This window comes from Amphiura filiformis, chromosome 14 (genome assembly GCF_039555335.1).
Source record: "Amphiura filiformis chromosome 14, Afil_fr2py, whole genome shotgun sequence".
In the NCBI taxonomy this organism is placed as follows: Eukaryota; Metazoa; Echinodermata; class Ophiuroidea; order Amphilepidida; family Amphiuridae; genus Amphiura; species Amphiura filiformis.
Window position 1 is genome coordinate 30,936,022 of NC_092641.1, and position 109,811 is coordinate 31,045,832.

The 109,811-nt window shown below is 36.1% G+C and overlaps 1 protein-coding gene across 1 annotated transcript; it reads left to right on the forward strand.

The window, feature by feature from the left end:
- Positions 1–13,263: 13,263 nt before the first annotated feature.
- On the forward strand, positions 13,264–102,321 carry LOC140169951 (uncharacterized). The gene is made up of 39 exons (XM_072193260.1): positions 13,264–13,426; positions 29,277–29,385; positions 30,124–30,299; positions 36,980–37,085; positions 38,134–38,187; positions 40,135–40,196; positions 42,026–42,099; positions 42,271–42,350; positions 43,522–43,599; positions 48,244–48,335; positions 52,356–52,473; positions 67,957–68,205; positions 69,961–70,272; positions 71,358–71,504; positions 72,470–72,550; positions 75,001–75,110; positions 75,761–75,884; positions 76,256–76,477; positions 77,127–77,219; positions 77,813–77,862; positions 79,378–79,529; positions 80,075–80,280; positions 80,892–80,939; positions 81,806–81,903; positions 82,263–82,457; positions 83,975–85,463; positions 86,616–86,723; positions 88,213–88,352; positions 92,803–92,871; positions 93,766–93,862; positions 94,114–94,217; positions 94,758–94,845; positions 95,905–96,000; positions 96,757–97,273; positions 97,891–97,996; positions 98,880–98,994; positions 99,340–99,460; positions 100,510–100,682; positions 101,551–102,321. The coding sequence occupies exons 2-39, from the start codon at positions 29,362–29,364 to the stop codon at positions 101,635–101,637; spliced, it is 6,261 nt and encodes a 2,086-aa protein (XP_072049361.1). The 5' UTR covers positions 13,264–13,426; positions 29,277–29,361; the 3' UTR covers positions 101,638–102,321.
- Positions 102,322–109,811: the final 7,490 nt, after the last annotated feature.

Here is a 109,811-nt window from a genome sequence, read left to right on the forward strand (position 1 = left end):
GGGCTTATAGGTCTTGGTTTTATGTTGGCGCAGTCGGCGTAGACGTAATTCTGAATTCGATATGGGGCTTTGAAAACAGCATGCTTCTTAACAGGACATAGACACACTTGCGTGTAGGTCTTGGTTTTATGTTGGCGCAGTCGGCGCAGACGTAGTTCTCAATTCGATAGAGGGCTTATAGGTCTTGGTTTTATGTTGGCGCAGTCGGCGTAGACGTAGTTCTGAATTCGATATGGGGCTTTGAAAACAGCATGCTTCTTAACAGGACATAGACACACTTGCGTGTAGGTTTTGGTTTTATGTTGGCGCAGTCGGCGCAGACGTAGTTCTCAATTCGATAGAGGGCTTATAGGTCTTGGTTTTATGTTGGCGCAGTCGGCGTAGACGTAGTTCTGAATTCGATATGGGGCTTTGAAAACAGCATGCTTCTTAACAGGACATAGACACACTTGCGTAAACACAATGCACGACTAAACATAATGTATGAGGGAATGCCTCGTTCTAACAAGAAAGCCCGACTGCGCGTTGGGACGAGAGACCTTATTTTTGTAGTATATTTAGAATCAATCGTATCAAATTTTTACTTGAGTTGTAAAAACCATAAAAAGAGTCTCAATCAGTCTCATTAATTTTATGTATTTTGCTGTTTGTTGGTATAAGAAAATATGTAATAGTAAGTGCAATGCATCGCAACAAGACCAAAGTCATATAATTTGGATTCTATTATTTTTTAGAATGTAGTTCAGCCATCAATTCGCGGGAGAATTTTCCCAATTTTAACGTGATAAAATGGACTTTACAATCCATACCGATGATGACCCCCTTTTTTTTTTTTTTTAGTTGCGGCTACCCAATGAACCCCTTTCTTTGATTGCGGCTACCCATAACCCCCTTTTTTCTATAATAGCATCATCTAAATGCAACTAAACAATGCAGAAACTGTCCAATTTTGCTTCATTTTTTCACAATTATGCCGAAAGTTTCAAAATTTTGCTACATTTTGTCACAATTTTCTACCCGATACTCGATGACCCCCTTTTTTATTTTGTTTGTACCCAATGACCCCCGTAGTTTTAAAAATAACGCTTTGTACCCGATATGCCCCTACTTCGCGACTCCGGTAGGCACATACCCGTCACTTCCAAAATTGAGTGCCCCCCCCTCCCCCGAGGTTCAAGTTGGATATGGTATACAAATGTGACTCAAAGACAGAGATATACCATTATACACAATTATTGTTAAATTCTTGATGGTTTATTGATAGTAATAACAAAATATACTTACAAAATTGGATGCAAATATATAAGTGAGATGATTGTAGTCATACAGTTATAACAAGATTAGAATGTACACGAATTTGTTTGCCTTATTAAGAAATACAGAAAGGTGTACAATAGAGTTGATAATGGTAATCATGGCTATGTGTCATTCTTTTGAAAATATGCAAGCTTCACATACTGCAGTTACTGTCCGTTTTCCTATACACAATACACAGTGCTCTCACCATTGACGCGTGACCCCTACAAATGATGTACGTTGCAAGAATGGGCACTTGCCTAGTTAACATCACTGTGTGAAAAATAACCAGCCAATATGTTAGCTATTCTCCAAACTTCTAGCAAATATATTTCTCTAACATGACCTAAAATTACAGCTAGGTTAGATGTTCAGAAATAGTCGCACTTTTGTAAAAATATGAGTGAGGGCAAGGCATAGCTAGCCAACTCCCCGTGTTAATTGAATGGAGATTTGACCGAAAATATTGGTATCGGACCGCTCACTTCTAAGGATGCCACAAAAAAACGGTACAAGCTACATCTTAACTATTCTCTGGCAATCATCATGATGAGTTTCTTATATAGTATGCCGAAATTGGGTACTGTAGGTGATTGACAAAGGGTCGCACTTTTCTGATAAATAAGTGACAGTGAACATGAAATATCAGCGCCCATAAACCCAAGTTAGTAGCTAGTTAGTGGAGACCGTCACGGGACTGATTATTGATTATTGAAGTGCCTTATTAATAGATACGCACGATTTAGGGCAAGAAAAACAAACCGGGACACTTTTGGAGACATCATCATCATCATCATCATCATCATCATCATCGACATCATCATCATCATCACTTTCTACATTTTTTCTAAACAACATAGGGCCTACCGTTTTAATAAGATTTTTGTCTTGAAATGCATGCAACTATAATTATTGTTTAGAGCGTGATGAAATAAAACATCACGATTTTCATCACAAAACAAATATAATGCATAAGAAATCGTTTGTTTTAGAGCGTGATGATGAAATAAAACATCACGATTTTCATCCCGAAACAAAGTAATACATAAGAAATCAATTTTTCGTGAGTGATGAAATAAAACATCAAAATTGTCATCACGAAACAAAGTAATACACGAGAAATCGTTTGTTTTAAAGCGTGATGAAATAAAACATCACGATTTTCATCACAAAACAAAGTAATAGGCCTACAAAAGAAATACATTTTCGAGAGTGATTAAATAAAACATCACGATTTTCATCACGGAACAAAGTAATACATAAGACATCGTTTGTTTGATTGCAATCAACTGCGACAGTTCGTCTCACACACATAACAATGTACTGCGATCAAATAGGTTGATGACAACATTTGATTGAATGGACTGCACTGCGCCATGATTACGTGCACCGGTTCAAATCCTTTGTTTGGAGCCAATCAATAATTTCACGTACAGCCTCTATGCAAATTAGAGTTTACACACGCTGCAGCTGGGGTAATCGACCGAAGCTGGTTGCCGTTAGTGATCGAATGCATGAGCTTATTTGCTTTACTGAATCGATTTACTGGATTAATTTCCTGTTAACTGGGTTTAATGACACAAAGGTCGAATCGCCTTTGCCATGGGCCATGAGTGCATCATGATAAGCATGTAATTGAAGATTCCGCATGTTTTGAAGGTGATAATGATACTTTTTTGATAATTTTGGCTATGGAGCACGGGCCCAAAACGGGGAGGCTGTATATTGCACGTCCCACGGCTGGTATACCAGAGGATGATTTAAGCACTTCCCAGCAAGTCTTGCGGTTAGCATAGCTGTGGGGTGAACATGACACCACTGCCCGCCCACTGCATACACACGTACACGTGCATGGTTAAATTTGAATTTGGACAGATATATTTACAATAAAAACACCTTCAAAAAGTTGGCCGATTTCACATTTTATGTTATCTTATCTACAGAAGGTGTGATTTATCCTTCGTGCATACATCACTTTACATCTGAAATCGACCAAGTAATAATGACACACGGACAATTCTTAAACAACATCTTTTGCACAGAGTTCAATGGGATTTGAAAAATATAGTGGCAGTTGAAACTCAGAGGATGATTTTTAAAAGCACTTCCCAGCAAGTCTTGCGGTTAGCACAGCTGTGTGAGTGAACATGACACCACTGCCCGCCCACTGCATACACATGTGCATGGTTAAATTTGAATTTGGACAGATATATTTACAATAAAAACACTTTCAAAAAGTTGGTCGATTTCACATTTTATGTTATCTACAGAAGGTGTGAATTATCCTTCATGCATACATCACTTTAGATCTGAAATCGACCAAGTAATAATGACACACGGGCAATTCTAAAACAACATCTTTTGCACAGAGTTCAATGGGATTTGAAAAGTAAAGTGGCAGTTGAAACTCTAGTGATAACACTTTTACAATGCATGATGGGGCTTCCTTAAATCATCCTCTGGTTGAAACTCTAGTGATAACACTTTTACAGTGCATGATGCATGGGGCTGGGCTGGTACGTTCAATCTCAGCCCATTGTCATTTTGACAATTCAACAGGAAGGCCTGTTTCCATTGCTACATTCTTGATGTCTTATATTAAACGAAAGTACGATTGCCGGATTCCGAATGATATTGTTGATTGTAACACATAATAAGTTCTATGTTAAAGCTTTGTTTTACATTACCTAATTACAATTGGGTGAACAATGTGTTCGTATGTTTACTGCGCTCTGTACAAAATAGAAGAATAACATTACATAAAACCCTCCACCACTAAATACTTACAAATTAATACATGAAGAAAATAATATTTAAACTGGACTACTGCCTAACATTTTGTGTCTTGAGCTGTTTAAGGTGGTTATGCAGGCATTATAAAAGTGCTCTAAACAGATTAATTGAGTAGACCAAAGTACACTGATCAATATGCCTTTTCTTTGGAATCAATCGGACATAGGCCTACGGTTTTCAAAATACATCAATTTATATTTTCTTTGTATCGTATTGTCTTTATCAATAATCAATCAAGTCAATAAGCTAAAATGACTGGAGAAGCTCATTAACATATAATTTTTGCCAATATTTTGCTAAAAATCCATGCATAAATGTTCGGGGTACTTTTATTTTGCATAAATTTGCCCTGAAACTTGGTCAAAGTGTTTCTAATATGTTTTAATGTATTATATAGTGAAGGCCAAGTTCAATAATAAACAACCTGTTTTACATCCGACTTATTCAAAACAAGGTGGAGGAAAGGGCATTTTATTTTTTAGAGCAGAATCGTGAATACCCATAATTATAGTTATTCTAGCATACACTATGTCTGCACAAAAGAGGAGAAATCTTTTATTTGTTATACTGACATATAGGACCCCCTTATTTATCTCAAAACATTCCTAAAGTGTTTCTAGTTTATTAGCAAGGCTATAGGAAGAATATTTGTTTTGTTAAAATAACTGACTTTCACAAAATACAAATTTAATTGAAGAAACCTCAACAAAGGAAACAAAGAAGACGTGAAACATGTTAATTTTGTTTATTTGGCCTAACTTAAGGGCTATATGTTTTACATCCTACAGCATTATCGTTGCTCAACAATGTAAAAACGTTTTTGTAACATTCCTAAAACATTTTTGAAAACTTGGTACAAATCATTCTAAACAGAATGTTATTTTGGAGTTGCAAAAATATTTTGAAAAACATGTTTGTCCAAGTATTTACAATCACGTTTTTAAAATGTTTTCACGACCTTTATATAACGCGACATTTAAATGTTATTAAAATGTTTTACGTTTTATAACATTCCAAAAACATTTTGAAAACTTGGTACAAATCATTCTAAACAGAATGTTATTTTGGAGTTGAAAAATATTTTGAAAAAAAAATGTTTGTCGAAGTATTTACAATCACGTTTTTAAAATGTTTTCACGACCTTTATATAATGCGACATTGAAATGTTATTAAAATGTTTTACGTTCTTATAACATTCCAACAAATCATTCTAAACATAATGTTATTTTGGAGTTGAAAAAATATTTTGAAAACGATGTTTGCTCCAAATATTTCGTTCTTATAAATATTTACAAATGAAGGTAAAATGTTTCTAGTAAATGGTTGAAATTTTAAACAGGGTCAGTCCATATCAAATCAACCAATTTCTGAAAAGTTCCCAGGTGACCCTCTCAGATTTTGATGAAATTCCATCAGAATATTCTTTTGTGGCCACAATGAACCCATACAAAAATTTGGCTTCATAGGCCATGTCGTTTTTGAGAAATGGCCCTTTGAATTTTGGCCCGGACCCCCCCCTTTTGGCACTCTGCGGGTGTCATTGGTGATTTTACCAACTTTGGTGGCTCATAACTTCTTGTTCTGAACAGATATAAAGCTGCAATCTTGGATTCTAGCTAACCTTATGTCATATTTTCAGAATCTGGCTCTAAATTTAAGATATCTGCTTTCCTTTTTAAGTTATGAGCACCCAAAGTTGGTCATTTATTCAACCGCAAGTGTGATTTTGTCATTTTGGGGGTCCCCTGGTGTCAAAAATATGTGGTCATATGACTCAAATGTCATACATACATTGTCTATAGGTACATATCTAAGCCCACAAGCAAGTTTGAGCAAATCAAACCATTAATGGAGGAATGGGCGGTATACGAAGTTGGGTTCGGGTGAAAATTTGCTGGAGACCCCCCCTCTTTCAGACCAATGGTTGACCATGTTTTGGTACTCAACTCCATCATAGTTAGATGGCAGCTTGAAAATAGGGTGGAAAACCTACTATTTCTTGTCTAAGGGTGTTGAATTCAGCAACCATGACAACAAAATCAGCAAAATTTGACCAAGTTTTTTCACAAGTGTCACATGAAATTTGTTCTGGGTGTGTTTTAGAGGCTAATAAACACATCTAGAGTGGTCTGTAATGTACGACCCAAAAATATGCACATATACTTAGCAAAATTTTGCATATTTTGTTGCCATGGTTGCTGAATTCAACACCCTTAAACAAGAAATTACAGGTTTTTCTCCCTATTTTCAAGAGCCATCTAACTATGATGGAGTTGAGTACCAAAGCTGAATTTTTGTTTCTAGGTAGGTCTCATAAGTATGTTTCAGATCTGTAAATTTCTATTCATGTTTGCTCCAAATATTTCGTTTTTATAAATATTTACAAATGAAGGTAAAATGTTTCTAGTAAATGGTTGAAATTTTAAATGTTTTTGCTTCCTAAGACTATGAATTTATTATCAATATCATGCCTTATACTCTGTTTGACCAAACTTCCTATTCAATCATGAGATGGAAATTTGTTTTTAAGATGTATCCGGGAGTTGTATAACACTTTCAATTTTCATTTCATCACGCTCTAAAACAAACGATTTCTTATGTATTACTTTGTTTCGTGATGAAAATCGTGATGTTTTATTTCATCACTCACGAAAAATTGATTTCTTATGTATTACTTTGTTTCGTGATGAAAACCGTGATGTTTTATTTCATCATCACGCTCTAAAACAAACGATTTCTTATGCATTATATTTGTTTTGTGATGAAAATCGTGATGTTTTATTTCATCACGCTCTAAACAATAATTATAGTTACATGCATTTTAAGAAAAAAATCTTATTAAAACAGTATGTTGTTTATAAAAAATGTAGAAAGTGATGATGATGATGATGATGATGATGATGATGATGATGATGATGATGATGATGATGATGATGATGATAATGTCTCCAAAAGTGTCCCGGGTTTTTTTTCTTGCCCTAAATCGTGCGTATATCTATAAAATAAGGCACTTCAATAATCAATAATCAGTCCCGCGACGGTCTCCGCTAACTAGCTACTAACTTGGGTTATGGGCGCTGATTTTCATGTTCACTGTCACTTACTCATCAGCGAAGTACGACCCTTTGTCAATCACCTTCAGTACCCCATTTCGGCATACTATATAAGAAACTCATCATGATGATCGAACAGAGAGTACTTTAAATGTAGCTTGTACCGTTTTCGTGTGGCATTCTTCAGAAGTGAGCGGTCCGTTTACCAAAATTTTCGGTCAAATCTCCATTCAATTAACACGGGAGTTGGCTAGCTATGCCTTGCCCTCACTCACTATTTTACCAAAGTACCAAATTTCTGAACATCTAACCTATAGCTGTAATTTTAGGTCATGTACTTTTAATATTGGCCGGTTAACCCTAACCCTAACCCTACCACAATATACTGCCGGCCATTTTGAAAAAGTCCACTGAACCAATGTAGATACATTTATGCAAAAAACCCGGCAAAAAAGCTTTCCGGATTCGGTTTCAGCAGCCAAAATGGCTATAGAATCCACTCGTCTAATAAATGATTTGCAAAAAATGCTATCATTTGCCCAGGTACGGTATTGTGCAAAATTTTACTCAACACCGGGTAATTTTACTCAATTCATGTGATGTTTGGTTTATAATGTGATTTTTGGTTTACATTGTGATATTTTGGTTTAAAATGTGATTTTTGATCAAACAATTAGATTTTGGTCTAAATGTGCTTTTGATCAATAATTTGATTTTTTGTTGGTCAAAAATCAAAATGTGACTTTTGGTCAAAATTAATGTGATTTTTGGGTTGGAAGGTGTTTTTGGTCAAAATGTGATTTTTTTTTGTATGTATGATTTGTTTTCCTTTTCTAAAACATCTTGTTTTAAAATTGGGAAACAAATGATAATGACGTAGATATTCATTTGTTTTATACACATTACCCACCTAAAAAATGCGGACAGTCCTATATTGCATAATATGTATTTCGATTGAACATCTGCATTTTGTACCATTCAAAGAACAGTAGTTTTAGCTAGTAGTAACTATACAGTTAATATTGATGAGAATTTCAATAATATGATAATTATTGGAATTAAATTCATAGTCCCTCTTTAAAAATAAAATGTTATCAATTTCAGACAATTGAGGCCCGATTTATAAATTACTACACCCTGGCCAATTTGTGCCTATTTTTGCATTTTTCTCAAAAATTATAGCGTATTGGTGAAAAGTAAGACATGTATATTATAGGGGCAAGGATTACAACTACTGCACTGAAAATTCAGCAACTCAAGCCAAGTAGTTATTGATTTATTGATCAAATATTGGGGTTCCATCATTTTTGACTGTAACTCCACAACTGTTGTCTGTGCTGAAATAAAATTTCCAGTGCAGTAGTTGTAGTCCTTGCCCCTGTAATATACATATCTTACTTGTCACCAATGCGCTATAATTTTGGAGAAAAATCCAAAAATAGGCACAAAATTGGCCAGGGGTGTAGTACCCCTTTAAGGAAAGTTAAAAATGAGAAAGAATCCTCACTTTGCAGTTTTTTATGTTTCTTATTATTTTGTGATGATAAAAGTAAGGATATTTTAACACTTTAGAAATTTCTCGTTTGTTATGTTTCTTATTACTTTGTGAGGAAAAGTAAGGAATTTTTGTATTAGTATTACTTTGGAAATTTTTCACTTGTTATCATCATGTTTTGTGATGACAACAGTGAGAATTATTTTCATCATTTCGCCAACTTCTCATTTGTTATGTTTAACGTTTCTTATTATTTTGTGAGGAAAAAGTGAGGATTTTTTCTCACTTTGGTATGTTTTCATTTGTTATATTTCTTATTATTTTGTGATGAAAAAGTTGTTCATTACGACGCCAATTTTTCATTCATTTTTTAAATTATTTTGTGATGAGATACGTGAGGATTTCTATCACATTCGAAATATAATTAGATATGGCACGATTTGGGGGAGAAATTTTGGCACCTATTTTTTGGACATCATAATAATTCATCACTCTTTTCATCACTTTGAAAACAATATTACAAAATGCAATCAAACAATATCAAGGCATGGAATAATAATATTAAATTTCTCAATCCATGGGCTTAAAGCAACATTGTACATTATACAGAAAATTAAAAAAAATCCGAAGTAATTTCAAAATCTTTTTTCCATACAAAATAATGTGAAACGTAACAAATGAAAAATTTGCGAAGTGATGAAAAAATCCTCACTTTTGTCATCACAAAATGATAGCAAACATTAAAAATCTAAAATATAAAAGTAGTAAAAAATCCTCACTTTTTTTCACCAGAAAAAATATAAGAAACATAATAAATAAAAAATTTGCAAAGTTATGACAAAATTCTCACTTTTTTCCTCACAAAATATTAAAAGACATAAAAAATTCAAAATGTGCAAAGTGATGAAAAACTATCACTTTTCCTCACAAACTATAAATAAGAAACATAACAAATGAAAAAATTACAAAGTGATGAAAAAATCCTCACTTTTGTCATCACAAAATAATAGAAAACATTAAAAATCAAAAATATGAAAGTAGTAAAAAATCCTCACTTTTTTTCACCAGAAAAATATAACAAACATAATAAATAAAAAATTTGCAAAAGTTATGACAAAATTCTCACTTTTTCCTCACAAAATATTAAAAGACATAAAAATTCAAAATGTGCAAAGTGATGAAAAACTATCACTTTTCCTCACAAACTACAAATAAGAAACATAACAAATGAAAAAATTACAAAGTGATAAAAAATCCTCACTTTTTTCCTCAAAAAATATTAATAAGAAACATACCAAATGAAAATATTACAAAGTGATAAAATTTCGGGTTGGTACAATTTGTGACCCTAACTTCTCATACCCGACTTTTCAACCTAAAAATTTCAGCCAATATGGTACATATTTTCTAATGATTTAAGCAAAATATTTTTTTTTAATTCTCAAAAACCCAACTTAACTAAATAACAAAAACTGATGCTAAACTTAAAATGTGTATCCATTATTTAAATTCAATCAATCCCGGAAATTAAGCATGTTATTAAAACCCTAAGACACGATGGGTAGATTTGTTTTTGATTACCCAGATCAGCTATAATGCGTATAATAAAGGCTACTGCATGGAGGTGAGGTTTATGACCAAGAAATGTAAATATTGACTTTCCCTCTGTGTGTGTCATCACATGAACAATTACGTAATCGTATTGACTTTTGTTGAACCATGGTTGAACTTGTTAAAAGGTCAGTGAACTCATCATCACTCCTGCCAGAGACCATTTTCTCGGGGGGGGGGGGGGGTGCCCTGTGCAAGGCAACATGATTCAGCTTTGGCCCTTCAGATCTGTAACCTAACTTTTCCAAGCTGTCCCAAAAAATCTCTTTTCCCGTGAAAATTTGCTATCAATGCTAAAATGCGAAGGGGATACCGGAGCCAGGGGCCAAAATTTCCACATCGCATCGTTCAACTAAAAACATTAATTACCAGGACAAATGCGCGCGAAAAAATTGCAATGAACAAAATAATCATGTGCCATAAAATCGTGCCAAAGCCCACCCCTATAGCCAAAGTCATCCTTAAAGAACTAATATCACTTTCAAAACATACTGAATCTTCAATTATTAGGGGTGGGGGGGGGGGCTGAAAAATATGTAGGGGGGTTATAAAATTTTGGAGTTCTGAATATAGGGGGATTCAAAAGTTTTGGGTGTATGAAGAGGAGGTTAAAAAGTTTTTGTACACTTAGAGGGGGGGGCTGTAAAAACTTTAGCAACATTAGTCCTGAAGCAAAAAATAAAGAATAGCCTGCAATATTTTCGTAAATGTTCCAGTATTAAAAACCAAAACAAAAGTTCATTCCAGATAAGGGTATTTATTTGATACAGTTAACATAATTTAACTACGTCCACGCCTAAACGCAAAACCTGCTATTTTTGAACTACGTCTGCGCCGACTGCGCCGACATAAAAACCAAGACCTACGGTCCAAACACTGCATGTAGCAGCAAAACACTCAAACACTTCTGGTATCAAACACAAAACAACATACCATCCCAATTCAACTTCAACGGGGACAAATCCCTCTCCAACACTGCGGCCATGCCCCATTTATAAAATCACCCATTTTAATTACGACCACACCCAAAGCCCAAACATGCTAAATTTCGACTACGTCTGCGCCGACATTAAACCAGGACCTATACTTTGTCCAATTTACATGTACCAACAACAAATTCAAACACTATCAAACACAAAACTACATCTTGTAGGCCTACTCCTTCAACGCCATTGGGGGACAAATCCCCCCGCAATACTGCGTCCACGCTCCATTTTTAAAATCACCACTTTTAACTACGTCCACGCCCAAACGCAAAATCTGCCATTTTCAACTACGGCTGCGCCGACTGCGCCGACTGCGCCGACTTAAAAACCAAGACCTATGTCCAACATACTGTTCATGTACTGCCAGTCTGCCACCACATTCACACACAATTTAACATATTATACTAATTCAACATCATGGGCACAAATCCCCAAACACTATGTCCCATTCATAAAATCACCAATTTTATCCACGTCCAAGCCCAAAGCCCAAACCTGTTAATTTTCAGCTACGTCTGCGCCGACTACGCCGACATAAAAACTAGACATAGAATTTGTCCTAGTAGGCCTATACATGTACCAACAACTAATTCAAATACAATCACACAAAAAAATACCACATCTTGAACTCCTTCAACGGTATAACGGGGACAAATCCCCGCAATACTACGTCCACGCCCCATTTTTAAAAACCTGTCAATTTTCAACTACGTCTGCGCCGACTGCGCCTTGTTAAAAACCGACACCTAGGGCCTATAGGCCTACTCCCGAGTAGTACCAGCAAACATACTTCCTTTGTTTCATCTGCAACTTAAATAATGCATCTACGCTGCATTGATCAACCCGCCAATTTAAACTGCGTCCACGTCAAACGCCAACTCTGTCGGTTTTTCGACTACGTCTGCGCCAACTGCGCCAACAAAAAACCCAAGACCTATACTTAGTCTCCAGAATAACACACTCACAACATTACCATACACAAATCATTAAAACAGAATACCCCACTCAAGCACAAAACACCCTATTCCAATACATACAAACATGTTACAACTTTATACAACTATACCCCCGAGAGGGGTATTCTGTAGTTACTCCAAGAGTGAAATGTGTTTCACTTAAAATCCGTACTAGAGTGAAAACCACTCTAAAAGAGTGAATTTTAACTCTTTCAAGGAAGGACAAGACGTTTTTAGAGTTGTCCTTCCTTAGGGGCTGTGCAATAATTATGAGCCCTGGGGAGGGTAAAATTGGGGGAAGAAATTTTTGGCGAGCCAAAAGGGGGGGCAAGCAATTTTTGGCAAGCTGAGAGGGGGGGCAAGCGATTTTGGCAAACATTCATGGGGCGCCTTTTTAATAAAACGCTCTAAAAGACTTAGAAAAACAGTACGGAAACGCTTAAATATGCAATTTTTCCTGCTCGCTGCGCTCGCAACAGGTATATAGACCATTTAAGGTTTGTAAATTGGGATCCCAAAAATTTGGCATGCCCAAGGGGGGGGGGGGGCAAAGAATTTTTGGCGGGCCGAGAGGGCCGGGCAAGCGATTTTGGCAGGCCGAGAGAGGGGGGCAAGCGATTTTGGCGAGCCGTTTGAAATTTTACCCCTGGGGGGCTCATAATTATTGCACAGCCCTTAACTCCTTGTACCAACTTCTACCAAATGAGCCTGGATGACTGATCATTGCAACTTTTTTTCAGACTTTTTGTCAGACAGATTTGGGTGACAATTTAGGGTATTTTAGCCCAATTAGTAATTACTTATAATTTTCATAATATTTAGCAAAGAATATCAAATCAAAATTTCACTGAAATTTTACAAGAAATAGTTGAAGAAAATGAATTCTGTATAAGACAGGCGCCGTCTGCTTCAAACTTTAACAATAATAATAATTTTTTGCCAAAACAACCTAAGTTTGTCGCCCTCTTTATATAAGCACGTGTTTTGTCAACAGTGACTTTGCAAGAATAAAAAAGCGTATGAGTTTCGTACGTTTGTTGTTTATCTTACAAAGGTCAAGGTAATGTCATGTGAATGTTGCGTGCATGTTGAATTGGAAGTGTAGTGAAACATAGTGCTTTCTAAACTTGTATTTTTACCCGGTTTTAGGCATATTTTTATGCTTCTGACGAGTTTATAGACATAATCATGAAATCAAAATGAAAAATTGAGGAGTTGGAAAGCCGTAGGTATTTTGTCGGTGAGTATAGTAAAGGATAAAATTTAAGCTTTCTGACTGAGTTTCTCGCAATCGCATTGCCATTGGACATGTTCAAGATGTTGGATAAATAATCTCTGGATTCTGGGAATCTGGGTCTGAAATTGTTTGAAAAATATAATCATGACCCCCGGGTCATGACCATGACAATAATGATATTGTTATTTCTCTCAGAATGTTAGTTTACTGTCAGATATGTTCCTTTTTTAATTTTAAATTGAACAAATGAGTTGCTGCTAGAAGTCTTTTTTTTTCTAAGACAATCTTATCCAGATTCCCTTTTACAAATTAAGCGTCCAGCGCGTATTATTTGCACAAGGTCCAATGCACACTCTTGACGATGGTTAAAGCTGTCAAATGAAATCTGAATAAGACTTTATGCGCGCGCGCGCTAAGTTGTGTCATGTGTGTTGTGCAAAGCCTAAAGGGGACGAAGTGGACAATGTTCCCGGATGTCCGACCGAGTGAATGACATTCATGAGCAGGGTTCACAGTTTATCGCGTTTTCGCGTCCAGGACGCTTTTTGAACAGACTGGACCCGGAAAAAGTAAGATTATGTAACCTGAATGGGTCCAGCAAGCTGTGCTTGGACCCGGAAAAAATCCCATCCAAGAAATAGAAAATGTCATCATAGATCGTCATTGTGCGATAACCCAGCTCTCAATCGGCTCACAGCACATTTTTAAATAACTTTTCATTCATAAATTACATACATATGTACAATTACAAATATCGCTGCAACATGATACACACCTCATCGCTATTTCATGCACAGATATTTGATCAGTGATACGAGGGGAACTGTGGAAGAGGTTGACTTGCGATATTTTTTTCGGATCGTGCAAATATTATGTTACAATAATACTGTCAACAAAACAGGGTCATCGCGAAAACACGTTTTTGCGGTAGTTGTATATTTCAACCGAGCAAATATAACAAAATAACCAAATAATTAGATGATTAAAGTAGTGCATGTTATTATATTAGGTAGTAATTGTAGTTCTTTATGAGAAAGTCGGCCGATCGCGGAAAGTCTCTTTTTACCCAGTAATTTGACTCATGTTGGCTTTCCTCAACGCAAACTTTTAGACTACATGTAGGGTTTATTGATATTATTTTCATAGGTGACTGCACACCCAGCACTCTTTGTGTACTCATCTCCTTTATCTCCACTCATAAACTGTTGTCCAATGTCATCATCCACTTCAGATACTTGACTGAAGTACCAAGTATAGCAATTACTTGCGTTGGAGTCACTCAACCGTGTCCCTCATTTGGAGACATTTGAGTAGATTCTATTCTAAATGTTTGCGTTGCTCAGAGCCAGCATGTCGGCTTTGGTTAAGTTTTGGGTGCCGAATTCGGCATACTTTCATATTTATCGTTTGCGCCAGTACTGAAAATACATTTCCGGGTGTTTCTGAAGTTTCGTACATAAGTACAAATTGGACCCACAAAAATCAATTTGGGACCCGCAAATTTCAACTAAATGGGATCTGAATGGGTCCAGCATAAAAAAGTGGACCCGGTTATTTGAGAGCAAACTGTGAACCCTGTTCATGAGTCATCATGACCAATCATTTTACTACAGGTAAATTAAGTAATTCTTGGCCAAGTTCAAACACTCGGAAAGCAAGTGGCTCTGCAAACACAAACATGACAAACGCACATGACATAGCGCTTACACCCATCGAATGTGTGTCATCAGCCCTCAGATCGGCCCTCAGACACACACATACAGGCATATAGAGTTCTGCAGTAGCATGTTTTGTTGACATTTTGTGTAATGTTTACATCCATGACAGTTCTAATACCATCATCAGACAACTCAAATACAAAGGATGTCAGTTGGCAATCTTAATGTTATGCAATCAAGTTTACAACACTATCACTCTTACAATGGAATGAGCAAAAAGTCACTCAGGTAGGCATGTTCACAAAATTTTCAAGTAGGATATTTCACATGGAAATTATTTTGTTTAAAAAGGTGATTTAAAGGCAAAATAAAAATAAACATGTTTCACGTCCCCTCCCGTTTCCTTTTTTGAGGTTTCCTCAAATATATTTTTATTTTTGAAATGCAGTTATAACTTTTCAAAAAATATGTCTAGGAAGTTGGAATGCTTTCTATAGCCTTGTTAAGATACAAGAAACATTTTAGTTAGGTTTTGTGATCATTGGAGGGGGTGTAACTCTCAGAACAACAAATAAAAAAGGGCTTCCTCCTTTTTCCAGGCATTATTGTATACGCCAAAACAGCTCTAAGTATGGGTATTTACACCAATTTTGCGATAAAAATAGAAAATAAAAAGCCCCCTCTTCCTCCTTTTTTTTTTTTTCTGGACGTGAAACATGTTTTATTTTTTACTTGTCCTTATTTAACTTAAAAAATGAGGGGTCAACCATGTCTGTAGGTCAAACATTAGCGAAGTTATGGGCAAATGTCTGTTTTTAAAAAACTGCACTTTTCTGCGACCATCATTGACAATGCCTTTCAATGACTTACTGTACAACAGTACAAACAAAGCATGTAATGCATCATTTTTTACCACGATGATCCATTTTACGCAAAGGCGATTTTATTTTATGAAATCTAACTTTCACTGCATGCTGACTTTTGTATCAAGGATAAAGTACCAGCACTTTTTAGACTACGTCTCCAAGTTTCTGGTGTCCAAATTTCAAATTTTTGTATTTCCCTATGGAGATTACACAGTTAAGCCATTGACTGTGAGCTACTGTGGTCTAAACTTTTTGGATTGAATGTCGCCCTCTATGTGGACATGTCTAACTCAGGTACGCAATTCAAGGACCAATATTGATTACCTGAAGTGGCCTACTGCAAATGACCAGATATAACCTTTCTCATTTTCATGTTATTTTGCAATAACAAAACCATGTTTTCGTTGATTTTGGTATGAAATTGAGCAAATAGAATTAATTGTCATGTCAATTTGGAGTTATTAGGGGCAACTAAAACTGATAAAGGTAAGTTTTATATGTTTGGAATCTGTATTGCCTATTCTGAAGGAATTATTGCCATGTAAACAAACCATCCCTTGGCCAATATGGACATGGTGTACAGCTATTCAGTACACTGTTTTCCATGGGTGACTGTAGGAACCCATGGATTCGATCCATGTACATAGCGCTAGCGTGGTATACATGAATCGAATGGGTTCCTACGCCGGTCACCCATCAGAAAACGGTACCGTACTGGAAACGAGTATAGAAAATCAGCGTAAATTGATAGTATAGCAGAGTTTGTGGACAGACTATCTCAAGATCCGTTGGGCATATATGGTAACGAAACCTGGTGGCAGGAATCATTCATTATACTATATATGTGGGAAATACTACCAATACAAGATACAACAGAACAGGCTTTTCCATACAGTGAACAATAACAAGACATGGAATCCAATGTTAACATATGCACAAGCGACTGATAGCCTATCTTTAGTATTGATGCTTTCAGGCTTTAAATGATAGCAAGAAATGGAAATCGCCCCAAAGGAAAGATTTTAATCGTGAAATTGATCGCCACATCTTATGGATTCACATTATCCTCCGGCGGAACTGTCAAGCTGTCAATTACAACGTCTACTAGTGGACTGGTTTTTAAATCCACTCTCATCAAACTAATCAAAACTGTAAACTACAATTTTATCAAATAAATCAAATATTTCTTAGTTTCAATGATGCTTACCGATCGAGTCGCCTTGATGGTGTATTTCCGATCATTTTGCAACGTGGTTGAAAAATATTTCCAAGACGCGAGTATCGCCATTAAGCATGGCCCGGAACCTGGATAAAATTTAATGCAAACGATCGTCCAATCCTAGTTCACCTGAGTGATCATGTGGTTTGCCGAATGAAGCCGAATGAACGGTATCGGTGTCGGAACAAGGATTGTTACTTGTAAACAAATCGTTTACCGCACGCGTTTCAAGAAATTAAATTTACGATCTTTTGATAATTAGTTAGGGATCGTTTTATTTTAAACTCTGGCATGAGAGATTGAGAATGTGGGTTAAAGATAAGCCACTCTGTGTTCTCATTTTGCAACTAAAATAGGCTTCTCATAAAGCTTAAATTTGCGGGCCATTACGCTGGCCATCCATTGATTTGAAACATGGCGGATATAATACCAAGCACCCTCACTACGTTCGGGTCTGTGAGGGTGCTCGACCAGGCATAGATATACACCTGCTGATCACCTGATTAGTTTTTCGGCGAAAGGTATGCACATTTAGTTGTTAATTTGCATAATTTACATTCGGAACGCTTCTACAAATATGGTTGGCAATCTGAAGAAATCTGCCTTAGTGCCTTGGCCTTGTGGAGCTGTATCTGGGGTTTCGTAAGAACCCTAAGTGCTATGATGATGGAACTTGGTAGGAGGTAGCATGACCAGAGCCTCAGAGGATCTCGACCTGATTCGATTTTCAGTGCAAAATATGGTAACTTAAGGGCTGGGGTATGAGCGTTTGGACAGTATTTATTGTGGGACATTAGAGCACATCAGACATATCGAATTGCATTCTGAATCTGAAGAATGTCATTCTGATATCAAATAATTTTGATTTTTGAAATTTGCAATTTAATACACATTTTATGGCAAATCATTAAAAATTGATATTTTTGATATTTAACAGTACTTGAAGTAAACTTTATAAATCTGATGATTTATACTTAAAGTGTATGTAGGTGGGATGAAAAGCCGACGATTAATTGAAAATTTTGACCTTTCGTATTGAAGATATGGATTTTTTTTCCCAAAACACCAAAAAAAATTAGGTCTTTTTGGGGAAAAAATCCATATCTTTGATATGAAAGGTCAAAATTTTCAATTGACCGTCGGCTTTTCCTCCCTGCTACATACACTTTAAGAATATGTCATTAGATTTATATAATTTCTTCGAGGACTGTTATCAAAAAATGTGAAAAATATCAAATTTTTATAATTTGTCATAAAATTTGTATTATATTGTGATTTTCAAAAATGAAAATTATTTGATATCAGAAAGACATGCTTCAGTATTCAGAATGCAATTCGATAGGTCTGAGGTGCTCTCATGTCTCACAAAAAGTACTGTCGAAATGCAATAAACGCTCATTTTAGATCCCTTAAAAGTACCTTTAGAATTTGCATAAAATGCAAAAACCTATTTTCTCGGAGACTAGGGGTCGCACATTCTTCAAACTTGGTGGGTGGGTGCATCTTCACCCCCAGACCTGTAGAACAAGTTTGTATTGGTTAGTGGGTCAAGGCCACCCGAGGTAATCCAGGGGTCATCTGAGGTCAGTGTTGGAATGAATGCTTGTATAAAATGTAGTCATTTCTGAGGGAGGACAGAACCACCAAAAAGCTAAATTAACAGGTCTGTGAAAAACTTGTGCGAGTATATGTCTTTCGTTTAAACAGCTGTTGAATCAACAATGCTTTTTTAAGGACAGTGAGGTGCAATGCAATTCCTTTTCAGTATTTCATTGGATGCCATTTTAAGTGTACGGTAGGATGTATGTAGGTTTAAAAGTGGCTGAGGTTGCTTATTATCACAAAAAGCTATGAAATGCTGTACCCTGACAAAAGTACAATAAATATACTAGTCTAGACATGATGCAAATACATTAAGGTACTCCATAAAGTCAGATTAATTTTATTAAAGTTCAATTGATTAGGTTCTTGTTTCCACCTTATAGTTATACATGAATAGTGTCAAAAACACTGAAAAATTGATGAGTTCTATGATTGTGATTTTTCAATAACACGAGGGTTTCTTGAACTACGGTACGGTACATACTGGCAAAACGTCAGCATGGTTTATGAGCATAAATTTGTGAGTGATGACAATAAATTTGTGACCATTTTGTTTTTAAAATGTAATCCTTTATACCAATGACCATGTCATGGAGGAGGATTAGATCATATTGGTACATATTATAAAATCTGTATCCGATTGGTAGACAAGTCATTTCGGTTCAGAAGATGCAAAGAGAGGCACTAATGGAGGTGGTGGGGGGAGGATTCCTGAATAAGTTTGAGTACCGGTACATTTTTAGTACCCTATAAAAACTCGTCTCGTCTGGTTTGAAACTTCGGTAACTCTATGTTCTCTGGGCATTTTACCTTTAATTACCCGTAGTCCTGTCCGTATTTAATTTTTTTTTTTTAAAGTTACAATGTACGTCTGGTCAATTGCTTACCCTAATTTACCCACTCCTAAAGTGTATAGTCCTGTCTTTAATACTGATAACTGTTAATTTATACCTGTTGTTCAAAATGTATCAAGCCAAAGTCTATGTAGATAAAGTTTAGTTGTTGTTGTGGCTATTAGTATTACTAATCTCAAGAGTATGATGTCATTGTTTACCCTACAAATTTTATTTTAATGCAGTGAAATTTTCATGTGGTATTGTTGCTTCTTTCCATATAGGCAAGGGATACAGGGGTCAGGACCCTCCTAAATTTTTAGGTGGGGGTATAATAACCACCCTAAAATCATAACAAGAAAAAATAAATGCTTCGGCTACCAGTGCCTCTTTCACTTGTGTTGAGTCTGTAGTAGGGATGGTTGTTGCTACATGTGTCTACAGATGACGTGACATATGGGACATCATACCAGTAAAATTGGCAGTAACAATGTTATTCTTTGCCTGCCAGGTGTGCATGCACTTATTGTTTTGTTGATGTTTATGTAATGTCATAATTTCCACCCCAGGACCAGTCGCAGGTATTGTCCTGATATAATGCATCTGATACAGGTATTGTTCCAATAATTAATCTGTTTGGTTTATGATATGGGTCCATTGAACTGGGCTTTGTTGTCATGTATTTTGGGCACATTTTAAAAGGGGGTACTACACCCCTGCCCAAATTTGTGCCTATTTTTGCATTTTTCTCAAAAATTATAGCGTATTGGGGACAAGTAAGATATGTATATTATAGGGGCAAGGACTACAACTACTGCACTGGAAATTTTATTTCAGCACAGACAACAGTTGTGGAGTTACAGTCAAAAATGAGGGTAAACCAATATTTGAACAATAAATCAATAACTACTTACTTTGAGTTGCTGAATTTTCAGTACAGTAGTTGTAGTCCTTGCCCCTATAATATACATGGCCATGCGTTTTAAGTTGGGCCGGTAATGCGTTACATGTTTTCGCGAGATGAAAATTGCATGTTTTTTCGTTTAGATATGAATATCTTTCACATACTATACCCAACATATATAAAAGTATACATTTTCTGGCTGCAAATGAACAAAAAAATCAAAAATGCACTTTAAAATGACACAGGGTGTAACACTAAGGAGTTATGAAACTGAAAATACCAAATATTTTAGGGAAAAAATGTAAAATTTGACAAATTAAAAAAAAGAAGTTAGCTTCACCCCACATATTTAAAAGTTCCATATTTGAATTCCTCTCAGTCAGAGCTTTAAATACATATATAACATCATAGGGTTCAATAAAATTAAAATGATTTTGCGCCAGCCTCTTTCAAGGCATATTTTCCCATTGACTTCAATGTGTAACCCGAACGGAAAATAAAATATGCAAAATTGCTTCTCAAAGCAAATTAAATTACCTGGAATATGATTGTATGGTCTTATAGTATGCAGTTTAAAGTGAATTATAAAATGTGAAAAAAGAAATGGACCTCTTGCATCATATGACCCCTGGGGGTCACTTTTATTAAATTTGCTCCTCCTGATCCTCCTCCTCCTGATCCTCCTCCACCCCGCACATTATGCTAATTAGATGCAAATTATTCAAATGTTAATAACTTTTTACAACTGTTTTAAGGTTTACTGTATTGGTCTCATCACAAGCTTTAATTTGACACCAAATTTAACTACATAGGCTGCATATTAACTGAGAAAATTAAAAAGATGAACCCTAAAATGTCGCGCGCATGTAACATCTCCACCTATTTACTGGCCCAACTCAAAACGCATGGCCACATATCTTACTTGTTACTAATGTGCTATAATTTTTGAGAAAAATGCAAAAATAGGCACAAAATTGGCCAGGGGTGTAGTACCCCCTTAAATTGAACAGCTCACATAGTGTCAGTACCACAGTAGTGACATCTTGGGGTATGCGGTGTTGGGGAGGGGGTAAAAATAAGTGAGTGGATCAACTTTTGTAATTACACATGGTCATGTTTTTTGAGGTGGGACCCAATTGTGTCACATCTTGCAATTTGTCAAAAATGAACTCCTTTTTTGTATTTCTGATTATATTTCAAAAACTTTTCACCCAAACTAGTAAAAGTATACATTTTTAGAAAGCATATATTGTCATGATTGCAAATCTGTAATGTTTGAGTGGATATACAGGGTGTACCAAAAATATACAGGGTGATTCCATTGAAAAATACCGAAAAAATTTAATTTCTTTACCACTTCAATATTTCTACATAGTATATTAAATTGGAAAATGAACTTGATATTTGCAATGTACACAGTTAGTCCTTTCATTAAATATATAGTTTGCACTATATTTGTTAAGCCCATTGTGTTATACAGGGTGTGAAAAAAGTAATTTATGTAAAATTTCACTAAGTGCCATTAAATTTGGAAAATATATTCAATATAGTTTAAAGAATTGCTATAATATCAAATTTAAATAGCCAATTCCTATATAGGGTGTTCCAAAAATCAATATACAGTGAATAATTAGTAACAAAGGTACATGTACATGTAGGCATATACATGCACAAATAGCCTACATCAATAAACTTTTAACAATAACCAGAGATCAATATGTCATCAGATTAAATCCTTTGACTGTAATAATCTCTTTTGAGAAGATTTATTTTATATTTCAAATATAAAACAATATTGAAATGTATTTCATATGCATGCAAAATTTAAAGCCCATTCTATTGCATGACCCACATTCCACTGCATTAATTAAAAGCTTATTAAATCAGTAATTACTAAGTTTATTCAGATTAACTAGGCAATTATAGTTATAGAAAGTTAAAAATAAGATTAACATTATGCAAATGCATTTTCACTTCTACTAGGCAACAAAGTGCATAAATTTTATTAATGAACATCAACTTCCCATTGGAATTACACAGAGCTCCTCCGCTTCGGCTCCTCCACTTCCGGCACCACCTGACTAATTAACTTAATTAAGCTGTTGTAATTAATTAATACATTTGTTTAATTATATTTGTTATTAATTCATTAGATTAATAATTTATCTTCAAAATAAGACCAAAACCATTTGTTCATGATGAATTTTAGCAAAAATATAGGAATAAGAAGACAAAATGATTTAGCAAAATGTGACAGCACCACCTTTTTTAGGGTCCCAGTTTAAAAAACATGACCACATGTAGTGTTGGTCAATCAAGATCGGTACGGTAGATGAGAAATCAGACCACTTTGAGATGAATCTGGATCTGAGAAAATTTTATCAGCTGCCGATCTACTCTTTGATGTACAATGTATGAATCCTTGACCTCTGGAATTTTGTTAGTTGTTGACATTAAATGTTTTGTTTTTTGCCAAGGCGCTCAAGAATCTTAAGGGGTAGAATGGGGTGGGAGATGAAGGGACAACAACATTTTTCCCACATATTTTGATGATGCGTGACCGAGATTTTACTACCGTGGCATGAGAAGGTGCTCATTGCCCAAATATGTGAGAGTTGACTTGACATCCCTGTGTACATTGCAATTTCTTTCTGCATCTGTTGGTCTGGATCAAGTTCAAAGTACACTAGTATGTAATTAGTACGCCCCTGCAAGTCAAATAATTAATAAATAAGCATCACTGATCAGGATATTATTGTTCAGAACTGTATGTATATAATAATAGCTTTGTTTTAAAGTTAATTTTGGAAAACTGGAGTAAATTTTTGGTTTTGGAATGTTCACTGGTTGAGATGTCTGTAGGATGGAAGATCTTATGATGGATATATCACTGGATTCATAAACGTGTGAATGCGATCAATCAATGTCATTATGGAATATACATACAAATAATGTGAAAGAGTAATTAGTTAATTTCTTCTGCCGAATCCAAAGTCTATTTATTATTCCATACTGAGATCTAATGTGTAATAATAACTGGTGTTGATTCAGTGATATCGGATGATGATAACCGTTCTGATAACTTTGTTTTCACTCCAGCGTAAGTACTGTATTCAGGAAGTGTGCAAATATACATGAATACTTATAGTGTAGCAATACAGCCATACTTTTAAAATGATGGGCAATATTTAGCTCTATGTTGTTAAGTTATGAATTTTTAATACATGTACCCTCAGCAGTCAACATATGCACAGGTACAACCCACATGTGGGGATTTCCCTTATCACTGCTTATGTACTGTAGGTAGGTCTATTCCCTGCTGCATATTAAAGATGCTGCGATGACATGAGAATGCAAATGATTCAAGTTTTGGGTGTATTTCAAAACTGGTCTACAGAATGAAGAATAATTACTTGAAATGTTTATGAAACTTGTGTATAAAAATGTGTATAAATTTCCGTATCCAGGATGGCTGACATGGTCCTACATTGTACACACAACAAGTCACAATATTGTGATTTTTGAGCGAATATGCCAATGTACTACTCCTGTATATGTTTGATGAAAAAATCAAATCAAATTCAAAGGAAACTTGCTTGTTCTAGTGAAAAAACACTTTTTTAGTGACATTTTTGAATTTTTAGGATCCAAATAGTCCAGCCTAGTAAAATTAGGAATTCAAGTCAGAACAAAGCAATCGGGGGTCTCAAAACTGATTGCAATACTTGTATTTAGGTAAATATGCTGTTATCAATACAAAAAATGGGATGAATTTTCTAAAAAGAAATCAACATATTTTTATGCGGAAAATGTTGTGGTCTCTATTCTTGAAAATGCTTCTGGGGGGGGGGGCTTCACCCCTTCCCTGCCCTGCCCCTAATCAGGCTGCTGACCTTGCACCCTGCTGGGGGCCAACCCTCAGACCCTGGCTTAGTCCCAACTTCAATTATTTTGAAGACCTAGTGGCATCTCTGAAATATAGAAAATAATAAGTACCGTATTCGTTCCATTAACCGCCCAGGGCGCTTAACAAAGTCATTTTTGGTGGGCGCTTATTTTTTACATTGTTTAGGCCTACAATACGTAAAAAAGGGGCAAAATATTCATCCATCATCATCAGTGTACATGTACACCAGGCACAAAAAGAAACTTGTCAGTTATATTCTTCCTTGCTGTTCAATAACTTGATAATTTTGGATTATTCTGAAATATACATTTTGTTAATTGGACTTTTGCTTTCTCATTTGGCACCCTGTTTGTGAAAAATGAACAAGAATTGACCGCCTCCAAAGCCTCAAACCCCAAAATCAAAAGTTGCATTTTCAACGATTTTCAGTGGGAACGCATCGTTGTATTGCACACAAGCACTACGGGCCAATCAATAAAGCACACAATGTAACAGGCACAATTGAACCTTTTAAACTTTTCATTTTGGGGTTTGAGAGTTTGGAGGCGCATATCTTGGTCAATTCTTGCTCAATGTTCACGAACAGGGTGTCAAATGAGAAAGAAAAGTCCAATTAACAAAATGTATATATCAGAATAATCCAAAATTATCAAGTTATTGAACAGCAAGGATGAATATAACTGACGAGTTTCTTTTTGTGCCTGGTGTATGTTTCCAACCATGTTTCAGATAAATTTGCTTGTACCCGGTAGTTCGATCATAAACTAATATCACAATTTGCTTGTTGTAAAGTAACTGGGTGGGCGCTTATAGGAGCATGGGCGGTTAATGGAATGAATACGGTAAATGATAACAGATAACTACATCCAGTCTGCTATGTATAAAATAATATATTGTAAAATCGTATCTTCTTTCATAATCATATTGTTTAAATCTTGATAATTTTGTATTACTAGAGATCGGTACATTTCCAATCATACAAACATAAAATGAACAACCATTTGCTGTAAATCGGCAGATCATGATGAGCACATCTGGGTAGTATTAACAGCTGCATGCAATTTTGTTAATGCATTGGCATAATAAAATGCTATCCGTCGTGTACATTATGTTTAGCCATGCAAATGTAGGTTCTCTGAGTACTTTTAAATACAAGTCAAAAGTGTGTACATTCAATTTTAAAATAATGTTTTTAAAATGTATATTCTCTCTGAATACATTGCAATATATTGATATTTCCATCTTTATTGTAAAACAACAAATATTTCATATTTAGTAAAAAGCGAACATTTTATATTATTATGAATGTCAATATCATAAATGATGTTTAGTTCTGATGGATTCCAACTATGTATCAACTGAACTTGAAAATGTGTCCATGAACACCTTTTACATATGTGCATGAAGGGTGGTACCACAGCACAAAAAATTTTGCTAATATGGTTCCCATATTTGGTATCAACAAATCCCAATTTCATGTATTGTGCGTAATAGGTGAGACATGCACAGGTATAGAAATACCAAGGTCACTGATAACAATGAACTTGCTATCGCAAACAATAGTAGAATCCAGTGCCAACGCTAGGAGACTAGGATCTCAAACATGCAAATCTATCACAACGCAGGTCTTTAACCTCAATATATATGTTTGTACACTTGAATGATCACTAAATGTCTTGGGGACAAAAACTCATATTCAACAAGTTGAGGTCAAATTTTGAGCAATGGTTTGTAAAGGGGGTTGTTGGACTTTGTACTTGGCATTGGAAATAGGACCATTTTGTTTCATAGTACAGGCCAATATTACAGTTACTTATTTCGGTTCTTGTCAACACCAAAAGAAATGCAATGGATGGTTCTATTTTTGGACTGTATGTGTGCAGATTCGGTGTATATTTTTGAAGTGTTTTGGAATTGGACAGCTTCATTTTGGTGTGAATAACAAGTAATGCTAGTATTGATTTTATTAATTGATGTAATTCGTGCCAGTTCAATTCAAGGTCATCAGATTGTTTTTATGTGTATATAATTGGCAGTTATTTTAAAAAGCGTGAAAAGGAAACTTAACGCTTTATGATCCCAACTCGGAATCCAGTTCTGTGGAGTAATTGCAGGTCAGGGACTCTGGTCCCAGGCAATTTAGTACTGATACATGTGTACCGTAACTAAACACAATCTAATATTTGTATGACGTACGTATACATGCACTCCTGGATTGTGAGGCAGTGGAGTTGTTTCAGAAATTGAGTCGTATGATCACTTATGGAACAGAAATTAAGTTTGGCACTTAATTACTTACATACATACAAGTATTTGTTCCAAGTAAGAGGGCATTTTGCAGTTAGGTGATGTAGTGTTGACAGTACCATATTGTATTAGTTGCACATATCAAATTTTAGCTAGAAAATGTCTTGATTGGCATAATAAGGCAAGAATGTAAATAGGTACATAATGTATTTCATAAAGACGAAACTCACTATGGTCTGGGTGTACATGTACATGTATAAAGTTACATTTGGGCAACTTGTACGGAAGATTTGACCATTAAATCTTGAGACCAAATGTGCAAAAACTGTCAAATTATAGTGGATTTGGGTTTGAAATGGTGTTTATTTATGGTGTTTCAAATCCACGCACAGGCAGGTATATGTATAGTATGTCCATACATTTGAAACATTTAGTATACCAGAGTGTGCCAACATTATTTTCGTTGATACAACATTTTTCCTCAATGTGAAATGCATTGTATATACACATCACACTCATGTTGGCAACATTGTTTATTAGCTAGTGTTGCCATGTTGTAGTTCTGGGATTCCCCAGATAGGTGGGTGGTGCGATGATGGCCGTCTTGCAACCAGGAAATGGAATTGGTTACAATACAACACAACTAAAATAAGGAAGCAACTTAGACTATGTATTTTAAAAGGACTAAAAAATCAGTGTTATGCATTAATTGCATATCTTTTGTAATCTACTCAGTATTTTTTTTACTCCTATTTTGACTAACTTTTTTGTTTGAATGTTTTTTTCACACATTAAAAGTATCAGTGGTTTCAATGTGAACTTGTTCAAAGAATAGTTATATTTCATATTTATGAAAAAACTTAAAATATGAAACCTGTACTGTGTAGCCTAACGCTAGTTTCTATGTAGAAAAAATCTGAAATTTGTATTATGGTTTCATTTTGATGGTAATTACTAATTACTACATGTATTTCAAAAGGCCATTATTTTTGTGAACACAATTAGAAAATGTGCGTTACCAGGAAACCTGACATGGAAAAATAGCAGATAAAATTTCCAACAAAATTCAGATTACATAAATTTCTCAAGTTCAATTGGTTTTTTTTTAAATTTTCTCTGAAGCAAATAAATGTTGGAACAAGCAAATAAACTGGCTATTCAAGCAGAATCCCACAGTTCCTGAAAATTAAAACACATTAAAAAATACATGAGGAAATAAAAAAGTGTGCAGTATGATAAAAAGGAAGTTGTTGGGGAAATCCCAGAACCACAATATTCAGCGTCATTCTACAGAATCGTACTGTGTGTACAAATGTGTTCCGTAATGTACAATGTACAGGGTTTGATTTCTAATAATTGGAAACATGTGCCGGTATTTGTAAAATGTTGAAGTACATGTAGAAGCCTTGAAGCAGCTTTATTGGTAGGTCCCATATTTATGTGGATATTTTTTTTGCATTGTAGATTGCCAAAAACCAATCTGTAGATACATGTATGATGTATATGCTTTTCGTCAGTTGCAGACTGGCGGTAATTATTGACCACATAATTTTGTCTGTTTTTCAACTTAATGGCACAATCACATGGATATGGATTGCCAGTGATTACTATAAGTTTTTTGACAATAAATGGGATCTGTGTATTGTGAAAACAGTACAGAGGTACATGTATGCCTTTGATTTACATACGTACATAGCAAACAACAGCAAGTTATCAGTACAAGTTATTAGCCCTACTACATAGGACTTAATAGTATGGGGATACTGATCAATAAAAAACAAAACACAGTAAAATAATATGAGGCTGGTAGTGACGGCAGGCTCAGAAATTTGGCGAGAATCCATTCTCACAGAGATTCTACTCTAATTTGCATAAATTTAAAGAGATTCTCACAGTTTTTTTGAGCCTATGTGTATACACTTAAATAAATAAATGAGAAGCTAAAGATTCTTGTCAAATGCTGTTACCAGAATCCAAGTGGATTCTTGCAAGGTGAAAGAAAATTTTACCCCAGGATGCTGCTCAAGGACAGTGACGTCCCCTTCATTGAATATTAAAAAAATGCAAATTTATTAATTACATGTGAGCATGCAAGCAAAATATAAGTTTAAATGAATTCTACCTAATTATCACCCCTTCCGTAATTAATGCCTGCAGATCTTTTCTAGCTTGCATTTTGTTTTTAAAGTGGCCCTTTATTGAATTTCAGCATATATAATGCACAGAAATTTATTTTTGAAACAAGCACCCAAAATGACTTACATGTATTAAGTGCCCAGGGTGCAAATTAGGTAAAATGCTGTAGTAGAACAACAGGATCTTGAAGATCACAGTGCCATCTCTAAGTTGTTGTACTGTACTAACATTGGCAAAGTGATGCTAAATAACAGCCGCACACACTGAACATCTAGTATGTCCAGCACCTCATGGGAGATGAAGGGATGCTGCAGCCAAACAAAGTTGTTTTGCTAGCCCAATATTGCAACAGTTGGAGAAAGCTTGTAGTCGCCTGCTCAGCAGCCAACTGATGATGATGCGTATATATTTATTTTCATATTGTAGTCTTTGTTTCTTCAAAAATGTTGCTACTTTTTCTTTTTTTTCTCCTTGCAGATTGATTACATCTGTACTACGCGTGAATAGGATATAACTAACGTGCAATTTTGTAGAAAATTATATTTAGCATCAACTTTTAAAAATGGACAACAAACAGAAACTTATGGTAAGTAATATTTCTTGTTCTTCTTATTCATCTTAACTGTCTTGAGATAATTAATTATCCATTTGCTCTGGTACTCATAATGCTTAAATGAAGCATGTGATCTGCCACCACAAAATTAGCGTAAAGTCGCAAGTTTGTAGTTTTGAGACGTCCTTGTTGCTGGGTCGGTGTTCTTTGTTTCACATGCAGTGGTTCAAGCCAATACTATAAAGATTCATCTAATGTCGCTATTGGCTAATTTCTTAATAACTGGAATTTTAGGCACAAACCAACAGTGCCTTGCCGTAAAATCCCACCAGCAAATAAGGGCACTGACGCTTAATTCTTGTTGGGATTTTCAGAAACTCTCTTTGTACCTGAAATTTATCTAAGGCAAAGGAGCCCATATGCGCCATTAGGCGAATCTTTACGGTAGTATATATCTGTATGTCCTTTGTGAATGGGGGCATAATGGGCCATTCACAAAGGACATGCTACTGGCTTATACATACATGTACATGTGCACGGCAAACAAAGTAAAGAACACCAACTCAGCAGCCAGGATGTCTTAAAACGACCTACTTGCGACTCATATCTCGGAAGCAGGTCACATGTTTTGACATCCCAATTGCCTGCAAAAAGAACTTTATCAAGAATTCATGTCCTATAAAGGCACGTAGTTAATGATGTTGGTGGTAATCACCAGTGATGTACTTCTCTTTATGAATGACTTTTCTTTGTATCATTGAAATTTCTCAGAAAGCGGAGCAAATGAAAAGTTGGATAGACGTGCTGAAGTCGGAAAAGGACCGCAAGCACCATGAAGAGACAATGATGAAGTGCATCTTCTCACCGTTCTTGTTTGGCAAAAATTATGTGAACCACGAGAAATGGATCAAGTGGGGTGTCGAGATGAAGCTCTTTAAAGACTCAAGGTGAGATTCATAGAGGGAGTCAAAGAACCTCAACCCCAAGCAAAATTTAAAGCCTGAGATGTGTTTCGTCCAGATGTTATGGACGAAGAAGTGATAGCCTCATTCCCAGTGATGGTAACCACTGGATTGTATAGGCCATTTTGAAATCATGTTTTTTCTTCTAATATCAAAACCGCTTACAAGTTACAAATTGTGCAGTTTCAATCAGAATTTAGGAATCAAATTATTTTTGTTCTGGCCTCAAATGTGAGACCTGTACAAAACACAATTAAGTAGAAAATATCTAAGCACCCACCTTTCATTTCTTGGAAATAATTGTGAAGTTTATATTTGGAATCCCAGGTATAAACAGAAACCAGTGACGTCACAATATGTATCTTCTTTCACAAAGGTGAAGTGAAAGTGAAAATAACCCCTCAGGCTATTCCAGTTGAAATCCATACCTATGGAAGATATAACCTTAATTTTCCACACGGGGAGAAAATTTCGTTCAAATTGGGTTACCCAAATGGATGATTCCATTTGAAATTCACACTCCCTGTGTAGGAGATATGGATCCACAGGGGGTGTAGATTTCAACTGGAATAGCCCAAATTTGAGTATAGTAAGAGGGTCATTCAAAAAGTTCTACCTGTTGGGTCATAACTTTTGTTTTGTTAAAGGTAGCTACTTGAAAATGTGCATACATATAGTTCGTAATGTCACCTACAGGTGGTGAAAAAGTCATGACAAGACCATTTTCAGATTTGTGTTGGTGACCTGAAAACCACAGTAAGATATGGTTCTCCGGAAACGGTCAAAATATGTACAATATTTACAAAAGCGTCTCAAGTACAGTGTGTTAAAGATCCCATAATTATTCCACTTGGTCATGTTATACAGTAAAAACTGTATAAAACACAAGAATAATCATAAAATTATATGTACTGGTTAAAAGGTTGCCACAAACTGAAAATGATAGACATTTAATATGCACAAAACTAATAGAACAAATAGCCAGTGTACACGGTTGTTTGATGTGATCATTTATTAGTTTTTTAAACAAAACATCATGTACAACCCAATTTTTAGGCTTAAACAGCTTACAGTGGTCAATAATAATGTATAGAGATGCTTTTGAGTCCTTTTCAACTTTAATTTCCCCTTATTTACGACATTATTCACTTTCACAGCATTTTTAAAGCTTTTTCGGATATAAAATGTCTCTATTTATGACAAGATTGGTGGCGCTATTTAGATACTGGAAATTACTCTTTTTTATCTAAAAGCGCAGCTAGAAAAGTCACGCTGTACGAATGGACACTATGCTGATTATCATTACCTGAAATGTTACAAGATATCCCTCCAAAAAGTGGAATTGGGGGTAATTTCTGTCCATCAAAATTTTACTTTTTCAGTCACAGGTGATGTTTTGGACTGTAAGGTGTATATTCATTCAAAATTTATAATGTTACTAATATGATTTTTTTGCATAAAGAGGGAATTTCGTACATTGGCTGCACGCATGTTTTGAAGTGCAATATCCAAAGATGCGTCACCGTTTCGGGTGTACCATATCTTACGGTGTTTTTCAGGTCACCTACAAAAATCTGGAAATGGTCTTGACATGAATTTTTCACCACCTGTAGGGGACATTACAAGCTATATGTATGCAACTTTTCAAGTAGCTACCTTTAACAGAACAAAAGTTATGACCCAACAGGTAGAACTTTTTGAATGACCCTCGTATATTCCTGTACATGAGCTGTCCATTTTGATATTTTTATAAATAGTCCTGGCCCTAGCTAGAACCCGGCCTACACCGGATAGGGCAGAGATTTTGACACTTGATTTGGGTTATTGGACCTTTGAGGTTAACGAATCACAGAGGTGCTTTTTTAAAGCGGCCATGAATTCGAGAAATCCAAGATGGCGCTTGTGCCATTTTGAAAATTTTAAATTTTAGTTTTCACTCAATATTCATGTGTAATACATCATTCTATAGGTTTTTGAATACAAGGAATCAATTTCTGACATTATTTTTATGATTGAAGGTCAGTATAACATGTTTACATTCAAAATGGCTGCCAAATGGTTGCCAAAAGATGGGGTTTTCATTCAAATGTATTTAGAATTCAATATTTTAACTTATTTGATGTTAAAAATAACCATGGGTTGCTGATATTATGGTCAGTTGTCTATGTCATTTCTATCATCTCCTGGATATGTTTAAAAATCAAAATGGCTGCCAAAATGGCCGCCAAAATCGTCTTTTTTCATTAAAATGTGTTCCAGGAGTATTATGAAGTACCAGATTTACAATAAAATGGTGCCAAACATTGTGTTCTTTTGTATTCAAAGTATCTCTCTGGTAAAGGGGTAAAAATATGACATCAGCATCAATTAATATGATCTCATGGGCATGTAAACATTCAAAATGGCCGCCAAAATGGCTGCAAAAACATGATTTTTTCATTAAAATGATATTTAAAACAGCATTTTAATAGATGTTGTGTTAAATATTTTCATTGAACGCTGATATAATGTTAAAGGAGTATTTCTATCCAAATTTCTTCCTGCTCATGTGTTTTTACATTCATGAAAGAAACCTAAACCCAAATTTTCATGCAAATCGGACATTCAGTTGGCGTAATTATGGGCTATAACATATATTTCAATGGTCCATAGGATTGTGTGTGATACTTTCGTTGTCGACAGAATGAAATTCAAAATCGAACATTTCGCCCGTTTCTCTAGATATAAATTATAAATTTATAAGATAAATTTGCAAGATTCCTTTTGCACATGATCATTATGCACCTAGTAAGGGAGACCGGGACAGGTTGGCCCCCTTTTCCCCCACTTATCTGGAGAGCTCAGTTTGTGGGTTAGGAGGCTCTCATGATCAATTTGATACTTGAGAGCTGTTTACTCTAGGTAAATGCTAACAAATTTATATGGCTCTGTGACTTATACAAAAGTTATAGTAGTTGTAGGAGAGAGCGAAAAGAAAATTAACCAGGCGGGGCAGGTTGGCCCACCAAACGGGGGGCAGGTTGGCCTCTATGCACAACCGTGTGTTATTGCCATATTTCTTTCCAATAAAACATTCTAAAGTTACAACTGCGGTAAGATATCACCTATCATAGTTCCAAGATAATCAAAAATAAAATTCATTTTATGCCATCATGGGTCATTCTTGAGGAAATAGCTAAAATCAAGGAAATAACGTTAACCAATCATCTTATAAAACCCATAACGAAAAACTGAAAGGCTGTGGATAACAATTGTAATTGACTTTTTTGTTCATTATTAACTATTCTGAGTGATGAATTACTTTTTATGTACAAATTCCCAATTATAAAGAAATATGATATTGAAATATTGCTATTTCCAGTCAAAAAGTGCTCAAATAGGACAACAATATAGATTTTTTTGTACTATACTCCGCCTTTGAACAATTTTATCCATGGAACTGACTAGTGTTGGTGTGTAAATTGTATTTTGCTTCATTTGACACAAAATGGGTGAAAATGGAGAAAGTATGCATAACTCTTGCCCATAAACACAATGGGGGCAACCTGCCCCAGCACAAGTGGGCCAACCTGCCCCATAGTCTATTTTTTGTTTTCCATCAAATTCATAAAACAGAAACAGGATGGAAAGCTTTCAACTATATGGCATTTTAAGCAAGACCCATACCTTCCAGCAACTTACAATTTACATAATGTATTATGTGCAACAATAGTGCTTTCTTTCCTTTCTTTTTTTTCTCCAAAATGACCATGCAAGTAGTTTTTAAATTGATAATATTATGTCTCAACAACATGTAATTTATCTGATTTTTGAAGGAAATGGTGCCACATGAGTGCTTTCTTCGAGATCCAAAAATATCTTTGTGGCAGAAGGGTAACGTAAAATATGTCATTCAAAATTATCCCATGGGTAAGTTCAAAGAAATAAAAGTGACTCCCAAAATGGCCACCAAAATATTATTTTTCATCAAAATCTGTTACAGCGACACTAGGTATCTGGTTTTCAAGGGATGGTGCCATAAAAGGAGAGTATTTTCCCACATAATCATTATAGTATAGCAGTAATAGGAAAACAGCATGGACTTATGGGTAATTGGGCATGTTTAAAATTCAACTTGGCCACCAAAATAATATTTTGATGTTGGTGTAACAGTCATATTCTTTTAAATGACTGTTACACCAACTTTCAAGATACCAGTTTTTACAGGAGATGTCATTTTTTCAGCTTCATGGCATATGGTTAACATTCTGTCGTAAAATGATTCTGCCGGCATGCTCATACCAACGGGACCCCTTATATACTAGGTGCATAATGATCATGTGCAAGAGGAATCTTGCAAATATATTCCCTTTCCAGAGAAACCGGCCAACCTGTTCGATTTTGAATTTTATTCTGTCGCCAACGAAAGTATAACACACAATCCTATGGACCATTGAAATATACGGTATGTTATAGTCCATAATTCGCCAACGGAATGTCCGATTTGCATGAAATTTAGGATTTAAGATTCTTTTATGAATGTAAAAACACATGAGCAGGAAGAAATTGGGATAGAAATATCCCTTTAACATTATATCAGCGTTCCATGGAAATATTTAACACAACATCTATTAAAATGCTGTTTTAAATACCATTTTAATGAAAAAATCATGTTTTGCAGCCATTTTGGCGGCCATTTTGAATGTTTACATGCCCATATGAGATAACATTAATTGATGCCGATGTCATATTGTTACCCCTTTACCAGAGGGATACTTTGAATACAAAAGAACACAATGTTTGGCACCATTTCATTGTAAATCTGGTACTTTATAATACTCCTGTAACACATTTTAAAAAAAAAGACTATTTTGGCGGCCATTTTGGCAGCCATTTTGATTTTTAAACATATCTAGGAGATGATAGAAATGACATAGACAACTGACCATAATATCAGCATCCCATGGTTATTTTTAACATCAAATAAGTTAAAATATTGAATTCTAAATACATTTTAATGAAAACCCCATCTTTTGGCAACCATTCGGCGGCCATTTTGAATATAAACATGTTATACTGACCTTTAATCATAAAAATAATGTCAGAAATTGATTCCTTGTATGCAAAAACCTATAGAATGATGTATTACACATGAATATTGAGTGAAAACTAAAATTTAAAATTTTCAAAACACGCATGGCTGCCATCTTGAACTCTCGACCAAGCAGCCGCCAAGTAAAAGCACCTCCGTGATTCTTTAACCTCAAAGGTCCAATAACCCAAATCAAGTGTCAAAATCTCTGCCCTATCCGGTGTAGGCCGGGTTCTAGCTAGGGCCTGGACTAAAAATAGTCAGGTTGTTTAATCAAAATTTATTTTATGACCAAAATTTCCTTCCTTGTTCACATATTGTCAGCAGTATGTTACAAACATTGACTAGTCTAGAGGCAAGTCTCGAGTATAAAGTGTTATTGTACCAATAAAGTTCCAAACAATATTCCATAAAGTCTTGAAAGTAGTCCAACTACATCAGTCCATGTGATTGAGGTTCAACATATTGCATTCCCCCTAAAATTTTGTGAAGTTTTCCAAGTATGACTCTGTAAAGATCAAAATAGGGAATACTGACAAAAGTTACTGATTGTTTCATCAGGTAGTATCATAGTCAGTATTACATATTTGGTGCCAAAGAGCAGTTGGGTTAGCTGAGACTGTAAGTTGTATGTGTAGGAATGTATGTTCACCATCAAGCCTATAGGCTGTGGAAAAGTATTATAGTGTGGATGGGCTGGGATTGAGTTTTGAAAATACCAGGCATGCTACAAATCACACATGCGGGCTGTCAGGTGTGCTGTTATTGCACTCAGTGAGAAGCTTAGGAATTGAGGTGTGCTATAAATCGCACTCGGACAGGCGATTTAAAGGTGTGCGACCGCACTCGCGCTTCTTAAAGCTCAATCCCTAGAGAGGCTTGCGTGCCGCTCGGAAAAGTAGGGTTGGTCGGTCGTATTTTTTTTTTAATTTAGTGATTTATTTTGTGTGGTAAACAACTAACAATGCAAGCTATCTGAAACTACATGTAGAACATCAGAATAGTGAAAGGAAATTACATGACAGGTAGCAAAATTTTGTTGTATCTCAGGTATGGTCCCTTGGGAAACCCTAACAAAACAATTGCATTTCCACAGTTGTACAATTTACTCAGTCAATTATGTAATAATTGAACTACTAAATTTACCTGCTTGAAGTTATATTTATTATATCCGCCTGCACAAAGAATTGACTTGTTTTTTCGGCAAAGGTTAATGGTTGATTTCTTGGAAAACTCAAGGAACTATGTCTGGTTGTGGAGGTCTCTTAGCGATAGTTCTATAAAAATGTTATAATGTTATTTTGACCATAAATTCTACTGAAACAGGTAGACTGCCATAAATTAATTTGACCAGTTGGGTGTTTAAACTACATGTAGTGCAAAAGTGTAAATTAAAGTAATTTTATAGAGAAGTTTGAATGTTTCTTGAGCCAATATGTATTATTGTACCTGTACCTGAGTGACCATTCTCCTTAAAACCAGAACCACCTATCTACAATTACATGTTATTCATTTTGGCAACAAATAGACTTTTAATTCTGCCCTCCATAATATTCTGTTATTAAATATGTGATACATTTGGTTTTTTTTTCAGTCATCCTAAAGAGATTTTAGACCGGCTGGAAGGAGGATATTTTGATATCTTGGATCTTGTAGATGCAGCTTGTAGACTTGTTTGTAAAAAGTTGAAAGTGAAGGAGGTAAGTAGGAATCAACTGAAAACTAGATTTTGTGTGACAGAAATTTGACAAATTAATGCATGTGATGAGATGTTGATGCATCTCATGTGGAGTGAGGCTGCTGGTACATTGGGCAAGCATCAATGTAGTGTCAGTGTGTCACTTCCGAAGCAACATGTGTGTGCAGTGTCACATCTGGTACACATTTATTTACCTAATCAATACTAGAGCTTAATTGAAATGACATTGTCCGATATTGATTTTCTGATATCGGCCAATACCCGATCCAATCCAGTATTTAAAAATATAAAAAATTAAATGAATACATTTGTCTGCGAATTTGAAGAATTCCTCAACTTAGATTGATGTGCTAGGATCATTCATGGTTGATTTTTTAAAATAGAATTGGAAAAATATCACAAAAAAATAATAATTTTGTTTTCAAAATGGGCCAAGTTGTAACTTGTGTTCATTTCATAATCTGTTAAAGATAAGAAATAAATCTTCTATATATTATGAAGTGAACACAAATAATATCTTACCCATTTTGGATAAAAATTGTAATCAACCATGAATAATCCTAGTAAATGCCTCTATGTCCAGGGATACTCCAAACTCGCATTAAAAATCATAAAAATGGAAGGGGGGGAGAGGATATCCGATCCAATAATGCTTGGTTCTAAGAGTGTTGTGATATTCTTCATCATCAAATAACAATTTAACTCGCATCAGAATCAATTCTAGCAGATTGAAATCAGATTAAAACAATACTTACTGTTTATTCAATACTTAAGTTTCCAAAGATACATGGGATTTGCATGAAATTATGTCAAACTAAATTTAATCAAATTTCTTCATCTTGTTAAAACAAGGAAATCAGTTCGAATATCCTAGAATAGGTGAACTCTACATGTTACTGCACATGTGCAGATATCATATTTTAATACTTTTAAGTATTTAAAAAATATACTTTAAAAAAAGTCTATAATTATCACACAAATGTGGCGTAAATATGAAAAATAAATGTGAATGTTTTGTTTTAATTTTAATTATTTCATTTAATTTTCAGATAAAAACCCATGAATTGCAATCAGTTTTAGTTCTGTCAGAAAAGACAAACAAGGTAAGAATTCTGCCTCACAAAGCTGCTCAAATGGATGGGCTGTTTCATTTGAAATCCAGACACCCCCTGTGGAAGACATGACCTTAATCTCTTGTGACAGGGAGTGTGATTTTCAAACACGGTTAACTGATGGGTGACTCCATTTGAAATCTACACCCCTTGTGTGGGAGATTAAGGTCATGTTTTCAGGGGTGTATGGATTTCAAACAGAATAGCCCATTGAAGCAGTTCTCAAGACCCACACTGAGTAGACTATATATTAGGGTGATTCACAAAAAATGAAATTGGTATTTTTCAACGGGACACCCGCTCATTTTGTTCATTTTGATAATAAAATCATACCTGCAAAATATGAAAAAATTCAAAAAGTTTAGGGGTGCTACCGGTCAATGAACTTTTGTACACAAAGTCAATGGGATTTATGAGCCATTTTCTTTACAACACAAAAAAGCCATGTTAATTTTCCAAAAAAAAAAAAAAAATATTTGATCATAGTGTGAGTAATGTCCTTAAAATAAATGCTAAAGAAAATTGTAAAATGTTAACCCGCTTTCCAGAAAATTGCATTTTGTGAAAACTGTTACATTTGGGGCAAGGCAGTTGCTGGAACAGCCAAAATATTATGGTACTTGGCTAATATAAAGTTGTCACAAGTACCTTGCACAAGGTGTAGTTTTGAACTGGCCACTATCCAATGTTGTGACCCCAATTTATATACATTTCTTTTCAACCATGGTGAATCTAATCCTTCCTGTGGTCATTCAATTCAAACAATACAAATCTTCATCAGGTATGGCCATAATGACCACCCCTGATACAGATGTATGGATTTTGATAGTTACTATTACATAAGATTTCAAAACCTGGTATCACCATTGGGGTGAACTAATATGTGAAGAATTTTAATCTTTTTTTTTTATCAACAGTTCAGTTCAATAAGGTATAAATTTGGGGTGCCTGGTGGGATTCCAGGGGATATCCCAGGGTATTCTTTTCTTGAGCTACACTCCCTCTGTCACTTTTGAAACATTTTTTATTATTACAGTCAACTATGAACTTTAATTTGGTAAAACCCATGTTTTCACAAAGTTAGGTATATCATTGAACATTTACTTCAGTTTTGCAAGCCTGGTAGACTTTTTAGGCCCTGAAATAAGCGTTTGAAATTTTTGACAAAAATCCCATTGACTTTGTGTACAAAAGTTCATTGACCGGTAGCACCCCTAAACTTTTTTGAATTTTTTTCATATTTTGCAGGTGTAATTTTATTACCAAAATGAACAAAATGAGGGGGTGTCCCGTTGAAAAATACCAATTTCATTTTTTGTGAATCACCCTACTATATATGTAGCCAGCTCAATGTTGGGAGCAAACAGGTCAAGGCCACCCCTTGGGGTCACATTGCATTTGCTTGGTTAACTCAGAATTTTTACATTAATATAAGCGGCAATTTGAAATCAAACAGAATGAGTTTTTGTACCCAACATACTGTAAACTTTTGCCTAATGGTGCTATGGGCTCCCTTGACGTAAGTGGAATTTTAGGCACAACCTAAAAGTGCCCTCCCGTAAAATTCCCACCAGCAAATAAGGGTACGGAACTTTAATTCTTGTTGAGATTTCAGAGGAGGGTGTTCTCTATTTGCACATGAAGTTTACCCATGTGTGCCATTAGGCGAACGTTTATGGTATGAAAGGTCATTATGATTGTACAAACATGTTGGAGGTTAGAACTGTGTTCTAACTGATGAGTTTGTGGGAAATCCTAGTAATGTAACAGTGTGAACCGGTAGTTATACCATGTTATTGTTTTCTTTTCCTTTACAGTGTTCATCATATAAAGATGATGTTTGTTTGTTTGTTTGTTTGTTAGTTTGTGGGAAATCCTAGTAATGTAACAGTGTGAACCGGTAGTTATACCATGTTATTGTTTTCTTTTCCTTTACAGTGTTCATCATATAAAGATGCCTTAAAACTTGCAGAATTTAATGATTTCTATAGCAAACTCAAGTAAGTATAATATAATAATGTGAAGGATATGTTCCTTTGCTTTTCATTGTTCATTAACATATTTGAATTTTTCGAAACTGTAACTATCAGTAGCAGTACATTGTAGCAGGGATGGGGTTGGACATGTTGAAACCCCCTCCAAATCTTGGGCTTTTTCCCCTACTTCCCCTATCAAAATAAAAGATCAAGACAATTTCTACTCTTTGGGAAAAATTGGCAAATTTTCAGAATTCTGTCTCCCCCTGAAATTCACTCTTTAGATAGAACTGTCAAATTTTCAGAATTTTTTCTCCCTGCTGAAATTCACCCCCTCCCCCATTGTACCCTCTAGAAATCCCATCAAATTCTGCTGCCGCCTCTAGTGACTAGTGGAGCTGCATTCATCAAATAACACAATATAATTAATCTAATACACAGTAAAGCAATGCAGGAAGTCACTTCCAAAAGGAGTGACTCACACAGGGAAATCCCCTGTTCATAGTTGTAGCACCACCACTTTTGATGCTGAATGTTATTCAAAGCCTGCTTGCATGAAATGTTGATAAAACCATGCAGCAAAGAGAACCTGATTTACATACCTGCTTGCACAATACAGGGAATTACCCAAACAGAGACTCTTATCTAGGAAAATGCTCTGTTTATAGTTGTAGCGCCACCACTTTTTGTATGTTGATAAAACCATGCAGTAAAGAGAACCTAGTTTACACGCAGTAAATTGCATTGCACAATACAGGGAATTACCCAAACAGAGACTCTTATCTAGGAAATGCCCTGTTTATAGTTGTAGCGCCATCACTTTTTGTGTGTTGATAAAACCATGCAGCAAAGTGAACCTGCATGCATGACGTGAATGGCATTGTGCAAGACAGGGAAATCCCCCGCACAGTGACACATGCATGACAGGGTCATATTGTGTTCATGGTTGTAGTGCCACCACTTTTCTTGTAATGCTGATATCGTGCAACAAAGTGAACCTGCGTACCTGAGGTGAATGGCATTGCGCAAGACAGGGAAATCCCCACACAGTGACACATGCATGACATGGTAATATTGTGTTTATGGTTGTAGCGCCACCACTTTTCCTGTAATGCTGATATCGTGCAAAGTGAACCTGCTTACATGCAGTAAATGGCATTGCACAATACAGAGAAATCCCCGCACAGTGACACATGCATGACAGGGTAATATTGTGTTCATGGTTGTAGCACCACCACTTTTTTTGTGATGCTGAAAAAATGCAGCAAAGTTGTAGTGAACCTACTCGCATTAAATAGCATTGCACAATAAAGGGAATTGCGCTACTAGTGATTTGCACAGGGAAATCACTTGTTTGTGGTTGTAGCATGATTCTTGTTTTCATGTATAGAATGAATAGCTTTATTAATCTACTATTGTATAGCTGTATTAATTAACCATTTGGCCTTTGCCAAAAAAAAACTTAAATTGTTGATGCACACATCGTCTCTGTGCATATTCAACTGATGGAGGTTGGTCTACAAATAACATCTTTAAATTCACCCCTTTGCTTGTTGAGTTTAGTTTCAGTTTTTATGCATATTTTAGAATAATTATTGATATATTCTTGCTCTGAAAGCATGGTACAGTTGTAGTTCATGTCTCTATCACTTTATCCCTCACCTCACGGGTGTTGACTGGAAAAATGTTCATGGCCATATTTGGAATCAGCGTGAAAAATGCATTATGATGAGTTCAAACAAGCCTAGTATTGGCTCAGAAGTTCTTGAGATATGGCCAGCAAAAAGAGCATCAAGATATATGCAACTATACAAAATCCTAACATGCATGTGTACACATTCATTTGTTTGCAGGAAACAACTTGAGGCAACCTCCAATGAGAAATCGGAGAGAATTGGTTTTGTTTTATTATTTGCAATCAAACAATGTGAGTATAGTATATATTTATAATCAAGAATACTGAAAAATGTGAGTGAACTTATTTATTTGACTTGCTTGAAAAAAAGTATGGCAAATGAAGTTGTGAAAATAACCTGCAAGCATATCGTTACAAGTTTAGCAGACTGTCTCAACCAATATATTGACATTTTTTTTGCAGATTCTGATTATGTGGTGGGTGTGGTGGTTAACAATCGCGACATTCATCGTGAGATGGAAAACTTAGGTCCGGATGATGTGGTAGGTACTCAGATTGTAGAAGTAATCTGATAAATACAAAATACAAATGTCTGAATAAGACTCATAAGAGATACCATAAGCCCCATAACCAATGGGCATTTTCAGCAGCTGGTCAGAAATTAGTTGAATGCCCCATGTGCAGTTCTATAACAAAAACACCACAACCAATGACATGCTGGTGACAACACATTTGATGAGCGTGTGACATAATGTGGTTGTTCACACTAATCATGTACCGTTAAAAGCGGTGTCCACTGCATGGTTGAATACGCATTCAAATCGACAGAGACTGACTGGTTGAATTTGATTTGATCTGTGTGCATCGAAGAAACAAGGGTACACCCAAGCAGTGTCCGAAATAAGGAAAATATAGAGGTTGTCCTGAGGACAACTAAAGCATAAATTCTGTTTGTCCTCAAAACATTTTGGTTGTCCCCAAAATGTGTCATATTTTTGGAGGTACATGTAAAATATAGTGGTTGTCCAGGGGATAAGTAAATTTGGTTGTCCTCAGTGATTTTTGGACAAGAGGATAAGTGCTTATTTCGAACACTGCACCCAAGTCTAATTCCCAGGAATAGCACTCCGCATAGTGCTGCCCATATAAAACTGAGCTACAGTATCTTGTTTCTTGTTAAAAATGTGACATGATCAAGGGGAATGAGTCACATGTTGGCAGTTTTCAATTAGAAGTGTTTTACATCATTTTTCATTACGAATGCTACATTTTGATGCAAACCCCATCAAACACTCGGAACTACCGTTGCTCTGCGATAAACACACACGCACATGGCACGGTACAGAAAAAAACATGAACGCGTCTTACATTTCATACACTCTTAGTACATTACATGGACGCAACAAGTATGTTCGAGCTTGGCCAAGAATTACTTAATTTTCCTGTTGTTACCAAGCTACCAGCAATTTATCAATGGCTGAAAACAGTAAAAAACAAAAGAATTTGAACACTGTTTTAGTCAATATCTCAAAACCGACTGACTCTTTCCCCTTTTGATTATGTCACAAATATGTTTCATTATCTTAAACAGTATGGTTATAGGCAGTTACACTTTTTTGAATTTCAGTCTTTTCCATAATTCCAAGTACATTCCATCATGCACTCATTACTCTTGACTTCCAACCATGTTATATATAATGTATATTTGATTAGGTGAGAAGCTGGCAGCGGGAAGACAAATCTAGCGCCCTCATACAAATACCGGTAGCGCTTCTCACTGGAGAGGCACCCGTAAGTGCCTTGTCGATTTCCCCCTCATCAGCAGGGTGCCTTTATTTTGCTTGCTTATAGTGTACATCAAGATGCAACATATCAAAGAAAAATCAGGGTAAAAGATCAAAGGATATTGTAAAATAAAGCAACATTTTCGCTTTACATCCGGGTGTACGTCGGAACGAAATTTTGTTCTAATTCGTCTCACAGAAGTACCTTCTGTCTTTTAAAACGTTTCATACTATGGAACCAACCAATACACAAGCATTCTTGTTTTGCGATGCACTCAGGCTTCCTACAGCTATTTCTTACCAAGTAATATGTGCAAAACATTGGGCTATTCCAGTTGAAATCCACACTACCCCTGTGGAAGATTTTGGAAATATCTGCTACAGGGGGAGTATCAATTTCAAATGGAATGAGCACATTAGGTAGATCCATTTGAATTTCATACACCCTCTGAGAAAGATTCAACCTGAATCTTCCCCTGAGGGAGAGGGAGTTTCAAATGGAGATGCTAATGTGTTCATTCCATTTGAAATTCATACTCCCCCTGTGGAAGATATTTCCAAAATCTTCCACAGGGGTAGTGAAATTTGAAGAGCCCATTGAATGACTCGGTGCAGATCAAATCTTTGATTGAAGCTTTGATCTTATTGGTGTATCATATATTTTGTTTTTTGTGTGCATAACAAGACCCTTATGCAATATGTCTGCAGATCTATTACCCTAATTGATCAAGTTCACTTTCAGGATTTGAAACCTGGCAGAAACTCATTCTCATACTAACTATTAAACTAGACAAACAGATAATATTGTACAATAAGTGATTGAAACTTTGCTCATAGTATAATTGTGCCATGTTCCCTTCAAACCAAGAACATGTCAAATTTTGTTAGAGGGCATGCTTTATGAGATTTTGATATAGAAGTTGAGATGAGACAGTGACACCAAATTTGTATTTGTTCCACATATGTGTACATCCATATCAAAATGATGCACTTGTCGTCTGCGTCACGTGTCTTGTTTCACATAATAGCTTGGAATAAATACCAGACCCATCTCCATATCATCCCAAGTCACATGGTTTAGGTATACAGAGAACATTCCTTAACCATGTGACTTGGGGATGATTTGAAGTGACCTCCACTTCGGAGATGAGTCTGGTATTTATTCCTAGCTATTATGTGAAACAAGACACATGTAGCAGCCGACAAGTGTATCGGTTTCATATGGATGCACACATATACTTTTGATAATCAAAACCCAACATTAGCCTAATCCAGTCAAGTTTGGTCACTTACATGTATAAGGCCAAATCTGGCTTTGTTATATAGGGATGCTATGGAAAATGCAGAGGTGGCAGGGACATCATTTCATTACAAAATTGCTGCTTGCTACTTCAATAACTCTCATAATTTTATTTCAGATTATTTTAACATTTAGCAATACCGGACCTGTTCATCATTTTTCTGTTTTCATCAATTATTTTGTTTTTTCGTTTTAGATTTTCAGTTTAATTACAAAACATATTACTGAAGAAACTTTGCATCACTTTTGTTTTGAGCCGGACATTTATATTTTGAAAAGACAAGCCTTCACTGATGAACTATTTATAATACATACCTATTATTTTTGTCTCTCTCTCTTGCTGTTTAAAGCTTATTTTAAATACATCGTTGCCCACGGGATGCAAAACCATTGTAAGTAACATATTTGGCGAAATTAAAGATTTTGAAGAATTTTGACAAGTAGGCACATCAAAGCACATTTGTTTTAAGTAATAAACCAAATTTCATATTGTATGTGCATGTATATTTACTGGTTTTGCAAGACTATCCTATATACAGTGCTCTTGCAAAGCTGTATTGTGATTTTTACAAGAATATCTTATGTGCATTTTAGAACGAAGCAAGCATAAGATCCATATTTAATCTACACATGGCTGTAATTGTCTAAAACTGCAATGCCAGTACCAAAATTAACTTATAGGCAAAATAAATTAAAAAACAAAATGTTGTATGCATGCGGTGCTAAACCTGGTTTTGCAAGAGTATCCTATGTGCACGTACATTAATTTACCTTCCACTCAAAAAAAATTTGACTTCAGCTTTAAAAAAAAACCTGTTCTTAAGATATATGTATAATTGCCATCTATTTTTCTTAATTAAAAAGTACTTAAGTTGTGTACTTCAAAATCAGCTTAAAATGACCATGCATCTTGTTCAAAATCTGTAAAAAACTTATTTTCGCCAAACATGTGACATATGATGTTCTTGCACTCGCACGACTTTGGGCTATTCCAGTTGAAATCCATACACCCCCTATGGAAGACATCACCTCAATCTCCCCACAAAGGGAGTGTGATTTTCAAATGGGGTTACCTGAATGGGTGACTCCATTTGGAATCTACACCCCCTTTGTGAGAGATTAAGGTAATGTCTTCCATATAAGGAGTGTATGGATTTCAATTGGAATAGTCCAATGCACCTTTTTATTTTTAAATTTTTGGTACATAGAATATTAAACCAACTACAATTCAATCTAGTTCACAAGTGGATACTTGTCATTATAAATATAGTGTTGAAGTGTTCATTTTTTTGTTTATCACAAACTTCTAATACCATACTCAAATTAATTTGTGCCCCCTAATTATAATTACAAACTCCCTCATTACATGAATAACATTATTAATACAAAAGTGTAAGGCAACCAACGGATATATTGCATTATGCATCTAAACTCCTCTTTAAAAGTAATAAACAGGTAGTTGGGTAGGAAAATCCTGATGTGCTTGTGGCCCTTGAACATGTTTAAAACAAAAACTGCCAAGATGTTACTTAGGAGGTTTTGATTTAAACATGTTCAGGGGCTAATAACACAGAGGTACTTTGTGGTAAGCCTGGCTGTTGGATGAATGGGCTAGTCCAGTTGAAATCCACACACTCCTATGGACTACTCGACATTAATTGCCCACACAGGGAGTGTAGCTTTCAAATGGAGTCTCCCATTCAGGTAGCCCCATTTGAAATTCACATTCCCTATGTGGAAGATTAAGTTCATGATTGCAACTGGAGTAGCACATTCCAGGTTTTGTTAACTTACTGTAATGTAGCTCTCAAACATACTGCATGTATCAAACATATTGCAGCCCCCTCTATCTAAGTGGTTATTTGGTTGCATTTAAAAAGAGGTTGCTATTAGTAGCAAGTCTAAAGGTGGCAATATACAAATAATTGTATTTCCCACCCACTCCAGAATGTCAGATGTAAACAGCACTTAATTTTGCTGGATTAAAGAAAATATATTACTCAGTTTTGCATTAAACATAACTTAATCTTCGCTCTCAAGTTTGACTGCTTCACTTGCCAGCTGAAGCTGAAAAATATATGGTTGCTAACCGGTTCAGTGGGCTATTCCATTTGAAATACATCCCCCTATGGAAGACATGACATTAATCTTTCATGCAGGGGTGCAGACTTCAAATAGTCGCTCATTCAGGTAACTCAATTTGATGTACATACTCCCTGTGTGAAAGATTAAGATCATGTCTTCCATAGTGGGCATATGAATATCAATTGGAATAGCCCAATTTGGTTTTAATAGGCATTTATACATCCCTGCTTCTAACAAAGGGTGGTGAGGTATTCTAAAATTCAGCCTTATTTGCCATAGAAGTGATGATGTAACAGGATTAACTACCATAGCAATAGGATAAAACAATTTTTGAATATATCGCCCTGCACTACAAGCGGGTTGCACTCATCACCTGTGTCTGCAATCATACATTCATACAAATACAATACCACTCTTTTCAAAGATACTAATCTGACAGGTGTGATTGATCAGCATGATATGACTATTTCTATAGAATTACGATCCAGGTCTTTATCCCTGTTCTTTGACATCTATGGCTCAATGCAGAGGTACGGCATGAACAAACTAGTGCAGTGCGATATATTCAAAAATTGTTTTGACCTATTGCTATGGTAGTTAATCCTGTTACATCATCACTTCTACGGCGAATAATTATAGTATTGTATATCACAGATGAGCGCAAGTTTAGCTGGTACTGTATACGCCAATATTTTCGCGTACAGATTTTTTTGTGATTTCAAGTATCACTGACAATTTCGTGAGGTGTTAAATTCGTGGTAGTTGGCAACAAATAAAATACATAAGAAATGTCTTCATTTTAACACAGGTTATTATAATCGCGGGCACATATTTATCCCTGAAATTCGTGAGAATAAAACCAATGCAAAAATTTCAACGTATACAGTATACCATTCCTGTCATACAGGAGAAGATATCTTACCCTTCCCAGAATCCTTTGCAACATAATACATTGCTTCATTTCATCAAATGACACTCCCATTACTTTGTACAGATTCCCTTTGTTTTCATTTTGAGAACAGACTGGCTAAATATGGGTCGAGAGTCAAACACATTTTGCAAGAACTGTATGTGCTCTGTTCATTGAGGTACATTTCGTCACTATCGACCCATGTTGCACCAGATAACAAATTGGAACAAAAAATTGAAACGGGTGAAATGCATTATGGGAAGTGTAAGATGTCTTCTCTGGTAGGTGGCGTACCTTATTGTACCAACATAGCCCACAAATGTTGAGATATTTTGTGTTTTTGTTTCATTTTTCAGAAAAATTTCTACAGAACTAAAGGCAATGAAGCGTTTAAAGTTGGCAAGTATCAAGATGCCGTCAAGTATTATTCAGATGCTATAAAAGCAGAGTAAGTTGTTATACTGTATAGAAACAATATACATATTGCCAGCACAGCAGCTGAAGGGAGTATCCCATCATGCATAGCACTGAGATGACAACCCTCACGATTTGGTTGGAAGCCTCCCGAAAAAACAGACATAACTCCCGACCTCACGATTAGTCCTAAAATCCTCCCGATTTTCCATGTTTCTGCTTCCCTGCAATGCAATTTTGATTATCCCAAACTGTGTTTCTGCTGTGTAGTTCTATTATGGTACCGCAAAGCAGCACAGGATACCTCCTTCAGCAGCTGTGATTGCCAGTACAAAAACAGGTCTAAGTGTGGATGGTGTATACATTTAGTAAATCAACATATTTGATGGACAACCTTGGACCTGTTTCATAAACATTTACATACAATCAATATTTCAATTGATTCAATACTGTAAATGGTTATTTTTGCGTACATATTAACAAAAAAATACACACTGTCCGTAAAATGAGTCAAAAAGCCTTCAAATGAGATGAAAACAAAATTTGAAATGCCATTAAGCCTACAAACCTTTAAACATGCACAGACTCGCAGATTGAGAAATGCCACAGACAGTTTGAACTGACACATTTCTAAGCTATTCAGCATGCTAGAGGGAGGGAAGGACTGCCTTAAGGGCAGAGTAATGGGAGAGAACATGGACCTTTTCGAGCTTCATTATTTCTGAATTGTATGTCAAAAGTATATAAAACTATACATTTTTGGAAAGGAAATGAGTCAAGGAATCCCATGGTGACGTCAGATTTGTTCAAAAATCTCAAGTTTTTGAAAAAATCACAAAAATTCACTTTTTTACCCCAATTTTTTTGTGACAACTTCAAAAAAAATCCGTTCAGAGTAAAAAAAAATCAGTTAGCTTTTCATGAAGAAGAGACATGAACTTAGGGAAGGTTTTTTAATTTTTTGAAATTAGTCTCTTTTTTCGAAAAATAAAAAAAAAAAAACATGTGAAAAAAGCCATTTTGTCACTCTGTTAAGCTAAAATTGCACATAATGGTGTATATTTTTGTTTAAAACAAATATTTTGAAAAATGAAAAAACCTTCCCTAGACTTTGATGTACTCTAAAGGATAGTTCATTTAGTTTATCCTTTGCTTGCATATTTTTCGAGTTATCTTGTCACAAAAATCGCGCATAATATTGTCAAAAGTGAACTCTGAGAAATCGACGTTTTAGTAAAAAATGTCAAAATTATGCACAAAACGTCCGTAAATTTTAAAACGGTAAGACTTTCACACTTGTAAAAGATGTATCTGGTGCATGGTCTAAATATGCATCTTTTTGTACCAATGAATCTATAATCTCTGCTTTCAGTGCGCCAAAATTCAAAATAATTAAAAAATCTAAGTGGTATTTTGACTACAAATTTTTGTTTTGTTTACACCACACTTGCCTGCGTTAACAACATACCGAATGAGCCTTGACTGCGTTGGACATACGCGCAGAGAGCGTGGCGTCACTTGACGCGAATCGTGCCAGTAATCACAATATTTCGCATTCAGCGCATTTCTGACTCATTATTTCCGCCAATTTACTAAGCTGTCTTGAGCCATGTGACTTTTTAGAGTTGAAAAGAGTGAAATAAATCAAGCAAAAATACGAATACATATTAGCAAGTTGTATTTTATCAGTTTCAAGTGAAAGAATACATCTTAGTGTTGATAAATATCAAAAAATCTCAAATTCGGTCGTGGACGAATGTGTCTTCCATTACTCTGGCCTTAAATTGTGGTTGCGTACCCATGCTTGTACATGGGGTGCCCAAAGTGACCCTGAACGGGACAACAATGGTGAAAATGAAGGCCACCGCGGCTTATTTATGGCTTATCTACAACTTTCCATTGGCATTAAACAAGTCTCGTCTGCAGAGTGCAACACTATCGTAATTGCAGTAGAATGTAATAGCTGCCTTTTGTAAAACACCTATTGTTTGCAGCACAGTCCCCTCATCATGTTCATTGTAAAGTGTTGATGTTCTGTATACTTTACTGATGGCCATTAAGCTAACCTGTAGTTGAGGGTTTTTTTTTCTAGTGTTATTGATCGAAACTAAGTTACATTTATTGAAATATTGCAACTGACAGCTATTGCATCTACTGACGATAGTGTTGCACTCTGCCGACGGTCCGTTTCCATTAGACTTGGCCTTGGTGCACCTCAATTATAAAGCATTCTTCGGTATACAGTGGCCGTTGTGCCTTTTGCTCACTGGCTTTGAAAATGGGTGCCCTTGGAAAAACTAATTTGTCAAGGATGGGGAAAATGACCCCATGTGGGACATAAGGATGATGAATATACCCAATGTCTACTGGACTCTTTTCACCGCAGTGCAGATACAATTAACATGTGGATTTTCCTTAAAAAGCTTTACAGCAAACTTGCTTTCCTATTATGTTATGCGACCAAACTAAGTTGTGATGTCGATCAAAATCAAAATTTTTCAATTTCATTGCATGAGGCATTATCAGAACTTTATTTTGCTGAAAACCCCATCATAATTAAACTTACAGTTCCAGAGATATTGCCATTTTAGTGTTGCTCAGAACAATAAAAATACAAAGGAAGTTGATACTATTATTGATAATATCTCGGAATCAATATTCCTTACTTCCGTCTCTTTTTGCTTGATCATATCACATTTGTGACCCGATCCAGTCCACTCAGGTAAAAGTCATATGTTTTCAAAATTGAGTTATAGTTAGGTTTATATGAAGTAAAAAAAATTCTCTTTCTATCAGTCCAATCCCAATGTTTTAACCTGATTTGGTTGCGCAGTTACAACATTTTTACACATTCATAGTCTACCTACGACTAATATATTAAACCCTAACCTATTTCTGGCTATATCTCAGTCTTGTATTTGCCGATATTAGCCCGAGTGGTCTAAATCGGGTCACATATGTCCTTTCTTATGCCCTTTCCTATAAGCCCTTCCTGTTTTATCTGAAAACTGCATGTGTGCTTTTAGTAAACACGATGAATTGCAGAGCACACGCCCAAAATCCTGCGTAGGGGTGAACACATAGGAATCGCAATTATTTGTATTTGCTGGACAGTGTCAATAGATTGCAAATAGCATAAAATTAAAAACACAGGTAGAGGTTTAAGTCTGCAATCAGCAGTTTAAGTCATGTTGTAACATTTCCATAAAAATAGATTTGTGTGAGAGGGACTAGGGGTGTATATAGTCTGTCTCATCTGATTTTTGCAGAGTGTGTTAGTACTTTATAATCATGTAAAAAATTTTGACAAAACTTGAGGGCGTCCTCCTACGCAAATGTTGCAATTAAAACTTTTAAGTTGAGACATTTTAGGGGCTTCAACTTTCTCAATACTGCTGTTTTCCTCATTTTTGCCAAATTTTTATCATTTAAAAAATATGAAAAATAATGACAATTTGAATGACATTTTGGAACAAATTTTAACAAATTTGAATTTTGAATGACAATCCTTCACTTTCAGGCAATTCATCAACAATTTTAATTTTGCACTTTCGCTGAGATCACTGAATGAGCCTTTAAGGTCTCGTCTTGCATTCACTCGGTCGGACATCCGGGAGCATTGTCCCCTTCGTCGCCTTTGCACAAGCGCGCCCATGGCAACCAGCTCGAGAAAGGGGAACTGCACATGCGCTGCACATGCGCACACTGGTTTTACAAGGCTATTTCCCCTTTGTGACGTCAGCCCGACCAAGAGAATAGGGGTGTACAAGACAACAAGTCCTTGATTGTAGGACAAAAGAGTCAAATCCATGATTATACTAGGACAATAGGACAAATCATCTAATTATGCTCAGTGCATGCAACCTAATTAAGTTATCAAGGTTTGCTCTGCATAATGAAGATGTTTGCTTTTAAAAGTGTAACAAAGAATAGATGATTAGCTAGAGCTTACTATGGTCTTGATAACATAATTAATCAAATTTGGTTGTTTTTATAAATCAGAAATCAAAAAATCTAATTTCTTTTTTCACTTTTTTCCCCTTCTCTTTTTCAGTTGTTTTAACCACATCTTGTACAGCAACAGAGCTCAAACTAATCTAAATTTGCGCAAATTTCAAGAGGCGTTGTGCGACGCCAGGAGGGCGGTGATACTGAAGCCTGATTGGGAAAAGGTAAGTGACATTGAGGTCAGGGGTCATCTACCCTGTTTCTGAATACTTATGACTAGAGGAGTAGTTTGGTGTGGTTTTCAAAAAAGATATTAGCAAGTTTTTAAATTGGACCCTTGTATAGGCTTATAAACATCTCAAAAAAAGTAACTGACCCCCCTTAAATAATGACTATTATTCAAAAACGGATGATTGTATTACAAATCTGTAAAATGTGTTGGAAGCAGAATTTATGGCTGCACATTTTGACACCTCATTTGTAGCAATTGACTGGATATTGACAGCGCGGCGTACATTTAAATCAATGTAGCCCAAGATTTGAAAGTTGCAGTAAATTCTATTGATATTGCATTCAGTGTAATGGAAGGAAATCTGTGTAATGATATCTGAGTGTTTTTGTATTGTAAAGATTTGTATGTAAGTGCAACTTTCAAATCTGGACCTCACTACATTAAATTGACCGGTGTTTTATTGTTTTCTGGGCTATCGTATCAAATGAGGTGTCAAAATGCGCAGAAATAAATTCTGCTTCAACGCATTTTACAGATTTGCAATACAATAGCCCCTTTTTGAATAATGGCCATTATTTAAGGGGGGTTAGTTACTTTTTTTGAGATGTTTATGACCTGTTCTCCTCATCTTGGATAGAAATTAAATGGCCCTTGAACCAAATATTGTGATGCAATTGGGCTATCCCATTTAAAATCCACACTACACCTGTTGAAGATTTGGGAAATATCTTCCACAGGGGAGTGAATTTCAAATGGAATGAACACATTAGGTAGCTCCATTTGAATTTCATACACCTTCTGATTTTAAAACTGAATCTTCAACAGAGGGAAAGTGAGTTTAAATTGGAATTGGTTAATGTGCTAATTCCATTTGACATTCATACTCCCCGTATTGCATATACTTCCAGAAACTTCCACAGGGGTGTAGCTCATTTCTGTACTTTTTGGGGAAATTGCACTGTAGCACTAACAATAACAAATTCAGAAGAGGTATCTTATTGGCTACTTAGTGTGTGGGCGTAAGTGTTTGCCAGCAAACGAGGACATACACAAGATTTTCACCCTAAACTGCGGACTTCCAACCGAGGACAGTCCTCAGTCTCAAACTGCTGCAGAAGACCTCAAATGCATGCTAAATGCATTTGAGCGCTATTTGCCTTAAACCGAGGACCATACGTGTTAAAACTACAGTCAGCAGTTGATGGATAAAATTCTGTTTCGTATTATACACACAAAAAATCCTCCATTTTAGTCCACGGTTAGGTGACGAAAACACGATACACACGTCCTCGGTTAGATAGCAATACACACTGTCCTCGATTGGCGGCAAACACACACAGGGGGGGTGTGTGGGGGTGTGTGCTTTTGTATGTGCTGATGGGAATGTATGTTTGTGTGAGGGGGGTGTATGCGTGTCTTATATTGTACCAGTGACGGGAATGACGACGACAATATGGATCCAAAGTGTGCATTTGTGACATGCTCTAACAAAATGATCATAAAGTTGACAAAATAAGTTTCAGAGATATTCCAGATTTGAATTCCTTGTTTTATAATCATACCAAACACGTCAGGATGGCTCCTTGCATTGGTCTTCAAAAATCAATACGTCCTCCAGAATTTCTTTGTTTTCTCTTGTATTTTGTCACGTTTAATGGACTGTTTCTTCTAAAGGGCCCAGCGACTTTTTTTGCAGGTCACATTTATTAAAATGAATTGCCGGAAGTTAATATTACTGGAGATGAGCTATTGTGTATTGCATGGTATTCCACTTCACATACCAAGAACTGAAGCAACAAACAACCCACTCACTGTTATACATAGACCCTTTTCCCAGACATCACTGATCAATCACTATTAGCAGCAGCAGATGTGTCACTTGCGAGCACTCTCACAGGATGAAGCAATATATCATGATGACGCATAAACTGGCCTCAAAAAGAAACCTCTTCATAAAAATGAACAAAAATTGTACACAGGATTACTTCAATACTCTACTCTAAACACATGGAAGTAACCAAGCAGTTGTCCAACTGACACAACAGCAAAATGCACTGATATGGAACACCTTCCTGGACCAAAATTCACAGCCCAACATATTTCTTTGACTGGGTTTCAATTATTCGCCTGTACATGAATAATAATTACACACAGGATAACTTCAATACTCTTCTCTAAACACATGTCAATTACCAAGCAGTTGTCCAACTGACACAACAGTAAAATGCACTGACACAGAACAGCTTCCGGGACCACATTCACAGGCGAATAATTGGAACCCAACAAAAGAAATCTGTTGGGATGTGAATTTTGGTCCAGGAAGGGGTTCCATGTCGGTGCATTTTGCTGTTGTGTCATTTGGACAACTGATTGGTTACTGACATGTGTTTAGAGTAGAGTATTGAAGTAAATTTTTGTGAAAAATTATAAGTTTCTTTTTGAGGCCAGTTTAGTTGGTTATGTTATTGTTAACCCCCTGAGCACTACATCTAACATTGCCTCTGATTGGTCAATTACATGATACCTTCACTTTAATCACCAATCAGAATGGAGCTTTGCAAATAATTCACCCCAACTTTTTGTGTGGTGAAATTATTCTAACAATGTTGCTGATTGGTCCAATTGATAATAAAAACCATGGTTTTGCCCCTAGACCCCACGGGCCCATCACCCACCTGTTGAGGCTTGTGCTATGCGCTCGCAGAAAATATCCAAAACAGCAGTTCAAGCTTCACAGAAAGGCTGTGATAAGGCTAAAGAAACAATTTTGTTCGATCTTTGGGATCAATTGTCGATGCTGCTTCGATGCTTGGGATCGATTGTCGATGCTGCTTCAATGCTTGTTATTAATGAACTAACAACTAATTAGTCAGAATTAATGCTAAATTTATATTGATCATTGTCAATACACTAATACACTCTGGGTCTGGACAAGGGCATCCCACCACTAGATCATCTACTGCTCCTCTTCTTCTTAAGGTTCCTTTTTGTAGGACTGAGGCATTCAAGTCATCTTTTTCAACCGCATTGTATCTTTGTGGAATCGGCTTCCTCCTAGTACTAGGTCTTCTTTATCTTTTTCTATTTTTAAAACTAATGCGGTTCTTTTTTAAACTCAAAATTTGATTCAAATTTGAAGCCAACAATACGTGCACATGGTTTTCTTCATGTAGCTGCACTATGTGCAGGTCTACTTAAAGGGGAGGGACTGGGCATGGGCGGCTTATTTTTGGTCTTGAGGTGGGATGGTCTTAGAGGTGATACGCACCTGTTCGTCCCATTCTCTGCACTGGTATTAATTAAGTATTTTAAACATGTATATTATTGTAATCTTTTCAGAATGTATTTTGCTATTTTATATTTAACTGTTATTATGATATTGTGCAATCTCCAGTGTATAGAGTCTAATAAATAAATAAAATAAAATAAAATACAGGCAAAGATTCATATACATGTATTATCATAATTAATAATCATCATTTAATTCATTTCATAAATTTATAAGGATCGACCAAGCATCGATGGTCGATCGAAAGATCGAACTGATTTATTTCTATTGCCTAAGTTAATTTATATTAACTTCTGTATATGAAATTGTACAATGTATGTTGTAAATTGTCACTCAGGGCCCCCTTGGAGATCAGTACCAGTTACTGAAGGGGCTACCCTGGTTAAAGAAAGATTAATTAAATAAATAAATAAATAAATAAGTGTCATTGAAAAGTTGAAATCACTGTGTGAAAAACTGGGACCACCCACCGTTTATTCTCCAGGCACTTGTCCTTGTTTTCTTTACCTTGCCTAATTGAAATAGAATGCCCAATGAATCCCAGCAGACACTCATTAGGAGTTTATTGTTTGATGCACAATATTTGATACAAAAAACAATGACGTCTATAGGAAATTTAGACGTACAACCATGGAGGTATATAAATAAATGGAGAATGATCTAGCCAAGCATCTTTTGTACTACGTTGGTTATGACCAATTATTGTTGAATAGGCAATTTCAGGGGATATTGATTATGCTAAGCTGATTACATTGTTAAGTCTGTTTCACTGGTCATTTATTTCAATGGGGTGCTAAATGCAGTTACTTATAATGTTTATTGGAAAGTGCTCATGTTTCAGAAAATTTAATATCAAAATGTCATTTTCGCCAAAAAATTGCATTGAAATCAGTCTTTTTGAAAAAAATAAACACCCTATCTGTAGGCCTATATCTGTGGTCGTATTGTGACTCCCTACATTTTGGTCATGATTCTTGAAAAATTAAAATTAGGCTATGACCCCTATTTTTCTTTCCAAAAGTTATGACCCCCCGGTATAGGCCTATTTGGAACCCCCTCCAAAGAAAATGATGGCCCCTAATAATATTAATAATCATTTAGGCCTAAATACTGATAATTATTTATTATAAAATGAGAAGTTTAATGATGATGAAAAGATTTTAGCTGAATTCGAAGTACTTCCGGTAAATTTTACTCGCTCTTAACTCAATTGGCCCAAATTGGCCCAACATAATTTTTTTTCACAATCGGAAGGTAAAACGTTTTGCTTTCATTTGCACTATATTTGAACTCCCTCAGACCCCCTTAAAAGCTTAATATATGAACATGAAAACTAAGTATATTTGTCAAGTTACGGCACAACTAGTGTTGAAAACAGTTTCATAACTTGAGAACAGAACATCCAAATTTCATCGGGTTTTCGCACAATCATACATTGAAACTATAAGCTATCAAAACTGGCGACTTTGAACAGCTAATTGACTAGCTGACGTCATTATACAGTCTCTTTTACAAGCCTTCCTCCGGTCAATTCCTATGAGCAAATTTTGGGAGTGACGATCAATGAACCATGGTAGAGTCTCATAACCATCGTGAAGATCAATAGCTTGGCTGAAGTGGCTAGTCATTCAAGTTTGGTGACTCATTGAATAGAGGTAATCGGATAATCTCCACTTAAGAGATTAGAATTCTGGCGATCATTCTCCATTTATTTATATACCTCCATGGTACAACACCCGTCAATAGCAAATGATTTATATGACTGAGGACAGCGTATAAGATTACATTGGGCAGATCCAGTTGAATTCCATACACCCCCTATGGAAGACATTACCTTAATCTCCCAAAATTCTGCACCTTGAAGATGAATTTTTAGCAACATCATAGAGTTATTTTAATTGTATCAAAAAGGTGTAGCAGCCTTAGAAATTAAGTAAAACAGTCAATTTAAGATAGAATGAACTTAAATTTATCAAAAATGGTAAAAATAGATAAGTTGATTTAAATCAGTGATTTAAAAAAATCATTTGATTTAAATTGTGCCAATACTGATGCTTCCATTCTAAAAAATACCCCTCCCATCTTTTTCCCAAAAAGTGACTGAAATGCAGAAAATGTCCATGCTATAGCATTTAAGCATGGTAAGTAAGCTTAAAACTGGGATGTCGTGATTGCAAAATTGTATGGACAAATCTATTGTAACTTAACATTTCCATCCAATTCTTCACTACATTTAAGTCGAATGTTCATCTATTCAACTAAATAAATTGCATTCTTGCATAAAAATGCACTTACAGATCTAATTTGGTAGTATTTTCAGATAATAAGTGGTTCTTGTTTTGTTGCGCTATGTTGAATCTCAACCCAGAAGTCATATTTTGTGAATTTCGAAGTCGTATTTTGCGAGTTTTTCCTTGAAAATTCACTTGTAAACGTCCCCTTTTAGAAATTGCAACGCACCCAGGGTGTTTAATAGAGTAATTACGGTATATATTCTTGGAAAGGAAATGAGTCTAGGAATCCTATATGGTAATGTCTTGTTTAAACAAAATTGTTCAGGTTTTGAAAAAATCACAAAACTACACTTTTTAACTCTGAACTTTTTGTGAAAACATACAAAAAAATCAGTTTGGAGTAGAATTTTTTCAGTTAGCTTTTCACGAAGTAGATGACATGAAATGTAATTTTTGGAAATTTGCTAAATTTGGAAATAAGAAAGCAATTTTGTCACTATCTTCAGCAAAGAATTGCACATAATGGTGTAAATTTTTATTTGAAAAATATTTTTTTTAAATGAGAAAACATTCCCTAGATGTGCTGTAAAAGATCATGCAAAAATTAACAACATAGCAAATGCGACTTTAAATAAATTTTTTAAAAGTGGGGAGGAATATTAAAAAGTTGAATTTTATCAGTTTCAAGTGAAAGAATACTTCTTTCCAAATATTTGGACATGGATGAATGTGTCTCCCCGTATCCTGCCCTAAGGCCACATAATGTACACTTTTTAAAAAATGAATTTGGTTGTTTTTTTGTTCTTTTTTCAAACCTGGTTTTTTGGTATATTTGTAATGTCTTACTGATATTATTTCATAATTTTTGTCAAAAAAATAACAAAATTAAAATTTGACTGAAATCGTAGATAATGGGTTTTTGGAGACGAGCATCAGTTTCACATGTTGTGACCATCAAAGATCAAAAGCGTAGATGCAAAAAGGCTGACGTCGTAAAGAATGGATTTGGTTTCAAGATCAGATGATTAATTTATGGTTACAAAAATGATGAAATATAGCAATTAACAAGATTATGTGTTTGTGATCGGATATTCGATACAAAGCAGCAGTGGGATGACGTAGATTGGTAGGTGTATGTCGTTATCAACTCATTTGTGATGAACAAGAGGAGAATTACCTGTATGGCCATTAATATAAGATGATTTGTTTGTTGTAGTCCACTTGCTGCATACAATTTACTGATGAAAAGAAATTGTGACACAATCTTTTCCACTATCAGACCAAAGTCAGAAATTTGTTGAAATCCCCAAGTTCTTGGCATACTGTAAAAGTGGACATTTTCACGAGATTAATTTTTTGCTCTTTGCCAATTTTGAACTGTTTACCTTTTTTTTAATTTGTGATTCTAAGTTGCCTTACATTGACCTAATAAACACAAAGGAATATATTTGTGCTTTGTTATTTTCGAGGTAGCAGCTTGGAATGCGAAAAGCACCAAAATGAATGTAACGTGAAAATTTCCACTTTTACAGTACTTGGTTTTGAACTTCATACATATGTTTTCTTTTAAAATGCTTTAAAAAATTAATCAAAATATTAGTCATAAGCGTATGTGATGTTCATAACATTGCACGTACATGGCCTTGCAATATTATGAATTTTGCACAAAAATGAGTGAAAAATCATCATTTTTAGGCAATGTTTAGGATATATAAAACATATGTTTCAATTTCTCCTTCATTTTCAGGCTACTTGTTTTTCCCTCAATTTTCATGTGTACTAAAGATAGATCTTCCATGTAATAAACTTACTTCTTACATTCAAATTGTTCTCTTTATACTGACTTCATCAAAATTGGGTTTCACATGTAAACTTTGGTGTCCCCCATTTTCATTTACCATGTGAAATTTCAAATGAATGTATTTTCCATAAAATTTGTTATTTGATTGTTATTTGTTTGTTAAATGTTTAGGCTTTGCATGATTTTGAAAGGAAATAAAATAGATTACAAAAGTGTGAAGAATTAAAAAAATGCATTGGTTTGAAAATTGATGAAGTGCTCTGGTGTCCCCCCAAAATATTTACATTGTGAAACTTCTAATGATTAAAAAAAATATTGAACAAATGTATATATTTCCAAATTAAAGCTGGAGCAGGGTTTGTAACAGTTACTTTATAAAATTTTGTCAAGTTCTTTCAGAATTTGAGAAAATGCGCAAAATGAGCTTGGTGTCCCCTTTGCGTTGTTCACATGGTAAATACAATTTTCGTAAAATAAAATTCAGTTGAAACAACTGGTTCATGGTTTATTTGGGTATCTAGATGAATAAGTGGCATGGTCACATTAAATATAGCAATTCAAATTTTTTGGTGTCCCCTTGGTGTCCCCATTTACACGTGAAACCCCAAATCATAGAAATTCACAATATTTTGCGTAGGTGTGTAGTTATTTTTTGTGTTATAAGTTTCAAAATGTAAAGAGTTTGAAGATATTAGCATCTAAATTGAGCACAAATAAAATAGTTTAAACAGTAAAGACAATTTATGAATTTAGGTCCAAAAAGACCCTGCACAAAAATGCATGTCACAAATTGGACCCCTTAGTTAAAAATGGAATTTGCCGTATCTGACACTATTTAGTGAAGACTAACATGTGGAAATGAAAAACAATTCTATTTCTTATGGAAATGTTGTAACAATTCAGCATTCTGGTTCCTGAAATTATTGCCATAGTGCTGAAAATGAAAAGAAGCGATTCTTTTCGAAGCGATTCTTTTCTATAAATTAATTTATGCCTATATTTTCTATATAATCCTAATTCTATGGCTGACTTCTCTGAACAATTACACTTGATATTTGGATCTAGATTGTTTTCGTAAAGTAGCTATTTTTAATGGTCATTCTGTGTGGAGAGTTTTATAACCACTTAAAAATTCATAAAATGATCTTATCGCATCATTTTTGTCATTATAGTTGTTTGTTAGACTTGCAGCTCTTACTAACCTATTGTTGGCAGATGACCTCTTGATTCCTTTTATCTTTAAATAAATTGCACGATAAAAATAGCCCATTTTGTAAGTAATTGTAGATATTTGACAGAGCGATATTTGACAAAGCGTTATGGGATTTAACATGCAGAAATAATCCCATGAGTGAATTAAAGTGGGACTATTCACACACGTTGCTGAATCCACGTCAGATGTGGTCCTTTTGAATCCAAATTAATTTGGTCTAGTTGAGCACACTGTAGGGAATGTTTATAAATAGTGCAACATTTTATTCAGTAATGATAGCACATTTGTTGTATTTAAAAGCAGAAATACATAAAACATATAATTAAAAGAAGCAACATGGTATCAAAATACATATGGAGCATTGTCTAAAGCATTCCATAATAATTATATATCCATCATGAATTTAGTGGTGATGTCAAGGGGAGGGGCATGGGGAGCATTTGTCCCTCCAATGTATAAAACTTGGGCATTGCCTTCACCCTCACCCCGCTTCCACCCCAGTCAGTAATACCACTATTTTGGGCAAAATATGCCATATTTTAGGCAGATTTTTCCATTTTTGCATCCCCTAAATCTCAATTCCCCCTTCATTGCCACCCCCATTTCCCCACCTCCTTTCTAACCCTCTTGGAAAAAGAAGTAATACTGGTGCAGCCATTGCATGAATTGCACAATACAATTATGGTGCACTAAGTACACATAATGCAGGACATGGATTGGAAGGGTCATATTGGTGTGAATTAATGTAGATCTGCTTTCTTGTGTGGATACCCCCAATGCCATGCTGTGCAGCGGTACAGAAGGTAAACTGTCCTCAAGTTGGTCGGAAGTTGAAAATATTTATCATCAATTTCTATTTTGAAGATGTTTTGTTAGCTTTTAGTTGCCAGTTTTATTTGTTGAACGTTTTTTAAAGGACAATGCTTGCATTGGGAAACAAAGGATTTATGAAACATAATCATTTGACTTTTGACTTTCCCATTTGAATATCCTGTAGCCTGTCCAATAGTAACTAGACTTACGCAATCAAGGGAGCAGCCAGGGAAAATCTCGGGGGGGGGGGGCTGATCCTCCATTGCAGCATGTATAAAATGGGCAACTCATTTGGGTGTACAAGGGTCCTGATGGAGGTATTATTTAGGGTCCCCCACTTGTTGCACCACAGCTAATAGTGATATTTTTGTCATGTGAGGTATCTGGTATCAAGGTAGGTTTTTTATGGCCAAGACTTATTTATTTATTTTATTTATTTATTATGCTTCATCACTGGCTCATATACAATTACAAAGACAAATATATTATACGGTCATGGACAAAAGTTTGGAATATTTTTATTTTTGTATCAAATGCAGTTTTCAATCATATAAGGAACAGGTTAAATGATTGTAAAGCCCACAGTGGTTTGAAATAAAAAGAAGATTTGTGCTTGTCTTTTTACTTGGATCTTGTATTGAATTTTGATATGTCAAACTAGACTATTCGTATTTATGGCCACAACTTTTTGATTCTCACCACTCTCAAAATGCTCAGTTGACGGGAGAGAGAAGAACAAGGTTAAACTGTAGTGCTGGCTTCTGTTTCATCACCTGCATTATTGTTTATACATTGTTCTCACCGATGGCTACTTTGTGAAACAAGACTATTTGTATTTATGGCCACAACTTGTTGATTCCCACCACTCTCAAAACACTCACAATTGACAATAGAAGAAGAAGATGAAACATGTACAGTGCTGGCTTCTGTTTCATCACCATTCGTTATTGTTTATAATATTGTTACCACAGATGGCTACTTTGTGAAACAAGACTATTTGTATTTATGGCCATGACTTGTTGATTCTCACCACTCTCAAAACGCTCACAGTTGACGATAGAAGAAGAAGATGGATGGCTACTTTGTGAAACAAGACTATTTGTATTTATGGCCACGACTTGTTGATTCTCATCACTCTCAAAACGCTCACAGTTGATGGGAGAAAAAGAACAAAATTAAACATGTGTAGTGCTGGCTTCTGTTTCATCACCTGCATTATTGTTTATACATTGTTCTCACCGATGGCTACTTTGTGAAACAAGACTATTTGTATTTATGGCCACGACTTGTTGATTCCCACCACTGTCAAAATGCTCAGTTGATTGGAGAGAGAAGAACAAGCTTAAACATGTGCTTCTGTTTCATCACCTACGTTATCGTTTATACATTGTTCTCTCCGATGGCTACTTTGTGAAACAAGACTATTTGTATTTATGGCCACGACTTGTTGATTCCCATCACTCTCAAAATGCTCACTATGGATGGGAGAGATTGACAAGATTAAACATGTGTAGTGCTTGCTTCTGCTTCATCACTTTCGTTGTCATTTATATATTGTTATCATGGATGGCTACTTCTTTGTTGCTAAGACTTGATGAGTCCCTTCACACTCAAACTCAACAAGCTCAAACTGGGAGAGAGAAAGAGATTAAACACTTGTAGTGCTTGCTTCTATTTCATCGTCTGGCGTTATCATTATCATACATGTATTATATTATTATTATTATGGATGGCTACTTCTTTGTCACAGGCAGAACTGAACCTTTACAGGTGAGTTTGAGATTTTTTCTCATTTTTCTTCAAAAATCCCCTCATAGTTGACCCCCCCAATAATTGATATTATGAGCTGGATTGTGCCCCATGTCCATATGACTTTCTTTACGGTGTTTGCAGTATTGGGGCATTTCCACAATACTGTGTTTATTGCCTAAAACAGAAAATCATGATCTTTGCAAATATTAGTACAGTATTGCATGAAAATTAAAAATGGAAAATTATTTTTCATTTGAATAGTCTTTCTATGTGATATTGATGTAGATTTTGTCTTTTAAAAGTGACATTGATGTAGATTTTATATAGATTTTGAAAAAAAATTGTGAGTTTTCATGTTGATTAAATTACTTCATATTGGGGAGTCATTTTCAAATACGAAACTTACATATTGTTATGAGACTGCGAGTACAAATTTTAAGTTGAGAAGTTCACTAACAGGTTTTAGTTAAATGACTAAAATGTGAAAAATTACAATTTTTATTTTGTATAAAGTATATTCCAAAAGAACGCAACAAATTTCAAAGACGTTTTTCTCATAGGTTGTAAAATTCATTTCACACTTCTTTTTGCATAATTATCATAAAATAGGCTATATCTGAAGTTCAGAATATGTTGTTAAACTGCTTATCCACAACAAAAGCATGTTTAATCAAATCAACAGTTGCCTGAACTTTGATCTTGGCAGAATCCACACCAAAGCAAAATCTAATGGGCTATTCCATTTCAATTCCCCACTACCCCTGTGCCCCCCTGTGGAAGATTTTTGAAATACCTTCCACAGGGGGAATATGAATTCTAAATAGAATGAACATTTTAGCAGCTCCATTTGAAACTCACCCTCCCTCAGTTGAAGATTTATGTTGAATCTTTCTCAGAGGGTGGGTGAATTTCAAATGGAGCCACCTAATGTGCTCATTCCATTTGAAATTCATACTCCCCCTGTGGAAGATATTTCCAAAAATCTTCCACAGGGGGTGTGCGGATTTCAAATGGAATGATAAACTTATTCAACAATAATATTATTATATAGCAAACAATTCTAAGAAACTGAAGCTTCAATAGCAAAATGGCATCAGTTTTGCTACACAAAAACGCTTTGTCCATACTTTCTTTCTTAGCATGGCACCAATTAACTTCTGACATTTAAAAGTGCATGCCGTTAAAAAGAATTTATATTAATAAACTGTATGGAATTTGTATGATTTATTTTCAAACCAGAATTTTTGTAACCTTCAAAGTAAGGCCAAAAAAATAAATTGGTTGGTTGCCCTTCCAAGACAAAAATTTGGAGGGTCGGTTGGTTGATTCTTTTTTTTTTCATGGGCTGTTCCTCCATTTTTTCTACATTTTGAAAAGGCTAGTATTGACAAATGCTTAATCATTTTACAGTTAAATATTATGCGTTTTTAGACTTGAATTGAAATGGAAATACTTCTTGTTTTTAATCAAATATGCAATTAATGAATAAAATGAGTGAATAACAAATTAAAAATGTCCTTGATACTGTCCAAATTTTAGGTTTCTTCTAAAAAAGTGATTGAAAAAAAAACCTAGACTCAAGATTTCCAATTTTTTGGGTCGGTCTCTGAGGGCAACCAAACATTTTTTTTTCTTGGCTTAAGGTGGAGTCTTTTTCAAACGGTAGTAGGCTGATTGAAAGGTTGGTTAAGATTGAATACTTTGCTTGCTGGCCACATAAAATAAAAAGTCCCAAGTTTTGAGATATTTTTTCAAAATTTCAAAAGCTATCTCAAGAACCTCAGAACCAATACTGATATAAAATTGGATCGATTGAGCCCATATTTATTGGTCGAGCTATGAGTTTTAAATTTTACAACTCATAGCAAGACCAATAAATATTGGGCGTAAAGCATCCAATTTTATCATTATTATGTTTTGGATCCAATATTTTCACACACTTCGACTCTTCAAAACATAATAATGTGTTTGATTGTACTCATTTGAATGCATTTTTCATTCTAATTCAAAATATGGTCATGAAAATTTAAAATGATTAAGTTTTATTTATTTTTTTAAACTTGTCATCTGCATTCGAAACCAGTGTGCAGAGAGTTGATGTTTATAAGGTCAAATTTGGATGGGTAATTTTATTCAAATGAGGATCAATCCTCAAGTCAAATTTTTAGTTTTGCATAACAATGGTTTTTTGTAACTCCTATTGTATAGGTTCCAGACTTGCTAAATAAGGCCCATTGAAGTGCCAGTTGTCAAAACAATGGAATATAAATTACAAAATTTGTATTATATCGCAATAAAATTTGTATTACAGAGCAAACTTTTAAAAGTCAAAATTATTTGATATCAGAAGGACATCCCTCATATTCAGAATTCAATTCGATATGTATGATGTGCTCTCATGTCCCACAAAAAAATACTGTGCAAGCGTTGCTATCTGATCCCTTAATGAGTGAAATTACCAATGACTTGACCTGGGAATTTACCATTGGAAGGTATTCCCAGTTTCAGTTCTTGTATCTTAAACATAGTTGATGTTGTTTTGTTTGGCCAACCGCAGCACCATAACTGCTGGTCTCTGTTCTCGTCCACTGAGCCCATTGAAGTGGTGGCGATCCTCGTAACGTTTGGGCTCATTATTGCATGGTGTTGGGTGGAGCTACGAGAGTCATTCAAGAGTAAATCAAAAGAGTGCCGAACCCCGCCTCCATCTGGCCCTCGGATAAGACGGGGGAGGCGTAAGGTAAAGTGGTGTGGCATGCCACTTAGACGTTCTGCACTACATCATTGCTGTGTATCATTGGTCTCAGTCATGCACATCATCATGTTTGCTTCATTTTTTTTTATTACAAAAAGACAAATAACAGTTGAACTTTACACTGCCCCCATGCAGGGATGTATCTACAGTGGGTGGCAGAGCCCACCACTCAGGTTTGCACAATTTTGCACAATTGTATTGAATTAGTCAAGAATTTGTTCCATTTTGGCAAAAAATTGCCAAATATGCAATATTTTCATTAAATGTCGCCCACCACTAAAACTATCCTAGCTACAACCCTGCCCCCATGCATGTATAACAAAATTATCATTAAAAAAAATGGATTTGAAAAAAAAATATATATATAAATACATCAACCCACAAAAAATAAAAGAACACATCCAAAAGCACTGCCCTTAGTACACGAAGTGTGCGCCCGTGCATATATACACAATCAATGTATGGTTTGCATTTTTCGAACATTTGCTCTGATTGGTTCTTGCTATATAAGAGTGTATGAAATGTGAATTGTGCAATACAATATATAGACAGACATGATATGAACCTGATCACCAGAACCAGTGCTTGGAAGCACAGTGTATGATGTTTCTGAGTAGCAAAAACAAGAATTGGCATGAAATTAGGATAAAGCGTCATTTTGGTCCATAAAATGTGTCGTATGATAGAAACAGTGCAGCGCTCAGACACTGGTAAAGCAGCCGAAGTTTTCATCAAATTTTACACATATTATAAACTTTGTTCAACAGGACGGTGCCATGGCAGCAAAATGGTGATATAGGCTACATTTTAAACATTGAAAATTGTGATAGTGCATGTATTGTGTTCAAAATATCAGTATACATTTGCCCAGAGTGTGTAATATGAAATAGGAACTGAATGCATGGTATAAATGAAGGTCAAAATGAATCGCACACTATTGTTTTAACAAAATTGTACTGTGAAACAGTGTAGCATGCATTTGTGTATCAGTACCTGTGAAACTGGATTTCTTGACGTCATGTTTATGTGTGAAATGCTCCATTATGTCATTTTAAATAAGCACTTAATCCTTTGAGATGGTTGTTTGACTTGCATTTTGCTCTGGGTTCCTTCCCACTCATCAGACTGAATTAAGTATTTGACCACAACTGATGACACACTTGTCGTTGACCAAGATTGACAACACATTGTTTTTGTCTGTTATGCTATTATTTTGTATTTTTGTTAAGGCGTGTATGTATGTGGAAGGGGGTGTGGGGAAGTGAGTGTGGTGTGGATGTCTGTGAAAAAGAGCCAAACAGAAAGTCAAGTGAGAAAGAGAGAGTTAGGGGGAGTTAGAGCAAAGGTTTGACTGCTCAGTGCCAGAAGTAAGTAAGTGCAATAGCTACCCTGTGAACATTTGGCAATTTACACACTGTATATTGTACTCATATTCACATGGCAGCGACGCATGGCAGCTATTGCACTTACCCACTTCTGGCACTGAGCAGTCAAAGTTTGAAAAGACTAACCTTGCACACACACATGCAAGCGATGATGATAATTATAAATTTTAAAATACCAACTGTATTAACTAACTCCCCAAACAAAAATAACTTTTTTTCCTCTCCTCTAACAGGGACACTACCGCTATGCCCAAGCCTTCTATGAACTGGGCAATATAGACAAAGCTAGGTCAGTGAATAGCAATGGTCAGGTGGTCTGCCGTGGCTTGGGACCAGCAAACAGCACCAATAACTCCATCAGTTACTTGAAGATGCAAGCGGAAAAATTTAGCGAGAAAGAATCGGAAGAGGATGAAGTGCCAGAGTTAGTGGACGCCAGCAGTAGCAGCTCAGAGAGTGGCGAGAGTGAAGAAGAAACAGAGGTATTATAATTAGAAATTAATGCTCTGCCATATGCTTCAACATAAAAAGTCCCAAATTTTGGGATATTTTCCTAAAATATTAAGAGCTATCTTAAGAAGCACTGAACCAAAACTAGGCTTGTTTGTACTCATTTTAATGCACTTTTCATGCTTATTCCAAATATGGTCATGCAAATACACAATTATAAATTTTTTGAATTTAAAAAAAATAATTGCAACTTGTCATTGGCAGTCAACACCCACATGGAGAGATAAACAATGAATTTTTGAGATTAAATCTAATACCGTATTTCGTCAAATAGTCGCCCCCCCAACCATATTTCCATGCTATCTTGTGTAGTAAGCTTACCAAGTTGCTCACATGGTTGATAATAGCAGCAATAAATGGCGAAAATCTGCATCGGCAACCGGAAGTGAACCAAAAGTCAGTGTCAAGAGTTCATAGTTCATAATGATTTTAACGGGAATTGTCGTGCTAAAAATGACCTCTAATAAACGCCCCCCCTTGGGAAAATGTAACGCCCAGGCGTTTATTTGACTAAACACGGTATAATGGACTTGCACTTTTTGGAGTGGTTATCATTTCCTGGTCTCAATGAATTTTCAGACTGACTTGATGGATCTTTTGGCAACAATTGGGCTATTCCAGTTGAAATCCGTACACACCTTGTGGAAGATATGACCTTTAACTGCCACACAGGGAGTGTGAATATCAGATGGGATTACCTGAATGGGTGACTCCATTTGAAATCTACACTCCTTGTGTAGAAGATTAAAGTCATGTCTTCCATAGAGGTATAGGGATTTCAACTGGAATAGCCATTTTAATGCCATTATTTACATCAAATTAAAGCTGAAAGGTTCTTTATAGAAGCCCTGCATGCTTTTATTGATTGGCTCCAAACAAAGGATTTGAACCGGTGTCCTTCACCGTAATCATGGCGCAGTGCAGTCCATTCAATCAAATGTTGATTAACCTATTTGATTGTAGTGCATTTGCTATGTGTGTGAGCCGAACTGTCGTGGTAGATTGCAATCATGCTTTTGTTGAATGCATTTTAGAAGTCCGCCATATTTACGGTATGATACGTCATATGCACAACCTCTATAATGATGCGAATATCTGAAAAATAACTTTATTTCGATTGGTTCACAAATGTGATGCGATCAAGCATAATCAGTCGGAACTCGGAAATATTAAATTTCCAGTTTCTTATAGGAGAGTAAAAAGCATTTAAAAACATGGATTTTGCAGAAAACCTCAGTGAAATTGAACAACCAGTTCCAAAGATATGAGCAATTAAAGAGTTTCCAAGACAATAGGAAACAAAAGGAAATCTTTTCTTTGTTTGGCTATATCTCAAAATCAATATTTCCGAGTTCCGACTGATTTTGCTTGATCGCATCACAAATAAGCTTAATAAGTAGTTATTAGAAACACCACTAGTTTCAAACACATTTCCCACTCAAAATCATTCAAACCGAACAAAGGGGCTAATCCAGTTGAAATCCATACACCCCTAAATGGAAAACATGACCTGAATCGCCCACACAGAGGGAGTAAATTTCAAATGGAGTCACCCATTCAGGTAATCCCATTTGAAATTCACACTCCCTGTGTGAACAGATAAGGTCATGTCTTCCATAGGGGGGTGTAAAAAAACAATAAAATATTTATCTGTGAATTTCAATTTTTTTGTGTGGATATTTGTTTTTAAAAACGTTTCCCCCCCCCCCCATTTATTCCGTATCCAGTTCCAGAAGAAAAAGGATGAACCACCAGCGCCACATGTGTTCCCACCAGAACGGCAAGAAATCGATATCAACGTCCTGCAGAAGATCCTCACCCACAAACACAAGGAGGACGAGAAGGAGCGAATGAAAGAAGAGAAGAAAAGGGAAAGGGAAGAGAGGAAAAGGAAACAAGAAGCTGAAGAGGAAGAAAGGAAGAGGAAAGAAGAGGCCAGAAGGAAGAAGTTTAAGGAGGAGAAGGAAAAACAGAAGGAGGCTGACAGAGTGAAGAAAGCGGAGAAGAAAAAGAGAGATGAGGAGAAACTTTTGGCTGAGGTAAGATAGCGAGAATTCTAACACTATGGATCACAAGAGCCTCATCCTAATGGCATAGTCCAATAACCTCAATTACATAATCATAGTGCAAAATTTGACCTCAAGTTGCAGAGTATGAGTTTTTGTACCCAAATCTTCAAAAGTCATTCATTGAATGTACAAATGTAATCGGCAACAGGCCTATCTTCCATGGTATGTTAGGCCCTATAATAAGCATTAGTTCTGTGACATAGATGCAGTGGTCCCAGACAGTGGCGTAGCGTCATAGGGGGGGGCATGTGCCCCAATCAATCTCAAAATTCAGAAAATCTCATCGGAAAATTGCCGAAAAAGGGCTTGTGCCAGGGATTACCTTTTGAGGAGATCGTGAGCAATCACTCTCTACTGCTCTCCTTATAAAGGAGAGTGACTTTCAGCTCTCCTTAGTTGACCATTCTCTCCTTACATTCTATTGTAAATGCTCTAAATAGCTCTCCTTTGGAGGCTCCAGAAAAGAGCTATTTATTGCTCTCCTGCAAATTCCAAAAGACCTGTTGTGCCCCTCCCCCATCAGACCTGGTGCCCCCCAGTCATGGTCAGTGCCCCCCCCCCAATATGATGAAACACGCTACGCCACTGGTCAGCCCTCGAATTAAGGATCTGAAGGGGCACGGCAACTTTTTTAGGGCAAGTTGAAAATTGCCTTGGATTTTCACTGAAAAGACAAGGCAGCACGGCAGTTTGTAATATTTCAAGAGGGCATCATGGCAACTATTGAAAATTTGAGAAGGGCACCAAGGCAATTTCTCAAAAGTGAAGAAAACACACACAAACGTAGATAGATGATTTTATAATGAAGGGGCAGGGCTGGGGCACTGACGGCAACTTCAATAGAGGGCACGGCAAGTGACTGCCTTGGGTAAAGGACATATTTTGAGGGCATTACGGCAGTGGGGATGGGCACCCACGGCAAAATGCCATGGGTGCTGTGGGTTAATTCGAGGGCTGCCACTGGTCCCAGGGTAAAGCAGAAATAAATAAAACAAAAGCCCATATATGTATACATTTGTGCAATGTAATCAGTTGTTTTTTGTTTTCACATGCAGAAAGCTAGATTGGAAAAACTTGCTGCCAAACACGAACTAGAAGACACATTGAAGCAAGGGTCAGAAGCCTACTTGGACAAGCGAGGGCGCCAGGCTGTAACCTTCTACCAGAAGGCGCAGGACTTGATTAATCAATCCGCGGAACAGGTAAGATATTTGTAATTACTGCAAATGTAGAAATTAGGTATGATTTATGGGCACCCTGTATATTCGGCAATATAGCTCATTATTACAAATTGAATTTTTTGTTTTGTTTGTTTTAAGCCTAGAAAGTTCTTATCACATCTAACACTGTTTACCAAAGTAAATGCTTATGGTAGTAAATTAGAGGGGAACAACATTTTGTTCTTTGTAAACCAAAGTTTCAGTTTGCCACCTTATATTATTTATGGACACCCTGTACGAAGCCGCTGACTTTGGCATATCAAGTATCTTTGTAGCGTTAGCTTTCCGCTTTCCAAAAAAGGTTTACTTTCATATTCATCCAATGTAAACAATCAAAGTTGTTATGAGTTCTGTTGAATAAGAATTGGTGATTTTTCTCACATTTAATTTTACAGAGTTGAACACTTTTGACCAATATACTGTATAATGGATTACTTTCACGGTGTTAATTTTTTCGCTGATCAGTATTGCGGTTTCATTTATTCACGCTTTCAAACAGCTACATATTGAAGCCTATGGACTGAAAAAAATGGGGGGGGGGGGGTTAAAATTCATAGTTGATTGTTTAACCACAAAAGCATGAAAATTAAGCTCCTGCAAAAAAAATCCCTTTATACAGTATGACATCTGACCTCATCAATTTAATCATATATTTATTGAGTTGTATTTCAACCCAGCTGGGGATATTTTTCTCATGTACTGAAAAGTGGACATTTTCAAAAATGGGCAAATACGTTCTAAATATAACTCTATGTAGGAAACCGAAAATCGCATATTTAAAAACAGACGTAGTAGTTCAAATTCGACAAAGTAAAAAAATTGCACACACAAAAACTGCCACTTATATATTGATTTGCATAGATTTAGATCAGTTTCCTTATGTTTATTTATTTTCATACACATGTGAAAACTAATTGTATATTTTATGATTTTCCTTTTCCATACAGTGGGGTGGTCTGCGTGAAGAGGACTATGTGACTTTCCTGTATGCCTGGGGCATGGCGGGTCTGGAATCGGGCATTGGAAAGGTAACAGTACTTCTTTTTTTAATGTGTATGTTCCTGGAAGTCAAAACCATTTTGTACAATACTCAGCATCTACTATACTAAAATAATAAGCGGTCTCTGTCTGTCTATCTGTCTGTCTGTCCGGCTATGCGTTCCGCCGTGCTGCGACGCATCGATCCGATATTTGGGACATGGGTAGGTGCCGGAAAAGCATGTTGACCGTGTGGTTTTGAAGGTCATCGGAGGTCAAGGTCAAAGGTCAAATTTTCAAACTTTGTCCGATCGGGCCCAAATTTGGTGGGTGGGACCCTCCATACGAGGGGAATATAGCGGCGAAATAAAATCGAGGTCAACCGAGGTCAAAGGTCATTACGGAGGGGTCAAATTTCAAACTTTGTCCGATCGGGCTCAAACTTGGTAGGTGGAATCCTTTATATGAGGGGAGCATGAAAAACATTATATGGAGGTCATCCGAGGTCAAAGGTCAAAGGTCATGGATTTCAAACTTTGTCCTATCGGGCTCAAACTTGGTGGGTGGCATCCTCGATCTGAGGGAATATATATGCATAAACAAAATTGAGGTCAGCCAGTGCTCTCACAGCATCAGGGCTCTCACAGCTGCAGGTGCACTAGTAGATTATAACAAAGACAGGAATGATGCAGTTAGAGAATGAAAAAAGGTCTATGTTTTAATTTGCTGAGGATTAATTCAGAACATCATATGTTTCCATAAAATGAAAATTAAGCTCTGGGAGAGAGTAAGAGATGTTAAGATGATTTAACGATAGGTCTACAAACCAATCAACACTCCACTTTATGATACGTTTGGAGTAACATATATCTTCTTTCATTGTCAAAAATAATATTTATGGATAAATTAATGTTGCTTAGTTATCCATTACAGAACTGAGTAATTAATATAGAGGGCTCGTTTGTGCTGTTTTTGTGATTCATTTTGCTTCATTTCAAATTGGAACCACTGCTTTAACGATTCTTAACGAGTTTTATTTTCTGATCTTCCAAGGACTTTAATACAATTAATGACAGGGAAGAGCATGCAATTATGGTTTAATATTATATTATAATTATTAATAACTAAATTAATTAGCTTTTGAGTCGGTTGTAGACGTGACACAAATTAATTGGCTGTTCCAGTTGAAATCCATATCCCCCTAAGAACAACATAACATTAATTTCCCAAACAAGGGGTGTAGATTTCAAATTTAGTCGCCCCATTCAGGGAACCCCATTTGGAAATCACACTCCCTGTGTGGGAGATTAAGGTCATGTCTTCCATAGGGGGTGTATGGATTTCAACTGGAATAGCCCAGTGCATGCCTGGAACAAAACAGCCAGTCAGAAACGGGGTCAGAATAATATGTAGACTCTACATATTATAGTGTATTGATAGTGTTTAGTTACACTCCAGGTACTGCATACAGTGTATTCAAAATTATGAGCATCGCATAGGATTGTTTCAGTTTCCTTTCTCGTGTTTTTATTGGCCATGTTTCAGACTCTTTTGTTTTAAAGAACAGCAAACTTTGTTATGTTAAGATGAATTTCTTTGTTTAAAAAATTGTGTAGTACTTTTTTCGAAAACATTTCAAGAGTACTTCTGAAAAGAAAGAAATGTATGCATGCATCCATGAGAAAATTACGAAATTTAGTAACAAGCATGGATTTGAAGAATCTTTAATTCTTTATGATCACAAGAATCTTTTTACTAGGGCTTATAATGAAATTAATAGAAAAATTCATGATGCAAAAACAAGTATTCTTTCCTAATTGTGAATATTTGAAGGTGGGAAATTAGTGTTCTTATACCAGTCTTTGTCTCTATCTCATCAGGAAATGCAATTTTAGACCCCATGGGCAGTGCTGTTATTCATACAGTGCCCTTGATTGGCTAATTGCATGATATAATCATCTGAGTACCAATTAAAACAGAGGTTTTAGATCTCCTTTAGCAATTTTATGCTTTTAAAATCCCTTTAGCCCTACTGACTATTCTTACCGCATCTCTGATTGGCTCAATGCATGATACAGCCCTATTTGTAACCAATCAAAGTAGTTCTTAGAAAATTGAGCCGGTAGTGCCCATGGGGTTCATCTCTTCACTGATGATGTGTAGTTTTACACAGATAATTGGCTGTTCCAGTTGATATCCTATACTCCCTATGGAAGACATGACCTTAATCTCACACACAGGGGGTTGTTAGGTGGAGTGACTGGAGTCACCCATGCAGGTAACTGCATTTGAAATTCACACTCCCTGTGTGGAAGAATAAGGTCTTGTTTTTTGGAGGGGGTGTATGGATATCAACTGGAATAGCCCAATTGTATTGAAAAGGAATTAATTAAAGCAAGCAAAATTTCTAAATTGCTGCATCATAAGTTTGAATGGAATACAATTGCTTTTATCAGTTACAACTTTTAAAAGTTGGCTATTTTTGTGTTTCCTTCTGCAGGAAGTGAATGATGCAGTTCAGCGGTTTGATACCATGTTGAATGAACACAGTCATGTTCGTAGTCCTCTAGCCTACTACGGTCAAGGATATGCATACTACAAACATTGCAAGTAAGTCAATTAGATTGGTTTACTCTTCCGATGGCTGATTATATCGAGTATGTCATGAAGGGACTTTTGCTCTGCATGTAACAGATTTATTTGTACTTTTTAAATTCCTGCTATACAATCTTTTGCACCATAATTCAACAGTTTTAAAAGCTTCAAAATGGCAAAATGTCCACTAATGGCATATACTTATTCTGTTGCCAAAAGGCTCTGGATTCACTATACTTTAAGAAATTTTTTCCAACCCATCCCCCCACCCCCATGTCAAAAAGAAATCTATGCCAATGGCTAAGGTTGTGTCAGAGCAATGCTTACAGGCTACATTACCCATCTCTGTATCCTCTGCATTTAGGCCAGACTTCCCTTAATTGTTGGGAGTGCACCACCACTCATGCACAATGAGTGTGTTTTACCTTCCCAGCACTATATATGCAGGTACCCATGTATTCATCTGGGTGTAGAGAGACAGTAGTCTTAGGTACCTTGTACAAGTGTACAACACGATGGTACCATCCGATAATGTGTCGGGCCGTAACGCTGAGCCACCATGCCCTCTACTACATAATTGTAATTTTTTCATAATTAGAAGATGGAAATGGGGGTGAAAAAAAATGAGTTTGATTGACAATGGGCTATTTTTTATGGTAATGCAGGTTTCAAGAAGCATTTGAGCCATTGGATAAATGTGAGAAGATGGCAAAGAAGTTGAAGTATGTCGTAGAAACATGGCCAGGGACGACACAGAGCATCAAGGAAACTACCAAAGGACAGATGGAGGTTTGTGTGTGAGGGGTGGGGGTAAATGCATTTGAGTGATACATGTCCACGGTTGGATAGCAATGCACAATATATCTGTGGTTGGCGGTGAACACACACAGGGGTGTGTCTGGTTGTGTGTATAGTTTGTTTTGGTGTTTGTCTTCATGCTTATGTGCATGGCTGTGTCTATGTGTTTGTTTGTGTAGTAATTTTGTTTTGTACTTCATCAAAGTGATATGGTTCATACACTGAGCTAAAACTCGGTACAGGATATAAATAGCCAAGTAATAATAAATGATAGCTACATGAAATTATTCAAACTAGTAAATAAATGGTTAAATAAAATAACTCAAAATACATAATTTCTGTCATATTTTATTAAATCACAGGTCGGAATAGAAAACCTTCGTGATCGATGCAAGAACCCTCCCCCGTCAGATGCAACATGTCGCCATCCAGACTGCCCATCACGCCGTGAGATCTACCTGACTGACCCGGAGTTCAAAGGTTACGTGAGCACGGTCTGTAGCGAGCACTGCTTGATTGATTATCACCTGAACTGCTGGAAGGTGGCTAAGAGTGAATGGGAGGAGGAGATCTTTCATGACAAGGTAATTTATGATATATCTACAATAGCTGCTAGGTGTCATATTTTTAAGATGTGCACAATATTAGAATGCAGAAATGATCAAATGTTTATATGGCAGCTATTGCATATAGGGTCTTCTTAATAGGTAATTTGGTTTGAAAGCTTCATCTTCAAGGACCCTATTGGAAATAACATTTTGTTTGGAATTGTAATCTTTTTAGTTTTTTAATGTATTTTTTTAAATATACTTTTTAAGATGTATACAATTTTGTGCATTATCGTTATCTTTTAATGTTGTTAATTCAAATAAATTCAATCAATAAAATTAGGAACATTACTATCTAGATATTATGTGTATTGCAGTTTGTGAAACTAGCAATGACCTCGGATTTTGTAAATGCATAGGTGGCAGGAGGATAGAGCCACTGAGAAACTTTTGTAATGTTAGGATTAAACAAGGCAATGTGGGTGGGCTGTGCACTATCCCTCTTGTGTGTGTTAGATACATTTAAACATGAAAATACCCTTGCACATCAAAGTTAAGACATTGATCTAGAGCAAGCCAGGATGAGGCTTTATGCAGCTATAATGTACATGTAATAAAGCCTAAACTAAAGCCATCAGGATAGGAATGAATATAATACCAATATTTTTCTGCGTTCAATTTTCAGGATGTTATCAACAAGCATTGCAACACTCCTGATTGCCTAGGTGAGGTCATCTCTCTCACCATCTATGGCTCTGATGGATTGCCAAAAGTGGAGGTAAGTGGACACTTGAGCATGTTTCTATTCAGCAGCAACATACAGAGAGACATTCTCAGTAGAAACATCTCGCTTGTAATGAGGCGGTGTGCAGTTACTAGAAACATGTAATTTATTTTGTGCTTATAATGAAGAGAAAATGGTGTATGCTTAGAAGTGGAGACCTGAAGATGCACCAGGATAAACATTTAGATGATTAATTAGATTAATAATTTCCTATTAATTTGTGATTATACCTGGATAACCTTCAGGAACATACCAGTCTTCCTTCGTGAAAATTCTAGGATTGTTATATGTTAAAAATTTCAATTTTTAATAATTTGCCATAGAATTTGTATTATATCGCGAATTTAAAAAAATCTAAATTAGTTGATATCAGAAGGACATTCCTCATATTCAGAATGCAATTTGATGTGTCAGATGTGCTCTCAGGTACCACAGAAAAATACTGTGCCAAAGTGGGTGACCAAGCCCTTAAGTGTAACAAGATTTTTTGTGTGTATTTATTTTATGAAGAATTTGCCTCCCTGTAACATTGTGGTACAGTAAAAGTTTGTATTTAACTCATTTTTTTCTTTTTATTTTTTTTTCAGGCCAAAAGTGATCAGGCAAAGAAAGAAAAGGAAAAGGTCAAAACCAAAGGGTAAGTAGCCAATATTTATATAAGTTGCTATTAAGTATGCTTATAGGTATGGTTATAAGCCCACATGGATACAAGCCCATGTGCGGATCTAAGCCCACCTCATATCTTTGAAAATATTTTAGAACCAACTATGCACCCAGGTATAAACCCAGTAGCTTTGTTATATGTGACGTGTCATGTCAAAAGGAGACACTTTTGGGCAGGTTATCAATTTTGAGGTTTTTACATATCTTAAATATAGAGATATTTTGCTCCACAATGCCGTTTTCCCCAATGAAATCGGACATTCCTAAGCAAAGATATTGAGTTGGTAAGTTGTGATATGATAAAATTGAAAATTGAGATATCGGCCTTTAAAAATATTATTGACAATGTTGAGAGTAGGATTTACCTTGAAAAGTGTCTCAAAAAATACAAGATGCCAGTTATATTCCGGTCTGAAACTATCATACAATATTTTTAACATTAATAACATCACAAATTTGCAACAAACCCAAATTGTGAAAAAATCACCCCTGGGCAGATTTTTGGCTATTTCTCCATTTACGATCCTGCCCAAAAGTGTCTCCTTTTGACATGACACGTCACATATTAAAGAATTTGCAAAATGCAGTCTACTTTGGATAATTATATTCAAAACCACTGTACCGTGAAACCCCTTTCACCTACAATGAATGAACTATGACAGAAGTTGACTTACATGAAAAGTAAATTTAGAATGGCATTTCCTATTGCCCAATCATATAATGATTGTGCAATGGGAATTCCCCAGTTACCATGTACATTCTAATCAGTGGATAACTCTTGCAATACAGAACGTATGTGACTTAGTTGATAACACTCATGCATATAGAGCCTAGCCATGTATTGCTACTTTCAGCAGATTTAAATCTATGCTATATGAGTGTGAAGTAAAATGATTTGAATTTCTCATTATTCAGGGTTTTTTTGTTGCTGATTAAAGGTTGGTTATTATTTGCCTATAATTTTCATTTCATCCTGTATGGTGGTATTGAAAATAAGATTTACAAAATATACATTAATTTTGTAAACATTGTGTGATCATGCTTTTTGGATATACATGTATGCCTACAAACTATTTGATCATGTTCATGTATTTTCAACAGATAGTGAAATACATAGATTAGACTGTATTCCAGGTCAGATACATTTGGTGGGCAAATGTGTGAAAAAAATGGTTTGGGTCTGAAAGCAATCAAAAAGGCATTCTGTTTAGATGATTTTTCTATAGTAAAATTACCTGTATACTATAATAGTAGGTTATTTTTGTTGGATTAATTTTGTGTGATTTTATCAATTCTGGATGTTTAGTGGGTGTTTAATTTGTTTTCCAAATATTTTCACATTAAATAAAAAAATTCTACATGTATGTGTAATAAATATTTTTCACGGGGTTAAACATTGCCTGTTCAAGCGCAAAAATTATGGAATTGAATAAGTTAAATAAAAATGTATTTATTTATTTTACATTATTTCTTTTGTGTGTGTTCATAGCAAAAACAAGAGCAAGCAAGACAAGAAGAAACAAAAGAAACAGGAGGCCAAGAAAAATCCAGAGAAAGGACAAGGAGATAACGGGGATAGAGTTGATAGTGTGTCATCATCTCAGAGTGATGTAGCTGAAGAACTAAAGATGCCTAGAAGAGGTAAGGGGTCAAAGGTCAGGGAGATGGAAAGAGAGATGATTGTGTGTCCTCATTACAGTGATGTAGCCAAAGAACTTATCATGGATCATAGGTCAGGGAGACGTGGATAGATTTGATAGTGTGTCTTCATCACAGGGTGTTGTAGCAGAAAAACTTAAGATGCCTAGAGGAGGTAAGGGGTCAAAGGTCAGGAAAATGAAGAGATCTCATAGCTCAGCTAGGAGGCAAGACTACTTATTTGGCAAAAAAAGCAGGACAATCAAATCATGTGACAATCAGATTTGGGACAATCAGGCTATTGAACAGTGAAATTGACATATGATGTTACCACAATCATGTAGATATAGACCAGTTCCTACATTTTTTTATAAGTAGTACCTTCACCTCATCTATAGATAATGTCCACTGATGTGGTAGAGCACTGGTAACCAAAATGTCCAGCCTTGAATCCCGATTCAGTGGATCCAAGCTTCCCCACTGGCTATATGTTTTGTTGCTTTTGTTTGGTATTCAATTTGAAATCTATTTCTCGTTGTTGATTCCAGTTGAAAGAAGAGATGACGACACCACCTCTTCGGTATCCAGTCGGCAAGAAGAAGGCGGCACCGTCTCCCAGGATGGAGATGATTCGCAAGAGCAGAACCTCTCGGATATAGATGACATTCTGGATGATGATGATCTGCCCATTGTTATACCGGATGCTGCTTACGTGCTGAAGAGAGATGATATGGAGGATAACAGTGCTGCTGCTGTAAGTCTTATGCAGTGTTAGTTCTCTACTCTGGGCTATTCCATTTAAAATCCTCATTACCCATGTGGAAGATTTAGCTAAAGTCTTCCACAGGAGGAAAGCCATAATACGGGGGAGTATGGGTTTCAAAATGATTAACTCTGATCAACTACATTTGAAAAACATGCTCCCTCTGTGGAAAGTATTTCCAGAATCTTCCACAGGGGTAGTGTGGATTTCAACTGGAATAGCCCCATGGGTAACTTGTACAAGTGCATGAGTAATTATGCTCGATGCAAGGCTTCTGATACAAGATCAAATATAGGGAAAATTGTTACATATCTAAAACTTCCTATGAATAAAAAGATTGTCAAAATTGACACAGGATTATTACATCACCAGTGGAAAAAAAATTACAAAATGAGCTAATTATACCACATTTCTTAGCACGGCAGTATTATGAAACTTAAAGTAAAATGGTACAATTTTTTGGCAATGAAGTACATGCAATATTTGGCAACTTTCAAGACATTAATAACCACACATCTTACAAAATAATGTTGTAAATGTTTCAAATTATTAGTTGCATGTTTTATTTAGGTGGCTAAAACTGATTTTCCCCCATTTTACAGAAAAAATCCAAGCCATCAAAGACAAAGTCTAAAAAGAAGAAGTCCAAGGTAAGATTGAATGTGTATTTTAAAATGGACACAATATAATTTAGATACTTGATAAGAGGTGTGAGGTATTGTGAAAGGTTAGAGGTCTGCATACATAAAAATAAACACAATTAATACCAAGTTATAATCCTAATTCCTATTATTATTAATAACCCAGTAAGCATTCATTTCGAAATCAGAACATATCCTTGTGTAGAAATAAACATTTTAAATCACAACTTACATTTTCCCCTTTAAAACTTGAATAGACAAAAATGATTTATGCCTAGAGACCACTGACAACTGTAAAAACAAATGCAATATGCAAATGTGTTAGTTATGTGCATTGTGCTGCACATGGGACATTCTTAGAGGGCACGGTGGCTCAGTGGTTACGGCCTTGGACTCATAATCTGAGAGCTTGCTCGACGGCGTGGGTTCGATTGCCCGTCCCACCACCGTGTTGCGCCCTTGGGCAAGGCGATTTGCCTCGCTTGCCTCACCCCACCCAGGTGCAATGGGAAGCTGTTAGGGGTAGTCACAGTCGTTGTACTGATGAACCCTGCGCCACTTGTAGGCTGCAAACGTGATTCCGACATATTCTAATGACGGCGGAATAAATGTAAAGCGCTTTGAGGCTGTTTACGGCATAAAGCGCTATATAAATATCTACATTTATCTACATTTATTTATTTCTAACATTCACCAATATTGGAGATGGACTAGTCCGTGTCCCAATTCCAGAAAAGTATGGATTTAATTTTTCCAAATAATTAGTTTATAACTACTGTAGAAATCTTTTTGGGAATCGAAGTGTGCAGGTCCTAATTAAAGGTCTGTGGTTAATGTGTGTATCATATAGTTCATCATTTGCATTTATTTTGTAGGCTGCAACAGACTTGAACATCCAGCTTCAGTTTGTTGACGACGGACAGCGTAGCTTGATGACATCAGATGATGTTATGTCTCCTGAAGCTAAGAAGCAGTAAGTTTTTACATACGAGTGCTTTTTGTGTCCTGAAATACAATTTACATAAATGGTATCTACCTGTGTGCACATTTTCAAAACACGTACAGAGTGTAATTATATTAGACATGCAATTTAATTTGAAAACATCATGTTTTCAGATATCTAAAAAATATATACGTCTTCATATCACTGGACCTAAACAAATGTTCTTGCTAATTTGTTCTATTCAATTTGAATAGATATATAAAATTGGTAAATTTCAAAATACAGATCCTTCATATCAGACACCGGTTGTGGTTGGTTTAAAATATGTTGCTGAACCCTGTATCCAACTTGTCAAGCTAAAATAAGATGATATTCCATGCTTTTTTCAGTCCACATTACACTCCAAATTTTCACCAAGAGTCTCCTTTTGCGGTCCCTCAACATCTGAGGGAGCAGGCATCAAATTTTGAGCGTTCTTTGCCGCCGTCATTCTCCCAGACGCTCAAAGACGGGCAGTCGTTTGCTGATACAGCCAAGATAACGGAAACAGACGAGGAGAAGAGTCAGAAGATTGCGCTTTTATTGTAAGTCATGAAATGAATTAACAAAATGTTAGAATAGTAAAGACTGCACAAAAAGGAAGGTTACACTACTTTGATGAGAGTAATAATGGACTATTCCAGTTTAAATCCATACACCCCATATGGAAGACATATGGGAGTGTGAATTCCAAATGGGGTAACTTGAATGGGTGACTTTCTTTGAAATCAACACCCCTTGTGGGTGAGATTAAGGTCACGTCTTCCATAGAGGGTGTAGGGATTTCTACTGAAATAGCACAAGGAGCAGTGAAATTGATATGAATGAATATTGTCAGCCACTGACAGTTTGATGTATACCTTTCTTGTGGAAAAAGCACTCAAAAAGCACTCAAAATCTTAGAGATGTAATTATTGCGATTCAAAAAGTTTAAAAAAATTAAAACCACCCGAAAAGTGTACACTTTCTCATTTTGATTTGTTTGACTTGAGTAGCTCTACTTTTTTTCAACAGTTACTTAATTTGCATAATTATGTTTTGATGTAAAACAATGAAGAATTATGGAAATGATGTTAAAACAATTTCAACAGATTTGGTAATATTGTAGACTAAATAAAAGTTTTGATTTGTCAAAGCCAAACGAAAACTTATTGATTTTGCCGACAGTTTAATCATGGATCACTGACATTCTTAAAGCAGGTGGTGTTGTGATCCAACAGCTGACTGACGCAAAGTTATGTTGGACCACGACCGGAAGTGACATAACTGCCTATCAGGAAGCTGTTAACAACAACAGTTTTGAGAAAGTCAGTAGTGCACTGATGAAACTGTCGGCAAACAGTAAGAGTTTCGCTTTATTTAGTCTGAAATGATGGATATTACCTTCATGTAAGCATACTTAGAATTATCTGTAGCCTTGTATCAAGACGGGTATCATACAGCTTTCGATATCAAGCTGTCTAATCCCTCAATGAAGTCTTGGCAATAGACTAATTTTGTGTATGCTTACATGAAGGGTGAACCAAATGTTGTGAAGAATGGAACCAGTGACAATTATTGTATTCAATTTGTGTAGTTTTAATTAGTTTTGTTCTTCAAAGCTTGATATATAAAGTACACATTAAGACACTGACCTTCAGCATATATAACACAGTATGTATGTTTGATAATGTATGTTTTTCATTTGTATATTTACCCAATTGTTAATCTCCTTCACAGTCAGTTTCTGTCGTTCCTAACAAACATTCGAGCAGAAACAAGGACTTGTGTGATTGGTTGCCGCTAACTGATGTCATCAACCTTTGACCTATATGTTCGCCACACATGCCACATGGTCTGGGCCGAGAATAGGCACACTGCACCTCAGTGTTATTAATCGATTGTGTCAGGTTTTAATGCATTTTCTATGTGTATGTGGGGTGGGTGCGTACATGTGTGGAAGCGTGTTATTTTCTCTTCACAATTTACTCACAAATATGCAAATAAATCTGTACCATTACCTCATGAATTTCTAAGAAGTTTAACAAATATTGAAGTTTTTTTCTTCCTTCTGATTTTGCAGTCATCTATCGGACCTGTTTGAAAGACTTGGTCCTGTGACGTACAATGACCCTCGCCTGGAAATGGAACTTGACAAGCTTCCCGAGGCGCAGCCAGTGATATCTCGCTACGGAGGACTACGTAAATTCCTGCTCCAATCCAAGGACTTTTTTGTGCTGGAGGATCATGTGAGCTTGGCAAAAGATGCTGTGAAATGTCACGAAGTGTTTACAGAAAGAAACAGTCGCCTGCAACAATTAGGACTACCGCCACCGCCCATTACGGGGCTAGGTTTTGGTGCTCCCATGGGGAAGGGGCCCGTAACTTTTGGGGATGCTAATCCATCTCCGCCACACATGGCTCCTGGACACTTTCCCAGTGGAGCAAGTGACCCTGTTGGGTCAAAGGTTACGAACTCTTCACATGCCGGAGGTGTTGATGCACTGGACAGTTTTGATATACCTCCCAGTAGCGGCATCGCCTCAATGGACGATATTGATGATATAAGCTTGAAGCAATCCGTCGGAAGTGACGATAGCAAATCTGCCATTGTTGTCGAGCCGGACAGTGGGTCAGTGTGGCCTAAGAATCAGGATTTGGATCAGGAACTTGACCGTGTGCTTAAATCTCAGCAGCTGAATGCTTCTGAATCTTTGCAGTCGTTGAATCGTCTAGAGCCATTTTCTACAAAAAGTGGCGCTAGTCCTCACGGACTAGGCGTTAAGTCTGTATCTGTGGACATATCGTCACTGCCGACGTTTGATTCGGGACTAGGCAGCATGCCGTCATCAAATATAAGTAGTGATAATAAAAAAAGTTTACAAAACGGTACTGGAACTAGTCAAAATGCGGATGTTGTTACATCCGCTATGAACAGTATCAATATCGTTGCCGGTAGCTCTCAAAAGTTACCAGCGATGAATGGGGGTCAAATAGGGGGGATGACAACAATCACCACAACAACAACAACACATGTTACACAATCAGAACAGTCAACAGCCACAACTGTTGGTGGTTCCGAAACACAATCAAAAACTGATGCAATACAATCTATGAAAGATAACAGCATTTCTACGGAGAAAGTTGTTGTGAAGGATTTTTCCGATGGAATGGATACTAGCGCAGTGGAAAAATTGACGGGTGAAACTGGGGAGAACAAAATTATCGAAAAGGATAGTGTGCCGACTATTGATAGTCTGGATAGAAAGTCACCCATGATTGAAGTAGATATACGTGACAAAGCGCCCTCTGTGAAATTAGATCCGAAGCTCGACTTGGTGGGGAATGTGGCCCCGTCGAGCGAGGATGTCACAGTGTCGGCGATTGAATACCAGAAACTCGTAGCACGTTACAAAATCGTGCACAATGCTTGCAAAAATTTTCAAGAGAAACGTAAGAACATGAAGAGCATGATGACACAGACTTTTGTGTTGAAAGTGCGTACATGTGGTATGAACACGGAGCCATTTATGGAGTTTGAAGAGCTGAAAGTTATCAAGGAAAGACTGCAGGTAAGCGGTATTGCAGAATTTGATATTTGTTTGTTTTGTTTTGTGATGTAAAATGAGATAAATTTGTATGTCAGTTATTTGGGAACTGGATGATGTAAGTAAAGGTTTTTCAGGCCATGCACTCTTACATCTTAGAAAAAAATAACGTTTGTCGCAAAGCCCATGGCAGTTTAACAAACAAATGCGGAATGCGTTTTTTTAAAGATTTTTTTATAACTTATTTTGAATTACGATGTCATTTTTGAGTGTTCAAAAATACAAAGCTTGAAATTGTGGTTGATTTACACATTTGAAGTACAAATATTAATTGTTTTATACCTAATCAATGCAAGTATCAAATAAAGTAAATTTTCTTTCAAATATGTCTCAGAATTACATGATTTGATTGCAAAAAAATAAAAAAAGAATAAAAAAAAATGAATTTGGCGTTTCAGCTGAGACATAGGTTTTTTTGTTTGGCCTTACTTTTTTTTAAGTGGTTCAAGTGGATTACCTTTCACATTCGGCGATGTAAATTTTCCAGAATTTTGGAAATTGGCCATAAAAACAAAATAAAGCCAGAAATTTTAAAATTATTTTAGGGGGACATGATATGCTTTTAAATCCCTGTCATAGCATAGTCCCAGAGGAGCCCCCCCCCCACACACAAATGTTTCAATTCCACACGCAAGTACTTGGCCACCTGACCAAGGGCCAGATCAATTTTTTAGGAAATAAATTTTTTGCCCATTTACATCCCTGTTAGCACTCTTTTAACCCTAATATGCCCAGGTACTACAAAATACTACTTGATGTATGCGCTGTTCGTACGTGTGTGATGACGCAATCGCCCTAGGTAATATATAGGCACGGTTTTGCTGGCCAGCAAAGCCCAAGACCTGAGGCAAAGTGTCGCCGACCTAGTGCTTGGCATGCGAGGGGTCTCAGGTTTGAATCCCGACCAGAGCAAAAACAACTTACTTTCTTTTCTCTCTTTATTTCTTCCTTTCCCTTCCCATCGCCAAAAAGCCCCTGGAGTGTAAGGGTTAGGTGCTTTTCCTTGGAATGGTGGTGTATGTTGATGTACAGTTGGACTCACCATCACCTACTCTGTATAAATGCATCCACCAACTACCCCCAAATTTAATATCCAGTTATCTCCTCTGTTTACAGGGAAGCTTGAGAGATGCGATGCAGAAATACATGCATCTACAGAGGACCAGTAGCAGCGATATGAATGCCATGAAAGAGATGTTTGAAAAGAAGGATGCCAAAGAAAAGGTAGGTCACAATAAAAAAGGTTAAGCTTGAAGCAACATTTCCACAGGGGTTGAGTTTTGAAAATAAACAGGTGTGCTACAGATCTCACTTCTGGAAATAATAAGGTGGGCTGTCAGGTGTGTTACTACATTGCACTCGGTAAGAAGTTTAGGAATTGAGGTGTGCTATAAATCCCGGCCCCCGCACTCCGTGCATCCATGGGTATTCATGCTTGTCGAAAATTTCGCGAAATAGGGGGTGTTTTCAGATGAAGAAATGCGATTCGCGAAACACACAAAAAAGGGGTGTTTTTTTCAAACCATGTGTCGCAAAATTGAAAAAAAAAAGGGTATTTTCATGGAGCAGCCTACGTGTTTCTGTCAGAAAAGGGTATGTTAGAAATATCGTTCGCGTTTTAGCGAAAATAGGGGTATTGTCGAAGGGCAAATAATTCGCTAAATCACTAAAAAGAGGGTGTTTTTCCCTAAAAACTTGAAATGAGATGCAAAAGGGTGTGTTTTAAAGTTCACCGACAAGCATGAATACCCGCGGATGCACGGAGTGCGGGGACCGGGTATAAATCACACTCAGACAGGCGATTTAAGGTGTGCAGTCGCGCTCACACGCCTTAAAGCTTAATCCCTGATTCCATTGTTAATAAGATTTTTTTTCATACACTGATAGTTTTTACTGTCAGAGATGTCCCCTTTTAATTGTAAGCTGAACAAAACAAAGGAAACAGCTATCTCCAGCGCCTTTATTGCCAGTGTGTTTATCAGTCCAGAGATCGTTACTGAGGTTGATCTGTTTTGAACATCGTGTGCATCTTGTGTGAACAAACATACACAATTTGAGTAATATTTTCATTTTATGATGAAGAAAACGATGGGACACATCTTTTTATTAAAAATCTTTGATTTTGCCACAAATACAGCCTTGCAGGGTATGTTAGTTCATTATAATAAAATAATAATAATAATAATAGATAAGTATTTCTATTGCGCCATAAATCTAATCCAATTAAAGTATATTACAATCGTTTAAGAATTTTGAAACATATTAAGGATTTAAAATTGTCTGGACTAATAAATACTATAAAAGTGGAATTTTTCATGGCACATTAATTTGTGCGCTTTTCACCCTCAACACTGCAACCACAAAAATAAAAACATGTGAAAATGTTCTTTTACGCATTATGTTGCACTTTAAGGTCCTTGACCCGATTGACAGCCTCATCCCCCATTTTCTTCATAAAAACTGACATACAACTCAAATTTGGGAAACATGTTGTTTTAATGGTAGGCCTCAATGTAAGATAGAAAACAGAAGATGAAAAATCGGACCATGCCCCTTTAATAGCACATGATAGGGAAATTAGAGGGTGTGTCTTGGGAGACAGCTGTCAGCGAATTCTTGTGCCGAGGCTTTTGGGTCTACACTTGTGCATAACAACACTATACATTATGTTGTGCTTTTTTTTAATACAACTTTTGGATGATTGTGTGTACAGGAGCTGACGGTTGCCTTAGCGGATGTGAAACGTCAACATGAGAATGATTTGAAACAATGGCAAGCTGAGAAGACTCATGTCATAGAAGACACAAGAATTAGGGATTCAAAGATACAACAATTGGAGTCAGAAAAAAATATGTGAGTAGTTCTTAAGTATTGCATAAGTATTAAGTAAGTATTGCATAAGTATTAAGTAAGCATTGCATAAGTATTAAGTAAGCATTGCATAAGTATTAAGTAAGCATTGCATAAGTATTAAGTAAGTATTGCATAAGTATTTCTTAAGGTTGGTCTGAACCATGGCATGTTTTAAAAATGATGAATTCCAGTTTTCTTGAATTCTATATGGTCATTTTCACAGTAAAGGGTGTAACTTTTGATTTTTAGGGTCAAAATTTCAAACCACTTAAATATGTTTCTGTTTACTGAAATCATGCATAGAAGCAACTTAAATTCCAGTAAAATAATGTTTCAAGGCTTAAACCTTTTGATTTCTAATAAAAAAATGGACATTTCCATAACATTTTGGTTAAAATCTAAGAAAAAATGTATTTTACATAACCTCAGAAAATTATGACATGAAAGCTGGAATACATGTGAAATCTCATTCCAAAGTAAGTCAACAGATATAAGTTAAATTTTATACCATGTTTTGCTATGTTTATAATTGCAGTTTTGAAAATGTTTAACATCAAGTGTCATTTACAATGGAAATTTCCAAACCTTAAACATATTTTTAAAGTTTTAATTGGGTTCCTAAAATAATTTGAATGTCTAACTTCATGTACAAATACTACTTGATGAAAGGAACCTCCCAGCCAAGTTTCACAGAAATTGGAGTTATTTTTAGAATTGGCAATTCAAGCGATTTGTGTTTCGGAGGCTTCAGTTAACAACATAGGTGATCATAAAAGTAAAATATTTGGCTAACTACTACAAGTTGACATAAAAAAATAGGTAAAAAATATCACAATTACCAATTTTCATGCTTTGCTTCTAAGTATTGACTTTCAGTTGTGACAAAAATTAAATTATCACATCAAGTCATTTTTTTTGTTTCGGAGGCTTCATGTTAACCATTGTTAAACATTGCAGAAGTAGTTTTTTTGAAAACAACAATGTTGGGATCATCTAAGCTGTTTTTTTCTTGTGTGTATTGAATCAATGATTCTATGCGGCAGATATTGTAGATTTATCACATGTTAATTTTTTCACCCATTCGTTAAGTATGGTGTTTTTTGCATGTGAAGCCTCCGAAACAGGATTTTTTGGGTATCAGTATATTTTTCAAACATTAACCATAATGTCAATTTTTTTTTAAATTCATGACATTCTGCACATATCAAGTAATAATTACAATGCAGATATCAGTATGAAACACACCAATTTAGATATGCATAGATGATAATTAATCTTATTGTTGTTTCGGAGGCTTCATTTGTTTCGGAGGCTTCAATTGTTAACGGAAAGTTTGTATTGGGGTGATATATATCTCCACGATTTAAAAACATGTGACTTGAGGATCTACTTTGCTACATTTTGATAAATAGATTGGATGAGCTATTTTATTTATATTTGCACAAGCTTGCTGAACAGTTTGTTTCGGAGGCTTCAAAAAAGTTAACGGAAAAACGGCTCTTTGAAGTCAAGATTTTATAAAAATTTTAAAAGCTTGCAAATCGACTAATTTTTTTTTTTTTTTCAAGTTAAGATAACAACTGTTATGAATCAAGAAGAAGTGAAGAAATAACCAAGAATTATGAACCAAAGCTACACCCACAAAGTTTGTTAACAATTGTTAACGGAAAATGAATCCTCGAAACGACAAATATGAAGTCCGGTTCTCAAAAATACAGGGCTGTTCACAATTAAATCTAATGTGGCAGTGTTTACTGAACATATGACTGTACTTTCAGGATAAGAAAAATTATCCATGAACTAACTGAAGAAAACACAGGGTTTTACAAAAATGTTACTGTTTTTTATAGTTTTTCAAAATGGCAATATTAAGTACATTTAAGCCTGCTAAAACTGAACGCAGTAACTCCCAAAGCTGATTATGCTACCCAAGGTAGCTGCTAACTAGATGACTTATGTGGCCAAAAATCATGGAATTCAGTGGCTTTATTAGAACACTACGGATTAAAATGTTAAAAATCCAAAGTTACACCCTTTACCGTGAAAATGACCATATTCATTAGTCTGTGTATTTAAAGTTTGAACTAAAAAATTATAGGTTTTTAATTTTTTTACTAAATTTCTATCATTTTTAAATATGGTATTTCACCCTTTTCCATCTGAAATCGTCCACATGGTCAATGGCGGGAAATCTTGCCAATCTCGTTGCTAACGGACGCGTATGTTTGCCTTGCGCCCAACGCAACAAGCCTGACCGCATTTCCATGTGCGCTACTAATAACACACGTGCGATTCACCCTGCCCTGTATCTTGCGCGAGATTTCAAAACAACTTCTGTGACCGAAGACATGGCCGGCCGGGAAATTCATACGGCTTGATGAACAATTATTCCTCTTTTTTTATGGAAAATATTGCGTATATTTTCGTAAAATATGCGCGGAAGTTGTATCTTAATTACGACTACGAGCTGCGTGAATTACAGGAATCAAGATTATCACATTTGAAAACAAGGGTTGTTTGATTGCTGTCTACTGCCACTTTTGATACAAAAGCGGCGATTTAAAAGCGTGTTCATTTTCGTGCATGTTTTCAATTTTTCGTTAAAGCTAACAGATTCATTATAGAAAATAAAGGTAATATTTTGGTCTTATCGTGTACAGCTCCTTTTCCTCTAGGAGCCGTTTTTTCATTTTTTTTTTAAATTTCTTTCCAAAACAAAAATATACACCAGTATTGCCTAAATTAGGCTGAAAAAGTCAAATTTCAACCATTTTTATCGAATATTTCTAAAAGATGGTCAAAATAAAAAAAAATAAAAAAACGGATCCTAGATTTTCATACCTAGTTTTTGAAAATCAGTAAGAAAAATTTCTATACTGAAAAAATAATTAGTTACGGTTTACGTAAATTTTTGGGTCAAAATCATGGTTTTTTATGATTTTCTCCAAAATGGAGCATTTTTAAATTAATCTGACGTCACCACTGGATTCGTAAGGTAATTTCCATTCGAAATATGTATACTTTTATACACTTTAGATAAACAATTTAGAAGTTAGAAGGCTAAATTTTTTTCCATAATTCCATGGTTCAGACCAACCTTAAGGGATCCAAAATGAGCGTTTATTGCGTTTCGACAGTATTTTTTGTGGGATATGAGAGCACCTCAGACCTGTCGAATTGCATTCTGAATACGAAGCATGTCTTTCTGATATCAAATAATTTTCATTTTTAAAAATCACAATATAATACAAATTTTATGACAAATTATAAAAATTTGATATTTTCAAATTTTTGATATATAACAGTCCTCGAAAGTAAATTATATAAATCTAATGATATATTCTTAAAGTGTATGTAGCAGGGAGGAAAAGCCGACGGTCAATTGAAAATTTTGACCTTTCATATTGAAGATATGGATTTTTTTCCCAAAAGACCTTATTTTTTTTGGTGTTTTGGAAAAAAAATCCATATCTTCAATACGAAAGGTCAAAATTTTCAATTGATCATCGGCTTTTCATCCCACCTACATACACTTTAAGTATAAATCATCAGATTTATAAATTTTACTTCAAGTACTGTTAAATTTCATAAATATCAATTTTTAATGATTTGCCATAAAATGTGTATTAAATTGCGAATTTAAAAAATCAAAATTATTTGATATCAGAATGACATTCTTCATATTCAGAATGCAATTGATATGTCTGATGTGCTCTAATGTCCCACAATAAATACTGTCCAAACGCTCATACCCCAGCCCTTATGCAAGTAGTGCATCAGTATTTCTTACATATATATATATATACAGCACCTGCTTGGGGATAGTGAAACAGACCAAATAATATTTCTGGCCCGGATCGCAAAAGTTGGAAGAAACTTGTAGTCACATGCTCCGCAGCCGATTAATGATGATTGACAGAACTTTCTGTATGCAATGTGGTTATATGCTTGTAAAAAAAGCAATAACGACTTTCACATACTCATTGAGAGACAAACCCTGTTGGTGCGGGGACAAACCCTATGGTGCGAAAGGTTGCGGGTTCGAACCCTGGTGGTGCCTAGTACGCTCTCGTGGAAAAATTGAGTTAGCTTGATATTCCCCTGGACAAGGAACTTACAGCTAATTTGTCTCGTTGTAACCCGTACAAAACTCGGGGAGCTGATCCTGGTTGCGATGGTTATTTGTGGAATGTCTAGGGTGTACGCTCTTGAAGCAGCAAAGTCCCTGAATTGTTGTTTAATGGTTTATGGAATGATGTGGGCCGTAGTGGTCAGCGACAACCTGTAAAGTGTGCTGAGGCTTGTGGATCAACGTCTAGGCGTTGTGCCTGTGCGTAGCACACTATAAATCACTGCGCTTTTTTTTTTTTTTTTTTTTTTTGCTCTTATAAGTAAGACGTGAGAATTTGGTTTAAAACTTTCTTTCATTCGATATTGTTTATCGTTACAGTTTACAAAATCAATTGGCAATCAAAGACCGTGAGATAGAGGAGTTGAAACGCAAGACACAGGTGGACAGGTAAGTCGGCTTATCATTACATTGTAGCCAGGGCAACCCCAAACTACACCAGGCACAAAAAGAAACTTGTCAGTTATATTCATCCTTGCTGTTCAATAACTTGATAATTTTGGATTATTCTGAAATATACATTTTGTTAATTGGACTTTTCTTTCTCATTTGATACCCTGTTCGTGAACAAGCAAGAATTGACCAAGATATGCGCCTCCAAACTCTCATACCCCAAAATGAAAAGTTGCAATTTTAACGATTCAATGGTGCCTGTTACACTGTGTGCTTTATTGATTGGCCTGTGGTGCTTGTGTGCAATACAACGATGCGTTCCCATTGAAAATCGTTGAAAATGCAACTTTTGATTTTGGGGTTTGAGGCTTTGAGGCGCATATCTTGGTCAATTCTTGTTCGCTTTTTCACAAACAAGTTATTGAACAGCAAGGATGAATATAACTGACAAGTTTCTTTTTGTGCCTGGTGTATGTCAGCACTCAGACAGAATTGCATTATGTTTTTGCAAAATGTTTACAAGTTTAAACAATAATTTTAGTAAACATTTTGTTTTCATGTTAAACATTTTATATTTCAGCAGAGGTACGTACAACCCTATGAGGTGACACTGCATAACACCCCCTTTTATTTTTTGGGGTGCAGTTTTTTGGTGTGAATGGTATCGTTCCTTCTGTCCTTCTCCAAAGTGGTATTACTATCCTAATCATAATATTGTGACTCAACTTCGTGTGGGTGGTGACGGGAGGAATGGCACTCCGAGTAACTGATTCATGCTGCTTGAGTGTGAAATTCAGGTTTTTTTTCAGCAATGTAAACAGAGCTGCCGTCAGTGCAATGAATGTGGTATATAACTCATGTTCTTATGCATTTTGTTCTTATTCTCCACAGGGATCTTTGGGTTGCTGAAAAAATGAAACTTCAGGAGACATTCCAGGCTTCTGAAAGGAATCAAAAGTTACTTCTACAAAGAGCAATTGAAGGAGAGGTAAATATTTGATATTGGTCAAAATATGAATTGAATGTGTGTGTATCAGTTACTTTCAGATCTTCTTTTATTTTAGGAATTTTAATTATGTGAGCATAAACCTGTGAGCCAATTGGTGGAAGGCCAATACATGGATTGAAATAATTCCATGGCATTAAACCATTCAAATTGATTTGAAAAAAAAAATCATATTACATGCCAGTAATGTCATTTTCATCATACTTGAACATGTTACATATTTCCCCGCCCAGATCCTTTTGCTGCAGGAACGCTGTAAAATGGGTTCACATGCACTGGAGTCTTGGATACGTGAAGGAGAATTTCACCTCAACAATTTTAAAATCAACCTGCAAAGGTAAGGGTAATTTTTAAGTGGCTCCTATTTAGACTACTGGATGTGGTCACATACAGAACATGGATGGCAAACTCATAGGCTTTTGCTACATCTTGCTTCAGGATTATGCAGATCATGCCTCAAATGCCAGCATGTATGCTATGGCCATGCAACATGGAAGCTTTTCTTATCTGCTGTGTCAGGAATCATCAACTGAGATTCCTGGAGTACATCCTTCATCTTCTGGAGGAGGGGCCTGCTAAAAGATATGCTCTTTATATCCCAACTCATGATATTATATATAACTTGCCAGGATTGTTCCATCACAAAAGTCAATATTTGAAAGAATTGTTTTGGTTTCTATTGTTTTCTGGCATATGCAAGGAACCATACATGTGTCTTTCCGCTCATTTTGTGAGAACAGTTTTATATGGACTCTTCCCAATACAAACTTGTAGACTACTGTTTGTTGACTTTATTGTCATAGGTGACTCATGAAAGCTTTAAAAAATCATACATTATTGTTTAGTCTAACTATAATATTGTGTTTTTTGTTCTCAGGACACCAGACAATTTGAAAATGAAGGAAGGTTTTACCCAGTGGCACAATGCGGTCGCTGAAAACAAACAAAAATTGGACCAGCTCAAGGTGAGATGGGAATATCAAGGCAGATTATAATCTATGTTGGTAAAGGTTAGAGGTCATTGGACTGCATCCATTACCTGAAAGGGGCCAGAATCAATATGTTGTCATTATCTTATCCTTGCATCATAACAACTATATACTTTGTTTCACCTTGGTAGTGATGTAAGTGTTTTAATGCAATTGCGCTTGTAGTGTGCGGACAACTGGTCCTTGTTACACACATGTATACCCTCTATGGGTTTAGGTTAACATGCACAATTTGATACTGTGAGGGATATTAAAGGGCGATTTCCCCCCTGAAAATGCCCAAATAGCTCTCAAAAATGAATTACAGGTGCGATTTTTATGAATGTATCCCCTTGAAAGGAAACTATTTTTAGGCTTGTGGCTCAAAGTAAATGTGGAATATGGGTAATTCTTAGTCAGTGGGAGTGGTCTATTATGTAGACACATAATCTGATTGGACAATCGCATGATTTTGGGTGTCGTGTATCAGGTCGTAGACGACCCCACGTCATCATGAGTGTTGATAATGCGTAACACGCTCATAGAGGTGCACGTATGTATCCAGTGGCGTAGATTTCTTTTTGACATTGGGGGGGATGGTGTTGAAAAAAATTCTTGAAGAATAGTGAATCCAGCACCTTTTGGCGACAGAATAAGTTGATGTTACAAATGCGTGCGAAGCGCGCGAAAAATTTTGCTATTTTGAAGCTAAACTGACGAAATATGGTGGAAAAGTGGAATAAATGCGCGCAAAGCGCGCGAAAATTTGCACTTTTGGGGCTAAAATGGGCAAATATGAGATAAATTTGGTCAGAAACCTATATTCAGGCGTCAACATTGGGGGATGATTGTATGGAGCATCCCCTGGCAAAATATTGGGGGATAAATCCCCCCATCACCCCCAGGATCTCACGCCTATGTATGTATCGCGTTGTATGCGTAGGCGCAGTGCTGAATACTCGCACGCGCTAGCAGTATGCGCAACAAAATATGTGAAGTTGTAAACAAGTTTCTTTCATTTTAGAAAATATAACATTTTTTTTTCATCTTCCACAGATCAAATATGAGGGTCAGATTCGTGAGATTCATAGTGGTCGTCTGCTGTCACAGCTTGCTACTATAGATGTACCAACAATAACAAAGCCAAGCTTGGTAAGTGTAGATTCAAATGTGAACTTTGTGTGTGTGTGGGGGGGGGTCACATTTAAACAGTTGATCTCTCAGCAATGGGGGACCGTTCTCAGTTCAATGCCTGCAAGATATGGCTGTGAGATACGTCCTCTATTGCAGGTGAGATATAACGTCAAATTTCATATTTATACTCATACACACAAAAAGTAGTGAAAAAAGTACTTGGGTATGTCCATTGAGTACGGGACGTCAGCGTTTGCGCAGTCCTAAACTGTGTCCATATTCAGGGGGTGTGTGTGTAAGTGTGTCCAAATGCATGAAAACAATTTTACATACATATTATAAATTGGACTTTTAAACTTGTTTTGCATTTAAACAAAACTTAGAACCCATTTAAATATGTGAGCATTCTCACATTTAACCCCAAGTTTTATCCACCACAAAACCACTTGTCCACTATACTAAACAACACAATTAAAAACTCACACACTGTATCAACTCAATGTACTATTCCAGTTGAAATCCATACACTCCCTATAGAAGACATGGCATTAACCTTTCACACAGGGAGTGTAAATTTGAAAAGGGGTGTCCTGAATGGGTGACTCCATTTGACATTACACCCCCTGTGTGGTAGATTAATGTCATGTTTTCCATAGAGGTGTATGGATTCACCTGGAAGAACCTGATTGTACTTCACTCAGCAACTGTTGAATCTTGCATCCTTGTTGAGGAATTACTAATTTTAAAACATTTCTTTATATTTTCCTCTTCTAGCCACCACTACCACCACCAGGTGCCTTCATGGGGGGTCCCCGTCCAGGATTCATCCCGCCACACATACCTTCCGGTATCCGGCCATCACTAGACATGACACGACCCCCACATATCCCTCAATCCACATCTTCCCCCATCAGCACCCCTTCCCCATCCCCCTCACCAACCCTTTCCCAAACAAGTACCAATTCTGTCCCATCTCAGCCAATATCAGTCCCCGTATCACTTGTTGAGGATAAAGCTCCTAAAGGACCGGCCAAAGTCACCCCTGCACAAGTCACAGTGCCACTACAAGAGCAGGCCCCATGGCCTCCGGCTTCATTGACACCGGGTCATTCGTCACCACCTGGGTTTCCATCGGTGCAAACAGCGCCCTCTACTTTGCCTGCAGGAGGAAGCAGCACAGCTAATAGCCTTGGAGCGGTGGGTAGCAGTAGACCACAGAGTGTAAGTGGTGCTAGTGCAACACCAGGCAACAACAGACCTGTGAAACAGCCTCCAACTGCTCCGAATCCAGGTATGTATTACAAATCTGGACTTTTCACTTGCCGACATGCACACCCTGATCACATGATAAAAAAGCGGGGCATAGCAGGGTCAGGCAATATTGTTTGTTCAGATGTGCCATTATTTTATAACATGATTGTGTTTGCTAATCAGGATTCCAGTTCCATATGCAGAGTACACATGATAAGCAAAAAAATGTTTAGGTTTTCATCACATGGTTTCTTAGATACACCACGCTCAATCAATTGTCTTTTCATTCATGTTTTTCTTAAGTAGCCAGGTTTAACAGATGTTAAATGATGTCACATTTGTATGTTTTAAAAAATAATGAATAACCTGCAAAGTCCCCCCCCCCCCTTTTGATGGGCTGCATCACAAATACGATGATGGAATTGATAAATGGTGTCATTACACTCACCAAATTTGTACTTACAAAATAAAATGAACAACTTAAAGAGTAAAAAACAAACATGTGGGACAACATGAACATATGTTATGCATCTAGTTGGACAAAATATTGACTGACCAAATTATAATTATTTCTTTCTTAACCTGGGGACACTCAAGTGAACCATAAGACTTGTGCAACATTGCACTGATTTTTGTATCGCCCTTTTTTGTTTTCAGCAGCAGCAGGGGGATCGGTTCCAGCAGTTCCTGTGGCCCAGCAGCCCAGGACCAACTTTGAAAGAATTCTCTTCCCACTGCAGTCGCTCTTCCCTCAACACAACCAGTAAGTCACCCATCTACCGTATTTCCTCAAATAGCCGCCCCCTTCAATTAAACGCCCCACCACTTTTTTCAACCAAGATGTTTAAAAAATGCTGATATTTCCATGCTATCTTGTGTAGTAAGCTTACCAAGGTGCACACATGGTCGCTAATGGTGTCAGTTATTGGCAAAATCTGGCCGTAAACTCGGAAGTGAACCGGAATGCATCGTTCCTAAGTTCATATTTTGTCATTTTAGTGTGAGTTTTAAGCTTACCCAATGATTTTAACGGGAATCATCGTTCTAAAAATGACCTAAAATAAATCGCTCCCCTTTCAGAAAATACAACGCCCCTGGTGACAACTATTCGAGGAAATACATTATTTTACCTCTCTATTCTTTTGATTCAAGAAAGTTAGTTTTATTGTTTTGATTCAGCAGCCTGTATATATAGTGCCACTATTAGTGGTTGAGAGCATTTTCTCATGATAGCAGGAGAGGAAATGACAAATTAATCTGTTGGATGTGCTAGGGTATAGGTGTACTGAACTTGTGGTCCATTTTAATGCCTGTGTAGGCACTTGATGGGGTATTGCCTGAAAAAAAACCCTAATTTAATGGCAATATCTATAGATTAAATTAACACACTTCCATTCTGTCAATGGTACTGCTAAGAATTGGGTGAATGAACCATGAATGTTTCCAGTCTTTTGGAGAGGATATATTATTAAGCTGTCAGTCCCATAAACACAGAGTCATTCATACCTGTACATGAATGTCATAGTCGTCGCCTAGGGGGTAACTTGATTGTCCCATATTTTGTTCTGCAAGGATCTGGCTGGCATAGCTAAATTAAAATAAAAGAAAACAAACTATTCGCCGTCTTTTGAACTCTCTCTCTCCAGGGTACAGCTTACCAAAGCTATCAAGGAGGTACGTCAAGCTAACAATGGATCACTCTCTGGTCTATCAGTGGATGAGATCATACGGAGAGCAGCTTCAGTACTCAAACATCAACCGGTAAGTCTTTGATCTAGGGACCTGTCCCTCTAGATCGACACAGACTTGTGTGTTTGTCCTCCAACATGTCAATGGTTATACCTTTCCAGGCTCTATTGTACACCCAGAGTAATTGGATATCCTAGTTGCATGTTTTTAAATTTCCAAACTTTAACTGTTTTTTACAATGTTATATCTTTGATAATTTTTTGTTACACATGTACATACTATTTGTTGTCCATTTCAGCCCTAATTGGTTATCCTAGTTGCATGTTTTTAAATTTTCGAACTTTACTGTTTTTTTTACAATGTTATATTTTTGATAATTTTTTGTTACCCCTACATACTATTTGTTGTTCATTTCAGCCTATGCGTGCTGCTGCAGGGACTGCAGGTGCAACTACAGGAGCAGGTGCCAACAAAGGCTGGCAGAATAACAATGGTGAGGTGCCACAGGGACAAAGACTGGTACAAGGAGTAATGCAAGGTAGGGTTGATATCAGATAAATTTCTACAAGGTTGATGCACTCCAAGGGATTAACATATCTTACGCACAAAATCATACTTCCAATATTGAGTCGCAAGTAGGGTGATGGTAGCCATCTTGAATATGCGAGGAAGAGAAAACATTGTACAATTATTTCATAAACATTTTAAATGATTATAATTCATTGTGAATGATTTAATACCATTTTCATACCATGGGGGCATCTTGGATGTGCAGGGAAGAGAAATATCTAGATTTTTACTTTTTGTAACAGTATAAAACTAGCATTTTATAGACACTGCAGAAAAAATTGCCTAAAGGAAGCAGTATTTGCCCTTTGAACGAATCTGCTATCTAATTGCTATCCCTGCAAATGCATGCACAAAAAGTGCATATTTTTGGAGCCTTGTGTAGAATATGCAATAAGGACATGTTTTACGAATTGACACTTCAGTGTTAAGTAAAATGATTCAAAGTGAGCATGCCAATTAGTAACTAGAAATTCGGTATCAAGCATCACATGCCTACAATATCAATCAACATTTGTACATATTATGTGATGTGATCAAGCAAAATCAGCTACTGCGCTTTTTATGTCAGAAATATTGATTTTGTGATATAGTCAAACAAAGGAAGTATTTCCATTTGTTTCCTATTGTTTGAGAAACTCTTAAACTTCTCACATCTTTTGCAAAATGTAGCTTTGCAAATGCTGTTTACAATCCTAAAAGAAACTGAAAATTGAATATGTCCGACTTCAGACTTTGCTTGATATTATGCTTGCTAGTCCTTAATCCTCTTCATGCGGGTGTCGACTACCGACCACATGGATCAAATTTCTTTAAATAATTAATATATTGAGAATTATACATTTTCATGACCATATTTATAATCAGCATGACAAATGCATTAAAATGAGTACAAACAAGCCTAGTATTGGTTCAGTGGTTCTTGTGATAGCTCTTGATATATTTCAAAACTTGATGTTGAAGCTTATGCCTAGCATGCAACATGATTAACTTGATTTCATTCTGATTCCTCCTTACCAGGAATGGCAGCACAACAAGGCAAATTTCAGTGGTCCTCAGAGTTGGGTGGCTCCTCCGCATTCAAAACCAAAGGCTTCCTGGATGATGATGAAGATCCCTGTGTGATTTGCCATGAGGAAATGACACCTGAAACCATCAAGATTCTGGAGTGTGGACATCACTTTCATGCAGAGGTGAGTGGATTTGGCAATGGGCTATTCTAGTTGAAATCTGTACACCCCCTATGGAAGACATGACCTTAATCTTCCACACAGGGAGTGGGAATTTCATATGGGGTTATCTGATTGGATGGCCTTCATTTGAAATTTGCAACCCTCTGTGAGAAATTAAGGACATGTCTTCCATAGGAAGTGCATGGATTTGTTTTGTCCAATAACAATTTGTAGTTTCCTAAGAGGTTGATGATAATGTTGATGTAGTGTTTGGAAATGTTACCATTTTTATGGAGTCATTATGCTCATGACACCCACAAACAAATGCAACCTTGGTGCCTCCCCAGAAAAGAGGAGGGAGACACATTTAGGTCCATTTCAGCTAAACCTGTTAACCACTGTTACAGGCAAATTTATTTATAAAGCAATGTGGAACATCAAACTTTCAAAGTTGTGTTGACAAGTTTTAAAAATTGGGTCATTAAAAAGACTTTTAGCAACTGTTACTACCTACATTCTGTACCTTGTGTAAGATACTGCACTTGTTGGGTACAGATGTTTTTATGCCTTTTGTGATAAAGCAAAATCAGTCGGAAGTCAGATATATTGATTTTCAGATATAGCCAAACAAAGACAATACTCTATTTTGTTGCATATTGTTTTGGAAATACTTCAACTGTTCATATCTTTGGAACTAAATGTTCAATTTCAATGGGGTTTTCTGTAAATGTAGCTTTGCAAATGCTTTATACAATCATGTAAAAAACTGAAAATTGAATGTGCCCGACTTCAGACTGATTTTGCTTGATCACACCACATATATATGTATATATATAAATAATTGAATTCTAATTCATTCATCTTCATTGTTTTCTTTTGTTCTTTCCAGTGCATCAAGCAATGGCTAAATGAACAGAGCACCTGCCCTAACTGCCGTCACTACACCTTGCTACCGGATGAATACCCATCACTCTAAACATACATGAATATTACTTGTTATTCAAGATGGTGCCACTGTGTCAGTTACAGAGTCCCAGGGACCTGAACAACAAATAGCCCCACTTCATTTGAAATGGAATATTGTCACTTATTTACAATAATTATACCCACCGTCATTTTAAGAAATATACAAAACATTGTGGAACAACCAACTTGGAAGTTGTGTTAACAAGTGTTAAAATAAGTTCAAATGCAAAAGGAGATTTATCCATTGTTCTTAATTGAACACAATTTTAATTTTTTCTTAAAAGTGCTACTTTTGATCTGAGTTTCATAAAGTTACCTTAGATTGTTTAAAGTAGGGTGTTAATTTAAAGCCATCATTTTAGGACAGATGTTGATGGCTTTAACTCAAAAATTAAAAAGTTTTAAAATTGCACATATCGGCTTTTGCATCAAAACTCTTCATATCTATTAGTAAGTTTTTTGGCGTGTTCGCCGGCGGAAACGTTTGGCGAACCCACTAAAATTGCTGATTGTTACAAACTCCCGTCATAAAAGCCTATCTCACAATTTCTTCATATCTAGATCATTAAAAATGTGTAGCTATACTGGTTTTGTGTTGTTGATCTATGAAAGTGTTGTCAATTTGTTGAGAGCCTCTTACGGCTTTCTCGATGAAATTGTTAAAAATGTGGTAGCACCTAAATCTGGGGTTTTTTTTTTTTCTTATCGTTTGAAGAAACAAAATCTCAAGGATATAGGAAGTATGATTTGTATGTACTTTGCCTTAGAAATTAAGCATATTTGCCTTGTTTTTGCTCGCTGATGTTTATTTACTGGGTGATTATTTAAACCCATTGCTGTTCTTATTATTACTCAGAAACTATATACTTAAACTGTAAAGCAGTTTTAGTCAAGTCCAAGCATGTTTATTATTAGAAAAGTTTGAACTATTCAAATTTAACTACAATATTATTTACTCCTAAAAGAAATACCATTACTCAGAAACTAAGTATGAAATAATATTCATATATTTTTTCCTCATCTAAAACCTATACTCAGAAACTACCAAACTTAAAAATAGTTTTGAAATGCATGTACATACATTTCTTTAAAAAAGGTATTTAGCCACATTTTGCCATTGTTGATTAATTTAAGATTCAAGACTTACGGTATTTTGTGGTGGGATGTGTGATACATGTGTACCATGGAGATAGTACCCAAGGTGTACTGCCTCAAAATTGTTGTTTGTAATTATATAACACTATGATAAATCCACCATAGAGATTATACCCAAGGAGTACAAACTCAAAATTGCCCTGTGTGTAATGCTATGGTAAATCCACTATACAGCGTGGGCCATTAAAAAGTTCACACTTTTTTGATGGCTTATTTCTCAAAAGTGCAAACACATATTGAAATAAGTTGAACATATTTGTAAACCTCTATGTCTGGACTGTCATTGCTGAAAAGGGCATTAACATCCATGGTCTAATTACAAAATGGCGGCCATTTGAAGAAAAAAAGAAAAAAACCACTTTGCACACACGTAAGTCAAATGGAGCGGATGATCACGCGATATATGGAGGTTGCTGGTTCACACCACAATGGATTAGGAACAAAGGAAGAAAAATAACAGTACGCATGAAAGTTCTGTTAATATTTCTCTTGTAAATTAATCATATTTAAATAAATATTTCTTTTTCAAACAGAATATGTAGCCTTCCAGTTGAACAGAATATGTAACAGTAGCTTTAAATAATCTGCTTGCAGTTAACGTTTGTTTGCAGTCGCATTCTAGATAATGTGCATAATTTTATACCCAAGGCTTCATGATGGTTATTGCACTATAACATAAATCTTACATCGTGTTATAACAAGATAAATTTATAAATAGGTGTCAGGAATGTCTCTCCTTCTCTTCGGAAATTATTTCTTCATATAGACACATGTAAACCGTAGCAGTGCTTCAATGGAAACGAGTTATTTGTCTCAAATTGTCATGAATTAAAAATATTGCACTAGAAAAGTAAGAATACAAGTAAAATCATATTTGACTCTGATAAAAATAGTTCTGTTCTTCATTACTGCTTATCATGGTTCCATAAAGTCACGTATTTATGCATGCCACAGTGAAAATGCTTCTGTCTTTAAAGTGTTCTTATCGTCCTTCAACGTGGCCTCCTTGCTCGCGAATACAAATCATCGCACGATCGTACATATGGTGAACTGCTCTTGAAGTAACCCTGGTGCGTCGGATCCTTGTGAACGCATCTGTAATCGTCTCCTCAGCTCCCATAAATTCCTTGGCGGACCTTCGCATACACAGACGCCTTGACATCACCCCAAAGCCAGAAGTCCAAAGGTGTCAGATCAGGACTCCTCGGAGGCCACTCCACATGATGTCCAAGGCCGACATCACGATGCTGAAACAACTCCTGCAATCTGTCTCTAACAGCGATAAGACGGTGGGCTGGTGCTCCGTCTTGAAAGAACCACGCCCTGCGGATGGCCCGTTCGCTTGCTGTCCAAATATTTGGACCAGTTGAGGCTCTAGTTGATCATTGATTATGTCGAGGTAAGCGTTTCCATTTATGTTCTGGTCAACGAATATCGGTCCTATCAACCGGTTGTTTCCTATGACGGCTGCGAGAACACTAACTTTGCGTTTGTCATGTGGAATGTTAAAAGCAAAGTCTCTCGGAGGATTGCCTTTCGGTGCTTACATCCGTACGTTTTGAGAAGAGACAGACCCGTCCATTTGAAAGTTTGCCTCGTCAACAACAACAGCGGTATCAAGAAAGCGACGTGCTCTGTTAACCAGTTACAAAACTGAAGTCGCCGATTTGGATCTCCTGGTTGCAGTCCATGACGCTTAAGGATCTTGTAAGGGTGCCATTCGATATCATGAGTGATGATTCATCTGAGCGTTGTCCTTGGAATATGGGGACAATTGTTCCGTCGATTACTCAATCTTGGGTTAGCTTGCAAATCCCTTCTAACATCGGCAATGTGATTGGCTGATCTTCCTGTTCGTGGTCTCCCACTGTTATATTTGTTCCGATTGAGAACAGTTCCATGTAAGTGAAACTTTTGTTTGATATTATAGATGTGTCGGCGACTAGGAAGTCTGGTATTCGGAAACTGGTTCGGCCATGCATTCAGGACAGAGCGCACCTTTCCGGTTCTTGAAATTTCCTCCTCGATGAAAATTCGTTCCTCCTTTGTAACTGCCGCATTTTGAACAGCAAGAATCACCTCAAAGTACTTACACGGGTATCTCTAACATGAATGACAAGAACGCATACGCATAAGGCATTTTAAATTTGAAGTTCCCTCCAAAACTAGTGTATTTGTTATGTAAATGAGCATGTCCAATCAGCCTTTTGTGTCAATTTCACAGGTGAATGATTTTCAAACAGTAAACAACTCATACACGCATGAGTTCGATGACCCCGGCAATGACACTCAAGTAAATGCATATAGAGTCATCAAACTTTTTTAAAACTTGCTTAAGCCTAAAAACTTAATATGCATGATCATTGTCTATAGTCTTACGTGTGTGCAAAGTGGTTTTTGAATTCTCTGCTTTAAATGGTCGCCATTTTGTAATTAGACCATGGATGTTAATGCCCTTTTCAGCAATAACAGTCCAGACATAGAGGTTTACAAATATGTTCAACTTATTTCAATATGTGTTTTCATTTCTGAGAAATAAGCCATCGAAAGAGTGTGAACTTTTTAATGGCCCACCCTGTAGAGATTATACCCAAGGAGTGCCAACTATCATTTGCCCTGTGTGTAATGCTATAGTACATCTGCCATATTGGTTTGTCTCTCATAGAGGGCAAACAGTGTGCCTCATCTCCATCATTTTTCGGCACAAGCTTTGACATCAAACGATAATTTGTGTCATTAAGCTTGAGCCTTACAAAGGTTTGTGCACTTGATGCTTAGCGTGCATGTTTGACACAATGTGTGATACACAGAATACAAATCGAAGTTAGTTGTGCGCAATGGGACATTTTCCAGTGGTACTTGATTTGCCCTCAATGAGCAACACGCAACATGGCAGAGTCTGTACTCATTGAATATACTTGATCTTGGCGCTTCGTTATTATCTAAATGTTTCAAGTTTTATATTGAAGATATTTTTGCTTGTTCATTCAAAAACTATTATTTTTTAAATCTTGCCAATGAATTTTCGTATGTACTAATCTTGTTCAACTAAACCTGTTTAGTGTTAGTAATAAACCTGTTTCAATATATCATTAAAACTGTTTGTTAAATGCTAAATATGTTTTTATTAACTTTAAACCTGTTAGATTATGCCGGCAATGTCTTGCATTTGTTATTATATTAAAAGCGCTATATAAATACCTAAATGTATGTATCATTCTCACGCTTTTACTTCAGCATTGGGCTATACCAGTTGAAATCCCTACACCCCTATGGAAGACATGCAGATAATCTCCCACACATGGGTTGTAGATTTCAAATGGTGCAACTCATTCAGGTAACTCCATTTGAAATTCACACTCCCTGTGTGGAAGAGTAAGGTCATGTCTAGGGATGTGTGGATTTCAACTGAAATAGCCCAATCGTGGCACTGTCACTGGTTTCTCTGAAGTTAAAAAGATGCAAATCATTCAAAAGTTTGAACAGCTCCACAGATGACACAGGGTTCCTGTGCTCCTTGAAAGTCCTTAAATTTGAAAAAAAAAAACCTTTTCAAGGCCTTGAAAGTCCTGGAAATTTGCACAAGGTCCTTGAAAGTCTTTGAAAATTAGAATTTTACCTAAAGTATAATTTTGACAAAATTTGGGGAGTGGAGAGGAGCTGTCACTTTAGTTAATATGTGCCGCATGGAGAGCAGCATCATGATTTTTGTGTTGTGGTAAGTCCTTGAAAATCGTGCTTTTGGACTTTGAAAGTCCTTGAATTTGAAAGGCTTCAAGGTGCGGGAACCCTGACAGAGAGTGTATGCTGTGTATTTTCCCACCAAGTAACATTGGCTTCCCAACCTCATTTCAGGATTTTCTTCCACTTGCTCAACATTTGGGATATTCCAGTTGAAATCCATACAACCCCAATTTTCCATAGAGGTAGTATAAATTTTAAATGGGGTTACTTGAGTGGGTCACTCCATTTGAAATCTACACTCCCTTTGGTGATTTAAGGTTGTGTCTTCCATATAGTGTATATGGATTACAACTGGAATAGCCCATTTGGAATACTCCAATCCTTGACCTCATTACATGTTTTGTTAACTGTTTTTAAAAAAATTTTATTCAGGGAAAAAAATGTTTTGAGCTTGTAACACTGTAAACTGGCTAGGGAACCAGTCATTTGGAGATAGGACTATTATGCTATTGAGCTTCTAATAGGCAAGACTTGTTACATCACAGATTCACACCGAGTTGTGAACACACAGTAGGGCACATTATCTTTGCAAAGCGCTTTTGACACGTTCAGGTAACAGAAATTGAATAAGCTTCACCCATTTAGGACATAAATATTGTTTAATAAATATAGAACATGGAAAGAGAAACCCACAATGTACGTGCAGCAAAAACCTTTGCTCGGATTAGATCCGGGGACCTTTTTATATAGTAGTGATACATATAAGATGGAGAAAACATACTTTAAATGTTGCTCTTATCATTATAGTTTTGGCAGAATGTCGAAATGCAATTTGTCTTTTTGTTAAAAATCATATTACGAATGAATTCTCTTGAACCGGAGAACAGGGATCAGACACACCTTTAAAGTAACCCTGTCTGCTGCCCTCTGTTGCTCACTTCCCCTGCTAAATATATATGTTTAGCTGTTAAATAACTGATAGGTTTCTATGTGATTCAAGAAGGCATGTGTTATATGATTTTAACAAAGTTTACGTACGTCAACATAATTACTAAATAACCTGCATATTCAGTGATTAAGAATTACTGTTTAATCGAGTAAGTTGAGATTTGTAAGTCACACCCACTGTTTTGGAGTGGTATTCGATTAATTTTTGCTTGTTATGTATCCGAGACCGCTGTGATCTGCCTTTTAAAACTTGAGATATATTATAAGCACATTTGTATTATTTGAAAGATCACACAGAATGAATGTAGCAAGAAAATTTCATCTTTACAACCATCAGTTTTGTTTATAGATATCGGTTTTGTTTAATTTTCATTTTCAAATAATATTACTCAGTGAAACTGATTTAAATCGAGATATACAATTTTAGTCAAACATAACAAATATAAATGTAGAAAATTGGTTAACTATATGATAGTATATGTGTAAAAGGATACAAAATATAATGAAATGTCATCGTAAGTGTAAAACTACTTAATTTTGGTTTTCTTGTGTATTAATAACTTTTGATTTTGTATAAAGCAATGAATTTTAGTTCTTATTTTTAAGTTACTGTGAAATGTAGATTTTTGAGTTGAAAATAAAGGTTGCAAAAAGTCTATCTGACGTTGCTGTTGTGCCTTATTTAATTGTGATCATTAATTTTAATTAATGTACGATCTTTTTAAATGAGTTTGGTTCATTTATTTCAAACCTGATTTAGCATATTTAGAATGTTTACACGTCTCACACTTAAATGGAATTGGCCAAATGTGTTGTTTTTGTCAGGTCAACAGAAATTTTCACATAATGTTATACTAATTAAGTCCCCCATAACAATATGCTGTGTGTTTAACTGCCAAAATAGCTAGTGGGATAATCTTTACCTCGTTATTTCATATTACAATGGACAGAACCCCTTCTTGACCGTTACTAGTCCTAACTTGCCCAAAAGACACAAAAAGCTACAGCACCAAGTAACTGAGTGCATGTATCCCACATGATGTGATTGCGTCATCATGCGAAAACATATAATGGGCACAGAAAGCGTGGCTGGCCAAGGTATTCTCCACTGACCTCTATACAATTACATAGATAGTGGGCGGCATGTGAGATCATGGAGAGTATTATTTGGTTGCTCCCATCTGAAGTGAGTAGCCATCAAGTGTGTCATTTATCATTAAGACCGGGAAGAGCATTATTTGGTTGCTGAAGTGAGTAGCCATCAGCACAAGTCGATGCCTTTTTGCGACTGCATGCTGACACACTGCCCTTGTACAATTGTATTAGTGGAGGATCCGCTTGTGTTAAAAAAGTTTGCATCCGACCTCCATCAATCGAACTCCACACTGCCTGTGCTTCTTACACTACATTTTCGCAGAGGTTTAATTTTCGCGATTGGAGCTCCAACCGTGAAAATAACACCTGAATATATGCACCAATATATTACTGTAAAAGTCAATATTTTCGAGATTTTGAAGATTTTGTCAATTGCGCAAGAATTAAATGTTGCAGTTTTGATATTGATGCAATAGAAACCTAATGCAAAAAGTTATTTTCACCAGTTTTTATTTTCGCGATTTTATGTCCACTCGCGAAATTCGCGAAAATAAAAACCTCACGAAAATTTCTACTTTTACAGTACAATTATAGGGCACAACTTAGCAATCGTGAAGCAAGGGTTTCAGGCGCTAGCGCCCTAAAAGCACCACATTTTGATGTATAGTACCATTTTTTTTATGCTTTATCAAATTTTTCCGCCCTTTTTATTTACTAATTCTTTTTTGCCGCCTTCTTCTTCTGCCGCCCTTCATTTTGGCCGCCCCTGCTTTTACCCGGGGCTGGCGCCCAAAGCCCCCCCAAAAAAAAAAAATATCGCATGCCTTTTACAGTATGCTAACCAAACATGGGCCATAGGGAGTTTCTCTATTGACAGGGATGTCAACTGTCCCCATTATGTTATATTACCGAGGGTTCTGAACTTTTGTTTGGATGGGGATGTGTGACTGGGACTCTGAAAAAAAAAAATTGACAAAAAACACTTGAAATAAACAAATTTTTGGAAAATTTTCAACAAATTTTGCTTTAAAAAATGATGACAAATTTGCACTCTTTCGAGGCAATTTTTAAAAAAAGCACCCTTTCTCAAACTTCCAAGAAATTGCGAGCCATCAATAAATCGGAAGTGGCTGAAAGTGTACCCCGGCGAGTTAAAACTAAATGGTCAAAAATGCACCCTGAATCTGCCGCACATCCATGTACCCTCATTTTCACTAAGAACCCCTACCCCAGGGTTATATTTTATGTATATGTCACATCTTCAAAATGTTCATGTCACTACAACAAGAGAGTAAAGCAGTA

Excerpts from the sequence above, each read along its gene's own strand:
- LOC140169951 (XM_072193260.1), top strand. The coding sequence starts at position 29,362 with ATGGACAACAAACAGAAACTTATG. Across the intron at positions 77,863-79,377 it reads GAAAAGGTCAAAACCAAAGG|CAAAAACAAGAGCAAGCAAG; the intron begins GTAAGTAGCCAA and ends GTGTGTTCATAG. Across the intron at positions 100,683-101,550 it reads GACATCACTTTCATGCAGAG|TGCATCAAGCAATGGCTAAA; the intron begins GTGAGTGGATTT and ends TGTTCTTTCCAG.